Below are 130,376 nucleotides of genomic sequence, written 5' to 3'. Positions count from 1 at the left end.
CTCGGTTTGCATCTCTGCCACGGGTGGCCTGTCTGACCTTGAACCAGTTACCCCTCCTTTCCGGGCTGCAGGGTCTCCTCATCCGCACCGAAGGAATCTCAGCACCTATCCCGCGTGCTATTTTCATAGAGAAATGGGGTTTGGCATGCGGTGAGCACGGATGTTCGTTCTGGTTCCATTTTGCAAGAAACAAAAAGGACGTCCGACCTCCTCTAAACTTCTCTTTTTGCAGGTGAGGAGCCTGGGGCCTCGGAGAAAGGAAGAGACACCTAGAGTCACTCAGCAGTGAGGAGGCAGAATCAAAATTAGCCCCGTGAAATCACAGATCTCAAGAGGCTCTAGGAGAGACCTCAAGAGATCATCTGTGTGAGCTTTGCCCTCAGACAAGCAAGATAGTGTGAGCCACATCTTGTAGATAAAGCAGGGAAGGGGCCAAAGAGGATAAGAGCTCGCTCGGTCCTCCGCTGCCTCAGCACGAGGCAGCTCTTTGCTCTCCAATCCTCCCCTCGGGGGAAAGACAGACAGATTGCGGCACAGGAGCCCCGCACGGTCAAGACGGAATTATGAGAGCTGGGGACGGACGGCACAGAGTTGGCAGAGTGCTCGCCTGACGGTCGCAAGACCCTGGGCTCCATCACGAGCGCCACGAAGCAACAAACAAAAAAAGTAACCGCGAATTGTCCCACAATGTTAGAGACTAGACAGGAAAGCACCACAGTATGTGTGCGTGGAGGGGGGGGGCATGGTGTATATGGATCATCACAGGTCTGCTTCTCTTCCCACTTCCGACCTCAGTGGGCGAAGCTGTCACACACCGCAGGCGTCTGTGTGCACCAGGCTAACCTTGGCCCAAACCCTTCCCACTTCCGTCTCAGTGCCCTCCCTTTTCCCTGTGTCCTCGGCCAAGCTCTGATCAGGGGGGACAGACTTGAACCTTAGGGTGGACTTGAACCTGTGCGTGTTGCTTGAGTAGGAGGTGAAGGTGTCCGTCTCTATGGCACCCGGGAAAATCCTCTCCTCTTGCCTTCAGCTCTAGGGATGCACAAGGGGGGTTTGCACAGAATGCCGCTGGTGACTCAGTCTCCTGACTCCCTCCATTTGGCTTAAGGCCACCCCACGCACCCCTGGACTCCTTTGAAGACGTCAGATGGTCAGGTCTGCTTTGCCTGAGCCTCTTTCCCACGGCTCTGAGCTGTGCCTCCTTCCAGCGCCCCCAGTGACCTGTCACCCCTCAGAGTGTCTTTCTTTCTTTTTTTTCATTTACTTTATGTGTATAGGTGTTTTGCCTCCTTATATGTACATGCACTATGCCTGGAGTTAAGGAAGACCGGAAGACGGCATCAGATTCCCTGGAACTGATGCTACAGGCATATGTGAGCCTCCATGTGCCTGCTGGGAATTCACCTTGGGTCCTTTGCAATAGCAACAAGCACTCAGAGTGTCTTTCTAATTGGCACTGGAGCTAAGGAAGAGCCATCTCCCCAGAGAGATCCCAGTGAGATACGACAAGGAACAGGCAAGCACCCCCCACGCCATTCCGTCTGAGTCGATCCCGAGGTGCATTGCCACTTGCGGGCGGCTCTCTATCTGATGTTAGCTGGCTTCGACCAAACTAATTTACCCAGCGGATATTGCCAAGCATCTTTGCTGAGAAAGAGACGATGCCTCAGCTGCAGGGATAGGAAGGAAAGTTAATAAACAAACGTGTCTCCCGCCTCCGTGGCCCTTCCACCCACCCCTCCATTCTCTGTCCCTCTTAGCCGTTCTGCTCTCAGGGGGCTGCCTTCCTTCATGGGCAGGTTTCCCAGAGTGAGGGGGACTGGTGTAAGAGGGTGGGCTGGAGGAGAGGGAGGCAGAACCTCTCTGCCAGGCCCCTCTCTTAGCATTCCCTTAGGGCCCTGGGGTGGCAGTGACCGCCCTGCTATTGAGTCTGGAACTTGCCATTCCTGTGGCTTCCCAAGACCCTCCTTGAATAGCTATATAAAGTGCTTTCATTCTCATGATCCCTTTTGAATGTGCCTGTGCGGGGAGTCAAATTAACCCACGGACCCTGTCGCAGCTAGGAAAGTTAAAGGCCTCTTGGAGAAAGGGACACATAAGTTGAAACGTAAAAACTTTGGAAGGGGATGATGGGCACAGGAAGAGCAATGCAAACCGCCGGCGCTAAGTATGGATGACCGGCAAGGACAAACCTGAGTACTCCAGAAAATACCCTCTCTACAGAAAGGAACTGCAAAAGACTCTCCTGCCTTCCCTCTGCCCTGATGCCTCAGCTGGGAGTCTAGCTGGCTTATCTCTGACCTGAGAGTGACCTCTCAGGGATGTCCACAGGGAAAGGACACCGTGGAAGGAGGGGTACCTAGCCAACTCCTGCCAGAGTTTGGAAAGTCTGTAAGACCGAGGGTCGAGAACCCGTGAAAACCAGCAGATCAAGCCCCCATCCCCACCCCCACCGCCACCCCCCACCGCCACCTCCATTCCTGGCCGCTTTCCTTTCTTGGACATGGCTGAGGTAAAGGACAAGCACTGAGACTCGATCTCAGGCTGCAGGGAAGCCTGTGAGAGGAAGGTTGTGGGGAGATACTGATACCACGAGGGAAGGAAGCTGCCCAAGGTGAGTCTGCCAAGGTCAGTCAGCGGGTGCTTGTGAAAGCTGCCCCCTTCGGTGCGCACCTCCCAACCCCCAGAGATTGCCTCACTCCGGGGCCCCCAGGGCCCCCATCCCAGTGTTGCAAGAGCCCCGTTGGGGTTGTGGTGGAAAAAGGGGCCTCTTTACCTCCACCCCTTGCCCTGCTCCAAGCCTGTGAGAAGACTCTGGTATAGACAGCAGGCCGAGGACCTGTGGACTCACTCCCCTTGGACGCTCACTAGTCCCCAGCAGGTCAGCTCCTCCTCCAAAGTGGCAGTGGCCTAACCCAGACAGTGCTTCCTAGCCTGACCTCAGAAAACCAATGGCAGGTGAGAAATCCTCTCCAAGGGAAAAAAAGATGGGTGTATTGGAAGGAAAAGGGGCCACTTGACTTTACCAAAATGGCCATCGGCTGTGACTTGATGGAGCAGGGGAAGGATCCTGTGCCCTGGCAAGGGAAGGCCTTGCTTGCAGGGAAAGACCCACCTGCAGAACTGTGGCTTCTCACTTGTCCTAAAAAGCAAGGTCACGATGTAGGCAGAGGCCAGCCATGTTATAGCATGGCTCCACCCCAGTGTCCTGAAAGCTAAGCTTTATCCCAAGGGCTCAAACTCAAAACCCCTATCATCCCCGCAACACCTAGTGGCATGGGCACCCTGGCCAGGCCATCCAAACCCTGCTGCAATCGGGACGGTTTGCAAAACTCCTACCAGCTCCTCTTTTGTTACCATCTGAGGTTAGGACTGTACTTGGGAGATAAGCGCGGGCCCCACCCACCTGTCCCACAGACTGCTGGCCCTTCTGCAACTGGGAAGGTTTGCAAAACCCTCGCTAGCTCCAGCTGTCAACATCTGAGGCTAGCTAGGGCTGCACTCCAAGATAAAGGCTAGCCCCACCCACCCGCCCTGTCTTCAAACCTCCAAAGTATCATGGCCCCAAGAGTCAGGGCTCCTAGGAGCCCACTCGGGATCTGGAAGCCTTCTCGGGCTAGCACAGAGAGCTCCTATCTGTACCTTGATGTGCACAGCCTCCCTTTCTGGGTTTGTTTTTGTTTGTTGAGACAGGGTCTCATCCTGAAGCCCAGACTAGCCTAGAATGCAAAGCAATTCTCCCGCCTCAGCCTCCTGAGTGCTGAGATTTCAGGTACAATCCGCCACACTCAACTTCTTTCCCTAGCTTTTGTCCTCACCTCCCTTCATACCACATTCAACGTTTTGTTTTTTTTAAGAAAGGCCTATGGAACATGCACCCTTGGCCAGGCGCTTTACTTACTGTAGGAACTACAGGCTACATGAGAGTAGTCTTTGCTCTCATAGAGTTTACAGTTAATAAGGGTGGCAAGCAAGGTACCACAAATACAGAACTCTACATTGGGGGCACTGCTGTGGGCTAAAATAGAGGTGACCTGTGATCATTTTCATTTGTTGTGAGACAGGGTCTCACTGTGGTAGTCCAGCCTGGACGTGGGACTCTTTTTGTTTGTTTGGTAGGTTGGGTTTTTGTTTTCTGAGACAGGGTTTTTCTGGGTAGCCCTGGCTGTCCTGGAACTCACTCTGTAGACCAGGCTGGCCTCGAACTCAGAGATCCACCTGCCTCTGTCTCCCAAGTGCTTCGATTAAAGGTGTGTACCACCACCACCACCACCACCACTACCACCACTGGACTGGACTTGAACTTGTAATCCTCCTGCTTCAGCCTGTCAGGTACTGAGATTGTAGGGGTGTACTACCACACCTGGTACCAGTGGTGGGTTTCAATTAAAGCATCTGCTTTAAATGTGAGGGCCAGGAAAGGCTTGTTTGAGAGAATTAACAGGGAAGCAGAATCCAAGAGGTAAGTCTGGCAAAAAGCAGGGATTCCCACATAGAGGCAATTGTTCCGAAGCAAGTCTTTACCATTCACAGGCACAGTCTGTGGTTGGAATGGGACAAGCTAGATTGGGAGGGAGAGGGATGCTCGGGATGAGGCCCAGCAGGGAGGAGGCTGGAGTTCCCAAGCTCCCTCAGGTGGGATCTAGAGCATCATGGAAAGACTGCCCTTCCTTCCGAGAGAAGAGAAACACCCTCCCTCTCTTAGAAAGGGAAAAGGTAGAAACAGATTAAAATAGAACTAGGGAGTGGGCAAGACTGTTCAGGGGGTGAAGGCACTCACTGTCAAACCTGACCCTAGTTCGATCCCCAGAACCCAGTGGTAAAGGAAGAGAAGAGACTCCTGTGTGCACCACGGCACACATGGCTGGTTAGACAGACACACGAGACTTTTTAAATTTTATTTTTAGATTTATTCATTACATTTTATATGTACGAGTGTTTGCTTGCACATATATTGTGCACCACATGTATTCCTGGTGCCCAAAGAGGTCCGAAGAGGGTATCAGAAGAGGACCCCAGAACTGGAGTCCTGGATAGTTGTGAGCCATTATGTGGGTGCTGGGAATTGAACCCAGGTCCTCCGCAAGAGCAGCAAGTGCTCTTAACTGCTGAGCCATCTCTCCAGCCTTTAAAATAAATGTGGTTTTTTTTTTTTTAAAAAAAAAAAACAAACATATAACATATAGCAAAGAATTTAAAACACATAGTGTTGAATTGGGCATGGTGACACATGCCTTTAAGCCCGGCATTTGAGAGGCAGAGGCAGGAGGATCTCTCTGTGAGTTAAGAGGCCAGCCTGGTCTACTTAGTGAGTTCACGATCAGGGATGATGCATAGTGAGACCCTGTCTCAAAACGCCAAAAATAGTGATAATGTTTTAATAGTTTGATAATGTTTGGCTGGGCTTAGGGAAGCAGCCTTGCCATCCTAACACGCAGTGGGCTAAGAAAGAACAAGAGTAAGTTTGAGGCCAGTCTGTCAGCCTTGGCTACATAGCAAGATCCCATCTTAAACTAATAAAAAGATTTGCAGCAGACAAAGCCTGTTCCTGTCTTACAGCTTTTATTTTTCATTGTGAAAGAAGAGGCTCCTGAATCAAGTGGCTGAGCTGCTGGGGAGGCTTCAGCTTGAAGGCATAAAATCCCAGTTGCAGCCAGGCAGTGGTGTGCATGTCTTTGATCCCAGCACCCAGGAAGCCTGGTCTACAGAGTGAGTTCCAGGACAGCCAGGACTACACAGAGAAACCCTGTCTCAAGACAAACCAACAACAACAACAATCCCAGTTGCTAAGTGTGGGAAGAGAGCTGGTTGTGGAGATTTCTGACTTGGGAACATACAATCGAAGCTGAGCATAAGCGTTTTAGATCAGAGCAGCCTGTTTTCCGGAACTCTGTGGGTCCTTAGCTACTCACCTACAAATGCAGGCAAGTGCTGGACCCATCGAAGGGTGGGACTTAACTAGGGAGGTCAGGTGGAAAGGATAGATAGCGAAGGGGAGCCGAAGAGATTCAGGAAAGAATTTCATCAGAGAGTCTACAGCCTAAAGCAGAGAAGGAAGACTAAGTAAAGAAGGGCCACAGTTCCTCAGCCAGCTTGTCCGACAGCTGCAGTGAGCCAACCTAGCAACGAACCATAAGGAAAAGAGATCATATCAGAGAGGGGTGTTGGATTCCGTTATTTCATAGATGTTTCAGTTTCTAGTGATGATAAGGCTCTGGGCACAGCCCTGGGACTATCTCACTTGAGTGGAATGGAGGATGAGAATGTCAGAGGTGGAAGGGCCAAGGGCCTGAGAGAGGAGCATGCTGGACAGAGCAGCATACAGTGAATACCATCATAGCTGCAATGCCACCACCTGGGGTGACTGGTCCTCAGGCCACCCTCCCTCCCATTTTCTCATTATCCTCCAACTTCGGGTCTCCACAGAGTAATCCTCCCCTTCTCTGGTTTCTCAGTCCCGTCTTTATCCACATGCTCTCTCCTCCACCTGTGCCCCTCCCTCTCTCCGGTTTCTCTTTTCTTTTTTTTTTTTTTTTTTTTTTTGGTTTTTGGAGACAGGGTTTCTCTGTGTAGCTTTGCGCCTTTCCTGGGACTCACTTGGTAGCCCAGGCTGGCCTCGAACTCACAGAGATCCGCCTGGCTCTGCCTCCCGAGTACTGGGATTAAAGGCGTGCGCCACCACCGCCCGGCCAGGTTTCTCTTTTCATCCTAACGTAACTTCCACATCCCTGGATGAATTAGAGAAGCCACACTGTATAGTAGGTGTGATAAGGCCTCTATGAGGGTTGAAATCCTACTATTTTATTGCTGTGCCTCAGTTGTAAAATTGGGATAATAACAATAATACCTAAGCCTCCCAAGGTTTCTGGAAGGCTCATAGGAGTATAAAATGTTTGGAACAGTGTCAGGACACGAAAACATGCTGGATATGACCATGGCTATTGGTGTAGCTCCTCACCTCCTTCTCCCTCACCTCCACTTTCCCACCACCACCATCCTTCCATAGTTACTCCACACATCTTCAGAGAGACGAGTAAGACGATCTCTGTCTAAAGTCTGGTAGAGAACCAGAGTCACACAGAAGTCAACATGGAGCTGGGGGCGATGGGGAGAGGTCGAGGGGTTAAGAGCATTTGCAGGGGGACCCAAGTGTGGTTCTCCGCACTCACATGATGGCTTACAACCTCCTGCAACTCCGGTCCCAGGGGATCGGATGCCAGGCACACATGTCTCACACACACACAGGTGAAACACTTACACATATAAAATAAATAAAGCTTAAACATAAAGATTAAATAAGAAAAAAAACACATATAATTTGGCATAGTAATACATTTCCGTGATCTCAACACCGGATTTCAGTAGAGGAGAGGAATCAGCAGGATCCTGAGTTCAAGTGAAACCTTCTTTTAAAAAAAAAAAAAAAAACTGAGGCAGGGCAGAGGTGGTGAATGTCTTTAATCCCAGCACTCAGGAGGCAGAGGCAGGCTGATCTATCTCTGTGAGTTCGAGGCCAGCCTGGTCTACAAAGTGAATTCCAGAAGAGCCAGGACTGTTACACAGAGAAGCCATGTCTTGAAAAAACAAACAACTTGTTTTAAAGATGAGAAAGGATTGCTATTGGAAGACAGTATATACAAATGAATGCTCTCTTCTCTCTGTGGAATAAAGGAAATCCCAATGGGCAGATAACTTGGATCTGGAACAAAGCAGGGGCAAGGTATTTATTTCTTCTTTAGTTAACTGTTACTTCCTACAGTAGGCTAGGTCTGTTCTGAGAGGTGTCACAGAAACTACTTATAGGCAGGCAGCGGAAGGAAAATAAGGTGTCCCTGCGTTTCTCCTGCTGGTGTGGGGCAAGTTCCACCCTCCACTCCGACAGCCCTTGTTAAGGATAGCCCCGACTCCAGCAGGGTCAGGCCTCTCTCAGCATGGCCACACGGGGGCAGCAAAGGACAGGAACGGCTGCAGAGCAGGCCGGAAACCTGAGAGCCAGGCTGACCCAACATCACATAAACACTACTTATTGGGACTTTTTTCTTTTCTTTTCCAGGAAAAAAAGGTGTTCAGACAGCTAGAGAAAGCTGTATTTGTCTCAGAGAAAGAACAAGAGTCCCCTTCAAGCTTGTACACCTGATAATAATAAAATGTTTAATTCTAAATTCTCTAACTGCAGAATGTGTGTGTGTGTGTGTGTGTGTGTGTGTGTGTGTGTGTGTGTGTATGTGTGATTTTTTTTTCTTCTGGTGAAAGTGAAAACAAGACCTTGCCCCAGCCTGTATAATATATATCCTTTTTTAAAAATTTTTATTTATTTATTTTACATCCCGACCATTGCCTCACCTCATAATACATATTCTTTTCTTGCACATGAGTGTCAGTGGAGGTCAGAGACACTGGATTCCCCGAGAGCTGGAGTTATAGATGGTCGTGAGCCACCTGACATGAGTGTTGGGAATCCACTCGAGAGCTCCGGGACGACCCTTTCAAAGCGGTCGCAGATCAGAAACCCCGCCTATCAGATATGTACATTACAGTTCACAACAGTGGCAAAATTACAGCTATGAAGCAGCAATGACATCATTTTATGGTTGAGGTCACCACAATTTGAGCAACTGTATTCAAGGGTCTCGGTATTAGGAAGGTTGTCTTAACTGCTGGGCTGTCTCTCCATGCTCAGAGTAGTTCATGCCTTACAAATACTCCCTCACTCCTCACAGCAATCCTTTAAAATGGGAAAGCCATGACACTTGGTCAAAATGACATAAATAGAAAATGGCAGAGTGGCTTTGGCTCCAGAGTGGAGTGTTTCCCTTGTCACATGTGAAAACAGAGTTGTTGCTGGGAGGTGGCACACACCTTTAATCCCAGCATTTGGGAGGCAGAGGCAGGAGAGTCTCTGAGTTCAAGGCCAGTTTGGTCTATAGCTCAAGTTCCAGGACAGCCAGGGCTACACAGAGAAACCCTGTCTCGAAAAAACTAATATATCCCAGAGAAGCCAGAAGGTCCTTTTATACTCTAGCCCTGAGCTAGCTGTGATGGCGCGCACCTCTGATCTCAGTACCCAGTACTCAGGAGGTAGAAGCAGCTCCTCGGTGAGCTCCAGGCCAGCCTGGTTTGCAAAGCGAGTTTCAGGCCGGCCAAGGCTACACAGCGAGATCGTGCCCCCTCAAAAACTAAAAAGAAGAATAGCCTCTAGTCCTTCCCTGTCGTTAACTAGATGCTCCGCTTTAACGTGTGGGACTTTGTCCCTTGCCTTCAAGTAAAGTAGTGGAGCAGACACGACACTGCATGGCTGTAATCTGGGGGAGCAGAGGCAAGAGGGTCGCAAGTTCAAGGCCTGAGCTACATAACGAGAGAAAAGAAGCAACAATAATAGTTAGGGATTCATCCCCACACTGAAGACCTGACAGGAAGTTGGCTTCTTCTAGGAGTTTGGGAGAGCCGGAAGAGCCTCAGCCTGAGACTGAAAAAAGCAGGTCTGGTCAGGAGCTGCAAGGTCAGGGACCTCCGGTAAATGTTCCCTCCCACCTCTGCTGGGTGTGAAATTTGGGCTGGGGATGTTAAGAAAGGCTTCCCAGAGTAACTACCGGAAAGGTGGGAGTTAGGCCCGCGGGGGAGGCAGGGCGGGCGGCCAAGCGGGAAACAGTTCAGAAAAGCACAGTAGGAGCAAAGAAAACAACGGGGCCCCAGGGGTCCCCAAAGAATACCTTTGAACTTCTGTTCCGTCCATCTGTAAAGTTTATTTCCCCTTTCCTGCCAACCAGTGAGCAGGTAGGTTCTGAGAAGCCTCCCGGGCCTAGCCCACAGCCTCCCCAAGGAGATCGGTCAACTCAAGTGTGTTTGCTGTGTACCAGCTGACACAGGTGCAGAACATTCCTGAAAGTCTCACAGCTTAGTTAGAGGCTGGCCCAGCAAAGTGCAGGACCTCTTTGCTCACCTCCAAGGAGATGGGCAGGCATCCATGAAAAACAACCAAACCAAACCAAACCAAATACTACTGCCCCCTCACATTCCTCCTCCATCACATTGCCTCCACTTTTCTGTTGTTGTTTTGGGGGGAGACGTCAAGGCTTCCCACTGAGAAAGATGGGAGGGGGCAGGAATGTGGGGTGGCCCCTCTCTGGAAAAGTAAACCGAAGGCTCAGAACCACACTCCTCCCCAGGACTCCGCCTCTGGCACCCTAGAGCAGACGGCCCCAGCCCTTGTGGTTCATATCCTACCTCCTAGTAGGAAACTAGATTTAGTCAACAGCTTTCAGCTCTTCTAAGAACAAGCAAGAAGGTGCCAGGGGTGTGGAGAGAGCCTAGAGAAAGGGCAGGAATAAGTGACCTGGCCACAGCGGACAGGACCCAGGGCAGCCTGAGGGAGACACAGAGTGAAGATGCGGCTGCTACTCCTCCTCACGGTGGCCACAAGCAGATGTCTGCATGAGGAGACCCAGAAGTCTGTGCGCCTTCTCAGGCCCCATTTCTCCCAAATGCCCACACGCTTCCGCTCCTCAATCCCTCCTCTCCCTGGCTCCCATGACCCTCAACCCCTTAGAATCCAGACCTACTACACAAGGGATCCTGTATCCAACGAAGCTTGGGATCCTGAGGGAGACGAAGGGAGAGGGGAATCTCGAGCCCGGGCTGCACTGAGAGAGACCACCCGTAGGATTCAGGCTATCCTAGCAGGTAAGGCGAAGACAGGCGTCATCACGAAGGGCTGCGGGGTAGAGGAGGTCTAAGAGAAACAGGCCATCACAGAAAAAGAGTTGGACTCAGATGATGAGGTGAAATTGTCCCCTTGCCTTAAGTCACCCCAGTACAAGGACCTCTGCTTCTCAGTCGAGACCCTACACAATACTGCCGTGCCGTCTGGGGAGACCCAGAGACCCCAAACTACCACAGGTGAGTCTGCCACTGGTAAGGTCTTCTCCAAAGACGTCTAGAAAATGCCTCCAGCTCACTTCACATTTTTTGACAGGTGCAGCCTCTTGAACCCCGGATACAAAGGAGAGAGTTGCCTTGGGGTAAAGGTGAGAGCAAGTCACCAGCCTCGGGTACCTGGAGGTCTCTAACCTATTTAGACTTCCCTAATACCTCAGCACTTAAAAGGACCTGATCTCAGATGTGTGAAATTGTCCTCTTGTCTCATCTTCATAATGATGTACATTCCTTAGTCTCTTTCCACCCATGCTCCTCAAGAGATCTGGGTAGCTAGGGGCACAACTCTGCTTTAAACACACACACACACACACACACACACACACACCTCAGTTTGAACCTAGGCCTTGCACATGCTGTGAAGTGCTCTGAGTTATACATGTTCAGCTAGGAATCGGATTCCAGCTGGCTACCTGGATGGTATTGAGACAGCCCGAGGGTATCTCCTTCTTTCTAGCATCCAGTTTCCATCCACCTGCTAGGCTTCTCCTCGATTTCCTTCCCGGACAGATACCCGATGCCCACCTGCGTGGTTATTCCTTGTGGCCAGAGCATGGTCTGCCCCAACTAATCCAACCAGATGGCCCTGGAGTCCCAGACACTGACTTCCTCCTTTATGTGCGGGTTGCCCACACTTCCAAGTGTCACCAAGAGGTGAGGGTCAAAGCCCACCCCTCCTCCCTGCTGCCTCTCTTGATCCGAAACTTTGTAAGGAGGGGTATGGAAATAGAAACCATTTTATTGAGTTGTGCTTCTTTGCGGGGGGGGGGGGGGGGGGGGGGGCAGTCTGGAGTACGCTGATGAAGCTTGAATTGCGTAGGGGCTAAGAACCTTCCAGGGTGGCTATGGGCACCAGCCCGGCAGAGCTCCAGAGCCCCGGCTCCCCTCCTTTCTACCCTCCCTTCTCTTGGCCTGTGGGCAGGCGGCTGCCATAGCTTATGCTGCTTGCTGCCAGCTGGATTCAGCCGACAGACCCCTCGCTGGTACCATCGTCTACTGTGCCCAACACCTCACCAGCCCCGGCCTCAGCCACAGTGACATCGTCACGGTGACTACTGCATGATGGATGTGGGCTGGGGCTGGGGGCGGCTGTCTCCCAGGAACTGAGGATGGATCAGGAGGTGCCTGAAGCTCTGCGGAGAGCTGGGTACCCAGAGGGGCTCTAGTTCTGCTCCGGAGCCAGCCCCTCGCTCTGCCGTCATTTGCTCTTAGGCCACACTGCACGAACTGCTCCACGCCCTGGGTTTTTCCGGACAGCTCTTCAAGAGATGGCGGGACTGCCCCTCAGGACTCAGTGGTAACCGGAAGGAGTGGGGGGGGGGGGCTCCCTATAATGTCGACCAGAGGGAGTTCACCGCCTTCTATTTCGCCCTTTCTAACTTTTCCCTTTTGAAGCCAGCTGGAGAGAACTGTTCCACGAGGAAACAAGTGACAGGACGAGATGAGTGGGGGCAGCTGCTTCTCACCACCCCGACTGTTAGCCGCGGCCTCGCCAGACACCTGGGGGTGCCAGGGCCTGTGCGGGGTGCGCCCTTGGAAGAGGAGGTGAGAATAACACCTTGGGACGATGAAAGAAACAGGGAGTAGCCAAACAGCAACCAACTACCTTACCCAACAGGGCTCTCTGTCTTCACACTGGGAGTCCAGATTATTCCAGGGCTCTATAATGACTGCTACCTTTGATGGTGCCCGGTACACTCGACTTGACCCGATAACTCTTGCTGCCTTTGAAGATTCGGGCTGGTATCAAGTCAACGACAGTGCCGCGGAGGAGCTATTGTGGGGTCAGGGTAAGAAATCAAGATCGGCAGGGCTTTGTGGGAGGCTGTAGTTTGGAGTTCGTTGCTACTAAGGTGTAATTCAAACTGTAAGTGGAGATGGTATGGAGGGATGTCTGGAGTGTCTTTTCTTTTTTGGGGGGCGGGGGGCAAGACAGGGTCTGGCTATGTAGCTCTGGTTGTCTGGTCCTGGAACTCACTATGTAGACCAGGCTGGCCTCCAACTCACCAAGTCCCTCCTGGCTCTTACTCCCAAGTGCTGGGATCAAAGTCAGTCACTGTGTCCAGCCTGAGGCTTCATCTTTGAGGACGTTCTTTTCTCACCGCACAAGCAGGCTCTGGGCTGGAATTTGGCCTGGTGAGCACATGCAGGAATGGATCCTCAGACTTCTTCTGCACCCACAGGTGTGTGCCGAGCGGGCCGGGGACTAGACACCTGTCCTCGACCCCAGCACCATCTCTACCATTCTTTCCACACAGTGGGCTGGGCTGCCACTACCTGCACCTAGACAAGGGGAGCTGCTCCTCGGACCCAAGGCTAGAAGGCTGCCGCATGTACAAACCCCTGGCCAGTGGGGTGAGTGGACTACAGGACAGAAAGCAGGCGCTGGAGGAGTCGACCTCGACAGCATACACTAGTCTACCATTTCCCTCCCCTGCAGAGTGAATGCTGGAAGGAGGAAAATGGACTCCTCCGCAGAGCGGAGAACCCCCACGGGGAGATCTACCATCTGCATAGCCGTTGCTTCCTTGCCAACCTTACCTCCCAAGTGCTCTCCACAGACAAGGCCGGCCAGTCCTCCGTCACTCCCACAGGCCGTTGTTACTTACATCAGTGCACACACGGGGGAGCATATGAGGTGCGAGCCGAGGGCTCACCGTGGGTGCCCTGCCTTCCGGGAAAGGCTGTTCAGGTGAGGTTCTTCTCTTTTGTCTTTCTTTCTTTCTTTTATTGAGACAGGGTTTCCATACTGGAACTCACTCTGTGGACCAGGCTGGCCTCAAACTCACAGAGATCCACCTGCCCGGGCCAGGCATACGCCACCGCCACGGCCCCCCCCACCCCCACCCCCCTGTGATAATTTTAAGAGTAGTGAGAGCACACAGGCAGAAAATTTGGGAAATGCTTAACTGGCATTACTGTCCAGCTTAAGAGTCCAGGCTGACCCAGAACTAGCTATATAGCCCAAGCTAACCTCAAACTTGTGACAATCCTCCTGCCTTAGCCTCTCATATACTGGGATTACAAACATGAACCACCAAGCCTAATGTTCGGCTTGTTTTTTGTTTTTTTTTTTTTTGAAATTTTGAATTTTTATTTTATTTATGCATTTACTTAGCAGTGCTGGGGGTTAAATCTGGGGCATTGCATGTACTGTGCTTCACCCTCAGCCCCTGGCCAACCTACCCCCCCCCCCAATACCTCCTTAGCCCATGACTGACCTAGAATGTGTGGTTTTCCTCAGCAGGCATCCCTAAACAAGTAATCTGAAGCCGTAACTTAGCTATTCCCTGCAGATACCTGGATACTACGGCCTTCTCTACTGTCCCCAAGGCCGGCTATGTCTGAGTAACAAAGGCACCAATGCCGCCACTTCCGCCACTTCCCCACCGACGAGGTTCCCAACCCAAGACCAGCTGTTCCAGCTGTCTTTAGGATTAACTGGGACCCCAGGCCAAGCTCTGGGGAAAGAGCAGAGAGAAGAGCTGGCTGAGCTGGTTCTGCAGGCCGTGGTGACAAGAGCTGGCACTGGCAGGTAAAGGACAGTCCTACCTATTTGACATGGACCATCGCGTGCCCAAGGCCTTTCTTTCCCGTCCCTCTACACTGTTCATCGCACTCTGAAACCTACACTTAACCCTCCAGATCTCCTCTCAAGTACTCTTCCCCCATTAGGAGATCTCACTGTCTGTTCAGGTGCTATTTCCACAGCCCATCTATCACCACAAGTTTGGTGTTCACTGTGAGCATGCGCAAGTCTCCAGGCTGCCAAGGGCCTTCCATTGATACACTGTACAGGAGCCTGACTCAGACTTTTCAGGAGAAACCCCTCCAAGTACACCATGGAGAAGCCATTTTTACCACAGAAGACAGCAAGTAAGACTGTGTCCCCAGTGGTAAGCTTTGCATCCCTGCTCTCATTTTTTTTTTTTTTTGGTTTTTCGAGACAGGGTTTCTCTGTGTAGCTTTGCGCCTTTCCTGGAACTCACTCTGTAGACCAGGCTGGCCTTGAACTCACAGAGATCCACCTGGCTCTGCCTCCCGAGTGCTGGGATTAAAGGCGTGCGCCACCACCGCCCGGCCCTGCTCTCATTTTTGAAACCACATTTAAGATTTATTTATCTTTGTTTTTTTGTTTTTTTTGTTTTTTGTTTTGTTTTTTGAGACAGGGTTTCTCTGTGTAGTTTTGCGCCTTTACTGGGACTCACTTGGTAGCCCAGGCTGGCCTCGAACTCACAGAGATCCGCCTGGCTCTGCCTCCCGAGTGCTGGGATTAAAGGCGTGCGCCACCACCGCCCGGCTAAGATTTATTTATCTTTATGTATGAGCGCTCTAGCTGCGTGTGCAATTTTATGCCAGAAGAGGGCAATCTGATCCTACTAGAGGTGGTTGGGAGCCACTATGTGGTTGCTGGGAATTGAACTGAGGACCTCTGGAAGAGCAAGCAATGCTCTTAACTGCTGAGCCATCTCTCCAGCCCCTGAATTCACATTTGTTCAACATGCATTTACGTGTGTCTTTTTCTAAACAAGGCTATGTAGAGCAGTAAAAGGATGCCCAACATTACCTTAGGCCCCTCAAACGGCAATAGGGCCCCATCCCTAGAACTCAGGGATTTCAGCTGTTGTCTTGTTTGTTTTTGGGGGGGCCGGAGGGGGACAGAAGAGGGTGAGACAGGGTTTCACTGTGAAGCCCTGGCTGGTCTAGAACTTACTTTGTGGGGTAGCCTTGAACTCACAGAGCCATCTGCTTCTGCTTCCCCAGGTATAGGTTTGGTGTCTTTTTCTTTCTTTCTTTCTTTCTTTCTTTTTTTTTTTGAGACAAAGTCTCATTTAGCATCAGGGTGGCCTCAAACTCACTATATAACTAAGGATGATCTTGAACTTCTGGTCTTCCTGCCTCAGGAGTACTGGGGTCATTCGTAAACATGTGCCATCACACCTCTCTTTATAAATCTAGCTACCAAAACAGGGTCTTCCCATAAACTAGTCATCATTACCATCAGGTCTCCTTTCCGTTCTTGAAGCTGTTGGAGACTTGGACCTTGGTTTCATCCCCACATTTTGGGTTCAACATTGGCTTTTACTGGCTTGTTTGCCCGAGTGCTTGATCCAAACAGGTTTCTATTCCGTTAACGCCTAACACTACTGCAGGACCAACAGTGCCTTTCATGTTCCTAGGCTACTGACTTCCTTGGACCATAACCTCTCTATGACTGACGGCCGACTTCTATCCACGGGATTCTGCCTACTGCTGCTAATTCTGGTGGGTGCATTGGGAGCTTTGGCTTATCACAAACGAGCTACACTCCAAGTGGGACCATCTACCACTTAACTATCATGAGAAATACATGTATGGCACAGGAGATCAGTTTAAAATAAGACAAGTGTGATGTCAGCCAGCAAGATGGGTAAGGTCATTTACCCGAGTTTGATTCCTGAGGAGCTACAAAGTGGACAGAGAAAACCAACTCTTTTTTTTTTTTTTTTTTCCTTTTTCGAGACAGGGTTTCTCTGTATAACAGTCCTGGCTGTCCTGGAACTTGCTTTGTAGACCAGGCTGGCCTCGAACTCATTGAGATCTGCCTGCCTCTGCCTCCCAAATGCTAGGATTAAAGGCATACACCACCACCACCTGGCAATGAGATATAAGTTCTTTTTAGTTACAGTAACAAGTCATTAAATTCTTGAGATTTAGACATCTTCTGTAAATAAAGCAGGTGCCTGACATAATCAGATTTGTTTAAACGGATCACATTTACAGAGTTCAGGTGACATATTACGAAGTTAAAAACAGTGCTGGCACTCATCATGAAGTTCAAGCAATTTTTTCCCTTAAGGCAGGGTCTCACTTTGTAGCACTGACTGGCTCGGAACTTGATCTGTAGACCTCTGCCTCCTGGTGCTGGAAGAAAAGGCACACTACTACCCCAGCAGGTGCACTGAATCGTCACTACAGTCATGGTCTTTGGCTAGATCACATGGAGTTATCTTCTCGATCTGAATGCCTATCAGTCTTTACCAGCAGTGGCAGCCACTGCTTGGTAAAACTTGGCCACGAAATCCGGTTCACTGACCTCCAGCTGTCTGACAAATTCATTGCGCTCCTTCTCAGTCCAACCTCGAAACCACTGATCCCAAAGACGCAGCTGACACTCAAAGATACAAGGTGGTCGGTTTGTCCCAGACACACTGAGCTGCTCCAGACAATCCAAGAGTGGCTGCAGCTTTCCAGGCACTGCCTTAGCAACCAGGTCTTGTAGAAAACGTTCCCGCTGGGGACCTGACCAACAGGAGAACCAGTGAAGAATACACTTCATCTCATGGGAAGTGATGTAAGACATTGGAATAGGGAAGGATCTGTTTATGTTGTTTGGTGGCACTGACGAGGAAGATGATTCCAGTGGCATCCTGAAACAAACAAAGCTCTGTTAATACCGTCTTTGGCAGAGAGCAACCTAAACAACCTCCTAAGCAACAAACCCTACCGCACCACATCAATATCCACCAATCAACCAGGAGGAAAACCACAGGACCCTTTCCTATGGCAGGACTTCACTGTGTATGTGTAGCTCCAGAACAGCCAGGAATTTCATCCTCCTGCCTTAGCTTCTTGAATACTGGGATTACAAATGCACAGAGCCATTCCACAGGCAACAAGAGCCTTTATTTTTATGTTTCTACAATTACCGTGGAGAAGGTACCCAGAACAACTCCACTTGGTGTGTGCCGCCTTCTTCCCTTTGCACGGACCTAAGCCAGGCGCGAGGCTCACACCTACAATCCCAGCACTCAGAAAGTGGAGACGGGGGACTGCCAGGAATCAAAGGCCAGGTTGGACTACACAGGTACATAGTAAGTTCCAGTGAGTTTAACCTACAGAGTGAGGCCCTATCTCGAAACAATGAAAGAAAAACACATACCAGGCGTGGTAGCACACAGGGCTTACATGGTGGAGGCAGGAAGATCACGAGTTCAAAGAGGAGCCTCAGTTACATGGGAGTTCCAGACCAGCCTAAACTACAAGAAACTCTGGGTCGCCGGGCGGTGGTGGTGCACGCCTTTAATCCCAGCACTCGGGAGGCAGAGCCAGGCGGATCTCTGTGAGTTCAAGGCCAGCCTGGGCTACCAAGTGAGTTCCAGGAAAGGCGCAAAGCTACACAGAGAAACCCTGTCTCAAAAAAACCAAAAAAAAAAAAAAAAAAAAAAAAAAAAAAAAAAAAAAAAAAAAAAAAAAAGAAACTCTGGGTCAAACAAACAAATAAAAAGGAAACAACCTATCTAACTACTTCTCTTACTGCCTTCATCATTTTATTTCATTAACATTTATTTGTTGCTAAACTTATTCATATGCTAGAAGTTTTTGTTGGTGTCAGTTTCTCCTGAGATGTTTTTTATTCTTTATAATGTTCTCTTCCGACTTAGGAACAGCTCCTTTTCAGTGAGGATCATTTCAATGCGACAGGCAAGCTCACATATGGGTTAATCTGACTGTTCTGGATATTGTCAGTGATCACAGCTTCAGAACGTCTAAATTCAGCATTTTCAAGCACGTATAGCAAAACTTCAGCACTCTTCTGGGACCACCAATCACACATCTAGCCATACTGTCTGTCGTCAGCACACTTACCAACACTACTGTATACTGTCTAAAAGTCACACATTGTTTCTTTTTTTTTTTTTTTTGGTTTTTCGAGACAGGGTTTCTCTGTGTAGCTTTGCGCCTTTCCTGGAACTCACTTGGTAGCCCAGGCTGGCCTCGAACTCACAGAGATCCGCCTGCCTCTGCCTCCCGAGTGCTGGGATTAAAGGCGTGCGCCACCACCGCCCGGCACACACATTGTTTCTTTAAAGGGACACCTTTCAGATACTTGGTGGCTCTTTAGGTACATAAAGCCTTGCTAGCCTGGGCAATTTCACACATGTTCTAAAGTGAACACAGACATCTGAACATCTTGGTTTAAATGATTTGGAGGGAGAGGTATCTGGGTCAAAAGAAGAGTAATTATACTCACAGGTTACCTCAAGTCTTAGAAAATAATCTTGCTGGCCTCAAATTCAAGAGCCTCCTGCCTCAGCCTTCCAAATGTTGGTGTTAAAAATTACATATCCACCCTTAGCTGTTGCACAAGTCCTAATTGGTCTCATAACAAAAACCCGGGAGCCAGATATTGGGGTAAATGCTGAAGGATCAGAGGAAATAAGCCACAGCCACTTCTCACCTCACCAACTCCTCAGCAAAAAAGAGAAGATCCTGTCTCCACGAATCCTCAGACTGAATGCCCCTGAGTCCTCAGCCAAAATGTGCCGAAATTCCTGTCTCCTCCTGTCTTACATTCTTTTCTCTGCCCAGCCATATCACTTCCTGTCTCAACCTTCCTAGTGTTGGGATTAAAGGTGTGTGCCACCACTGCCTGGCTCTGTTTCTCTTTTAGACTGGATTAATCTCATGTAGTTCAGGGTGGCTCTGAACTCACAGAGATCCAAACGGATTTCTGCCTCCCAAGTGCTAGGATTAAAGGTGTGTGTCACCACTGCCTGGCCTCTGTGTTTAATCTAGTGGCTGGCTCTGTCCTCTGATCTTCAGGCAGATTTTATTTGTTAGCGTACAAACAACATATCACCACACTTAGCCTCTTTCCCCACATTCCTTTTAATTTTCATGTAGCCTCAGCTGGACATGTAGCTAAGGATGGCCTTGAACTGTGACATGCCACCATACTTTTTGTGCTGCTGAGGACAGAACTAAAAGAGCGCTCCACCAGCTGAGCTATGTCCTCAGCCACCTCCATAAACAATCTTAAACACAACCAAGGGAGGGGCTGGGGGAAAGAGTGCTCAGTATTTAAATACACTTCCTGTACTTCTAGAGCGCTGCCTAGTGTCTGTAGGACATGCACACACCCACAGACAGACACACAGATACACAATTAAAAATAATAAAAGCAAGCTGGGCGGTGGTGGAGTACTGGAGTAGGTTAGGTTCAACCCAGTACTTGAGAGGCACAGGCAGGCAGACCTCTGACTTCCCTGCCAGCCTGGTCTACCGAGTGACTTTCCAGGACAGCCAGGACCACACAGAGAAAACTTGTTTTGAAAAATGCTTGTTCTGCCGGGCGTGGTGGCGCACGCCTTTAATCCCAGCACTCGGGAGGCAGAGCCAGGCGGATCTCTGTGAGTTCGAGGCCAGCCTGGGCTACCAAGTGAGCTCCAGGAAAGGCGCAAAGCTACACAGAGAAACCCTGTCTCGAAAAAACCAAAAAAAAAAAAAAAAAAAATGCTTGTTCTATCTCTCCTACTTATCTAACTTATCTAGCCTACTTCAGGTTAGGTTCAACCCTCTATGACTTAAATCACTACTTCTGTTCCTTCTGCTCCAAGCTGGAAGATTTGTATTTGTCTTTGAACTGATCATTAGGATCAGTTCAAGTCCCGGTTCAGGGTGACTGCCATTTTCAGAGTAACAATACAGGGAGAAGTTCCTCCTAAAACTTCTTTCTCAGGGAAAGGGACTTTTCCCACAGAGTCTCGCCACAAGGCTTCAACGGTAAACTTATACTCAATGTCATTGATAAAATTTACTGCCTAGGATCAAAGACAAGAAGCTATTTTTTTCCCCACGTTTGGAAGCCGCCAAGAGTCTTAAGCCCCGACCCCCCCCCCCCCCCAGCATTCCTCAGATCGAGTGACCAGGATGTAGAGGATGGGGACCACAGAGGTTTCACCACGGGTGCAGGAGGGTTTCCCAAAAGGAAACCTGCAGACACATCTTATCTGGACAAGGAGGGGGCTTCTTTACCTGTTACCTCCCCTTTCCTCTCAAAGGGCGCCCAGAGATCACAAGAGTCCTTCAGCTCCAGCTGCCGTAGTCTCTTCCACGTTTCCTGAAAACCCTAAGCAGAGCCAGCCCAATAACCCACGTACTTCCGGTCTTAAACCAGCCCCCAAACACCCAAGAGCCCCAGCGCCTCAGCCCCAGGTCCGAAGATAGCCGAATAATTCCGATTATGGTTATGCCCGAGTCGAGGGCTTCCGAATAGGTTCGATTCAAAGCCTCGGCAAGACGAAAACAAACGAGTCTGAACGCAGAAAGGGAGGGGGCGGCGGCTGGGCAAATAGAAAGAGCCGATTGGTACCGATGTGGAGACGGAAACGACCGAACAGTTCCGGAGGAACCCGGGGAATTCTGAGCAGTAATAGAGGGGCAGACTATGGCCGTGGGCGGGGCCAATTCGGTACGTTCGAAGGGCGTTAGCGGAAATTACCGAAGATGCCCGAAGCCGTCGGGACGGACCCGAGTACCTCACGCAAGATGGCGGAGCTGGAGGAGGTGACTCTGGACGGGAAGCCTCTTCAGGCTCTGCGGGTGACCGACCTGAAGGCCGCACTGGAGCAGCGAGGCCTAGCCAAGAGCGGGCAGAAGAGTGCCCTGGTCAAGCGGCTCAAAGGGGTGAGAAGTCAGCGCTGCCGAGGTGTCGGAGGGGAGCGGACCCGGTAGAGACGAGTCTCCGCCGCGGCGCAGGCGCAGTGTCCGGGCTCGGCGCGAGCTCTCTCAGGCCGCCAGCGCGAGCCTGCGGATCCGCGCGCACGGTGGTTGGTGTGGCTTGCGCTGGAACAGAGATAACGCCGGTTCCCGCCTTAACGGCAGCGGCGCGAGCCCAAAATGGGAGGGTGCGCGCTACTCTCCCGGAGTGTCTTAAGCTCCTTCCTTCCTCCCCCACCCCCTCCTTGTTTGTGTCTGTGTTTTCGGCGCATGCGCTGCAGAAGGAGTTAAATCCCTCTACAACCACCGGTGTGGCTGGCCTTACGGGGGCGAGTAGGGCAGGGTCCGAGTTAGGGGTGCAGTTGGGCGGAGGGGGTTGGTGACTCTGGCTGCAGGAATACATTTGGGTTGGGGTAAAATGTCCGCTTGATCAGATGAAGACCTTAGATGAAGGGAAACCTTGGTAGACGCACTTGGCGAAAGACGGGTGTCTAATTTATAGGGAATCGAGAAGCAGTCTGGATAAGAATTTGGTGAATACTAGCGCGAGAGGTGAGACAGGATGACTTTAGGCGGGGGGGGGGGGGTGTCGTATCGGCTGGAGTAGATGAGAAGGGGTTTGTCCGGAGGTGTACATGCTGTGTATCGGTTTGGTGTAGATGGAGGGAAGGTGAGATGGACCGGTGTAATGAAGAGTTCATTAGGGTATGTGGCTGGTAGTGCGGATGGGGATTAGGTTAGTTCAGGGTCCGAGTTGACAGACCGTCGCTTATCCCGAAGCTGACAGTTTGTGGGTGGGTGTGGATTAAGTCAAACCACAGGTGACAAGGTCTGTGGTCAGTTTCTCTTTGAAATTTTAATACGTTTGATCAGTCTGGATGTCACTCTGCTGAAAATTGTGCCAGTTCACTTAGTTTTAGCTCTGAATAACTAACCAAGTAACAGTGAGACCCTAATCAGCAGTCTCACGGTTTTGTGTAATTTAAAGCTTGTTTGAGTATTTGGAGTGCTCGCCCCCCACCCCATTACCAGATTTAAAAGTGGCTCCTAGTCAAAATTGCAGACGGGATTCTAGTACTGATTCTGTCACTTTTGCAGATTTTTATGACATAGCCAGGTCACTGATTCTTTGTGTGCCTGTATTTTATATCTGTATATTTGGGAGCAGTAACCATGGCTACCTTTAATGGTCTCGTGAAGATGAATGAGAACAGTATTCGTAAAAGGGCTTTTAAGCTCCATGAAAGGAGTATGGTATAAATGTATATTTAAGTATATTTAATTTAATGAAAGGGCTGTGGGAGAGGTAGAGATCTGGGCTGCTTTTTTGGTTCCCCCTCCTGGTTTCTGATTTTTGCTCTTCTTTATACCAGGCTCTAATGCTAGAAAATTTACAGAAACACTCAACACCCCATGCTGCATTCCAGCCAAATTCACAGGTAAGAAAAAAGATTTGTTTAGATAGGATGTGCTGTTTGGAGAAAATGGTAAATGGAAGGACTTGGTGTTGTGTCTTCTGTGCTTATGAAAGGCAGTATTTTCTTAAATTATTTTCATTACAAGTCTTCTCACATTAGACAGTTGCTGTCTTTTTTTTTAAAGGTTCATTTTTATTTTATGTGTATTTTATGATTTGCCTGCATATATATCTGTGTATCATGTGTGTGCCTGGTGCCCACGGAGGCCAGAAGAGGATGTTGAATCCTCTGGAACTGGGCTTATAGACAGCTGTGAGCCACCATATGGGTGCTGACTTGAACCTGGGTCCTCTACAAGAGCAGCCAGTTCTCTTAACTGCTTAGCTATTGCTCCAGCTCTCAGACAGTTGAATTCTAATCAAGACTTAATTTTGCATAAAGACCTGGAGTAAAAAAAAAACATATCAGAGGAGATCTAAGTTAATTTTGGATCCTTGCAGTGGAGTGTGCCAAAAGGTATGGCTCTGATTAAGTGTGCCACAAGAATCTGAAGTCACTTATTTGCCATTAGTTTGGGGAAAAGTTGAATTGAATTTAGATGTGAAATAAATTGTTTATCAACAACTCTTTTATTGACATAGATTTTTTTTAAAGAATTTGATCCTTTATTAATAACCCCTTATTTCTAGTGCTAGCTGCTTAGCTATATATAGGTACTCTTAAACATCCCTGAAACCTTAGGACTAGGAACTTAACATTTTGAGGCCTTAGTTTCCTCACCTGTAATAGGAAAAGTAGTTGGACTCTGCTGGGATAGCTCAGAGAAGACTTTCTTTTTTTTTTTTTTTGAGCATTGAGACCGAATCTCTCCGTGTAGCCGTGATGGCTTGGAGCTCACAGTTAACCTGTACTGTCTTCAGACTCGGGAGTCCTACTGCCCAGCTTCCCTAGTGCTGGGATAGATAGCAGGCTTGTACTCCTGCCCCTCGCTTTCTACATATTTTTTATTTTGAAGACACTATTCTGTAGTTAAAAACAAAATATAAATTTTGACCTTATCATCTCTTAGAATGCTTTTCAGCTTTTAAAAAAATCCCTTCATTTAATGTGTTATACACTTAAAGGAAAATGCAATGGTGTCTGGGCCCCGGAGTAGATGAAGTCCCAGGATACTGTGGAAAATCTTTCTGTTCCCCTGTTAATACTAAGCTTTCTGAGGTTAACAAGCATTAAGAAAGAATAAAAACCTACCTAAGGGGCTGGAGAGGTAGCTCACTAGTCAAGAGTGGTTGTCACTCAGTGATTCAAACTGGATTTGAGATCCCAGCACCTACATTGGGCGGCTCGCAAACATCTGTAACGCCAAGGGGACACACACACACACACACACACACACAGGTACATGTACACACACAGGACTGGAGAGGTGACTTAGTGGTTAAGAGCACTGGCTGCTCTTCCAGAAGTCCTGAGTTCTTCCAGAATTCCCAGCAACCATATGGTGGCTCAAAACCATCTGTAATGAGATCTGGCGCCCTCTTCTGGCATGCAGGGACTCATGCAGGCAGGACACTGTATGCATAATAAATAAATAAATCTTTTTTTAAAAAAAAGGTACATGTACATACACACATAAATGAAAGCTGAAGAGATGGCTCAGTAGTTAAGAGTACTTGTTGCTCTTTAGAGGACCCAGGTTCTATTCCCGGCCCCCACGTGGCGGCTCATAGCTATCCATAACTCCAGTTCCAGGGCATCCCATATCCTCTTCTGGCTTTGAACACCAAGCTCACATATGATGCACATACATCCATGCAGTTAAAACAGTCATACATGTAAAATATATGAGAATAAATAAATCTTAAAAAATAGCCGGGCGGTGGTGGCGCACGCCTTTAATCCCAGCACTCGGGAGGCAGAGCCAGGCGGATCTCTGTGAGTTCGAGGCCAGCCTGGGCTACCAAGTGAGCTCCAGGAAAGGCGCAAAGCTACGCAGAGAAACCCTGTCTCGAAAAACCAAAAAAAAAAAAAAAAAAAATTTAAAAAAGAAACTACTTAAAATAGTCAATTCACAGTTGTAATTTTAGATCATTGCATTTTAGACTTTGAAGCCTTACTTTTTCTTTTTTTTAAAGATTTATTTATTTATTATGTATACAGTGTTCTGCCTGCATGTGTTCTGCCTGCATGTGTCCCTGCAGGCCAGAAGAGGGAACCAGATCTCATTGTAGATGGTTGTGAGCCACCAGGTGGTTGCTGGGAATTGAACTCAGGACCTCTGGGAGAGCAGCCAGTGCTCTTAACCTCTGAGCCATATCTCCAGCCCTGAAGCCTTACTTTTATTAACAAAGGTTTTGCAGCAAACATTACTGTTTTCTTATACTTGGAACCCACAGTTCATCAATGTCCATTGAGTACTGAGAGACTCCTTTACTTTAGGTGAAAATAAGTATTTAGTGTTAGAAAATATGACAGAAAACATAGGAAGTATTGGGGTTGACTTAGTTCTTGAAGATCTCTAGACAGGTAAGAAGGACTGGAGGGGAGCTCGTGAGGAGAAGACTGAAGGACAGAAAGAATGATTGGGAGTGTTACAGAAAGCGGGGAAAGGATTAACCCTGGGCTTGCTAGCCCTTTTTTTGGGAGGGGGCAGGGATGTTTTTTTGTTTTGAAACAGGGTCTCTCTACATAACCCTGGCTACTCTGGAATTCCCAAAGATCCACCTGCCTCTGCCCCCTAGTGCTGGGATTAAAGGTGTGCGCTACAATGCATGGTGTGCCAAATGCTTCTTTTTACTCAAAACAAAGCTGTTGGTTGGGTTGGAGTTTTTGAGGCAGGGACTTACTCTGTAGCCCAGACTGGCCTCAAACTATGGCAGTTCTCTGGCCTCAGCTACTCTTGTGGTACTATTGCAGATGGAAGCTATATATGCACTCCCCCTTCTGTGGTTTATTTTGTCTTTGAATGGAAGTGGAGTTACAAGTGTCTCAAGTGTTGAGTGTATATTCCTTTCCTTAGTCTCTTAATTTCACTCATTGAAATACTATATTTTTTTCATATTTTGTGTGTATGAATGTTATGCCTCCATTTGTGTATGTGCACCATGTCCATGCTTGGTGCTGTCAGGGGTCAGAAGAGGACATTGGAGACCGGTTTGACAGATGGCTGTGAGCCACCATGCACTAGGATTTGAACCCAGGTCTTTTGCAAGAGCAGCTAGTGCAGACTGCTGAGCCATCTCTCTAGCCCCGCACTTGAACTTTTGAGATATATGACAAAATGTTTTCCTGCTTGGTGGAGCTTGATCTTTTGGACTAGGACTTTTTCTTCTCAGATTTACTTTTTTTTTTTTTTTTTAAATTTGTTTGAGATTTATTTATTTATTTATTTATTTTGGTTTTTCAAGACAAGGTTTCTCTGTGTAACAGCCCTGACTTCCTGGAATTCACTCTGTAGAAGGTTTTTATTTTGTTTGTATGCATGTGCATTATCTGTGCCTGGTACTTGTAGAGGTCAGAAGAGAGAGTCAGGTCCCCTGGAACTGGAGTTACAGAAGGTTGTGAGCTGCAGTGTGGGTTCTGGGAACCAAAGCTGGGTGCTCTGCAAGGGCAACAGTTGCTTCCAACTGCTGAGCTCTCTCTCCAGCCTGGCCTGGAACTCACAGAGATTGGCCTGCTTCTGCCTTTCGAGTGCCGGGATTAGAGATACGCATCATGCCTACTCTTCTCAGTTTTAAGATAAATAGTAGATTATTTTTAGGTAAATTCTAGTTCATATAAAAGTTTAGATGAAAAGGTAAAATTCAGGCTGAGGATATAGATTACACACACACACAGGGTGGGAGGTGGAGGGGGAGCACCAAGAACAGGCTACATCGTGGTAGCGCACCTATGCTACTCAAACTGAGGGTGCTAATGCCTAAGGATTTCAAGTTTAAAGCCAGTCTGGACTATGTAGTGAGACCTTGTTTCCAGAAGAAGCATAGTCCCTAGAATTCTTACTTCTAAGTTATTTGTGCATTAACATCACTCTTCGGACTGAAAATTTTAAATAAAATATTAACATAGTTTTTTTTTTTTTTTTTTTTTTTTTTTTTTTTTTTTTTTTGCCATAGTGCTGTTTATTCTTATCTTTAATAGAAAAAGCCTTCCAGCTGGGGGGGGGGGGGGTGGCAGCGCACGTCTTTAATCCCAACACTGGGGAGGCAGAGCCAGGTGGATCTCTGTGAGTTCAAGGCCAGCCTGGACTACAGAGCGAGATCCAGGACAGACACCAAAACTACACTGACAAACCCTGTCTCGGAAAACCAAAAAAAGAAAAAGCCTCTAGCCAGATGGTGATGGCTCTTGCTGTTATTCTCAGCACTCAGAAGGCAGAGGCAGGTGGATCTCTGAGTTCGAGGCCAGCGTGGACTGCATAGTGAGTTAGAGGACAGCCAGGGCTACACAGAGAAACTCTGTCTTGAAAAATCTAAAAGAAGAAAGAAAATGAGAGCCTTCTGAGAGTTCTGTTTCTTGGATCCCAGATGCATGGAGTAGACTTGCTTCGTGGAGTTTCTTTGCATTTCCCTGGTATACTTACTTAGACTGTTTTCTTTCCTTTTTTTTTTTTTTCTTAAATTATTTTTATTTTATTAGCATTGGTGTTTTGCCTGCATTTATGTCTATGTGAGGGTGTCAGATCTTGGAGTTATAGACAGTTGTTAGCTGCCATGTGGGTGCTGGGAATTGAACCCAGGTCCTCTGGAAGAGTAATCAGTTGTATTAACTGCTGAGCCATCTCTCTAGCTCCCTGTTTTCTTTTTTTTTAATCTCTAACTAAAAGAGAAAAGTCTTGGGGGCTGGAGAGATGGCTCAGCGCTTAAGAGCACTGGCTGTTCTGCCAGAGGACCAGGGTTCAATTCCCAGCACCCACATGGTGGCTCACAACTGTCTGTAACTCCCAGATGTGACACCCTCACACAGACATACATGCAGGCAAAACACCAATGCACATAAGATAAAAATAAATTCTTACATGCTTAGAAACTATCAGATTTTATTGCTTATAGAAATTATTTAAATTCATGTTTCTTTATAAGGTAATTTGCCTTTGTTGCTTTTAGTAGAATGTTTCATAATTATCTTTAATTTATTTATTTTGTTTTTGTCTTTTGAGACAGGGTTTCTTTGAGTGGCTTTGGCTGTTCTCTCTAGACCGGGCTGGCCTTGAACTCACAGAGATCCTTCTGCCTGTGCCTCCCAGGGATTAAAGGCATGTGGCACCACTGCCTGGCTTTATTTTTAATTTTTTTTAAATCTTTTTTTAAGGAGTAAATTTTTTTTAGTGATTTATTTTATGTGCATTGGTGTTTTGCCTGAATGTGGCTTTGTGAGAGTATGGGATCCCCTGGAACTAGAGTTACAGGCCATTTTTTTTTTTTTTTTTATTTTCCAAGACAGGGTTTCTCTGTGTAGCTTTGGAACCTGTCCTGGAACTCACTCTGTAGCCAAGGCTGGCCTCGAACTCACAGAGATCTGCCTGCCTTTGCCTCCTGAGTGCTGGGATTAAAGGTGTGCGCCACCACCGCCCGGCCTTCTTTTTAAGCTGCCATATGGATGCTGGAATTGAACCCAGGTCCTCTGGAAGGGTAGCCAGTGTTCTTAACCACTGAGCCATCTCTCCCACCCCCACAATTATTTTAAAACATTTTAATATATCAAACTTAAGTTTGTGATAAGCATTTTAAAAGCATTCTTTTTTTTTTTTTTTTTTTAAGGAGAGTGAGGCAGGTCCGGCTAGAGCAGTGGCTCAGTAATTAAGAGTACTGGCTGTTCTTCCAGAAGTCCCAGGTTTGATTCTCAGTATCCGTGAGACAGCCCAGAGGTAGATGTTTTGTATCCAATTCTAGGGCATCGATGCCCTCCTCTGAACTCCTTGGGCAGCTTGCACATGTGCTGCACAGACTGTACACAAACAGCCCAAACACCATACACATAAGGTAAATTTTAAAAAGTTTTCATTCATTAGAACAGAATTCATTATAAAAATATTATGAAGCTAAATTAACCAGACTCAAAGTATGTACATCGCCATGAGTACATGCTTCTCTGCAGTTAGAATAGCCATTCCAAGGCTGTGGAGCTTCACATTGGATTTTAGGCTTTGTCTGTCTAAATATATTTTTATGTACTTATCCATGACAAAAACAAAAGAATAAAACGGGCTGGAGTGATGGCTTAGCAGTTAAGAGCACCAACTGCTCTTCCAGAGGACCGGAGTTCAATTCCCAGCAACCACATGGTGGCTCACAACCATCTGTAATGAGATCTGGTGCCCTCTTCTGGCCTATAAGCATATGTGCAGATAGAACACTGTATACATAATAAATAAATCTTACAAAAAGAAAAGAAAAACAATTAGCCTAGCCTCTTATTTCATGACTCAGGTTATTTGTTACCTGCACTCAGACCTTCCTAGTCACCTAATAGCTGCCTCCTTAGACACTCTTATCCCATCTCCTCTACACAGATTGGGGAGGAAATGAGCCAGAACAGTTTCATAAAGCAGTACCTGGAAAAGCAGCAGGAGCTTCTGAGGCAGCGTCTAGAACGGGAAGCTCGGGAGGCTGCAGAGCTTGAAGGTAAGCCCACTGTCACTTCTAACAGGTCTCTGGTCTCTGTCACAGGTAGACAGACGGGTCTAACTAATGGCAGGAGTAAGTTGGGTGAGACTGTTGTTCATCTGCTTTCAGTGTTTTCTGATGCCAGATGAGTTACAGTCGGACTGTGTCAGGGAAAGAGGTGCTCAGTTGGACCGAGTATAAGAGGAGATGGAAAGAAGTCATGTACCATGTCAGTGAGGTAGAGCTTAGCACTAGGGAGGTGTTTTCTTTTTGATCAGTACTCTCTTGGTGTGTGTGTCTGTATCTATAACTTTGCCTGCCGTCCTTCACGCCTACGTATCCCACATGCTGAGCCCTTCACTCCCTCCCTGCCCCGACCCACTGTGTACTTTGCAGAAGCTTCAGCTGAGTCGGAGGACGAGATGATCCATCCTGAGGGAGTGGCTTCCCTGCTGCCTCCTGACTTTCAGAGCAGCCTGGAGAGACCAGAGCTGGAGCTCAGCAGACATTCGCCCAGTACGTATCTCCCTCCCCACTGCGCTGTTTGTCCATCCTGCGTAGTTGGTGGGGGAGGTAGTGATGCCTCCTTTCATGATAAGCCTCCATGAAAGCCCGAGGAGAGTTCTGTAAAGCTGATATTTGACGTCTGTTTTCAGAGAAATGATGTCTTTTTGGAAATGTGATTTTACTTACATGTTAACTACTCGGTGTCTTATCAGTTAGTATGATTTTTCTCTGTACCTTTTCAGTCTTTTATATATCTGCAAATGTAGCAACAGTCACAACTTACTTTCATCTCTTTGTTGTATGTATACATCTAGTCACTACCACTCTTGGATTTGACATCTACTGTTTATTATTCAACACTTTTTTTTATTGCCTGCCTGTTGTATACCAGGCATGTGCTAGACCCCAGGATATACTAGAGGAAAAGATGTCTGCTCTAAGGAAATTTACAGTCTAGTAAGTAGATGGGTATTGATAAAATTATTATGTAATCACAGTTATGCTAAATGCTATTAAAGGCAAAGCACTGTTTTGTGAACATATTATAAAGAGCTTAACCTAATTTGTATAAATGGTTCAAGCAAGATGAATTTTTTTTCACATGATAGTAATATTAGGTACCTAATTTTTCCTATTATCTCAAGTAAAAGACTATAAATACAGCCTTTGTCTTTTGGAAAGATTTTAATTTTGTTTTGTTCGTTTATGATAGGTCTTGATATGTAGCCCTAGCTGTCCAGAAACTCACTAATATAGACAAGACTGGCCTCAAACACATATCCACCTACCTTAGCCTCCTGAGTGCCCAGCAAAACTTAGGATTTTCAAGGCAGTGTGTATGTGTGATGGTGGACGTTAGGTAGGTGTAGTCAGCCAGTGTGGAAATGAACAAGTATTTTCAACTGTTAGTACAGTTAATGGTTGTCAGGATTGTTAATTATGGACAGTCCCTCCATATTTAACACTGTTAGGATATATGTGTTTTCAGTTCTTCTGATTAGCATAGGATTCCTTGAAAAGTATAAATTTTTTTGGAAATATTTATTGGAGAGAGAAATTTCATGTAAGGTTAAAAGAAAATGAAGGACCTTTGAGGCTAATTTTAAGTGAGGTTGGTTAATGTCTATATTTCTTGATCCTAGTCTGAGTGCTTGAGGGAAATTTTTGGGAATTATTTATTTTTATTTTATGTGTATGAGTAGTATTTTGCCTGCATGTATGTATGTGCATCACATGTATGCCTGGTACCCAGGGGAGCTATAAGAGGGCATTAGATGCCCTGGAATTGGAGTGATAGGTGGTTGTGAGCTCATGTGAGTGCCAGGAACTGAACCTGGCTCCTCTGTAAGAGTAGTAAGTGTTCTTAACCACTGAGCCACCACCATGCCTGTTTTGTTTTCATCCTCCCCTCCCCCCCCCAGACAGGGTTTCTCTGTGTAGTTTTGGTGCCTGTCCTGGATCTCCTCTGTAGCCCAGGCTGGCCTCGAACTCACAGAGATCCTCCTAGTTCTGCCTCCCGAGTGCTGGGATTAAAGGCGTGCGCCACCACCGCCCAACTCCCCCTCTTGCCCCTTTTTTGAGTCTCATGTAGTCTAGTCTGGCTTCCAGTTCACTAAGTAGCCAAGAGTTCCCATTGAACATCAGCTTCCCAAGATGTGGGTTATGGTGTGCTCCATCACATCCTGCTTTATTCAGTGCTAAAGATCAAACCTGGGGCATGGTGCATGATGGGTAAGTACTCTACCAACTGAGCTGTAGCCCCAGCTGAAAATTCTGATAATATTTTTTTTTTCTTTTTGTCCTCCACTTTGATTATGGATCAAATCCAGAGCTTAGCATATGCTAGGCAAGTGCTCTGTCCCTGTGAAATATTATGTGTATGAATGTTTCGCCTTTGTGTGTCTGTGCTCCACAAGGCCAGAAGAGGGGATCAGATCCCATGGAATTGGAGTTATAGACAGTTGTGAGCCACCATTATGGGTGCTGGAATTGAACCCAGAAGAGTAGCCAGTGCTGAACAGCTCAACCATCTCTACCATCTCTGTAGCCCACCCCTCCCTTGCTACATTTGGGGTATGTGGGGGTTGGGGGGATATGCCACAGAACGTGTGTGGAGGTCAGAGGACAACTTGTAGAAGTTTGTTCTCTCTACCATGTCGATTCTGGAAATTGAACTCAAGTCATTAGGCTTAGTCTCAGTGTCTTTCCCTTTAGCCGTCTTGCTGGCCATAGACACGTCTCTTTTTGTGTGCGTGCATGCATGTGCGTGTGTGTTGCCAGCCCCCCCCTGGAAAATTTTTAATAAATTTAACACTGACAATTTTGGAGTGATTGAAAAGTTCTCCAGGGACCTCTTTTTCCCCCAATTAGGGAAATAGCTGACTGTCACTTGGTTCATTCTGCTCTTTATTTTTCGAGACAAGGTTTCTCTGTGTAGTCCAGGCTGTCCTGGAACTTGCTCTGTAGACCAGGCTGGCCTTGAACTCACAGCGATCTGCCTGCCTCTGCCTTCTGAGTATTGGGATTAAAGGAGAGCACCACCTCTGCCCAGTTGGTTCACTCTGCTCTTGCTGCTCTTTCCCCCGGATTATAAAGCCAGGAGGAAAGAGAGAAAGTCTATTATAAGTGAATTATCATCATTCTCAAAAGTCACGGAAATATGTATTAGAATTTCTGCTGTATGCATATCTCTGTTACTAGAGTATATGGGGCATTAGCACATGTCTATTAGTAAAGAGAATAATTGCACATAAAACTTTAAAAATGGAAGATAGTAAGTACATGACACAAATGATGCACATAAAAGATTTTTTTAAAAGGTTATTATTTTCTATAATTAATTATGTGTATCTGTGTGTGGGTTTGTTCACAGGAGAGCACTGGATCCCCTGGAGCTAGAATTACAGGTGTTTTAGCCACCTTACATGGGTGCTGGGAACCAGGCTAGGGTCCTCAGGAAGAGCGGTACACGCTCTTAACCACTGAGCATCCCTTTAGCACTCTACCATAGGATTTTTTAAAAACTGCATTCGTTTATTTAGTGTGTGTGTGGATGCACCAATGCCAAGATTACATGTGGAGGTCAGAGGACAACTGAAGTTGACTCTCTCCTAGCATGGAGTACAGGGATTGAATTAAGCTTAACAAGATGGAATCTTTACCCACTGAGCCATCTTCTCTGCCCTTCGTTTTATTTTGTTTTTGTTTTTCTGAGACAGGGTCTCTCTGTAGCGCCCCCCCCCCCCCCCCCCGAGCTTGCTCTGTACCAGGCTGTTTCAAGCTCACAGGGCTTCACCCCTCTGCCTCTTGAATGCTGGGGTTAAAGGTGTGCAACAACTAACCTGGCTGTTTGTGTTTTAAGGCAGGGATTTGCCATGGAGCCCCAGGTTAAACTCATTCTTGAGGTCTATCGTCCTTGTCTCTCAAGTTTTAATATTTTAGGTATATACAACCGCATCATAAGAGTGAGAGATCTGGGGCTGCTTTTCCAGGGGATCTGAGTTTGATTACACAGCATTCACAAGGTAACTAACCATTTATATCTCCAGTTCCAGGGGATCTGATACCTTCTTCTGACCTCCACAGGCATCAGGCACACAAATAGTACATAGACATACATGCAGGCAAAAATATTTATATACATAAAGTTTTTTTTAAAAAGTGAGCAATTTCAGGACTGGAGTAATTAGAGATTGCCTCATGGCAGAGGTCTAAATTTGAGACGATCCTTAGAAATCAGTACAGTTTAAATTGTCCCAGAGACAAGAGAATTGTTTTTAGCATGGTGCAGAAACATAAAGCTAGGAGAACTGCGATTTTTTAGTGTGCGTGTGAGTATATTCCAGATGTGTTTGGGTTTCTGAGAAAGCCAGAAGAGGGAGTCATAGTCTGGAACTGTAGGTGATTGTGAGGCTCCCCATGTGCATGCTGGGAACCAAACTCAGGTACTCAAAGAGTAGCTAGTGCTCTGAACAGCTGACCCATGTTTCCAGCCTCTCCCTCCCTCCTCGGGCCACCCCCCACCCCCATGATATTTTCAAAGGAGGGACAACAGACTTAGACTAATACCATCAGAGTAAAGTTATTAGTTTTCAAAGATACTTAGAAAAACCATTTAAAACAGGTTGAAATAATATTACCAAAGTCTTCCAAGTGCTAAGCCAGTAAAAACTTTGAAAATTTTCTAGGTAAGTAGGGAACTTCTGGAATTTCTCACTGTGTTTTATGAGGAAGATCTTCTGGGGACTTGGAGACAGCTCAGTCAATAAAGTGCTTGAGAACCCGAGGTTGAGTCCCAGAACTCATGCTGATAAAAGCTGGATGCATGGTGTGCTTGTGATCCCAGCACCAGAGAGTGCAGACTGGTATCCCTGAGGCTCATTGGCCAGCCAGACCAGCCTGCTCAGCAAGCTCTTGGCCAGTTAGTGATCCTTTCTTGAAAAACAAAATGGATAGCACTCAAACAGCCAAGGTTGTTGCACGTGCGTGAAGAGTCAAATCAGAAAACAGGAACTGAGTATAGGACAGCCAACAGTTGCCTTCAGTTCTCCTCACTGTGTTTATGCCAGAGACTTTTCTCCTAATCTTGGAGATGTAATACTGCCATGTTGGCACTTATCAATCCCAGCTACTCAGGAGGATTCTGAGTTGGGACCAGTTTGGCCACTTTATCAAGACCTCATATTACAAAAAATAAGGTTGGGTGTGGTAGCTCACACCTTTAATCTCAGTACTTGGGAGTCAGAGGCAGGATGGTCTCCTTAGTTCAAGGCCAGTGTGGTCTACACAGCAAGTTTAAAAACAGCCAGGACTAGTAGAGAGACCCAGTCTCGATGCTGATGTAAGCCCATGGGATTGCTCAGTGGGTAAAGATGGTTGTTACCAAACTTGATAACCTGAGTTTGATTCCTTGGACCCCATGAAATGGAAGGAAAGAACATCCAAAGGTTGTCCTCTGACCTCTACATTCATGTTGTGGCATGTACATGCCCACATACTTATACACACAATAAGTAAAACGTAATTCCTAGCTGACCTGGAACTTGCTGTCTAGACCAGACTGGCCAGTAAAATCTAATTTTCAATAATTAAAAAAAGATGAAAATATGGTACAGGGCTGGGCATGTAGCTCAGCAACAGAGCACTTGTCTAGTATCATGAGGTCCTGGGTTCAGTCACAAACACTGCAAAGAAGATGTGGGAGGGAGGGAGGGAGACGATGAGCTCAGTGTGGGAGAATACTTGCTGCCAAGCCTGACACCTTGAGTTCAGTAAGTTCAGTCCCTAGAACCCAGATGTTGGGAGGAGAGAGCCAACTCCCATAAGCTGTCCTCTGATCTCCACACACCTGACATGATGTGCATGCTCACTCCCACACAAATACATGTAAGAAGTCAGGACACATAGTGGTGATGAGGGTCTGTAACTTCATGCTAGGAAGGCTGGGCAGAGGATTGCCTCAAGTTCCAGGCCAGCCTGCACTGTGTGCTAAGTAGCAGGGCAGTAGGCTCTGGTTAGCAGCAAGCTGTCCTTGTCATGGACTACTGGCCTATGATAGATGGACATGCTCTGGCCCCAAAATAATGAACACCAGGAGTTAGGGCTGAGAGAGCTCAGCAGTACCACCTCTCCTAATAAGTACCTGAAGAATGCCACATACCTCTTCTATTTTACTCTGTAGTAGTAAGATTTTGGTTGAAATAAGTTTTCTAGTAGCACATTTAATTAATCACTAGTAACACTTAAAGTGTTTTGTTCGCTCATTTGTTTGGGTTTTCGAGACAAGGTTCTCAATGTACTAGCCTTGGTTGTCCTAGAACTTGCTCTGTAGACCAGGCTGGCCTTGAACTGAGAGATCCACCCGCCTCTGGCCTCTGCCTCTTGAGTGCTGGGATTAAAGGCTTGTGCCGCCACTGCCCGGCACTTACTTACTCATGAATTCGGGTCCTGCTCTGTGAATCTTGGGGAGTGTGAGTCCTGGGACTCTGCTTTTTTTGTTCTTCTTAATCTCCCAATTAATTTCCTTGACTAATCTGATGTATAAATGACTAACCAAAAGAGTAGTTTCCCAGTGTTGTGTTTTATCGGGATCTGTGGCTTGTATCCTAGTAAACTCTTCCTTATATGCTGAAAAGAAAAGCCTACAGAAAGATTGTTGTGTTTTTAAGATTTATGAGGGTATTTATTTTGTCTGCTTGCATGTATTTGTCCATGTGTGCCTGGTGCCTTCGGAGGTGAGAAGAGGGCATGAGATCTCCTAGAACTGGAGTTAGGGATGGTTGTAAACCACCATGTAGGTGCTGGGAACTAACCAGGGTCCTCTGGAAGAACAAGTGCTCTTCACTGCTAAGCCATCTCTCCAGCCCCATTAGATGTTGGTTTTTAAGAACTCAGTCTAGGAAAAAATACAAAAACATTTAATTTTTTTGGTTTTTCAAGACAGGATTTCTCTATGTAACAGTTCTGGCTGTCCTGGAACTTACTTTGTAGACGGGGCTGGCCTCCAATTCACAGAGATCCGCCTGCCTCGGCTTCCCGAGTGCTGGGATTAAAGGCGTGCACCACCACCGCCTGGTGAAAAACATCTTAAAATGTATGCTGAGAATATTGGTTTCTTCCCTCCACCCTCCATCATACATCTTTAACAGAGCCCTCAGGGCTCCTACCCAGTCTTTGTCTTAGAGAATCTGTAGCCCTGCTCCTTTTTCTCACTCTGGATGCTGAGAATCTAGGGGATTTGGCAAACAAATTCCTTAGAAGGCTGAGTAATATTTAGGTTTGGCTTCATTGCTAGGTCTCTGTTGTTGCTGCTTATGTATGTATAAGGGTACCTTGGTAGCAGTCTCTTTTGTGAGCCATAGATAACTCATTTGGGTCCTGTAAATCCTCTCCAGGGATTTGTCTGAGATTAAATAATAATAATAATAATTTAAAAAAAAAAACTACTTTGCAGCTAAGTGTGGCAGCACATTTCTATAATCCCAGCACTCAGGAGGCTAAAACAGGAATTTGGAGAGTTTGGAGTCAGCCTGAGATACATAGCGATTCTCTGTATCCAAAAACAGCCCCCAAACTACTCTTCTAAAGCCCTTACTTGTTCTTCATTTTAAGGCCTCCTTCACTGTCTAGCAGCCACCTTTCCCTTTCTTCTGAAGGCTTCTGGCTTTGGACGTCTTGGAAATGAAAAGCTTTTTTCAAGCCCTGAATTTCCATTACCATTAGCCTGTTGGTAGCATTGGGTTTGCCTTTAGGTAAAGTGCTCAATGTCTACATGTATTAACATCTAACTTTAAACATTCATGTGATCAGGTATTGAAATGAAATATACCACCTGTCCCAGGCATGGATCACATGATAACACCTTCCATTAATTAGGAAGCTATCCTTCATCTCCATACAATGCTTTGTATTTTTAGTGATTCCTTGTTTCATTCTGAAGGTCCCTTTCAGTTTTCATGACTTTTATAAAACAGTGATGGTCAAAACTGATCAGCTTACCTATTTTCCCAGATCTCTTTGATGACCCCTTAGTACTTCTAAAGAAATAATTACCCAGAATCCTGTTACTGAGGTTTTATGGTATGGTATCCAAAATAATGTACAGTAGACCAACCTACAGTTTACAGTAGGTGGAGATGGATTTATTAAACTTGGGTATGTTTGTAAATTACAACTTAATAAAACTTGCCTTTGGCTCTAAAGTCGTTTATCTCTGGCCAACTTTATACACAACTTTATTGCCTTTCTTTGTTGTTGTTAGTGGTGGTTTGTTTTGCTTTGGTGTTTCTAACAGTGCTGGGCCTTGAACCCAGATCCTGTGCCATGTTACACAAGTGCTTTAGGTCCTGTGTTTTTTAGATGTTGCCTTACTATCTCAATCTTACCATCTCAGATGACCTTCAGTCACCATGAAGTCCAGGGTGGCCTTGAATTCTTTATTCTCCTTCCGTTTCTTATGTACGGATAATAAACATATATTGCCATACCTGGCCTTGTTTTTGCTTAAAAGATAAATTAATTTGTTTCTTTTCTTCTGTCAAAGGAGCCTTGCTTTTTTCTTTCTTTCTTTCTTTCTTTTTTTCTTTTTGAGACAGGATCTCTTTATTAAGTGATTCCACCTGTCCTGAACTCATTCAGTAGATCAGACTGGCCTCAAATCCACAGACCCACCTGTCTCTGCCTTATAGTGCTGAGATTAAACACATTAGCACCACACCCAGTGAGAGGTTTGCTTTAACATGTATGAAAAACAATCATCTCTTCTTCTAGCTTTGTTTACTTTATAAATTAACCTATTCCAGATCATTGAATTATGAATTGTATAGTCCAGCCAATAGCATCTTAGGATGCTTCAAATGTTTGCAAGAGTCTGGACTGTCACTGTGAGTCACATCGATCCTGTAAACAACAAAAACACCTTAATGCAAGTGTTTATTGACTCAGGTATGAAATTGTATCATTTCAGAGATCCTTTAACACTAGTTTAAATGTAGTGTCATGCTTTGTGTGGGGTTTGAACTTTCTTTTTGTGGGTGTCTTGGTGCTCAGGACTTAACCTAGGGCCTTGTGCCTGCTAAACAGCTGAGCCTTATCTCTGACCCAAATTATGCCTTTTATACTATATTAAAGTTAAACCCAGGCTGGGCAGTGGTGGGGCACACCTTTAATCCCAGCACTCTGGAAGCAGAGGCAGGTGGATCTCTATGAGTTCAAGGCCACCCTGGCCTATAGATTGAGGTCCAGGACAGCCAGGGCTACAGAGAAAACTGTCTTGAAAAAAAAGAAAACACAAAAACTAAAGTTAAGCCCATTTTAACTAATTAAGTGTTTGGGATGTGATTATCTTCATTGCTCTCCTTCCCTGTTGGACATTAGACCCCAGCTTTGTGCATTATTAGATGAGCACTCTCCTTGTAAGCCGCACACTCTTCTAATGAATACTCCCCACGCTGTTTTGTAAATTTTATTTTGTCTGCCTATGTGTCGGCACCACATTGCAGTGCCTATGGAGGCCAGAAGAGGGCATCAGATCCCTGGAACTGGAGTTGTTGCTGGTTGTGAGCCACCTTTTGACTGTTGGAAATCTAACCCAGGTTGTCTGGAAGAGCAGCCAGTACTCTGAGCCATCTCTCCAGCCACCATGTTGTTTTCTAAACTAGTTCTTAACCATTATACCTCTTTTCCTCACATTGGAGATTCAACCTAGTACCACATGTGAGCTAAAAGCTCACTCTCCACTGAGCTATGCTTCTCATATAGTATTACAATGTTGGTAAGAAATAGGAACTGTCCAGGTCACACCCTTCTCTTTCTTAGTTCAGATATTGAGACTCTAATTACTTAAGTGATTTTTCCATAGTTTCATTTGTAGAATGTGAAAAAAAATTTTTTTTATGTGGATTTCCTTAGATGGTCTAGATGGGTAGTTTTTTTTCTTTTTTCTTTTTTTTTTTTTTTGGTTTTTTGAGACAGGGTTTCTCTGTGTAGCTTTGCGCCTTTCCTGGATCTCGCTCTGTAGACCAGGCTGGCCTCGAACTCAAAAAGATCCACCTGCCTCTGCCTCCTGAGTGCTGGGATTAAAGGCGTGCACCACCACCGGCCTCTCTCTCTCTCTCTTTCTTTCGTTTTGTTTTTCAAGATAGGGTTTCTCTGTAACAGTCTCTTGGCTGTCTTGGAACTCACTCTGTAGACCAGGCTGACCTCCCACTCACTGAGGTCTGCCTGCCTCTGCCTCCTGAGTGCTGGGACCACCACCACCCGGCTAGATTGGTAGTTTTCAAACTTTCTTTTTTTTTTTTTTTTTTTTTTTTTTGAAAGGAAGAAAGAAAATTTTCTACCTTGAACTCCAGTGTGTAAAACGTAGTCAAGAGGACCGAGTTCTAAAGCCCGGTTCATTTAGCTGGAATGAATTTGTCTGTTAACATTTTTTGTTTTACTCCCTGAGAGCTTTGGCCCAGGTCTTTGACACTTGGCTAAGTGAGCACTCCATACAACTGAGCTGTATCCCTAGCTTCTTTTTTAAAAAAGAAAACATTCTTACTCATTTCCTGAGTTTATGGTTGTACAGATTGACTGATGTATTTACTCATAATATTTTGGTCAAACATATAAAATCTAGCATTCAGGAATCCAAGGCAGAAGGATCCAGACTAGCTTAAGCTACATAGCAATACCTCATCTTAAGCCAGAAGGAGGGGTTGAGGGTATACTTAAAGGTAGAGTGTTTGCTTTTTGTTTTCACTTTTTATATGTGTAGATATTTTACTTGCCTGCCTGCCTGCCTGCCTGCCTGTGTGCCTACGCACGTGCGTATTTCGTGAATGCCTGGTGCCCAGGAAGGCCAGAAGAGGGTATCAGACCTCCTGAAAGTAGGGTTACAGATGGTTGTGAGCCATCATGCAGGTGCAGGAAGTCAAATCCAGCACCTCTGGAAGAACAGCCAGCACTCTTAACTACTGAGCCATCTTTCCAGCCCCCTCGAGTACTTGTTCAGGATGCTCAAGGTCCTGAGTTTCATTCCCAGTGTTTGGGGAAGGGGGGGAGGTACTAACAAGTAATAGTACCAGGCACATTTTTCAACAGTGTGATAGGGACTGGAAAGATGCCTCTGTAGTTGGGAGCACTGGCTGCTCTTCCAGAGGACCTGGGTTTGGTACCCAGCACCTGCATAGAGGTCACAACCATCTCTAACTCTGGTTCCAGGATACCTGATGCCATCTTCTGGCCTCTGAAGGCACAAGATGAAAACCTGCACACATGTACATGCAGGCAAAACACCTACACACATAAATTAATCTTTTTAAGTGGATACAAAGCAATGAAGACTTCTTGGCTTTGTGTTTTTGAGACAGAGTCTCATATTGTAGTCCAGACTGACCTGGAACTCAACATGTAGCAGCTCATGCTGGCCTTGAACTCACGGCAATTCTCCTGCCTCAATGTATGGCAATTCTCCTGCCTCAGTGTCTAGAGTGCTGACATTGTAGGTGTGAGTGACTATTCCAGGCTTCAGAATGGTAAAGTCTCAAGTTCTGCTTCAGAATACCAAAAGACATTATAGAAATAGGTACACTTTGTATTTCTGTACCCCTGCTGGACAGTTTAAAATTCCTGGAAGTTACTTCACTTTTGAGTTATTTGAGGTGTTGAAATACTCCTAAACATCCACTTATTAAAAGAACCCTTGGGACTTGTGTAGTCTTGATTGTATATATGAAAGAAATGTGGAAATATATTACTAAACAGCTCGTAGGTGATGATTGGTTGGATTTTAGAAAGTCATGATTCTAGAAATATGAATGTGACTTGATTTTCTTTCATTTGATAGGAAAGAGCTCCTCTTTTTCTGAAGAAAAAGGTGAATCAGATGATGAGAAACCAAGGAAAGGAGAAAGACGTTCATCCCGGGTTAGACAGGTAATGCAGTCCCTACATCACAGTTGCTGCTTCCACAGTGCTTTGGATCCTCGGCCATCACAGGTGGTTCTAGAGTTGATGTCTCTAGATGGCTGTGTAGCCATCTAATGTTACTCCTGGGGTTTCGTGATTTAGATATGCTCTGACCTTCTGACTTCTGAGCAAATATGTACATTTTTAACTTTTTTCTTTTTTGAGACAGTCTGACTGGAACCTGCTATCTGATTTTCCCAAGTGCTGGAGTTAGAGACATGTGCTACCATGCCTGACGTGAACATAGTAATATGATGTGGGGCTAGAGAGGTGGCTCAGAGGTTAAGAGCACTGGCTGTTCTTCCAGAGGTCCTGAGTTCAATTCCCAGCAACCACATGGTGGCTCACAACCATCTGTAATGAGATCTGGTGCCCTCTTCTGGCCTGCAGGCAGAACACTGTATACGTAATAAATAAATCATTCTTAAAAAAAAAAAAAAACAACCTAAATGTGAGGGCTCAGTGAGTAAGGTGCCTCCTAACCTGATTTCAGTCTCTGAGATCCTTATAATAGAAAGAGAATACCAATTCCCATCCATTTGTCCTCTTTAGCTCCACACACAAATAATGTAATTTTTAAAAATAAAAAAAAATAAATATTTAAAGTTAATAGGCTAGACTATATTCTTAAATTTATACTAAGGCAAGATATGGCATAATTATTCAATTAAAACTATATTATGGCATTAACTATAGCTAATAAATACATAGAGCAGTTGAAAAATATATGAAATAATGTTAAGGAAGAACAGTGGGGAAATATAGGCATAGTGTAAAGTTATGACTATCATTGACTGTGCAAAGATATGACAGTGGAGGGCAGTAATCGCTTGTATTTTAACCCTTGGGAGACAGAGACAGTTGCTCTAAGTTTGAGGCCACCCTGGGTAACATAATAGACCCTATCTCAAAAGCGAGAGAGAGGGCTGGAGAGATGGCTCAGAGGTTAAGAGTACTGGCTGCTCTTCCAGAGGTCCTGGGTTCAATTCCCAGCACCTATGTGGCAGCTCACAACTGTAGCTAGAGTTTTCCTGCCTGGCCCACAGTCAGGACAAATCTCTTGTCACCCGCCAGTCCCACCGCCGCTCAGACCCAACCAAGTAAACGCAGAGACTTATATTACTTACAAACTGTATGGCCGTGGCAGGCTCCTTGCTAACTGTTCTTATAGCTTAATTAATCCATTTCCATAAATCTATACCTTGCCACGTGGCTTGTGGCTTACCGATGTCTTCACATGCGGCTGGTCATGGTGGCGGCTAGCAGTTTCTCTGACTCAGCCTTCCACTTCCCAGAATTCTTCTCCTCCTTGTCCCACCTATACTTCCTCCTGCCTCGCCACTGGCCGATCAGTGTTTTATTTATTGACCAATCAGAGCAACAGATTTGATATACAGACTATCCCACAGCACACAACTGTCTGTAATTTCTGCTCCACCCTTACACAGACATATATGTAGGCAAACATCAATGTACATAAAATACAAATAAATTATTTAAAAAAAAAAAAGAAGGCCAGACTCTGGCCTCCACACCTTTAAAAAAAAAAGCGAGAGAGAAAGAGAAGGAAGGTGAGAAGCAGGATGTGGTATTGCACTAAAAGAGAAAAGAAAGGAAAAAAATGTCAAAATGATAAATACTACTAAATAACAGTAGGTTAGTTCTCCCCCCTGCTTTCTAAGATATTCTGTCCAGACGTTAGAAGCTAAAAAGTCAGGTCTGGAGAGAACTGGTTCAGTGGCTAAGAACACTGATTGTTCTTGTGGAGGACCTGAGTTCAGATCCCAGCACACAAGTGGTACCTCACCACCATCCTTAACTCCAGTTCTAGGGGATCAGACACCCTCTTCTGACCTCCTCGGGCACCAGGCACATACATGGTGTAACTATATACATGTGAGCAAAATATTCATACATATAAAATAAACCTTTAAAAATTTAAAGCTAGGAATGGGTGGTGGTGGCGCATGCCTTTGATCCTAGCACTTGGGAGACAGAATCAGGCGGATCTCTGTGAGTTTGAGGCCAGCCTGGTCTACAAAGTGAGTTCCTGGACAGGCAAAGCTACACAGAGAAACCTGTCTCAAAAGAACAAACACCAAAGTTGAAGCTGGTGCTGGAACGATGGCTCAGCAGTTCAGAGCCCTTGCTGCTCTCCAGAGGATTGGAGTTGTAGCCCCAGCACCCACAGGTAACTCACAGCCATCTGAAACTCTGGTTCCCAGGAGTCCAGTACCCTCTGCTGGCCTCTGGAGCACTTGTGCTCACGTAGCTAATCCACACTTACGTAAATAAATAGTAAAATAAATCTTTTTAAAATACATAAAAAGAGATCGAAAGCTAAAAAACCGATCCAGAAGCAGCTTCATTGTTGAGCTCCTTTTGTTTCCTCTACTTTGATTTCCCTAAGGAGCCCCTGTGAGCTGTTGTTGCTGAAAGTGTGTCACTCAGTTTCTCCTTCCTGAGAGTACCTTAAGAGATGCTCTCTTTCCTCTGTTCATTGTGAACAAGTACATTGGAAGTCACTGTATATCTTTTCTTTCAGGCAAGAGCAGCTAAACTCTCTGAGTACAGCCAGGCTGCTGAGGAGGAAGAAGATCAAGAAACACCATCTAGAAACCTGAGAGTCAGAGTAGATCGAAATTTAAAAGTAGAGGAGGAAGAAGAAGAGGAAGAAGAGGAGGAGGAGGAGGAAGAAGAAGAGGAGGAAGAGGTAGATGAGGGACAGAAATCTAGAGAGGCAGAGGCACCAATCCTGAAACAGTTGGAGGATGAAGAGGGAGAAGAAGAGATGCCCAGAGCAAAACCAGAAAAGGTGGTAGATGAGAAGCCCCACATGATAAGATCCCAGGAAGGGGGTGGGTTAGAGAAAGGAGGGCGGGTTACGAGATCCCAGGAAGAAGCTAGAAGAAGTCACCTGGCCAGACAGCAGCAAGAGAAAGACACACAAGTAGTGTCTGTCCTTCAGGAAGCTAATGAAGTCAAGTCTTCACAAGGCTTGGAGGAAAGATCACAGTCTCCTTCCCCACCTCCACTCACTGAAGACCTAGAGAAGGCCCCCGTTGTGCTTCCGCCAGAGCAAACAGTCAGTGAAGAGGAAACTCCCCCGCCTTTACTTACGAAGGAAGCGTCATCTCCTCCAACTCATATGCAACTCCGGGACGAGGAAGAGATAGAGCCAGTGGAAGGCCCAGCACCCCCTGTCCTCATTCAGTTATCGCCTCGTAATACAGATCCTGAAAGGAGGGAGCTGATAATGTCTCCTCATCCTGTCCAGCTGGTGAGAGGCCTGTCGCCTTTGCCCAGTACTCCAGACACCAAAGCAGAATCTCCAGCAGAGAAAGTGTCAGATGAGAGTGTCCTGCCTCTGGCTCAGAAAAGTGCACTGTTTGAATACTCAGCCCAGAAGGGTCTTGAAACTGAGCCTGAAAAATCTGCTCACTCCCTCCCTCCAACAGTAGAGGAGTTAGCACCCACCAAAGGGACCCCTGAGGAACCTGTGAAAAAGCAGTCTTTAGAACAGGAGGGCAGAAGAGATTCCCACACTCTTTTCCCAGACCATAGTTTGAAACAGTCAGCTGACTCTTCCTCTAGCCGGTCCTCCTCGCCTTCATCCTCTAGCTCTAGATCCAGATCTCGCTCTCCTGATAGTTCAGCCTCCCACCCACAGTCATCTCCAAGATCTAAACAGAGAGATGTATCCCAAGCACGAGTACACGCCAACCCTCATGGTAGACCCAAGATGGACTCCAGGTCAACATCAGAGTCCAGGTCACGGTCCCGATCCCGTTCCCGTTCAGCGTCAAGCAGCAGCAGAAAAGTGAGTATGGAGAATCCTGTCTCTAATGGTTTTGAAACCCAGAATAACCTGTAATGATTTCTAACAGGGATGGAAAAGTCCTCCTTTAGTCTCCACTGTTTACCCTCCCTTCATTAGAGTCAGTGCATGAGTTACTGGGATCCCTGTCCATTCTAAACCCCTTTGAGTACAAAGCATGTTGAATACATTTCTCTTTCATTAACACAAGCTACTTGAGAGCATAGGCCCCTGGATGGAACTTAGTAAATTTGTTGGATAAGTAGTTGGAGATCATTCACTTAAATGGGAGTAGACTCGAGACAAAATGATCTAGAGGAAGGTCAAGTATTCGTAATCCGTGACTGTGTTTGCACTTGGGAGGTAGAGGTCATCCTAGGCTACATATCAAATTCAATGCCTGTTTTGGCGACTTAAGTCTCTTTATCAAAAAAATTAAAAAGACCAGAGTATTGGGTGAGTAAAAGCTAGAAAAGTCAGTGGTCTCTTGAATATCCGTCATTCATCATATCCCTCCCAAGTATTTGCCATAGAAAGTGACTTTCCTTTTTATCTTGTGTTTGTAGTCTCTGAGCCCTGGAGTCTCCAGAGACAGCAACACCAGCTACACTGAAACCAAAGACCCCTCCTGTGGTCAGGAGGCTGCAGCTCCACCAGTGCCACAGCTGCAGGTCCTTGAACCAAAGGAGAAGACTCCCCCGTCCTCAGCCTCTGTCCGGGGAAGGCATCTGAGTCAGCCTGAGCCAGAGCAAAAGCATGTGATCCAGAGGTTACAGCCTGAGCAGGTAGGCTTGTTACAGCCCCTTAGGCTTCAGTTCCCCACTGTTCAGTGTTTGACACAGCATCCTGATTTATAGCCCAGGCCAGCCTCAAACTCAGGGTCCTGCCTTGGCCTCCAAGTGCTAAGATTACAGGTGTGTGCCATTGCACCCAGCACATTTGTCTTCACTATAAAATTCAAAATCCTCTCTGGACAAGAGTCAAATGCAGAGCGTTGAGGACACTTCTTAATTGTGTTTTTTGGTTTGGGTTTTTTTGTTTCAAACCATTTACTGATTGATTGATTGATTGGGGCTTGGCATATGTGCCATGTCACACATGTGGAAGTCAGAGGACAAGTTTTAGTGCTTCCACCATGTGGTTTTCAGGGACAGAGCTCAGGTCATCAGCAACTGAGTCATCTTGCTGACCTTTTTTAAGATTTGTTTTATGTGTGTGTGTATTTTGCCTGCATGAATGTATTCAGAATGAATGCAGATAAATGAGGGCATCCAATCCCCTAGAACTGCAATTAAGGATGATTGTGAGCTGCATGTGGGTGCTGGCAACTGAACGTTCATCCTCTGCAAGAGCAGCAAGTGTAACCACTTTTTTTTGTTTTTCTTCTCCCCCCAACCTTGCTTTGCCCTTTCTTCTTAACATACTTGTTTTATGTGTACATAGGTGTACACACCATGGGGTGCACATACACCTTCTTAACTCCATGGTTAGTCAAAGCTCTGTGTAAAGTTGAACAGCAGTTTTAATCTCTAGATAGCTTCCTCAGGACCCTTCCATTTATCTACCCCAAAAGAGAGGCTATTGTTGGTTTTTGTTTGTTTGTTTTTTTTACTCTGTTACTCTTTTGGGAGGGTTGTGGGGGGCCGCCACCCAGCTCCCAAATAAATCACACACAGAGGCTTATTCTTACCTATAAATGCCTGGCCTTAGCTTGGCTTGTTTTTAACCAGCTTTTCTTAAATTATCTACCTTTTGCTTCTGGGCTTTTTCCTTTTCTCTATTTCTGTATGCCTTTCTTTACTTCTTACTCTCTGCTGGCTGGGTGGCTGGCCCCTGACATCCTCCTTTCCTTGTTCTCTTGCTCTTTCTTCTTCTCCCAGATTTCTCCTCCCATTTATTCTCTCTGCCTGCCAGCTCCACCTATCCTTTCTCCTGCCTAGCTATTGACATTCAGTTCTTTATTAGACCATCAGGTGTTTTAGGCAGGCAAAGTAACACAGCTTCACAGAGTTAAGTAAATGCAACATAAAAGAATGCAACACATCTTTGCATCATTAAACAAATATTCCACAGAAAAAACAAATGTAACTCATCTTAAAATAATATTCCAAAACAGGAGGCCTTTTCTCTCTCTCTCTCCCTCTCCCTCTCTCCCTCTCTCTCCCTCTCTCCCTCTCTCCCCCCAAGACAGGGCTGGCCTCAAACTCAGAGGTCCACCTGCCTTTGCCTCCCAAGTGCTGAGAATAAAAATGTACACTGAGGCAGTGGTGGCACACGCCTTTAATCCCAGCACTCAGGAGGCAGAGCCAGGCGGATCTCTGTGAGTTCAAGGCCAGCCTGGGTTACAGAGTGAGTTCCAGGAAAGGCACAAAGCTACACAGAGAAAAATCTGTCTTGGGGAAAAAAAAAAAGTACACCACTGCTACTGACTGAGAGACCCTGTCTCAACAACAACAAAGATTCTAGAGCTAGGCATAAGGGTACAGGTCTGTAGTCTTAGTACTAAGGAGGATTGCTTTGAATTCATATCCAATCTGGGCTACATAGTGAGACCCTGTCTCAAAAAAGGGGCTGTGGGTTACAGAAGTTTGGAAGTGTTTACTCAATGGTAGAGTGCATACTTAGCCAACAGGAAGCCTTAGGTTTAGTCCTAAGTACCTCACTATAGTAGAATATTTTTTAAGCTATGTTACTTGTGTTTACATTGCATTTGTTTAACTCTGTGAAGCTGTGTTACTGTGCCTGTCTAAAACACCTGATGGTCTAATAACAAGCTAAACAGCCAATAGCAAGGCAGGAGAAAGGATAGGTGGGGCTGACGGGCAGAGAGGATATATAGGAGAACTCTGGGAAAGAGAGGAAGAAAAGATGGAGCTACACAGCAAGCCACAGAGTAAGAGTAAGATTTACAGAAGTAGGAAAACAGAAAAAGCCCAGAGGCAAAAGGTAGACAGGATAATTTTAAGTAAAGCTGGCTAGAAACTAAGCCAAGCTAAGGCCAGGCATTCATAATTAAGAATAAGCCTCCATGTGTGATTTATTTGGGAGCTTGGTGGCAGCCCCTCCAAAAGAGCCAAAAAAACAAACAACAGCACTTCACCCCTAATGTAATATAACGATTGCTAGAATAGGATGTCTGTCTGTCCGTCACTCACACTCTGTTGTTGTTGCAGTGCTGAGGATGAAGCTTGGGGCCTTGCATGTTAGCCATTTCCCCAGCCCTATAGAAAGCCTTCCCTGGCATTACAGATAGAGCCCCAGCCCTACACATACTAGGAACGTAGTCATCTATGTCCCTCAGACTTCTTCTTACCTTTTATTTAAGACAGGGTCTTGCTATGTAGTTCATACCTTGCAGTCCTCATGCCTTAGCCTTCTGAGTGTTGAAGTTGCAGGCCTCAGCCACTGGCCCAGTTGGAAAGTCTTGAAGTACCTACCTTTAGCCAGGCACAGTGGCTCACATTTTCAATCCCAGTACTCAGAAGCATGTTGGTATCTGTGAGTTGCAAAGCTAGTCTACATAGTGAGTTCCAAGCCATCCAGAGCTACAAAATGAGAACCTGCATCAAATAAAAATTTTTTTTTTTTTGGTTTTTTCGAGACAGGGTTTCTCTGTGTAGCTTTGCGCCTTTCCTGGATCTCGCTTTGGAGACCAGGATGGCCTCGAACTCACAGAGATCCGCCTGGCTCTGCCTCCCGAGTGCTGGGATTAAAGGCGTGCGCCACCACCGCTCGGCCAAATAAAAATTTTTTATTGCCTGAAAATCAGAGGACAGAGCCAGCCACAGTTAGTCACAGATGTCAGGCAGTGGTGGCCCACACCTTTAATTCCAGCACTTAGGATCACTCACCTTTAATCCCAGCACTAGGAAGATTGAGACAGGAAGTGAGATGGCTGAGCAGAGAAAGGAATATAAGGTGGGAGGAGACAGGAATTCGCTCTCTTGCAGAGGCTCTGTCAGGCTGAGGAGTTGGTGAGGTAAGAGGTGGTAGCTGTGGCTTGCTTTGCTTCTCTGATCTTTCAGCTTCACCCTGATAATCTGGCTCCAGGCTTTTATTATAAACCATTTATAATTTGTGCAATAGAACCCCCCCACACACAAATTTAAGTACCTGTCTTTAAGCCCCATTCCACATTCTAAAAGAACAAAGGCGGTCATATGTGAATGTCTGTCCTGCCTGTACTATGTATGTCCTGCCCTGTCTTACTAGCTCCAGGTTAAAGAAAAGGAACCTAGCAGGATGAAATCCTTTATTTTGTTTGTTTTTGCTTTCCATTAACAGGGGAGCCCAAAGAAGTGTGAAGCTGGAGAGGCAGAGCCACCAGCTGCCACACAGCCTCAGACCTCAGAGACTCAGATCTCTCACCTCCCAGAATCAGAAAGGATTCATCACACTGTGTAAGTAAGGGTATAACAAGGAACGACAAGTGTGGGATCATTCTTTACTCATTTAGGGTTTCCTTGACTCGGCGGTTCTGGATTCCCTTTAAAACATAAAAGCAGAGTTTTAATGGACAAAGGCCAGGCTCCGTCACTGTGGTAAGGCCTCAACTCCCAAAACGTTAAGGTGGTTTGGAAAACAGTGATCAGGGCATTAGGAAAACATCTGGGATCTCTGAGCTGAAATAGGCACCTCCTTTAAGCAGTAAACACCCGAGTGTAAGTAATCCTCTGGTTAAGACAGGGAATTAAGGAATCCTAACTCGGTGTTCTAATCACATGAATTAAGGAATCCTAACTCAGTGTTCTAATCACATGCACCATGCTCTTACATCTGAGCCTAAGAACTTGGTGTAATAAAGAAGGGTCTAAAAGCTAGGCGTGGTGGTTTGTACCTGGAATCCCATTTTTGAGGTAGGCAAAAGAGGATTAAACTCCATAGATCTATGGCAAATTTAACAGGAACTAGATGAAACTCTGTTGCAAAAGAAATAAATAAGCACACAAGAATGCTCAGAAGGATGAGACAGGAGAACCACCACAAGTTCAGGTCAGTGCTGCATATCGAGCCCATGTCTGGGCTGGGCATAATGGCACACACCTTTAATCTCAGACGAGGGAAGCAGAGATAGGCAGATTACTGAGTTGGAGGTTGGTCTGGTCTATATAACAAATTACAGGACAGCTAGAGCAACATAGAAAGACCTTATCTCAAAAAAAAAAAAAAAGGAACACCACACAGACCTGGACATGGTGGCAGAAGCATTTGGAGACTGGGGCAGGAAGATTGTGAGTTGAGGGCCAACCTGGACTACATAGCAATACCCTGACTCATAAACAAAGCAAAGCCAAAAAGCAGACTAACCACGTGGGAAGGAGCATGGCATTCCCTGCTCTCTGCCTGTCACTAGTAAGCAGCCTGTACCGTTGGTGCCCTAAGAGTCCAGCACAGCAGACAGGAGGCCCTCTAGACGCTTCGTTCTTACGGCTCACGTGAGCTTCTTAGTACTTACATTGTAAAAGGAATATTGATGGGTGATTTTGTAGTTGAATGGATGTCCATTATTCTGAGCTTTGTATTGTGAATTAAGTTATTGAAGCGAGACAGGTGTCGAGCACACACCCGTAACCCCAGCGCTCTCCTACAACCCCAGTACTGGGGAGGCTGAGGCAGAACAATTGAAAGCTCAAGGCTAGCCTGGGATAAGTACCAAGACTCTGCCTCACAAAAGAAAAGGAAAGAAAAAGGGCATGGTGGAACACTCTGGAGGTGGAGGCAGGAGGATCGGATGTCATCCTTGACTTCATAGTAAGTTTCAAGGCCAACCTGATACGGTGAGAAATCCTGTCTTTAATTTTTATGTATTTATTTACTCAGAATTCCTGGCTTCAACATCTCAAATTCTCCTGAAAAATGAAGTTTTACAATAGTAAAATTACTTAGCTGTAAACATCAGGAATTCTGGGATTGCTTTGGGAAATATTCTATTGTTCCATATTTGTGTTTTTAATTCTGCTACCAATATTATCTCTATACATAATAGTCTGATCATTTACACACTTAAGAGAGCTTCCAGCTGTCTCTTAGCTCTAATTTGGAGGGTGGTGGGCAAGCGGTGTGATCATCTTATTTCCTGTGACTAATGATAGTTTTGTGCTCTGCTCTTTTTGCCTGTATTCTTGCCTCTGCTGCCATCTTGTGGCCATTATTTTTTTGACTCAGAAACCAGAAGCTTGCTCCTTTTGATAAGGTTTAGTTTTTCTGTTGTGAGACAGGGTTCATTATCCTGTGGAAAAGGGTTTTTTTTTCTTCTAGGACTCTGGAAGGTATTCGGAACTCTAGTCACACTGTCTATGACAAAGTGGGGTGAAATCCCCTTGTATGTCATGCAAACGTAATGTGGCTTCCCCGTTCCGCGATGGTGCAGCATGCTCTTGCACACTGGCAGTTTGAAAGTGGTTGTGCACACGTGGAAGAACTGCGCACTGTGCACCTTGAGAAGTAGTAGTGTCTGCAGAGCTCCTTGCACACCTTTAGATGGTTAGTCCGAGACTGGAGCAAGAACAAGAGAAGCTGGTTTTGTTGTTGAAATGCCTTTATTTCTGGATTTTTCCATTCACTTCCAGGGCGTATGAAGCTTAGGGTTATATACAGAGTATTTTCACTGTACTAGAGGTGATTTTGACCTTCATTTTATGGCTAAGATAATCCAGTCCTGTTAATTCTGAGTAGCTCGGGCAAATGAAATTGTCCATTGTCTTGATCTGTGGTAGGCAGTCTGTTCAGCAACCTAAGATGTTTCACAGGATGAAGCCCATACAACTGTTCTGACAATAGAATTTGGTGCATAAATTTTGTGGGTTTCCTATATTTCAACTGATTGACAGCACTCCTGGTCTTAGCAGCTTGATCTTCTAGAGTCCTTGCCAACTTAAAAAGTGGGGTCATTTAAAAATACTAAATAGCAAAGAACATTGATGGCTTAACTCCTGGGTTTCCTCCTATCTCAATACCATCTGACCACAAACAACAGTAAAGTGTTAGGCCAAGATTAGAATTTACTTCAAGGACCATTCTTTTTTGTGTGTGTGTGGTTTTTCGAGACAGGGTTTCTTTGTGTAGCTTTGCCCCTCTCCTAGAACTTGCTTTGGAGACCAGGCTGGCCTCAAACTCACAGAGATCCGCCTGCCTCTGCCTCCCAAATTCTGGGATTAAAGGCATGCGCCACCACCGCCCGGCTTCAAGGATCATTCTTACTCTGTTGGTTGTTTTGATTGTGTGTGAGGTGCTTTAAATGTAAGAAGTGAGCCAGGTGTTGTGGTTCATCCCTTTAATCCCGGCACACAGGGTAGGGAGGGGGCGGATGTTCTTCTGTGAATGTGAGGACAGCCTGGTCTTCATAGAGAGTTCCAGGACATTCAGGGCTGTATGGTGAGGCTGTCTAAAGAGACAGAGTAGTGGTAGGGTGGTAGTAGTGTCTTTTTTTTCCTTGCTCAGGGCAAGAATTTGTGAGTCCTCAGTTCAAATTTGGTCAAGCTGTGTTCCAAAGTCTAGTCCTGCCTGCGGTAGATATAACAAAAATCTCCTCATACAGCAAAAAGTAATGCTCTCCTCTTATTTAAACAGTAGAGGGTTAGTGCATGCGCGTTTGAGAGAGAGAAGGGGGGGAGCACATGCGGGTGCATTTGTTTGGTAACATGCTTGCTTTATGCATAAGAACTTCAATTTGATCCCCGGAGTCTACATGAAAAAGCTTGATGGGCACGATGCCCACATGAGACACATACCACATAAAAGTGAATTCATGCTCTACTTGCAAGAAACGCAGTGGAGGTGCACACCTGCCATCCCAGACCCTGCATTGAAAGCTGGCCCTGGCTCATATACTGAGACCAAGTCTAAAGAGAAACCCTTTTTTCAGAGGGTACAGTAAAAGGTGAAAAGGATGGGTGCCGCTGTTCATGGGTGGCAGTGAGTTCATACACTGACCTTTTCTAGAGACAGCCTCTGTATGCACAAACCCCGTCGACTGCAGCAACCTCAGACTCGGGACGCTTTGCTTAGTCCTTGTGCCCTGAGAAAAGGAAGGAAATACTTGAACCCAATATGACAGTCTGATGCTCCTCAGGAGACTTAGAATGCCAGTATCCCAAATGGTACATTCTTAAAACAAAAATAGCATAATTTGTTATCAGAGTTTGCTTGCTGAGAAGTTTGTATATAAGCATAAACCTTCCAGATTATACTATCTGGTTTCAGTATTTCTTATTAAGTTTTCATATCAGGTCCTTAGCATCTTAGGATTTTCTATAACTAAAGTTAAACATACATGCCTATAGAATTGGCCTTTTCCATTAGTTTCTCATGGGTTTTTCATATTGTAATGTGATGTTAATATTTAAGTAATTCTGTCCTTTTCTTCTGAGCTGTGATGCTTTGCCTGGGGCTGGCTTGTAGATCCCTGTCTCCTCTCCTGTTCCCACTACAACTTTACAGGTCAGAAGCATATGTTCAAGAGCTCACAGCAGGGGAACAGAGAGAAAGATGCCTTTTGTCTAAAAAAGATGGGACAGTTTCAAGGATTCCTTATTGTCTTCTGAAAATAGCATCTTAGGAATTCTTGGGTCCCATAAAATTCATAAAAGGAAATAGAAGGGGCTGGAGAGGTGGCTCAGAGGGTAGGAGCACTGGCTGCTCTTGCAGAGGACCCGGGTGCATCCTTAGCACCCACGGGGTGGCTCATGACCATCTGTAACTCCAGTTCAGGGCTTTCCGTGCCCCCTCTGACCTCAGGCACACACGGTGCGCATACATACATGCAGGCAAAACACTCGCACACAAAATAATGGTTCTTTTTTATTTTATTTTTTGAGATTATAATTGCATCATTCTTTGCCCCATTCTTTTTCTCCCTCTAAACCTTTCATATACCCTTTCTTGTTCTCTTTCAAATTCATGGCCTCTTCCTTCATAAATTGTTGTCACATGCATTTATGTATATGTATGTGTGGATAGGAAATAGAAGGCACAGATCTCAGCTGGGCAGTGATGGTTCACTAAGGAGGCAGAGGCAGACCGATCTCTGCGTTTGAGGCCAGCCTGGTCTATAGAGCAAATTCCAAGGCAGCTAGCGCTACGAATAGAAACCCTGTCTCAAAAAATGTATGTATAAAAGTTCCAGTTATAAGCCAGGTGTGATGGCTTTAGTCCCAGCACTCAGGAGTAGAGGCTGGAAGGTCTCTGTGAGTTCAGGGACTACTTAGTCAGTTCCAGTGTCAGGATCAAAGGCGTGCACCACCACCACCGCCGCCGCCGCCCAGTGAGAGACCGTGTTTTTGTTTTTGTTTTTTTTCCAAGACAGTTTGTAGAACAGGCTGGCCTTGAACTCAGAGAGGCCCTGTTTTAATGACTAATGTAAAGAAGAAAATGATTCTCAACTAACTCTTGTCTTCACATGCAGGCTCACACAAGTACATACATGGGACCCACACCTCACATATACATGAAACATAAGAGAAAAAAATCTTTCAGATCAACAAATGCTTGTGAAGTGTTCACTTGTTACCCATCATTACACTGTAAATAAGAAGTACTTATCTGGGTATTTGTGTTAGGCCCTGAGCTAGGGGCCAAAGCACACATCCATACCCCTGAGGAACTTTGCAGGGTGGAGTTAGGTGGCCAGTGACCTAATGATTATTTATTATTCAGAGGGTCAAAACTTGCCATCCCCATCACTGAATGTTTTAGCATCAGAGAAAGTATCTACCCTTTGAATTTAAAAAAAATAAAATAAAAAATAAAGCTTCATTTAGGGCCCCAGTGACTCCACCCCCTCGGCGTGTGTTTCCTATATACTCCTATCTAGATTTGCTGGCAGCTGCCAAGACAGACCCCACAGAGCTCACACTGTCCCTGAGCTGGTATTATATTAGCAACACTTAGAGGATAATAGGAGAAGGTCGGAAGTTTGGCCACTGTCACACCATTTGTGAAAGGTAGGGCCAGTTTGATTCCTGGGTTCAGACCCCATACAGGATCTTGCCTTACCTTCTGAGCAGACAGGGATCATTATGTAAAAGGAAACTTTTAAAGAAATGTATGAGCATCACTTTAGCATGCTTTTTTTTTTTTTTTTTTTTTTTGCATGCAAGTTTGGGATTTTAAACAGCATGTAGAAAATTCCATTCCTATCTAAAAGCTCTGATCAAAATGAAATACTGAGATTGGGTGTGGTAGTACACACCTTTTTATCCCAGCACTCTGGAGTCAGAGGCAGGCTGATCTCTTGAGTTCAAGGCCAGTCTTTCCCCCGTCCGTTTCCCCCAGCCCTTTCCTCCAGAGTGTAAACTTGCAGACAAGTTTTTTGAGGCTTGTTGTGGTGTTACAGCTCTCTTTGCTGTTAGGGAAAGGAGTACATTTCAATCTGCAAATAAGCTTGTTGAGTCTCTTCAGTGTTTTGTTACTGGGGGAGGGTATTTGACAGGCTGGTCTCAAACCTATAACAATCCTCCTGCCTCAGTCTCTCTAGTACTGGGGTTGTAGTCAGGAGCCGCCATGTCTGGCAGGAATGCACCTTTTGTTCAGGTCTGTTTCCACCTTCATATTTAATCTCGTGAAGATGCCCATAATTACTGTTTTGCTCAGTCATTCTTCTCCCTTGCCCCAAGTGACACCTCTCACCTCCACTGTCTTGTCTGCTTCGGAGGCCTTCAGGCTTCAGCTCTGCAAGGCCTCCTGGCCTTTCCCTGACTAGCTGTAGGCAACCCCGGGGCTGAGCGGCCTTGTTGAAGATTGGGAACACTCATCTGTTGTCCCTCCAGAGACACCCACCTTTTCTCTTTTGGAGGAGCTCTGTCCCAGACTGATCCACTTCCCTCCACCAGTCATTGGAAACAGACAGGTTACATGTGGCCATTGCCAGGGGTGAGCAGCAGGAGAGTTCTCCGGGGTTGGAGGGTGATGGGCACATTAAAAAAAAAAAAGTTTGTGTCTCAGTGTTCTGAGGGTAGAATAGAAACTTTGGTCATCTTTAAAGATCTTTCCACTTTGACTTTATCTTTTTTCTTTTCATCGTTTCTCATTCCCAGCCCTGCTGTTTCACTTAGTTTATGTCTTCAGTCAGGCAGCTCCAACTGTGTGTTCCCCCATCCTGGCCCCGGAGGTCTGGGAGAAAGCACCCCGGCCCTGTGGCACTAGCCCTCTCTCTGGCTGTTGTAACCCGAGAAAAGAAGGGAAAAGGCCTGGCTTCTGGAGCCAGTTGACTCCCTGTGGCCTGCCAGAGGATAAGAACCTTGCTCACTCAGCGCCCTCCCTCTTCCCCTCCCCTGCTGCATCAGGGCCCTCCCCCATCCGCACACACGGGCTGCTGGGTAAGTGGCAAGATGGCTCCCCTGCATGTCTCCGGCTGATCGCTGCCGCTTCGCCAATACAATAGAGCCAGCTCTTACCAGCAGCCTGGCCCTCTTCCTTCTCTTCCTCCAGAGAGACCAGTCCAGCCGAACTCAGGGTTTGCCGTGAGGACTTAAACGCTTCTCTCTTAAAAGCCAGATCTATTTTAGCCTCCCCGCTCCACCACCGCCTCCCCTTCCATTTACCATTTTTTTTTGGATCCCCAGTTGCTGCATCTTGATTTTCTCTCTCTGGATCGGGTGGCTGGGAGAAGGTGGTGGGATCTCGGGGCAAGGAAGGTGGTTTGTTTGGTTTGGGGTTTTGTTTTTTTGTTTTAATTTTTTTAGGATTTTTTTGTTTGGTTTTTGTTATTTCTTCCATTCCAGAAAGGGATAAACAGCACTTCCAGGGGGAGAAAAAAATCATGTTATCAGACAGCAGAGAAGGGTGAGAGCTTCTCATTCCCATGTGTCCTCCCCACCTCTAGCCCGCCCGTCCTCCTCAGCTTCCTCATGGCTTTCACTGTCTTTCATTTTGGTCTGTTTTCAGGCATTCCGCTTTCTCCCTTTGTCCTTCCTGCTTGGTTCCTAATTGGCCCCAGTTGCCCTCTCTGAGAAATAGGTCGTTTGTTTGGGTTTGGTTTTTGATAAGCCTTTCTTCACGATTTAAGCAGACAAATCACGTGTTTGTGTGGGGGCCTGTGAGCTGGGGGCCCGGTCCTGATTCCCCCTCCCCCTCATTTTGCATCTCTCCTTGTTCCCTAGGGGCTTTTCTGACCCCTTGTGGGTCAGACAGCCTGTTGGGAAGGCTGGATTTTCTGGTGCTCCGTGTTGGCCTGGGGAGGCTTGGTTCCCTTCTCTGTCACTTGGGCCCCTGACCATCTTGATTTGATTTTTTTTTAAAACCTAGTATGGGGGGTGGGGTGGGATTAGAAGTTAGGGATGATGACAGAAAGGTAGGAAGATATTTTATCTGATGGAATCTCTCGATTTCTTTGTCTGAAGTGGGTGCTAACTTGTGGGAGAGTGGGTTCCATGTCTGGGGGAGTTGTGTGGTGTGGGGGAGGGTATGTACTGATTTGGAGGACTGCTCTCTATCTCTTGGAAGTTGGAATGAGGGAGTGGGGAGAGACGGGGAAGAGTCGAATGTAAGGACGTTGACTGAGCAGGCGAGAGTGGCCTGGCCCTTCAGGCTTTCCTACTGGAGTAGTTTTGGGTTTCCCTAGCATGAGAGACGTGGGCATGCTCACCAACCCTGGACTCCTGCAGCCCCTCACTCTCTCTCCCTGTTCTGCTGTCTCCGGATGGGGGGCTCATCAGGCACTTGCTTATTAAACAGTTGATTAAACACAAGGTCGGGATCATTTGTTACAGCCATGCCTTCTTGGCTTGGGTTTTGTTTTTTAATAAAGGAATCAGGCTTCCTTTAGATTCTTGTTAAAGTAAAGGTGCCTGCAACCCCCGGATAGGGAGGTCACAGACTGATGGGCAATTCGAGGTCACTTTTGAAGGACTTTTTAGAGGAGGAGGTTTGTTTCGTGCGAGGGAACTGTGGAGTTTGCACCTAAGAACTCGGTCAGTTCTGGGTGCCCACATGGAGAGAGAGCAGTGTGTCCATGATCACCGTAATCCATGCTTTTCCCCCAAGGAAAACATTCCCACCCTCCTGTGGTGACAGTTCTAGTCCGCTCTAAAAGGTAGCTGTTCCAATCCCACCCAAGTGAGGAGACAGTGGGATTTTATGGCCCCAAAGCTAACATCTTGCTCTCTTCCCCTTCATTCTCTCCTGCCCTTCCCTCCAACCTCTTCCATCCATCAGTGAAGAGAAGGAGGAAGTGACCATGGACACAAGTGAGAACAGACCTGAAAAGGAGGTTCCAGAGCCTCCTGCGCCCATCGCAGACCAAGTCGGCAATGACGACCGCCCAGAGGGCAATGCTGAAGAAGAGGAGAAGAAAGAGGTAACTAGCCAAAGCCACCTGATGGCGTGGGTGGGTGGCAGAACGTGGGCCTAGGGAGACTAGACCATCCTGGTGATCCCTCTCACATAGTGGGATGACTTACGAGGGGAGAAGGCAGGGCCTTGGAGCAGGAGAAGTCGCTGGTTTCGCAAGGGATGCCCCTGTGATGGGGACAGGGCTCTTGGATTTCCTTTCCCCGAGTGGGAAGTAGTGCAGACCAGACTCCTAATCTGGAGTCTGTTAATGGTCCTTTCTCTAAAGCCCAGCACCGCTCCTGCTGCTGCTGAAGCTTATGGGAACTAGCTCCTTTAGCTTTCCCTCCCTTTTAAAGGCCTGATGGCCCTCCACGCCACCTAGTGGGCTCTGCTGGCTCTTAGCAGATCACCCGTGCTGAGGAATTCTTGTTGCTCTTCTGCCCCCCAGTGGTCTCATTACAGAGGTACACTTCTTACAAGCCAGGACTGGGGTGATCCAGAAGGCCCCTGTCTCCTTTTTTGGCGTGTATATTACCTTTTTCCCTGTACCTAATTCAAGAGGTGTCCCCCATTGGAGCCAGCGAAGTCTTCTTGGCTCTTAAAGAAATAGAATTAGCTGGGCTTGGGAGTGGTATTATTACAGGGTGGGAGGGGCTGTTGTGTGTGTAGCCTTTCTCTGGTGTGTGTTGCGGGGGTGGGGGCCGGTGAAAGTGATTTGATGTGCAGAATATTATTTATTACAAGGTCCTTCTTCCCCGTAAAACTTTGTCCAAGTACCTCATGTACGGTAATCCGCCCGTAAAATATAACCCTGCCCAACTGGCCAATCGCTGATGCCGCCTCTACCTCTGGACCCACCCGCTGCTACTGAGCCGCCCAATCAGAGCCGAGTCTGCTATCCAGGTGTCTTGGCCAGAGGGGGCATGTGTATGGGCTCCTGTGATGGGCCCCTTTGCCTCCCTGTCTTGCTTACATCAGGGGGCTAAGAAGAGCACTGTTCTGGAGAGACTCATACTGAGAAAACAAAAGCATGTGGAAGGGGGTGGACTTGAATCATCTCCCTACTTGGGACACCCCAAGAAGAGTTTATGCCAGTGCTGGGGCGCCTGCCCACATGCCCTTACCTGTCAAAGACTGGGTTGCCTTGTTTGCTACAGACTGTTGGGATCCCCATCTAGGGACCAAGAAACCTAAGAGGGTCGGTGTTTGTGATAACAGTGCCATGCTGTAAACACTGAGTGGGACCCATGACTTAAGCTGTGCCGACTAGGAACCCTGCAGAGAAGTCTAGGGTCTGTACCCCAGGGATTTAAAGCTGATGACAGCCCAACCCATGTGTCACCACTGCTCATCAATCAGATGGACTTTATTTTGGTCCCTATTGTCCATGGTGAAGGGCAGCAGCATGTTGGTTGCTCCAACTTCTCCTCCGTCCCTGGAGGCAGGGACTCGTTCATCTATCCACCTGACTGGAACCACTGTCTCAGCTGGAGTCCCTGAGGAGATGCCAACCACAACCCAGAAGACACATGTTCTGATCTTGCTGCTGAATGTGTACCAGGTCCTGGGGAAGTTCATCTACGACTGCCCCAGGCTACCTTCATCAGAGGCTCCATGATCCTTCTCGGTGAAAGGACCCCTCCCCAGTTACATTCAGAGGAGGAAGGGACTTTGGAGTCTTCACCTGGATTCCAAGTATTGGGTGGTGGTATTGCTGCAGCTTGCCACTGGTGGACTAGGGTCCTGCCTGCCTGCCTCATAAAAGGCAAGGAGCATCCCTGCTACTCAGAGGCCATCTCACCAGGGACTACAAGATGATGCCCTACAGGGCCAGGACTGATGTTCTGCCCCCATTCCCCCTCTGCCCCTCGCTGAGGCTGGCCATCGCCAGTGAACTGTCTTGACATCTTGGAAACTGGGCAGCGTCCCCCCACACGTTTCCCTCCCGCCCCCCCTGCGCCCCTGGGAGGACTCTGGCAGTGCCGCGCTGACTACCACGCCGTGCGCCCACCTTTTTTGCCAACCCAACCCCCCACCAATTGCACAGCGCCTAGCAGGGAGGGCCCATTCTGATTGGACCGGCGGTTGACTAGATACAGTACACAGTGAGGTGCGATTGGCTGAACTGAAGATCCCAGGTGTGAGATGGTACCTGGAACATTTGTCATATTCCTAGTTCATTCTTTATTTTCTACTTCTCCTTTAATCTGTTGTTTTAATCTTTTCTTTATTTTTCTGATTTCTTTGTTGGGTTTATTTATTTGGTTCGTGTTTTTCTTGTTTTAATTAAGACTTTTTTTTCCCCCCTTTCTCACTAACTTACCCATCACGAGCAGCCCAACTAGGGATCAGGCTGGCCCTTAACAGACCAAGGAGACTTGGTTAGATGATACAGGCGGGTCTGGGGGCGGGTGGGGAAGGTTAAGAGGGTTCTGCCCTGCCCTTTAGAAGGGTGGGGGAAGGACGGTCTTAGTTTTTCCAGAAATAAGCACCTAAATCTAAAAGTGTGCCACACACACACACACACACACACACACACACACACACACACACACACACACGCTCTGTCTATAATACTGCTCCCCCTGAGTGTCTGGGAAGAGGCTTGCCCACATCTGTCTCCTGGGGTTGGTTTCGGTTTTGGTCCTTGGTCTGAGCCCCGGGGTTGGAGTCTTATTGGAAGGGTAGCGTTAGGCTGTGCTGTAGTGAGGATGGTAGGTAGCTGGAGGTGCTGAAGCTTTCCCTGAGGCTGCCTGCCCTTGACCAGAGCCTCCCTACATAGGAGATACCTTTCAGTGCTCTGCTAGCTGTTGGCTCAGGAGTTCCCTCCATGGTGGTGGTGGTCTGGGTGGCCTTCAAGCATCCCAGATCCTGTCAAGATGTCAGACTGGGCATGGAGTAGAGGAAAGTTGTTGAAGTGGCCATCTCAGGAGTTGATTTTCTGTCTGACCATAGGTCGTTGGGTTTGGTGTCCTCACCCCTTAGATACAGTTGAAGAGAGCATGATCAGCAGCTTTAAAGGGCTGGGAGGGAGCCGGGCATGGTGGCTCATGCCTGTAATCCCAGCTCTTGGGAGGCTGAGGCAGGAGGATCACTGCAAGTTTGAAGCCAGCCTAAGCTACATAGTGAGACCCTGTCTCAAAAAAGAACCCAAAAGATAAATAGCTGGGAGGTTGTGGAGTTCTCTTCCAGCTTATTTCTGGTAAAGCTAATACTCTGGTGTGAAATGGGATAGACGAGCTTCCCTATGATGTTTGGTTTTAAGTTTTCCTCTAACTTGCATTGATTCTGCTTCGTTTTTTGCCGTTTGCTGCTTCTGTTTTGGTCTCTGTTGGTGTCTCTCTCTCTGTCTCTGTGTGTCTTTGGCATGTGTGCTAAGATTGCCCCATTTAACCTCCTTCCCCCTCTCTGTGGGGTGTCTCTCTCTCTCTTCCTTATCTTCTCCATACAGAGTTCGATGCCCAAATCATTCAAGAGGAAAATCTCCGTTGTCTGTAAGTCTGGCCCCAAATCCCTGGCAAAAGTTATAAAAAACTGTTCACAGACAGATAGAATCCCATTTCTACCCCGTAGCGTTCTTGGTGGGGGGCAGTTCTCCCCTGCCCTCCACCTACCAAGCCTTCCCTACACATGTAGGCTCCTCTTCCCCTTGAACCAATCCCGTTGTTTCCCCAGCTACCTGTATGTATGGGTGTGCGTGTGTTACTGAGGATCGAATCCAGGACCTTGCACATGCTAGGCAAGCAATACCACAGCAGTTTCCTTGGCTCCAACCACATTTAAGGAAAGTGCTGTGCCTCAGACCAGTTCCAGTCTATCCTCTTCCTACTACTTAGTTTTGAGACAAGTTCTTTGCTATGTAGACCAGGCCGGCTGCAGGCTGGACCAGCCACATCCTCTCAAGGAGCTGGGACTACAGGCATCTGCTTCTGTTCCTGACTCTTAGAGGAATGTTGTTCTATCGGGTTCTGGTCTTGAATTTGTAAGTCAGAGAGACTCTCCCAGATAATGCTTACCATTTTATACTTTATTCTAACACGCATCTAGGAAATGATTGTGCTTCTTACAGTAATTTTTACTGTTTCCCACTGAGGAACTCGCGTGGTGGTGGTAGTGGTGTTTTCTGGTTGGCCTGAAATTTGCTGTATAGACTAGGCTGGTCTTGAATTCAGATATTCCTCTGTGTTGTCAAGTGGTGGGATTAAAGGTGTTTGTCACCATACCCAACTCCATTGCAAAAGTGTATGAGACGTCATAGAAGCTCCCAGTTTCACAATGTGCTCTTGTCTGAGTGTTAGTCCAGCTAGTTACCCCCTTCTCTTTTACAGACAAATCCTTTTCATCTATAAGGAAGATAGAACGTTTTTGTTTACCCTTAAACCTTAGTCCCCTAGCCCCCCAAGAAAAATATTTTCTTAACCTTTTACTAAAATTCCAGCCAAAAGCAATTTATAAGTGTTCTGGTTTGAGCTAGCAGGGAGCCGGAGGCCATCTAACTGTTGGGTCCTATTTCTTGGGGACAGCAGCTACCAAGGGGGTGCAAGCTGGAAACAGTGACACAGAGGGGGGCCAGCCTGGTCGAAAACGACGTTGGGGAGCCAGCACAGCCACCACACAGAAGAAGCCTTCCATCAGTATCACGACCGAGTCACTCAAGGTGAGGTGGGAGGGGCCAGGGGCGGGAGGAGAAGACGTGGAGATGGGAGTGGACACGGGCCCAGTGTAACGGGGTAGCGGGGGTGTCTGTGTCCCAGAGCCTCATCCCCGACATCAAACCCCTGGCGGGGCAGGAGGCTGTTGTGGATCTTCATGCTGACGACTCCCGAATCTCTGAGGATGAGACAGAGCGTAATGGTGACGATGGAACCCACGACAAAGGACTGAAAATATGCCGGACAGTCACTCAGGTAAAAGTACTGCACCCCAGCATCAGGAGTGAGGCAGTAGGTAAGAGCACCGCTGAGGAGCTGAGGTAAAGTCCTAGAAGGAAACTCCTGTGCTGAGGGCTGGGTTAATTGATAGACAGTCTGGGCTCGTGCTATGCCAGACATTGCCAGTTGCAAAGAACGTGGGGTTTTTTTTGTTTGTTTGGTTGTTTGTTTGGTTGGTTTTTGGTTTTCCGAGACAGGGTTTCTCTGTGTACCTTTGAGGTCTTTCCTGGAACTCACTTGGTAGCCCAGGCTGGCCTCGAACTCACAGAGATCCGCCTGGCTCTGCCTCCCGAGTGCTGGGATTAAAGGTGTGCGCCGCCGCCGCCGCCGCCGCCGCCGCCGCCGCCGCCGCCGCCGCCACCACCACTACCACTCAGCTCAAAGAACATTTTATTAGAACACAACCACACCAATTCATTTACTCTTGTTTCAGCAGCCTGTGCCACAGTACCAGAATTGAAAACTAAAGACAAAATAGTTGAACTTCTTGCCTCATGCAGAAAAAAAAGTCCAGGCCAGCAGGATTGCAGTGGGTAAAGGGGCCTTAACAGCCCTCTGCAGGACCCATGTGAGAGATCCAGCTCCTAAAGTTGTTCTGACTTCCACAGAGGCTATTGCCTGTTTGTATGTAGGCACACAAATAATTAAAAGTTTATTTTTGTTTTCAGTAAAAGTGTTTTAGCCAAGCATGGTGGCACATGGCTTTAATTCCAGGGAGGCAGAGGCAAGGAGCTCTCTGGATTCAAGACCAGTCTGGATCTCTAGAACAGCCAGGACTCCATAGATCCTGTCTCAAAACACATATAAAACAAGAGTTGAGAGTTAACCGAGAATAACCTCCCTCGGTGGAAGGAATGTGTGAGGTTGATACTACTACTGTCTTTGGGAGCCCGAGTCTGAAGAGAATATGGCAGCGTGGTGACAGACCACCTCTGCCTCCTGCTGTCTTGACAGGTGGTACCTGCAGAGGGCCAGGAGAATGGGCAGAGGGAAGAGGAAGAAGAGAAGGAGCCTGAAGCAGAACCCCCTGGACCTCCCCAGGTGTCGGTAGAGGTGGCCTTGCCCCCACCTGTGGAGCAGGAAGTAAAGAAAGGTGGGTGAGGCGTAACTGCCGTCTGAATTCTCAAAGCACATTTGGGCATTGATGCTTTCTGCCTTACCTGTTTTCCTGTGCCTGGCATCTCCCGGTACTGCTTTGAACTGGGTTTGAGTCTTAGGATGTTCAAATCTCCACGATGAGACTAGTCTGCCCTTGTACTTGGGAGATGGGAGAGGGCTGCTGAGCAGAGGATAACTCAAGGGAGCGGTGCGATAGATCCCTGGGCAGTGAGCCAGCAGGGGCCTCCTGTAAGCTGCTCTTGTGCTCTCTCTCCAGTAACATTAGGAGATACCTTAACCCGAAGGTCCATTAGCCAGCAGAAGTCTGGAGTTTCCATTACAATTGATGACCCAGTCCGGACTGCACAGGTGCCCTCCCCACCCAGGGGCAAGATCAGTAACATTGTCCATATCTCCAACTTGGTAAGTCATGGTTCCCATAGTGTGGGCTCCTTTTCTTGAGGGTTTACACTTGGGGTGGGAGCTAGAGAGAGATCTCAGCAGTTAGGAGTGTAGTGCTCTCCAAGAGGGCTTGAGTTCAGTTCTCAGCGTCCGTGTGTGAATGCTGGGACTCAAGCCTGGGCCCTCTGGAAAAGAAACAGTGTTCATGACCACTGAACCATCTCTCCAGCCCCGCTGGGGAAATCTCAGTGCTAGATGTCTAGGTGTGCTGACCTTCTTAAGACCCTGAAAGTTCATTTTCCTTGGCAGGTTCGTCCCTTCACGTTAGGCCAGCTGAAGGAGTTGCTGGGGCGGACGGGAACTTTGGTCGAAGAGGCCTTCTGGATTGACAAGATCAAATCTCATTGCTTTGTAACGGTGAGGCGGAGAGCTGACTGGTATGGCGGGTGGGAGAGCATTGTAGGGTGGAGACGACTAGAGGTGCCTGTGCCTCTGCTTCTTCCTCACCAGTACTCAACAGTAGAGGAAGCCGTGGCCACCCGGACAGCTCTCCATGGGGTCAAGTGGCCCCAGTCCAACCCCAAATTCCTCTGTGCTGACTATGCTGAGCAGGACGAGGTGAGGAAGCTAAAGGGAAGGAGGAATGGGTTCTGAGGTGTCCCCCAACTCAGTCGCTAAGATTGTCCTCCCTGTCCTTGTCCCTGTCCTCGTCCCTCTGCCACAGCTGGACTATCACCGGGGACTCTTGGTTGATCGGCCTTCGGAAACTAAGACAGAGGATCAGGGAGCACCAAGGCCCCTGCACCCCCCGCCCCCACCCCCAGTGCAGCCCCCACCCCACCCCCGGGCAGAGCAGCGCGAGCAGGAACGCGCTGTCCGGGAGCAGTGGGCAGAGCGGGAGCGAGAAATGGAACGGCGGGAGAGAACGCGGTCTGAGCGGGAGTGGGACCGGGACAAAGTTCGAGAGGGGCCCCGCTCCCGGTCACGGTCCCGAGACCGCCGCCGCAAAGAGCGTGCCAAGTCTAAAGAGAAGAAGAGCGAGAAGAAAGGTGCTTAGCTGGGAGGAGGGAGGGAGGGAGGGTGGGAGGGGTGGGGAGGTGGGTGGGTGGGTGCTCGTGTCTCCTGGCTGGAGGGACAGAGACCCAGACGGGTTGGGTCGGAGGGTTTTATGCATCTGATGGTGATTTCCTCCCACCACAGAAAAGGCTCAGGAGGAGCCTCCTGCTAAACTGCTGGATGACCTTTTCCGTAAGACTAAGGCAGCTCCCTGCATCTATTGGCTCCCACTGACTGAGAGCCAGGTGAGTGCTGTCCTTGGCTGGGGAGTGGTAAAATAAAGCTGGAGGTGGTCACTGCACCCAGGAGATTGATGGGACTGTGGAGATGAGATGGCCCGGCATTGGCCGAGGATGTTCTTGGAACTTGACTTACTAGCTAAGAAATGCATGTTTTACAAAGTCTTTATACAAGTCGTAATGTCTAGAATTGCTTTTTCATGAGAATGTGAAAGCATTTTCTTAGTGTAGCTGCTGGAAGGGAGGGGGTAAATGCTTGCCATGTGCTCATATGGAGGTCGGGGACAGTTTTGTGGAACTGGTTCTCCTTCCATCCTTAGGGATTTCAGGGGTGAAAGTTGTCAGGCTTTTGCAACAAGGCTTTAATACAGTGAGCCATCTTGCTGGCCCCTTAAATATTGGGAATTAGAATCGGGGGAATTTTGGGCTTAAATGCTACTCAGATTTGTTTGCATCTAGAGTGATGAAAGCTAGGGAAATAGCAAAGAGACGCACCTGGATGGTGGTAGCCCCTGTCAGTATAAAAGGGCACAGCTCACCCCCCATGCCTGCCCTCTTCTTGTTGAACAGCAACACTGACAGTGACCTGAGCTAGGGGTTCAGGTGTGGACTGATGTCCTTTCTCTCTCTGCCCTCCCGCCTGACTGCAGATTGTACAGAAGGAGGCAGAGCAGGCTGAACGGGCCAAGGAGCGGGAGAAGAGGAGAAAGGAACGAGAGGAGGAAGAACAGAAGGAGCGGGAGAAGGAAGCTGAGCGGGAACGCACCCGACAGCTAGAACGGGAGAAACGGAGAGAGCACAGCAGGGAGAGGGAGCGGGACAGGGAGCGAGAGCGGGACAGGGGGGACCGAGACCGCGAGAGGGAACGAGACCGAGACCGGGGCAGGGAGAGGGATCGCAGAGACGCCAAGCGCCACAGCAGAAGCCGGAGTCGAAGCACACCTGTACGGGACCGGGGTGGGCGCCGCTAGCTTAGAGAACACTAGGAGAGCTGCAGGTACCTGCCACTCTGCCCTGGGAGGGTCAAGGCCACAGAGGGATAGGTACAATCACCACCGCCCGGAACCAAGGGTCTGCACACCATTGCTGAACTGTAACTGCCACCCATCCCCACAGCCCCAATGGAGCAGTGGCAACCTCCCTCCCCAGCCTGACTCTGGGAACTTAGCCGCCGCCTCTCTTCCTATGAAGTCTGAGAGGGAAGAGCTAGGTTATGGAGGGAAGGGTTTGGCCAGACGTGGGAAGGAATAGCCAAGTGCCCCAGACCTCTCATCCCCTCCATCCTGCTTTCCACCTCCCTTGGGTACTCACACAGCCTTCTGGGAACAGCCGGGGCCGGGACTGGGTCACCTATGAGCTGAATCAGCCTCTCCTCCTGAGTCCCAGGGCCCCTGCAGTTCCCAGCCTCTTCTGTCCTGCGGCCTCTTGCCCTCTGGTTCCACTTTATATCCACCTTTTCCTTTTGTTCAATTTTTATTTTTATTTTTTTTATTATTAAATGATGTGGTCTATGGAAAAAAAATAAAAATCTGACTTAGTTTTAACTAGTACTTGAGTGCCTTTCTTTGGGAAGGGTTTTGGGTGAGAGGGGCGTTGAATGGCCATGAGCATGCATGGTGGGCCTCTGCATTCTTCTGGAGCAGCCGCCTCCCTCAGGGATCCTCATCCCCACTTGGCTCTAGTCAACCCAAAGCTGGACGTCTTCTTCACTCTGGGAAATAGTGTGTCCTGTTTTCCTCTGTAGGGCCCTAACAGCTGGTAGGGTCGGCTTCCCAGCCCCTTGCACAATTAGGCACGGTCACCCACAAGATTCGTCCCACAACTGCCACCAGGGGGCGCAAGCACTCTAGACTAGATCCTTGCAAAGAGCTTCCTAAAAGATTCACTCCCCACCGGTGTCGTGCCCCTGTCTCTGGCGAGCTCCCTAGACCGCCGCCGCTTCCCCTGCCGCCCTTAAGCTCGCCCTAGCCGACTCCACTCGCTGTTGTGATGTGCACAAGACCCCGAGGCGGCAGCAGCCTCGCAGCCGTACCCCAACCCAACGCGCGAAGCCGGGGCCCGCAGTGCTCTCTCCCGGGGCCCCACCTCACGGCGTGCCTCCGCAGGTGCCGTGCTGGCCGCTCGCGCTCGGGGCCTGTGGGGCCCCCTCCGCCAGACCCCTCGGAACAGCCCGGCCGTCCCGCCCGGGTACCCGGCCGCGCTGCGGGCCGGCCCGGGAGGGGCCTCGCTCGCATCTGTATGCGCCCCGCAGCCCGGGAGCCGCGGGGGCGGGGACTGGCCGGGGAGGGTCGGAGGCAGGGCTCTCCTCTCCCGCGCGAGCCGCCTCTCCTCCGCAGGCGGAGCCTCCTTCCCCCGCCCCCTCCGTCTCGCTCCCTTGTTCTCGCCGGGGCCGCTCAGACCTGCAGCGGAGCCGCGGCGCCGCCGGCTTGGATCCGCTCGGGGCTGCGCCCCGGGGAGCAGCCGACGACGGAGGCGGGCGGGGCGCTGCTCGCAGTCCCGAGCCCCTTGGCAGTGCCAGGTAAGGGCGCCTGCCCGGGTCGGGAATCCTCGCGGGGGCAGCGGGGGGCCCCGCAGCTTGCGGTGCGCTCTGGCTGCGAGCCGTACCGGCTCGGTTCTCCCGCGCTCTGCTCTCTCCCTTCCTACACACCTCTCCGGATTTCTCTTCACCCTTCCGCCTCTCTGCCCCTTCTCTCTCCCTCTTGTCCTGTCTCTTCCCATCTCTTCTGCCTTTTTCTTCTTCTACCTTGCTCCCCTTTCCCCTTTCCCGCTCTCCTTCCCTCTCCCATTGCCTTGCTCTCCTCTCCTCCTCCTGCTGTCCTCCTGCCCGCTCCTGTTTCCTTCCTTCTCTCCTCTTCGTCCCGCCTGTCTCCCTGGTCCCCTGCTGCCCTCTGGCTTCTTTTCTCTGGGGAGCAAACGGCCTGTCAGGTGTGTACGTCTGCTGGGGGGGGGGCGGAGAAGGAGGGGCGCAGCTACCTGACCATGGGCCCCTTCAGGAGAAGGGAGAGAAATGGGAAGGGTCCTCTCTCTAGCTCCTTTCCCGCAGCCCCTCCCTACCTCTCTCTACTGCTCCTGGTAGCTTACTCTACCAGAATGAAGTTCCCGAGGCCTGATCACACACACACACACACACACACACACACACACACACACACACACACACACACGCAGCCTGACCGCTCCTCTGCCCCACCAGTTCCCATGCCCAGTACCTAGGACTCCTTTTCTACCTTCCAGATACCCAGGCTGCCTCCCTGATGTCTTTGCTTCTCTCTTGCCGCCCTTCTGTCTCTGTGATCTGTCTCTCTCATCTGCTCTCCCTGTCTGCCAGACCATTCCTGATTCTCCATCCCGAGCCCTCAACCACTGTCTCTGGCCCCCGGATCAGCCTCCACTTCAGCTCCCCTCAGTCTCCTTGCACCGCCTGCAGCCCCGCTCCCAATTCTTCCAGCTCACTCTGCTCCGTTAGACCAATTCCCCTTAAAGACTGCAGCTGGCCGGGTGGGCTGGGGGCAATCTGGATAGGTGGGGTTGGGGGGGGGGGCTGTTCTAAGTCCCAACCTGACCCTGTGGATAAGGACGGCTACGTGTCAGTGAATCCAACCTCTTGATTTTTAGTCCTTCGCTGTCAGCCCACCTACCTTCTCTAGCACCCTAGTTCTGTGCCCAAGGCTGAAGGACAGGACAGGATTTGAAATTCCACATCCCTTCAGCATCCGTCCCCTTTGCTTCTTCCTCCCCAGCTTTCCAGAGTTGACTGCCCTGAGATTTATGGGCTTGGAGGGCTGGAGGTGAATCCAGGCAGAGCTGGGTGGAGGGATCACTGTCTGTCTCGGACTGGGTTCTGGGCCGTGGGTGTCTGCTTTCTTAGAGACCTAGGCTTCGGTGTCTAATTTGGGAGGGGAGTAGGATTTAGACTTTTCCTTGACCCTGAGCCGCTCGCTACCTGTCCCACAGGTGTGGATCCATGGGGTAGCCTCAACGCATCTTCCCAGACCAGCTCATGGGCCACCTGGCCCTGGCCGGCCTCAGCACCTGGGGCCAGTGAACAAGAGCCCTGGCTGGATTACAAGCATGTGGGGCCTTGTCCGGCTCCTGTTGGCCTGGCTGGGTGGCTGGGGCTGCATGGGGCGCCTGGCAGCTCCGGTCCCGGCCTGGGCAGGGTCCCGGGGACACTCAGGTCCTACCCTGCTGCGGACCCGAAGGAGCTGGGTCTGGAACCAGTTCTTTGTCATTGAGGAATATTCTGGTCCAGAGCCCGTCCTTATTGGCAAGGTAAGGATCAGCTTTTCCCGTGTCTTCTCTGTCTGGTCTGTCAGGCCCTTAGACCCTGCCCTGTAACCCCATCACTCGGCAGTGACCTTGGTCCCCTCGCATCCCTAACACTCACCCCAAACCCGGTCTCGCCCGGAGCCTCTCCTGCCATCTCCTCTGACTCTTACAGCTGCACTCAGATGTTGACCGGGGTGAGGGCCGTACCAAGTACCTGCTGACCGGGGAGGGGGCAGGCACTGTGTTTGTGATTGATGAGGCCACGGGCAATATCCACGTGACCAAGAGCCTGGACCGGGAGGAGAAAGCACAGTACGTGCTGCTGGCCCAAGCGGTGGACCGAGCCTCTAACCGGCCCCTGGAGCCCCCATCAGAGTTCATCATCAAAGTGCAAGACATCAATGACAATCCGCCTGTGTTTCCCCTCGGGCCCTACCATGCCACTGTGCCCGAGATGTCTAACGTGGGTGAGCGCCCCAGCTCTGGATGCTCCCCCGGAGCTCCTTCACCCTCCCTGCCCCTTTTGTTGTCTACCCTAGAACTACCCCTTTAACTCAGCCTTCTTCACATCTGGGGATCCCTCAACCTACTCTTCTCCCGCAGGGACGTCCGTAATCCAAGTGACTGCTCACGACGCCGATGACCCCAGCTATGGGAACAGCGCCAAACTGGTATACACTGTGCTGGATGGACTGCCTTTCTTCTCCGTGGACCCCCAGACGGGTGAGAACGGGCCCAGGAACCTCGTCGTGGGGCCGCCCTGGGGACAAACAGCCCTGACCCAGTGTCTCTCCCTTAGGAGTGGTTCGCACAGCCATCCCCAACATGGACCGGGAGACCCAAGAGGAGTTCTTGGTGGTGATCCAAGCCAAGGATATGGGTGGCCACATGGGGGGGCTGTCGGGAAGCACCACAGTCACCGTCACCCTCAGTGATGTCAACGACAACCCCCCCAAGTTCCCTCAGAGTAAGAGGGCGGTCTCTGCCCATACAGTCCTTTGCCCTGCCCCACGGCTTCTAGAGAAGCCATCCCTCCTCGGTCCCACCCCAGCTAGACCCTGGAGAAAGGAAGTGCTGGGGGGGGGGCGCAGGAGGGCTGGAGGCACCTCTAAGAACACATCTCCCCTGCCTGTTCCCCTAAGGTCTGTACCAGTTCTCTGTGGTGGAGACAGCTGGACCGGGAACCCTGGTGGGCCGGCTCAAGGCCCAGGACCCCGACCTGGGGGACAATGCCCTGATGGCCTACAGCATCCTGGATGGGGAAGGCTCAGAGGCCTTCAGCATCAGCACCGACTCCCAGGGTCAGGACGGGCTCCTTACTGTCCGGAAGGTTAGCCCCTTCCGTCCTCGAACACCCGCAGGCTCAGCTGGGGGCGGAAAGCTCAGTGGTGGGAGCTTGCCTAACACGCCCAAAGGCTGAGATTCCATCCCTAGCACCAAGAAAAAAAAACAAACGACGGCAATAGAGCTCCTGCCGCAGAGGCTCACTTATACCTCGCTCCTACCCCACCCCTGGCCATAGTTTCAACTGGTTTCCTAGAACCATGCTTAGGACCCCTGTGTTAGAACTCGGAGGTCGTAGTGATCGTCGTACCTTTTAGATGAGGTTCGGAAGGCTAGAAGGGGGCGTGAGCGTCTCGAGGTTATTTAAGTCTCCAGTGGGGCTGAGAACAGCTCTGCAGAGTTCACCCACCTACCATGACCACTGAGGCCACACCTCTCCCGTGCCCCCCCCCTCCCCCGACACTAAGGTGCACATGGTGAAGAGACTTTGCTGCGCCTGTGAGCTGGGCCCACCCTCTTCCAATCCATCGCTCTCTGTCTCCCCTCATCATAGCCCCTGGACTTCGAGACCCGCCGCTCTTACACCTTCCGGGTGGAAGCCACCAACACACTCATCGACCCCGCCTACCTGCGCCGGGGTCCCTTCAAGGACGTGGCCTCCGTGCGAGTGGCGGTGCAGGATGCCCCAGAGCCGCCTGCCTTCACCCAGGCCACCTACCACCTGGCGGTACCTGAAAACAAGGCTCCTGGGACCCTGGTGGGCCAGATCTCCGCCAGTGACCTGGACTCCCCGGCCAGCCCAATCAGGTTAGCTGGACTGTGAGCTGGGGAGGGACAGGATGTGCCATCTTTGGGGCAAATCATTATCCCTTGGCCAAGGTCTCACTTCCCATGCTGGTCGGCAGGCCTGACTAACCACAACCCAACCCTCCACCTACTTCCCTGGGTGGACCAGGGGTGGCGCCCCCTAGTGGCCATACAAGCAAATGGACTCTCGTTTGATAAATGGCTCTCTGCTGATCACACCCTGAGCGCTTCCCATGTTACCCACTCCATAACATTTAATTCTCACAAGGTCCCCATGAAGTAGGGGCCGTCGTCGTCGCCAGTTGTTTTAGAGGCCAACCGTGAGTGGCCAAGTGGCGTGCCCACTGGGAGTGACAGCCGGTTCCCAGCTTTGGCGTGGTCTACCTTGCGAACCACTGCTCCTCCACCTTCCAGACCCGCATCCCTGACACAGCTCCGTGAGGGGAGGTGCTGGTGTCATTCCCATTTTGCAGTTGATTAAACAAGGTCAAATGATTTCCCCCAAGGTCACCCAGTTGGTCTGAGGCAGAGCAGGGATGAAACATAGGTAGTGTTTCTCCTTGTAACGCTCCTATCACATCCGTCCCCCTAACTCTTAGGGGCTCCCAGGGAACTCCGGCCTGACCAGCGGCTCTGAGTGGTTGCTCAGGCTCTGCTCAGGGAGGAAAGGGGAGCCGGAGAGGTGGCAGCTCCCCCATCCGTCCCGTTTTCTCTAGATATTCCATCCTCCCCTACTCGGATCCAGAGCGTTGCTTCTCCATCGAGCCCGAAGATGGCACTATCCGAACAGCGGTGCTCCTGGACCGCGAGGCTCGGGTCTGGCACAACCTCACCGTGCTAGCCACAGAGCTGGGTGAGGAGTCCCGGGCCCTCGGGAGACGGCAGCGTTCTGGCAGAGAGCCATCCCTGAATGTGGGTGGGGAGGGGAAGTGACAGCCGTGGCCCCCTGTCTGTTCAGTTCCTGGCCGGCAGCCTGGAGCCTCACCGTGGAACAGGCGGAGAGGGCCTGCCTGCCTAAGCAGTCTCCCTACCTGACACTCATGCCTCTCCTCATTTGCTCAGCCTGAGACTAGACCTCCCGCCCTGTGGGTTAACAAACTGCTCAGGGCCAGAAAAGGACTGTGTAGGGGTGTGTCAGCAGCCCCCCAAAAGGGAACCCTTCTAGGACATTTGCAGGGACTTGCCCCCACACGCTGAAGTAGGGGACGTGTGCCGGCTCCATGTATGGAGCCTCTCTGGTGCCCCCCACCAACACCAGCACCTGGTTCAGTTCTCTGCCCTGGAGAGACAGGAACACTCCCTTCTGTAAGTACCCCTTATGCCCTCGACTCACGTTCCTGCTGTTTTTAAATTGTACATCAGCGTTATGGCTCTGTGTATAGATGTCAGTACATGTCAACAAAGAGCTGTATGTGTGTGGACACATGGACATGTACTCAAGAATGGATATAATTCATATGTGTAAAGCATACAGCTGTGTGGCACACACCTGTAATGTCAGCACTAGGGAGGCTTAAGGCAGGAGAATCAGTTCAAGGCCAGCCTGAGGGACATGAGACCCTATCTTGAATATAAATACATACATATATATGTGTGTGTGTGTGTGTGTACATATACTTGTGACATACATCTATAATGCAATATGTGTTCACACTTTTTTGTGTTTGCATAGAATTATATTTGTGGTATTTGTGATTGAATGTGTATAGTGGTGTACACGAGTAGCTATAGGTGATACTTTGTATGTGTGAGGATTTGTGGACAGATGGGTTACTGCTTATTGTGTATTAGGTACTATTTTAAGTACCAAAAATGGAGTGACTCGTTTAATTATTACACCTTGATGGGGGAGATCTGATGATTCCCCTGCTTCCACGGGAGGGAACTCAGATAAAGAGAAGTTAAGTCACTTCCCAAAGTCACACAGAAAATGACCGGCAGAGGCGTCTGACCTGGTCGGTTTGCAGTGTGAGCTCTTATCTCCTCCGCCTTCCTGCTCGTCACGTGTGTTAATGTATTTGTGTTTGCTTCTGTCTGTGAGGCTGTATTCTCTCTGGCAGTAGTGTGTGTGTCTGTAGCTGCAAGCGTATCTGTAGAAATGATTTTATGTGTATGAGTGTGTATTACATACATTACGGCATTGTGTCTGGTTGCTTGTTTATCTGTAGCTCTGTGTGTGTGTGTGTGTGTGTGTCCCACTGTGTTCTCGAACCCTTGCCAAATCCTGTTCTTACCGCCCACCCTGATATTGGCTAGTGGCTCATGGCCCCTACTGCAGTGAAAGACTCCTTCATTCTGTCTCGATATTTCCGACCTTAGGGCCAGGCAGCCGGTACAGCCTGCCCTGCCCCAAGTGGTGAACTCAGCCCCTTACACTAGGGCCAGCCAGCTCTCCCTCGTCCTAGAGAAAAGACTCAAGGAATCGGGACGCGCAGTACACTTAGCATTCTCTCTTGAATGCCACTGAGAATGAGAAACAAAGTAAGAAAATGCTAGAGAGCCACATAGGGTGAGCTCTAAGCTCTGCACCCTGTGAGGAGCTCTTAACTGTACAAGGTCAGCTCTCAGTGATACAGATCACAGTATTACAGCTTCCCAGACCTTTGATGCTGTGTGTGTGTGTGTGTGTGTGTGTGTGTGTGTGTGTGTGTGTGTGTATCTCCATTCTACATGTACATGAAAACTCATTCTCTGGGCCAGGTAGGATGGGGGTTAATGCTTCACTCAACGTTCGTCTCTGCTTTGTGTGTATTTGATTTGTTTTTAACACTCACATATTACATGTATAGTATGACTTTGTTTCTTGGTTTATATCTGCACACCTTGTGTGTGCCTTCTGCTTACCTTTCATTTATGCACATGCTGGGTTTATCTTGCATGAGTTTGCTGTGTGTGTACATCATCAATTCAGTATATTTGTTGCATGGGTATTATATGATATCTCTATCTTAAGTACCGTGTGAACACATATGCACTTGATATACTTCTACCCACTTTAAAACATGGTGTGCTGCTTGTGTATTACAGGCTACCTCATGTTGCTCTGTGTGCATGCTGTGTGGCATCTATGCCTCTGGACCATGTATGTTGTATGTGCGTGTATGGTGTACATATGTTGGTATTCTGGTTTCAGATAGCTCTGCACAATCCTCCCGTGTGCAAGTGGCCATCCAGACCCTAGATGAAAACGACAATGCCCCCCAACTGGCCGAGCCCTATGACATTTTTGTGTGTGACTCTGCAGCCCCCGGCCAGGTAAGCTGCTGAGGTAGATGGGTTGCACCCTAAGGCCTCCGGCGGCTGTAGAGAGGCCCACTGAGAGGCCTTTCTTTCATCGTCTTCCCCAGCTGATTCAGGTCATCCGGGCTCTAGACAGAGACGAAGTTGGCAACAGTAGCCAGGTCTCCCTTCAAGGTCCTGTGGGCCCTGATGCCAACTTCACAGTCCGGGACAACCGAGGTGGGTGGCCTTCTGCAACCACACCCATGCCTGTCTCCCTCTTCTCCCCCCCCCCCATGCCTGTCTCCCTCCTCTCCCCCCCCTCCCACACCCCTGGCCCAGCCTGACTGCCCCTGCCTTCCCTGTGGAACCATCTACCAACAGAAGGTAGGGGATCGTTGACACTTATCTGTTCTTTACATAAACCTTACCTGGGAAAGCTGGCTCTGTGGGCTGGACCAACCCTACGGGAAGGTACCCTGTGGTGATATATTGTGTACCCTAATAAACTTGCCTGAGGATCAGAGGACAGACCCAGCCTCTAGTTCTCACCTCTATGAAATCCTCGGCCTAAAGAGAGTGAGTTCCTGTTTCCTCAAACCCTATATACCTTCCTCTGCCCAGCCATATTGCGTGCTGGGATTAAAGGCGTGTGTGCTTCCCAGTACTGGGATTAAAGATGTGTGCCACCACTGCCTGGCTCTGTTTCCAGCGTGGCCTTGAACTCACAGAGATCCAGACAGATCTCTGCCTCCCGAGTGATAGGATTAAGGGTGTGTGTCACCACTGCCTGACCTCTGTGTCTAATCTCGTGGCTGGCTCTGTCCTCTGGTCCTCAGGCAAGTTTACTAGGGTACGCACTGTATCACCACAGTGCCCACCCACCTCCCTTTCCCCACAGATGGCTCTGCCAGCCTGCTTCTACCCTCCCGCCCTGCCCCACCACGCCAGGCCCCCTACTTGGTTCCTATAGAACTTTGGGACTGGGGACAGCCGGCTCTGAGCAGTACTGCCACGGTGACTGTCAGCGTGTGCCGCTGCCGCCCCGATGGCTCCATGGCATCCATGGCATCCTGCTGGCCCGAGGCTCAGCTCTCACCCACCGGTCTCAGCACCGGGGCCCTGCTTGCCGTCGTCACCTGTATGGGCACCCTGCTTGGTGAGTCAGGCCACCGTGGGACAAGATGTGGGGAGGGAGAAAGCAGGTCTAGACGTAGGCCATGAATGACCCCCTTCGGCCTGGGTTTTTCCACTACCTGATGGGTCCAAGAGAAAGCATTTGTTCTCATAGAGTAGACCTGCAAATCCGTGATAGTCGCCAGCCTTATATAGGGAAAGAGCTCTTATTCCATGTCAAGTGTGATGATGCTGGGCACATCACGGATGTTTCATTTTAGCCTTTCAAACACCTAAGGAGATAAACCCCCCCCCCTGCATAAATTCACACAAAGCAGAGGGCCATGGCAGAAATCAAAGCAAGGTGTGCCCAGGGTCAGATCTAGGGCTTGCAGCCCCTGGCCACACTGCCCCGGCTGGCTTTCCTCTGGCCCCTCATGGGAACCAGCCGGCTGGGCGGCCTGTGTGCTCTCCCGCAGCCCTGGTGGTGCTCTTCGTGGCCCTGCGGCGCCAGAAGCAGGAGGCATTGATGGTCCTGGAGGAGGAGGACGTCCGCGAGAACATCATCACCTACGATGACGAGGGCGGCGGAGAGGAGGACACCGAGGCCTTCGACATCGCCGCCTTGCAGAACCCGGATGGCGCTGCCCCTCCGGCCGCAGGCCCGCCGGGGCGCCGCGACGTGCTGCCGCGGACCCGAGCGCCGCGCCAGCCCAGGCCGCCGGGCCCCGCCGATGTGGCGCAGTTGCTGGCGCTGCGGCTGCGCGAGGCGGACGAGGACCCCAGTGTGCCCCCGTACGACTCGGTGCAGGTCTACGGCTACGAGGGCCGGGGCTCCTCCTGCGGCTCGCTCAGCTCCCTGGGCTCGGGCAGCGAGGCTGGCGGTGTCCCCGGCCCCACCGAGCCACTGGACGACTGGGGTCCACTCTTCCGCACTCTGGCTGAGCTGTATGGGGCCAAGGAGCCCCCGGCCCCCTGAGGCCGGCCCTGGCCCTGGCCCTGGCCCTGCCGCTGCGCTGCGGTGGGTGGGGCATGGGGCAGCGTGCACAGGCCCTCTGAGTGAGCCCCACGGGGTCCAGGCAGGCGGGGGCAGCCCAGGGGCCCGAGGTGTCTGTCCCTCCTCCTCCCCTCCCTCCTTTTACCTCCCACCCCTCAGTCCGTCTGTGTGTTTCTCCAGAGATCCCTGTCTGTGATTCTCCACTGTCGGGGGTTGGGTTTTATAACGGACCCAACCTCTGTTCTCACTGTGACTCTGTGGCTGTTTTTGTCTAGTAAATTCTAATCGCTCAGACTCTGTCTCCCTTTGCCCACACACATGCTCTCTGTCTGTCTCCTGCCCACATGTTCCTCCCTCCTCTTTGAGTCCCTGGCTTTTTGGTTTGTTGTTTTTGTTTGTTTGTTTATCCCTGTTATCCATCCCAAAAGCAAGAGAATCTTCCAGCCACTGCTGCCCCACCCTACTGCAGGAGATGCCCTGTGCCAGGTCAGTGTCCGTGGTCAGGAAGGGCTGGACCAAGGCTGCTCTCCCAATCCCTGCTTCTAAACCAGCTCTCCGTTCCTTGTAGACCTGCCCGCATGGTTCCATCCATCACTCATGGCCTCATCCTGGCTCCACTGGCTTCTAGCAGAAGGAAGAAGGAAGCCAGCTCACCTCCCAGGGCAAGAGCTTCAGCCCCCACGTGGCCACCTCCCTGGAGCTCTGCCCAGCTGTCAGCCTGCCCTGGGCATCCCAGCTCTGAGCATTGTCTTGTGTGCTTCTCAGGCCCCAGAAGGGAAGGGAGGGGGGAGAGAAAGGGGAGGCAGCTGGGGAAGGGGAAAAGGGAGGAAGGGGAGGGGCCTCCATCTCTAATTTCATAATAAACACTTTATTTTGTAAAGTAGGAGCCTGCTTCTGTTTCTGCACTCAGCTTTCCGGACAGAGCTTCCTCTGTGCCGAGGGTGGAAGCGGTCTAAACTCTCCATTCCCAGCTCATTCCTTCTTGGAGGTACCGGCTTTACCCTCTCAGAGGAGTGTTTGGACCGGCCCGTGTGAGGAGCAGAAGGATAGTGACTGTCTCCCTGTCCACCACCAACTCTTCAGGTCCACCCCATTTGTCTCCAACTGTCTCAAGAAATGAACCTCTGCGATTGGCAAGAGGAGATTGAACAAGGGGGATACAGAGTGAGCGGAGACAAGAGACCAAGCAGAGGGCAGTTGGGAGGGCCATACTAGTAACCACAAGAATGTGGGTGGGGAGCCGGCCAGCCGCAAGGCAGCCCTGGGCCTAGAGGACTAATAAAGCATGGGCCGTGGTGGGACAGCCACACTGATTGAGGCCCCCACTTCCACTTCTACACACACACATCTCCCCAGCCCACAGAAGGTCTCAGTCTCCATGGAGCACAGAAGAAGATCAGAGAAGCAGGGTGTGAGTGGTTAAGGGGTAGACGACATCAGGTGGGGCGGCAGCTAGCTGGGACTGCCAACATCCTCCATGCTCACCTCCTGAGGCAGAGGAGGCATCTGCTTGGGGAACAGCACAAGTCTCGGGCCTTTTCCAGGCTACCCAGGAAGTAAGTGGGGTCCCAGCAGGTCTTTGTGACCCTTCACTACTAAATGTGTGGAGAAAGCTGCTTTCATGAGAAAGAGAGAGAGAGAGAGAGAGAGAGAGAGAGAGAGAGAGACTGGGTCTCACCATGTAGCTCAGGCTGATCTGGACCTCACTGTATAACCCTGGCTAGCCTTGAACTCACGACAAGCCTCCATCTCTGAGGGCTGAGATTAAGGTCACACAGACCGGAGCAAACCTTCTCATGCCTTCCATAACTGCTGACTTAGAACGAACAGGCGGTGGGACGCCAAGAGCGCTCTCTCGGTCACTGGTTATTCCCTCTGCTGAAGCTGCATTAAAAAGCCTGCCAAAGAGCAGGTGTCCATCCCTCCAGGGCCTCAGGAAACTGAAGCCGCAGCAGGCTGAGCAGGGCATCAGAGAGGGCAGGGTCCTGCAGTCCAGGCAGGCTCTCTGGCCAGCCCTTTGGTCTCACCTCGATAGCTGCTTCAACCTTTAAAAGGTATTGGAACGGTGAACAAAATGATCCTGGACGAGTCTCAGGTTGAGAAGGGTACATTCAAAAGGGACATTAACTTTGCCTGCCTGGTCCTACTGACCCCGCTGAGGCGCTCCAACAATGCATTAAAAACGGGGGACGGGGGTGTGGGGGGGCAGTGTGGATAACCCAGGTGTGAAGAGCGCTGGCTGCTCTTCCCGAAGACTTGGGTTCAATGCTCAGCGTCCACATGGTGACTCACAAGCATCCCTGTGTCCAGGGGATTTGATCTGATATCCTTTTTCTGACCTGCGGGCACCAGGCCAGTGTGTGGTACAGAACATACATGGAGACAAAACACGCATATACATAAATCTAAAAAAATTAAAAACGCACAAAAAAGGCATACGCCTTTAATCCCAGCACTCAGGAGGCACGTGGGTCTCTGTGAGTTCGAAGCCAGCCTGATCTACAGAGCTAGTTCCAGGACAGCCAGAGCTATTACACAGAGAACCCTGACTCAAAAAAGAAAAAGAAAAGAAAGAAAAGAAAAGAAAAAAAGAGAAGATAAAAGAAGTAGACGCAAGCTTTGTTCTTTCAGGGTTCTAGCCTCCTTGTCTAGTCTGGGAAGAGTGGTAGAGAACACCTCGGGATTGGGCTGTGTATACACACTCACGCGCACACACGCGCACACACGCGCACACCTTCACAGCAGCCTTTTCTGTGCTCACATGCCCACCACAGGCCCCAGACCACCCCTCTGCCCCTAAAGCTTCAGAACAGACCAGGACGGTAAGGGGTAGTTATGGGCTGGTGCCCAGCCCGGCCCCGAGCCCCTCTTTTCTGTGGCTCTCCACTGTGCAAGGTGTACAAAGGGGGGGGGGGGCAGAGGCTGGCACTGTGCCACACAGACTGCAGGGGCTGCTCTTATTCAAGCTCCTTTCTCTTCCAGAGTCACCACACATGCCTCTCCTGCCACACTCACGTGCAGATACCTGGCCTGAATCACTCACCCGTAGTTGGATGTAAGACCTACTCACATCAGTGGCCATGAATCTGAACCCACTCATGCCTGTGCCAAAGCTGCTTCTCCAGTACTAGGAGGTCTCAAGTGTCCGTGACCTTCAGTTATCACCCCCGGAGACCCACATCTCCTCCCTAAGGCTGGGCAGTTTGCAGGGGGTGAAGGCTGCTGTGAGGGCCAATAGCCAGACTCCACCCTGGCTTGCAAACTGTTCCCATGTACTGAGGACTTTCTGTAGTCCTCTGTTCTTTCTGAGGGTCCCCGACTTTCCTTCCAACTCTCCAGAGTTTGGAGAATCCATTTCAGAGTCTGTAAGTCCAATGTCAATGAGTTCTTAATCCGAAGTGTAGACGGTCAAGGAAGAGGGAGAAGCAGCTGTCAGTCTTGGGACTGGGGGTAAGAGAAAAGTTTCAATGGCCTTCCTTCAGACCCCACCTCCTGACCAGCCTGGGGAGAGGGCAGTGGTTCTCCTGAAGCTGAATGCCTGAATCTCCAAGTCCTGGCTCCCTGGGAAGCCTGAAGCAGGTCAGGAAGACCAGAAGATGTGCTAGCTGGCACCACCAGTGTAGTCCTCTGGTCTTGCTCCTCTGGAGAGAGCAAGCGGAGAGGAGTGAAGAACAGGGAGAAGTCTGGTGAGTAGAGAACAGGGGTAGGCTACAGGGCAGGGCTCAGGCCCTGGCCAGCATAGCCAGAGAAGCCTGGGAATGGGCAGTTTTTCTGAGCTCACCCCTCCAAGCCCATGGGTTCCTTGGAGTTCATTCATCTCTAGCAAATAGACAGGGGCTTGGCCTATTCCCCAGAAGCTTGCAAAGAAGGCAGAAAAGGCAGGACAGTTGGCTCACATCTTTAATCCCAGCGCTTAGGAAGCAAGGGGCAGGCAGATCTCTGTGAGTTCGAGGCCAGCCTGGTCTACAGAGTGAATTCCAGGAAAACCAAGACTACACAGAGAAACCGTCTCAAAGGGGGCAAGGCAGGCAGCCAGGTGGTGGTGGCGCATGCCTTTAATCTCAGCACTCAGGAGGCAGAGCCAGGCGGATCTCTGTGAGTTCAAGGCCAGCCTGGTCTACAGAGCAAGATCCAGGACAGGCACCCAAGCTACATAGACAAACCTTGTCTCAAAAAAACAAAAGGTGGGGGGCAAAACAGTGGGGACTGGGAGAGAAATACGCACAGAGAGCCCAGGAAGGGTTGAGTGTATCTAAGCCTACAATGTTGTCACCCTACCATAACCTGGTAAGTCCCATACCTCTCTAGACCTGATCCCGATTCAGTACAGGATCATGCTTCCAAAAGCTGTCATGAGAACTGCACTCAGTACAGAAGGGAGGAATTATTACAGTCATTCTGGCCACGGCAGGCGGGCAGCAGAGACGAGCCCATCACCACTATACCTGAACTAGGCCCTGCAGCCTTCGGGGCTTCCAAGTCTTTCTGAGAAGGGCTGCTCTCTCTCTCGCTGCTGGCCTGCCTGACCAAGGTGAGAAGTGACCAGGAGAGAGAGAGACAAAGACTCTGACAGATAAGGACCAAAATGAGAACAGAGACTGGGATGGGACGACCAAAAAGAGTCTGGCACACAGCAGGGCAGTGGGCACGCAGCAGGCACGCAACAAGTGTTTGGTATGTCCGTCTAGAGACAGGAGAGGCCATACCATCCACCGGGCATCATCACAACATGTCGGGCAGGGACGCCAATTGCTCTGGGAGGCAGAAAGGATAGGGACTTAAATAAAACAGGCAACACAGAAGGGCCAGAGCCAGATGCCACGAGGCTGCTTCCAGAATTAACCCTGCCAGGGCAGCCTCGTTCCCCAACCCGCCCGCCCTGTCTGGGTCTCCCCAGTTCTGTCCTTTCTCACATCATTCCAGTCTTTGCTATTATCCTGTCGTCTTCTGGGGTCACCTCCTCTGGCTCCACCAAGAGTCCTCCCCCTTCTTCAGTGTCTTGCGGCCCAACAGGCTCAGGGTGGACTGGACTGGCTTCCGCCTCCTGCTCCGAGTCGGGGGCTTCCCGCAGCTCCCTGTACAGCACACAGGCATCGCTGCGGGACACATACTCCCACCCAGTCTCTCGAACGTGGAAAAGGTCCACTGAGCCCCCTGAGTAAGCGTCACGGTGGGTGGCATGGGCCACAGCGCAGCGGGCCAGGGTGTAGGCTTCCTGAATGGTCATGTCATAGCGGTAGCCACGGTCAAGCACGCCATAGGCATACGGAGACCCAGAGCCCACAGAGAAGACGTCCCCCTGCAGACAGGTGCCATCGCTGTAGACATAGAAGAGAGCGGGGCCCGAGTGGTCCCAGCCGCACAGGGCCGTGGCCACACACAGATCCAGGCCCCGGTAGCAGGACAGCATGGTGGACAGGAGCCTGGCTGTGCCTGCCACGCTGGGCAGCTGACCTTCCCTCAGTTCCCGGAGCCGCAGCTCCCGCTGTAGCACCCGATACCACGTGGCACAGTCAGCAGAGGTTCCAGAGGTGGTACCCAGGAGGTGCCGGTGCACGGGGATGACCTTTCGGGAGGCTGGACAGGCCACATAGCTGCCGCAGGAGGAACGAGTGTCAGCGGCGGCAATGACACCGTGACGGAAGCGAAAAGCCAGGGTGGTGGTGCCATGAGCCAGCCTGGGGCCATAGGTCTGCAGGAAGGTTTGAGGGTCGCAGCCCCGGGGCACAGCCCAGCCGCCAGCCGCAGGCAAGCGCGGGGATGGCCCCTGGGTGTCCGGGGACTGCCACCTGCACACGTCCTGGAGAGCCATCGCTGAGGCTGAGTGAAGTTGGGAGGAGCGCGGGGGGCAGCATTTGAGGCCTGGGTCCGAAGGGGAAGAAGGGACGCCGCAGAGAAGCTGGACAGCAGCCAGAGCCGGTAAGTGAGACGCGGGAGTTGATGCTTCATTTCTTCGCCCGAATCTTAAATCAGGCTTCGGAACTGGTTGGCAAAGCATCTCCACCCACATCAGAGAACTGCCCCAGGGAGACAGAACGGGCCGTCGGAGGTTCCTGCGCTGGAGAGACGCCACCTATCAGTCAGGTAAGAGTCTCCTGTCTGTCATCCGCTGTCTACCCAGCAGGGGGTAGAGATGGGGATTAGGGTGACTGCAGAGAAGAGTGGCTGCAAGGAGAAGAAGAGCTGGGTCCTCCTTGGCTTTGCTGTGTGGACATTAAGCATGCAAAGACTTCTAACTCATGGTAAGATGGGGGAACGACTATGCTGAACACAGAAAAGATGAGTTTCTTTCTTTCTTTTTTTTTTTTAGAAATATACCTATGGAAAAGGTCCTTAATGATTTTTTTTTGTAATGTATATAACTTTATTTTATGTGCATCGGCATGAAGGTGTCAGATCTCCTGGAACTGGAGTTACAGATAGCTATGAACTGCCATGTGGGTGCTGGGAATTGAACCCAGGTCCTCTGGAAGAACAGCCAGTGTTCTTAACCATTGAGCCATCTCTCCAGCCCCAAGATGAGAGTTTCTATAAGAGGGAAAAGGAGAAAGAGACTCAAATACCTCCCAGAAAAGCAGGTAGGTTACTGAGGGTAAGAGTACCAGAACTTGAAAGTTTCTCTTCTGCTTTGGGGACAAAGGGGTCTTTCTAGCTGGACACAAAGATGGTGTTCCTAGCAGGGCCGTGGTGGCACACACCTTTAATCCCAGCACACAGGAGGCAGACACAAGCGAATCTCTGTGAGTCAAGGCCAGCCTGGTCTACAAAGTGAGTTCTAGGACAGGCTCCAAAAGCTACACAGAGAAACCCTGTCTCGAAAAACAAAACAAAACAAAACAAAACAAAAAAATGGTGTTCCTAGGCTGGGAAGATCACTCAAAACCCACATTAAAAAGCCAGATGCTAGCACTCGGGAGGCAGAGGCAGGCGGATCTCTGAGTTCAAGGTCTACAGAGTGAGTTCCAGGACAGCCAGGGAACACAGAGAAACCCTGTCTCAGAAAAAATACAAATAAAAATACAAAGCAAATGCAGCAACACACATCTGTGACCAGCATTCCTACGGCAAGGTGGGAAGCAGAAACAGAACCAGCTAGCCTAGAGGACCAAGGTGAGAGCTGAAGGCTGTCCTCTGACCTCACACACTAAATAAACAATTTGTTCATTGTTAAAAATGGCCTTCCTACTATCTATATAGTTCAGTGGTGCAGTATTTGCCTAGCATGCTCAAGCCCTGGCATTACAAAAATTATTTTTTTTTTAAAAATCTGAAGGCATCCATGTGTGGTGACATATACCTATTACCTATTCCAGCATTCGGGTTAAGATGGGAAGATTGTGAGTTTCAGACCAGCCAGAAGAGACCCTACCTCAGATAGATAGATAGATAGATAGATAGATAGATAGATAGATAGATAGATAGATAGATAGATAGATAGATAAATAGATAGACAAACAAATAAATAAATAAATAGCTTTAAAAATAAATACTACAGGGGGCTGGATAGATGGCTGATCGGTTAAAAGCACTGGCTGCTCTTCCAGAGGACCCAGGTTCAAGTCCCAGTACCCACATGGCAGCTCACAACTGCCTGGAGCTCCAGTTTCAGGGGACCTGACACCGTAACACAGACATACATGCAGGTAAAGCATTAAGGTGCATGAAATAAAAAATAAAAATTTAAAAGTACTACAAAGTTTCAAACTCTTCATAAGGATGGAGTGAAATCCTCCTACATCATGCTATTAATAAGTCAGGTTGGGACAGCTGAATGGTCCCCTAAATGCATATCCTGACCTCCTACTCCATTCCTATCCTCCACATGGGCAATTTCTTCTAAGATAAAATTCAAATACTATATCTTCCCCTCTAAGAAATGTCTACAAGATAAAATACAAACAACCTCTTTCAACCAGGCTGACATGTGGAATTCCCTATAGAACCTAGCATTGGGCACAGCGGCTCATGCCTTTAATCCCAACACTTGGAAGGCAGAGGCAGAAGTTCAAGAAAAGCCAGGTCTACATAGAGAGACTCTGTCTTTAAAAAAAATCAGAATAAAATAAAATTTTAAAAAAGTCCACTGTTGCGGAATATTTGTTTAACTAGGCAAAGATGTGTTACATTTGTTTATGCTGCATTTGTTTAACTATGTAAAGATGTGTTACATTTGTGTTAAATGAATAAAATTAACCTTGGCTCAGAAAGGCAGGATTAGCAACCAGTTGACAGGAAGTAGCAGGGAGGAGCGCAGTGTGTTTTTAGTGGGGCCGCTACGGAAGGAGGGAGGCTTCCGGGGACACCCCAGTAAAGAGAGAAAGTCAGCCAGTTTCTGCTCTAACTCTCAAAGCCCAGCCACCGTGATGAAGATACAGCAGCATTTGGCTTTTATTTATTGACCAATCAGAGCAACACATTTGCCATACAGACCATCCCCCAGCACAGTCAAGTGCAGACCATCTCAGACACCTGCACTCAGGCCCGTGGTACTAATCATCCTCTATGCGGACCAAAACTTATTATAAGCCACAGTCATCCTAGGGTCCCCGCTGCTATGTAGCCTCCTTGGATCTGTAGGTTGCAGTCTGATTGTTCTTTGCTTTATATCTAGAATCCACTTATGAGTGAGTACATACCATGTTTGTCCTTCTGGGTTTGGGTTACCTCACTCAGGATGATATTTTCTAGTTCCATACATTTGCCTGCAAATTTCATGATGTCATTGTTTTTCTCTGTTGAGTAGTACTCCATTGTGTATATGTACCACATTTTCTTAATCCATTCTTCAGTTGACAGGCATCTAGGTTGTTTCCAGGTTCTGGCTATTACGAATAATGCTGCTATGAACATAGTTGAGCATGTATCTTTGTGGTATGACTGAGCATTCCTTGGGTATATACCCAAGAGTGGTATGGCTGGGTCTTGAGGTAGATCGATTCCCAATTTTCTGAGAAACCGCCATACTGATTTCCACAGTGGTTGTACAAGTTTGCATTCCCACCAACAGTGGAGGAGTGTTCCCCTTGCTCCGAATCCTCTCCAACATTGACTGTCATTAGTGTTTTTGATCATAGCCATTCTGACAGGTGTAAGGTGGTATCTCAGAGTCGTTTTGATTTGCATTTCTCTGATGAATAAGGATGTTGAACATTTCTTTAAATGTCTTTCAGCCATTTGAAATTCTTCTTTTGAGAATTCTCTGTTTAGCTCTTTAGCCCATTTTTTAATTGAATTGTTCAGTATTTTGATGTCTATTTTCTTGAGTTCTTTATATAGTTTGGAGATCAGTCCTTTGTCAAATGTGGGGTTGGTGAAGGTCTTTTCCCATTCTCTAGGTTGTCTTTTTGACTGTGTCTTTTACCCTACAAAAGGGTCTCAGTTTCGAGAGGTCCCATTTATTAATTGTTGTTCTCAGTGTCTCTGAGCTACTGGTGTTATACTTAGGAAGTGATCTCCTGTGCCAATGTGTTCAAGAGTACTTCCTACTTTTTCTTCTATCAAGTTCAACCCACTAGCTCTTTTTTGTTTTGTTTTGTTTTGTTTTGTTTTTCAAGATGGGGTTTCTCTGTGTAGCTTTGAGCCTTTCCTGGATCTCGCTCTGTAGACCAGGCTGGCCTCGAACTCACAGAGATCCTCCCGAGTGTTGGGATTAAAGGCGTGCACCGCCACTGCCTGGGTCTCTGCTTCTTAAGCGCTGGTGTGACAGGCATGTGTCATGGAAGCTGGGTGGCAGGCCCCTCAAAAGAGTAAAGAGTAAAAACAAACAACACCCAGCTTAAACTTTAAAAAAAGGAAAAAGAAACCAAAGGTGATATCAGTCGTAATGAAAAAGGATATAAAAGAAGCGAGAGAACCTGGCAAGTCATGGAGGAAATTAAGGGACATAGCCTAAGATCAGTCCGGGCTTCAGTCTCTGTGACTGGAAGAACATCATTGTCATACAGCAAATGTGTACTGAGTAGGAAGTAGGCAGAGATACACAGTAGAGAATCAGCTCCCATTTAATGTCACAACTGGGGCTGGACAGACGGCCAGAGAGAAAAAGTGCTTTTGCCACCAAGCCCGATGGCCTGAGTTCAGTCACCAGAACCCACGTTAGAAGGAGGGGACTGATTCTTGCAGGCTGTTCTCTGACACCATGAGTGACGTGGCACACAGGTACTCAAACAAGCACATTGTCCCGTGTGCACACACATAAGTAAATGTAAGCTCACATATGCAAGCCAGTGACACACACCTATTCCCACACTGGGAAAGCTGAGAACAGAGGATCACCATCTACACTATGTAGTGAGACCATGACACAGAAGAATAAAAAAAAATGTGCCATAACAGAGGTACAGGTGCAATTAGTCAAGAATGAAAACTATTCAGAGCAGGCAGAGGACTGGATGCATTGCAGGAGTGATTGCAAGGAATTTATACTCAATAAACAGGAACGTTACAGTCTCTTTTTTTCTTTGTGTGTGGCAGGGGTGTGTGAAGGGGTGTGCACGTGTCCTGGGATATTCAACCACACTGTGAATGCTGAGTTTGCATTTGCACTAATTAAATAAAATCAAGGTTGGGTCAGGAGGCAGAGCCATCAACTAGTTGACAGAAAATAATCATAGAGAGTCAGAGGGAGTCTGAAAGACAGATAGAGAGAAGCATAGGAAGTGGTAGGGAGGGACTTTGAGTGTGGTGGTCTTTTTGGGCTTGGCTGAGCAGACGGAGGCTCTCTTCCTGAGACACCAGCAAAGAGGGGAGGTCAGCTAGCTGCTCCTCAACCTCGGAGCTAGCGGGTGTTCACCCCAGCCTCTGACTCCCGAGTCTTATTGATAAATAGACTGATAGAGATTTAGTTAAAAACTACATTTGGTGGCAGCAGCAGGAGGCAGATCCAGTGGGACATAAAAGTCCCACAAGGTCACTGCCTGAGAAGCTGATCTGTAACTGCAGAGCCACAATTACTGGCTGAAACAGGGTAGATTCAGGTGCAGCCACATTGCCGGAGGAAAAACAACATGCCTCTGTGTGTGTGTGTCTGTGTGTGTGCGTGCATGTGGTGGAGTACATGTGGAACATCTGGCCGAAGATATCTGCTGTCCTGCTCTATCGCTCTACCATATTCCTTTGGCACAGGGTCTCTCAACCAACCCAAAATTCTGGCTTTCCCCTAGTCTGGCTGGCCAGGAAGCGTCTGGAATCTGCTTGTCTCCGTTGCCCAACATTGGAGCTACAGGCACTCTTGCCTGCACCCAGCTTTTTAACCTGATGCTGGGGATCCAAACTGAAGTCAGCTCAAGTGCTCTTCTGTGTCATCTCATAAGCCCTACCTTGCATTTCCTACACTATCTAAGTGTGAGACAGATAAAAATGTTCCACCTCTGGTTGTGGGACTTGGAAAAGGTTGCCAGATTTCAGCATGAAAAAATACTGCACAATCTGTTACAGGAGAGGAAAGCCTGAGTTGGGCATCAAAAGAATACTGAATTTAGACACTGATAAGTAATTCCAATAAGCAAGGCTAGACACTGACTTCATAGACCCATAAACAGGAAGCAGCATTTCATACATATATGCCTACTTCCTGACTTGGTATCATTCCCCAAAGTGTTGAGTGGTACAGGTCAGTGGAGGAAGAAGAGGCCATGAAATACGGCCTATTCCTAATGAATCTCTTGTTACACCTTTATGGATCCTCAACTCTCCTTCAGGTTCTCAGATGTCAATTACTACTGATTTAAATGGGCAGGTATTTAATCCCAACACTTGGGAATCAGAGGCAGGTGGATCTCTAGAGACCTCCAGGCCAGCCTGGTCTATAGAGGGAGTTCCAGGACACACAGCCAAGGCTACATAGGGAAACCCTGTCTCAAAAAACAAACAAACAAAAAACTGGTTACTTTTTGCAGGTTGTGGTGGGAGTGCCTTTAATCCTAGCGCTTTGGAGGCAGAGGCAGGAGGATCACCTTGAGTTTGAGGTCAGCCTGATCTACATAGCAAGTTCTAGACCAAGCCATGGCTATATAGGGAGTCTCTTTAAAAAAAATAAATAAACATTTTAAGGGACATCGAGCATGGTGTGGCGGCTCAGGCTTGCAATCCCATTGCTCTGAGACAAGGCAGTTTCTGGGCGGTCTAGGTTACAGAGTATGAACATCTCAAAAAAGAAAAAAGCAAAAAGAGCTGTGTTATAAATGCTATTTAAAAAGAAGCAGTATTGTTGTTTTGTAGCCCTGGATCTCACTCTGCAGACCAGGCTGGCCTCGAACTCACAGAGATCGGCCTGCCTCTGCCTCCCAAGCGTTGGGACTAAAGGTGTGTGCTACCACTGCCCAGATCGAGGAGATGTCCTTTGTTGTTCATTTGTTTGTTTGTTTGTTATTTACAACAAACTACTTCAGTTGAATTAATACCATAGGAAAACGGCCTGAAAACAATTATTTTAACCAGTATGAGGAAGGGTGACCTTAAAAACAATGGCAACCTCAGTCTTGTTAACAGGGATTTTAGAAACAGAGACGCAGCCTGTAACCTCAACCTGGGCCTGGGCGGCGAGCAAACGCCAGACTCCAGCTTGGATTCTTAAGCAGTCACGCCCTTCTCAAAGATGGCCGAACTCACCTCCCTCACTCAACGAGAACGTCCCAACCACTCTCTAGGAATTTAAAGTTACTCTTATCGGTGCTGCTCCGATGCCCACAGTAATAATGGCAGTCGCGTCCTTTCAGCGTTCTTTTTTGCCCTTCCTCGGTGAAAACAGCCCGCCACAGGTATTTGGAGGCGTGGTTGCCCGGAGTAAAAATGGCTCCCTGCTCGCCATAGACTTAATAGGACGTGAAGCTGTGACGGCGCGGAGTTGCCCGACCGCTCTTTGGAGGCGGTCTCAGAGCTACTTCCTGTTGCCCTTACTAGCTATGGCGCTGGCTAGCGTGCTGGAGCGGCCTTTGCCCGTGAACCAGCATGGGTTTTTTGGTCTCGGAGGTCGTGCGGATCTGCTGGACCTGGGTCCGGGGCGTCCTGGTGATGGGCTGAGCCTGGCCGCGCCCAGCTGGGGCGTCCCAGAGGAGCCGAAAATCGAAATGCTTCATGGAACCACCACCCTGGCCTTCAAGGTGCTCAGCCGGCCGCCTTGCGGCTCCCGCCTTCCCGGCATCCCAGCCGGAGCGCAGGCGGGCGGAGGCTCGGTCCTCTCCTCCGACCCCTGGCGGAAAGCGGGGCGGGGCAGGCGGTGGGAAGGAGACCGAGACGGCCGTGGCGGAGGGAAGAAAGCTGTCGTAGCGGTTCACCAAGTGTTATAAACTGGGCGTCCCCTCCCGGGAGCTTGATGAGGTCCAGGCGCTCCTGTAGTGGGTGCCGATTAAGGCCCCTCTTCCAGCTCTGCAGTAACTAGTTGTGGATGTTTAAAGATTTATTTATTCGTGTGTATGTGTGTGTGTGTGTGTGTGTGTGTGTGTGTGTGTGTGTGTGTGTGTATGTGTTGCCTGTATGTATATTCACCACGTCTGGATGTTTAAAGATTTATTTATTCGCGTGTGTGTGTGTTGGGTGTGTGTGTGTGTGTGTGTGTGTGTGTGTGTGTGTGTGTGTGTGTGTTTTGCCTGTATGTATATTCACCACGTCTGTAGTGCCCGCAGAGGCCAAGAGAGGACGTCGGGTTCACTGAAACAAGCATTACCGACCTTTGTGGGCAAGGGTGTACGTGGGTCCTGAGAACCGAACTCGCCCTCTGAAGAACAGCCAGTGCTCTTAACCACTGAGCTATCTCTCTAGACCCCGTAGGGGCGTCTTTATCTCATTAAACTTCTTCATATGTAAAGTGAGTAATCTGGTGATTCCCAAATCAGGGATTGCTGGTAAGCCCAGGTGACATTTAACATGTGAACTCGATTACACAATCCAGGAAGATACAGAAAGATAGTCTGGTTCTACATTCATACAGAAAGAAGTATTAGAAATATCAGTGGCCTTAAGTGACCTATTTTGTTTTTTCCTCTGACTTTAATTAGTTTCGCCATGGAGTCATTGTTGCAGCCGATTCCCGGGCCACAGCCGGTGCCTATATTGCCTCTCAGACAGTGAAGAAAGTGATAGAGATCAACCCTTACCTCCTGGGCACCATGGCTGGGGGTGCAGCCGATTGCAGCTTCTGGGAGCGGTTGTTGGCTCGGCAGTGTCGAATCTACGAGCTTCGAAATAAGGAACGCATCTCTGTCGCAGCGGCCTCCAAACTTCTTGCTAACATGGTGTATCAGTACAAAGGCATGGGGCTGTCCATGGGCACCATGATCTGTGGCTGGGATAAGAGAGGCCCTGGTGAGTTGTGTGGTAGTAGTTATGTGATCCTCCGGGTGGGCACTGCAGTGGGGAGGGGGTAAGTGGACAGGCGAACTAAGGCCTTTTGGTGGGTGCTGAGGATGTCTGTGTTAATTAGGGTCTTAGCTTTTCCTTCCCTCTCCAAGGAAGGCATTGCACTGTACAGGAAAGGGCATGGAGTTAGACTTGCTGTGTCATTGACTGTTCTAGTCAGTTGACCTTAGGTTACCTTTTTTCTCAGCCTGTTTCCTCATCTGTCCGTTGGTTGAATGAGCTGCCACAACGGTAGAGTGCAATAAATATAAAGCAATAAGTACCATGTCTGGCACATTTTTCTTCTCATACAATAATAAGGACTAGAAAACAGCTATATTTGAGAATTTAAGTTGACTGAGAGAAACTCTAGCATTTTCTTTTTCTTTCTTGTTTTTCTTTTTTGGTTTTTTGAGACAGGGTTTCTCCGTGTAACCCTGGCTGTCCTAGAACTTACTCTGTAGACCAAGCTGGCCTCAAACTCAGAGATCCACCTGCCTCTGCCTCCCCAGTGCTGGGATTAAAGGCATGTGCCTCTGCACACATAAAATTTTTCATGAATATATATCTATATATATTAAACTTTTTAAATTGTTTTAGTTTATGTGCATGGGTGTTTTGTCTGTATATATATGTCTGTGCATCATAATACATGCCTAGTGCCCAAAGAGGCTAGAAGACCGTATTGGATCCCCTGAACTATAGTTACAGACAGTTGTGAGCCACCATATGGTTGCTGGGAGCCAAACCCAGGTCCTCTGCAAGAGCAACCAGTGCTCTTACTCATGGAGCCATCTTTCCAGCCCCATTTTTAAAATTTATTTCCTGTGTGTTTGTGAGTTCAAGGAAGCGCACATCCCAACACATACATGTAGAGTTCAGAGGATAACTTACGGGTGTTGGTTCTCTTGTTCTGTGGATCAAACTCAGGACACCAGGCCTAGTGGTAAGCAACAGTTTCGTGCTGAGTCACCTCACTGGCCCTCATTTAAAAAACACAGAGAAGCCAACTGATACACAGCTGTGGTCTTAGCAGTAGGGAGGCTGAAACCGGAGGGTCAAGCGTTTACAGCCAGCCTAAGCTATCTAGCAACGGACAGCCTGGGCCACACAGTGAGAGAATCAGAAATAAATAAAGCTAGTGGAATTGGTTTACAGTTAATATAAAATCCCCAAACTATCTCTCAGTACTGGCAGTTCGTTTCGTCACTTGTCACTGTTGATAGGAAAGCTTAGCTGTGGTTGCCATTTCTGTTTCAGTTAGTCTTTCAGTTAGGCCTGGAAGGAGCCATCTCTTGCAGGCCTGGGGTTAGATTTTAAGCGTTACCTTCCACCATGCCTGAAGTCCTGTGCTTGGAAGGTCCAGCAGACTTGTCTTTTGGACTCGCCAAGAGACGGACGGGTGGTTTGTGTAATGTGAGGTGAGATGGGTAGTATCATGTTGTAGAATCTAGAGATCTCAGCAGTAAGTTTGATCTTGTCTTTCTCCAGTTTTTTAAGAAATTATTTTGTTCCTGTGTGAGTTTCTATGTGTGTGTGAGTGTTTGCATGTATGTATGTTACAGACAGTTGTGAGCTACCGTGTGGATACTGAGACCTGAACCTGGGTCCTGGACAAGAGCAACAAGTATTCTTAGCTGCTGAGCATCTGTCTAGGCCCTGTTTTGTTTGGTTTTGAAACAGGGTTTTATGTAGCCCAGGCTGGCCTCAAACTCAATACATAATTAAGGCTAGCCTTTAACTCCTGGTCCTCCTGCCTCCACTTCCCAAGTGTGCTGAGATTCCATTTGGGTGGTGGTGGTGTGTGGTGGTCTGTGTGTGGTGGTGGGTAGAAATCAAACCCAGGGCCACCTCGCACATGCAAGGCGCATATAAATATATGTATATACTCTGACGCAGAGCTACAATCTCTGTTGAGGAAAATGAGAAATTGCCTTGAAGATAATAAGCTAGCAAAGAACTGATGGTCTTTTTCCTTTTTTCCATGCTCATCAGGCCTCTACTATGTAGACAGTGAGGGGAACCGGATCTCTGGAACTGCCTTCTCTGTGGGTTCTGGCTCCGTGTATGCTTATGGAGTCATGGATCGAGGCTACTCCTATGACCTGGAAGTGGAGGATGCCTATGACCTGGCTCGCAGAGCCATCTACCAAGCCACCTACAGAGACGCCTACTCTGGAGGTGCCGTCAACCTCTACCACGTGCGGGAGAATGGCTGGATCCGCGTCTCCAGTGACAATGTAGCCGACTTACATGACAAGTATACGGCACCTGTCTCCTGAAGGGAAATGACTGGCTGTTTGCACCTGTTTGGGTGGTTCTTCTTGGTTATTATAATAAATAATAGCACCCCATTCCATAGTGAAGTCCACAGTTACTTCAGTACCATTGGTAAAGCTCTAAAACGTTGGTGCGGGTGTTAGCCATTGTTGAGCTCCTGACGCATTAGCTGTTTTACTCTTGGATGTTAAAATTACACTACTTTTCAGCCTCAGCCTCTGTTGCATCTTTTGTCCACACGGTCCCTCCTTCAAGTACTTTACAGTCAAATAAGCCAGGACAGTGGGAGAGAAGACACTGTAATTACAGGAAACAGTGGTGTGAAGACATCATCTGGTGAATACATTAATGTCCTCACTCATGAAGCTAATAGCAAAGCAGGAGAGAGGCAGGGAGGAGGGAGAGACTTCTGCTTCAGTGTGCAGAGATGAAAAGTTGATGAGGTGGAAAGATGCACAGGGATGTTCCAGCCAGGGCTGCAGAGGAAAAGGCTCCTACCTTCTGTTGGGAGGAGGAGGAGGCTATATGCAGTGTAAAATGATGAACAGAGTAAATCTGGAACCTCCCCCACCCACACCCCGAGAGACAGGGTTTCTTTGTGTAACAGCTCTGGCTGCCCTAGAACTCTGGTCCAGGCTGGCCTTGAACTCAGAGATTCGCTTGCCTCTGCCACCCAAGCACTTCAAAGGTGTGTGCCACCACGCTGGCCAAATCTGGAATCTTGAATGAGTTGGGGAGGGAAGGCTTGAGCCCTGAGAAAGTGGATACGGTGGGTGAAGTGGAAGCCTTGGTGATCCTGCTCTGGTCTCCCAGTGTGTGGATGATAGATGTGCAGCTGGAGGGGACGGTGGGCTTTTAGCCTGGGCAGAAAGCAACTCAAACGCTATTAGAATGTTTGGGTGGGAAAAGTCCCTGCTGAGCACACAGCCGACTTCACACACCCAACTTTGAGGGGATCTACAAATTATGGTGGCGGCAGACAGCAAGGCCTGCTGAAGAGAAGACAGGGTTGGCAGGAGAAACTTTAAAAATAGAGGTGGACATAAGAAAAGACACCGGTTAGTCATGCTCCGATTTAGAAGTCCGGCAGGTTCTTCTCCCTCTACGGTGGCTCCCTTCTCATCTCAGCAGGATGCAGTTGGTGTTCTGATTGATGAGGCTGTCCTCAGGAACTGATGGAGGCTTGTTAATTGCATTTGTCAAGTGCAGGGAAATTGTGAATTAGCGAGACGGGAGAAAAGAGTTTGGGAAACAAATGACTGTTGTGCCTTGGGAGATTGATTTTGCCGTGGAGTCCCTGGAGCCTGGGAACCGCTGAGCATGGACCCAAACAGACTGTACATTTTAAATGAGATTTTAGCTGGGGATGTAGCTCAGGTGGTAGAGTGCATTTATAAAGCCCTGGGTTCAAACCCCAGCACCACATAAAACCAGTGTAGTGGTGGGTGCCTGTAATCCCAGCTCTGGGAGGTATAGGCAGGAGGATCAGATGGTCAAGGCCATTCTAAGCTACACTGTAAATTGGAAACGAGCCTGAGCTATGAAACAGTCTTTTTTTTTTTTTTTTTTCTTTTCTTTCCTTTTCTTTTGGTTTTTCAAGACTGGGTTTCTCTGTTTCCCTGGCTGTCCTGGAAATCTGTGTGGACCAAGCTGGCCTCAAACTCAGAGCTCCAACTCCCTCTGCCTCCTAAGTGCTGGGATCAAAGTTGTACGCCACCACTGCCTGGCTTTTTTATTTTTTAATTTATTTATTTTATGTGCATTGGTGTTTTTTTTTTCTTATATGTATATCTGTGTGAGGGTATTGTATCCCCTGGGACTGGAGTTACAAACAGTTGTGAGCCGCCATGTAGGTACTGGGAATTGAAATTCAGAATGTTTAAAAACTAACTGGGTGGTGATTGCACACACCTTTGATCTCAGCAGTCAGGAGCCAGAGGGAGTTGGAGCTCATGAGTTTGAGGCCAGCCTGGTCTACACAGCAAGTTCCAGGATAGCCAGGGCTACACAGAAAAACTCTGTTTTTGAAAAACTCAATAATAATAATAGTAAATAGAGCCTGTGGTAGGGGCCCACGACTTTAATCCCAGCACTCAGGAGGCAGAGGCAGGTGGTCTACAAAGTGAGTTCCAGGACTGACTCCGTCTCAAAAAAAAAAAAAAAAAAACCAAAATAAGTAAAATAAAAACAAATCAACTCAGCCAAGTGGTGGTGCACACTTCTAATCCCAGCACTCAGGAGGCAGAGGAAATTGGATCTCTGAGTTTGAGGCCAGCCTGGTCTACAGAGTGAGTTCCTGAACAGCCAGGGCTGAACAGAGAGACCATGTCTTCAAAAAAAAAACCAAAAATAATAAATCAATTTTTTTTGTTTTGTTCTGGTTTTGGTTCTTTGGTCTTTCAAAACAAGGCTTTTCTGTGTGGCCCTGGCTGTCCTGGAACTCAGTCTGTAGACCGGGCTGGCCTTGAACTCACAGAGATGCACCTACCTCTGCAGTGCTGGGATTTAAGTCAGCACCGCCACTGCCTGGCTATAAATCAACTCCTAAGGAGAAATCTCAACACCCGAAAGAAACCAGAGAAGAGGCTGCGTTGGGTGCAGAGCCCCACCATTATGCTTTAGCGGCTTCTGTAACACATTCGCTGGCACTTCCTGGGATCCCGAGGAGCACAGTTTGAAAACCATTGCTGTAGGAAATGGCCTTGAGATGGAATGTGCTGAAGAGAGATTCCAGTACATGGTCCGGAGAGCACAGGACCCTTTGCCTGTCATAGACATAAATGGAGACGAGAAGAAGAGCCGGGCAGTGGTGGCGTACAACTTTGATCCCAGCACTTAAAAGGCAGAGGGAGTTGGAGCTCTGAGTTTGAGGCCAGCTTGGTCCACACAGAGAGTTCCTGGACAGCCAGGGAAACAGAGAAACCCAGTCTCGAAAAACCAAAGGCAGGCAGATCGAGGCTAGCCTGATCGACGTAGTGAGTTCTAGGACAGAGGGCTACACAGGGAACCCCTGTTTTGAAAACAAACGAACAAAAAACAGGAAATAAAAATAAATATTACTATTTTTTAATTGTTAGTTTTGAAGCTGGAGAGATGGCTCCGTAGTAAAGAGCACAGGTTGCCCTTGCTGAGGACCTGGGTTCAATTCCCAGCACCCACGTGGTGGTTCACAACCATCTGAAATCCCGTTCCAGGGGACCCAATTTCTGTTGACCTCTGCCAGCACCAGGTACACACCAGGCAGTTCACATTCATCTATGTAGGCAAAACAGTTATACATCTTAAAAAAAGGAAAAATTCAAAATTGCTGCTTTCTAAGCCCTCGGTAGCCTCCTGTGTACTGGTAAATTCTCACTGGTGGAGGGAGCTGCAGCTATTGAGTTCAGGGACTCTCCAGATCCATTCCTAATACAGTGGTCTTGACAAAAGATGATGGAAAAGAAATTGCCTTAAATAGCCGAAAGATTGATTTCTCAGGCAGTTTCTGTTTCCAAGAGACAAGGCTCTTGAAGGCATGGCTGACATTTTCCCTCCCTCCACCTATAGGTCAGTATCACCAAAAATCTGACTCCTCTGGGTTAGTCTGGGGTCTCATCAGCATCAGAAAGAAAGCAAGCACTCCCAGAGGCCTGTGCACTCTCTGGCGAGCAGACAGCGTTGTGGGGAAAAGGCTGGAAGAGCCTTATGGAGTCACCACATCTAGCAGGCGGGGGCTGCGGGGGTGGAACGTGCTGCGGGGTGAGCAGGATGTTTGTGAAGAGATGGTAGGTGAGGGCATGGAGGAGGGACCGTCGGGCTAATCAGGGGCTGAAGCGGAACAGCTACCGAGTGTTCCCTCTTAGGCGAGACCAGAAGGTCAATGTCTCTTGATATCCTCCTCAGCTCGCAAATGAGAAAGCTGTCAAAGCCCTGTGGGGGAAGGAAAGTCACATCCTTTGAGGGGAAATACCACAGCTGATTTGCTCTGGCCTGCAGGATCCACGCGGTGTGTGGGAAGAAATTAAGAGGTGAGATGAAGTCTGGAACCACGGTGCCCTCCTGTCATCCGAGCACTTAGGAGGCAGAGGCAGGGTTAGGAGTCCAAGGCCGTCCTTGGCTACGGAGCAAGTCAGAGGCCATCCTGGGTTCCGTGAGACCCTGTCTCAAGAACAATGGCAGCAAATGAGGTGGGGTGCAGAGTAAGCCTGAAGTGGAGGGGGGAGGGGGGACTCTGAGGGGAGTAAGGGGGGTGTTCCCCTTAACAAGAGTGCTGGGCCAGTCACAATCCATTTTAGTGGGCACTCTTAGGTGGTTTTTTTTTTTTCCTCTTATTTTGCTGTTTTCTTAGAAGATCCCCTCCTGCCAGGGCCATAATGCCAGAATAAAAATGACCAGCAAGCACTGACCTTACGACTCGAGGGCTTTATGATTTAAAATACACATATCTTGCAACCAAGCATCTCCACTGTTTTGTGTTGGTTTCTTGCCTGTTTTAATAAGTTCTGCTTTCCTCAGGAAGCCAGAATCACATTGGGAAAGCTTTAATTAGAGCGGGCAAGAAGAAAGCGCAAACACAGCAATCAGATCCACCCCCAGGAGCAGCCGCGGCCTCCTCCCTGACCCAGGCTGCTCCTCCTCTCTCCTCCTCCTCAGCCAACTGTCCTCAGCCCTCAGGGCTCCACCAGGCCTGGCCTCAAAGCCAAGTTCTGGCTTCCAGGGGCTATGCCCCACTGACGCTTAAAAAAAAGGCGAAAACACTAAAATCTCTGCTTTGCATTTGTTAGTGGGTCAGGCAGAAGAAATCCTGCCCACGTCAGCTTCTTGGGTTTATTTAGCTCAACTCATTTCCCCCAGAAGCTTTTGCCTTTGAGTTAGGTGCTTGACCTAACTCGGTATTAACCCTTCGCTGTTCCGGGGAAGCTGTCACTAGACAGGAGTTGCTGGCCTGGTTTATTTAAAAGAAATAAGATCTGGTGGGTTCAAGGCCAGAGATGAAGAGAACTTATTCTCAGTGTTGAAGAGAATTTATTCTAGCATAGGATACAGGTCCGTTCCCCAGACGGTGGCTTACAAACATCCATAGCCCCAGTTCCAAGGAACCTGATGCCCTCTTCTCCCCTACTCTCCAAAATAAGATAAAAATAAGTCAGTTTTCTGTTTTGTTTTGTTTTTTAAGATTCCATGGATTCAGCCGGGTGGTGGTGGCGCATGTCTTTAATCCTAGCACTCGGGAAGCAGAGCCAGGCAGATCTCTGTGAGTTTGAGGCCAGCCTGGTCTACAGAGTGAGTTCCAGGAAAGGCGCAAAGCTACACAGAGAAACCCTGTCTCGAAAAACCAAAAAAAAAAAAAAAAAAAAAAAAAAAAAAAAGATCATCAGATGCTTCTGTTTTCTTCTCAGGCTGCTCCCCTTTACTTGCTCTGCTTTCTTACTTTACAAAACTCCCATTTGGGGGGTCTGTGGCATGCTCACTGGGTGCTTGCCACTAAGGCTGATGACCTGATTTGGAGCCTCCCGGAACCCACGTGGTAAAAGGAGAGAACTGACTTCTGTAGGTTGACCTCTGACCTCTACACCAACTGTATGGCACACTCTCACACAATAAATAAACAAGAAATATTCTGTGTGTGTGTGTGTGTGTGTGTGTGTGTGTGTGTGTGTGTGTGTGTTCAGGTCAGAGGGCACCTTGCAGGACTTCGTGTGTCTGGGTTCATGAGCCGCAGAGCACATGTAGAAGTCGGAGGACAGCAGGGGAGAGTTGCTCCTTCAGTGTCTGGGCCCTGGGGATAGCACTTGGGTCTTCAGGTTTAGGGACAGGTGCCTTTACCTGCTGAGCCATCTCTCCACACCATCTCTACCCCCAACTGAAAAAAAAAATCCATTCTGGGGAGTGAGGGGTGGGTGGGTGTAGCTGAGTTGGAGAATGTGTGCTTACTTAGCATGAGAAAAAAAAAAACAATAAAAATAGTTAAGTCCACAGAATGTGTCTGTGTATCCGATTGTTCAGGGTGTGTGAGCCCATGTGCCTGTGCAGGGTGTGGATACACATTTGAAGGCCAGAGACCAGCCTCAGCAGCCATCCCTCAGAGCTGGACATCTTGTGTTTTTGAGACTGGCTCTCTCTCTCTCTAGAACCTCATAGAATAGTTTGCTGGGGCTGGCCAGCAAGCCTCAGGATCTGCCACCTCCACCTCCACCAGGCTGGGGTTACACATGCAAGGCCATGGCCAGCTTTGTGGATGGATGCCCAGGATGGAACTTGGGTCCTCTTGCTTAAGCAGCAAGCTCTTTACGGAGCGGTCTATTTTCTCAGCCCCGCGTCACAAAATGTAAATAAAAAACAATCAATAAACCTTGCTTGTGGGTTTTAACCAGAGGAGGTTACCACTCGCTGTGAGGGACCCAGAAAGCTGCTGTCACAGAGGAAATAATGGAGGGTGAAAAGGAAGCTGGAAAGACCTGGGGACACATCAGAGATCGGGACCGGGGAGTGACAGAGTAACGTGGATGTGGCGGAGAAGGATGCAGAGAGACACTGACAGGCAGAGCTAGACCAGGCTTTAGGGGAGGGAGGGGGAAGAAGACTGGGGACAGCCACAGAGACTGGAAGCTAATGCACTGTGAAACATGCTGCCCTGGAGACAGATACATTCTCCAGCCTCACACGATGACACATGCCTCTGTGTGTGCTGCCCCTGTCCTGTCACAGTGACTTAACACTCTGCCAGAAGCTATGGCAACACCGCTTGTTCCAAGTTGGAAAGGTTTGTAGGTTTGCGGTCCCCTTTCTTTCTTTTTGTTTTTGCTTTGTTTGTTTGTTTGTTTGTTCTGAGACAGGGTTTCTCTGTGTGACAGCCCTGGCTGTCCTGGAACTCCCCATGTAGACCAGCCTGACCTTGAATTCACAGAGATCCACCTGCCTCTGCTGCCTCAGTGCTGGGATTTAAATCATGTGCTATCTGCCTGCCCCAAATTCTATACTTTTGAACAGTTTATTTGTATGCTAAAATGTCTTCTCTCCTCATGCCTGAGTATCTCTTGGCCACACATAGCACGCACATGACTAATCCCCTTTTTCTTTTCTTTTTATCTTTTAAAAATTTAATTTTTTTATTTTTATTTTATGTGCAATGGTGTTTTGCCAGCATGTATGCCTGTGTAGGGGTGCTGGGTCCCCTAGAACTGAAGTTACAGTTGTGAGCTGCCATGTGGGTGCTGGGAATTGAACCCAGATCCTCTGGAAGAACAGTCAGTGCTATCAACCAATGAACCATCCCTCCAGCCCCCGTATTTTTACTTTGTTGTTGTTGTTGTTGTTTTGAGACAAGGTTTCTCTGTGTAGTTTAGGAACATTTCCTAGAACTCACTTGTAGACCAGGCTGGCCTCAAACTCAGAGATCTGCCTGCCTCTGCCTCCTGAGTGCTGGGATTAAAGGCATACACCACCACCACTGCCCCGCTACATTTTTACTTTTTATGTGTTTGATTGTTTTGCCTGCATGTATGTCTGTGCACCATGTGTGTATGCTTGATGTCCACAAATGCTAGAAGGTGTTGGATCCCCTGGAACTGGAGTTACAGGTGGTTGTGATCTGCAATATGGGTGCTGGGGATCCACCCCGGGTCCTCTGGAAGAGCAGCCTCTACTCTTAACCAATGAGCCATCTCTCCAGCCTTCCTTCTCTCTCTTGAGACAGAATCTTACACGCTTACACCATAGCCAGGTAGCCAGGCTGATCTACCATTCAGTATGTAGTCCAGATTGGCCTCAAACAGGAGACAGTAATTCCATCTCATTCTCCCAAGTGCTGGGATTACAGGACTGAGCCACCATACCTAGGTCCCCATTTTCTTATATAAACTCACAGGTCAGGGGCTCAAGTGAGGTGGGGAAGCCAGGAAGTCCCAGGAAGACTGAGAAAGGTCGTGGGTTTCAGGTACTAAAGAACATAAATAGGTATAAGTAGGACTTGATTTATCCTTGGGGACCAAGATCGAGGAGATACCTGGTGTGGTAGCACACACCTTTAATCCCAGCCCTTGTGGGGACTGGGGACGGGGCGGGGGTGGGAGGGGTGGGGACGGGGTGGGGGTGGGAGGGGTGGGGAGTGGCAGAGGCAGGCGGACTTCTAAGTTCGAGGCCAGTTTGGTCTACAAAGCAAGTTCCAGGACAGCCAAGGCTACACAGAAACCCTGTCTCAAAAAAAAAAAAAAAAAAAAAAAAAAGAATTTAGTGCCCAGGGGGGCATCACTCAGTCCGTGAAGGCCGCCAAACCTGCGGACTTGGCTTTTATCCTCTAGACCCACAAGGTGGAAAGGAGAGAACCGACTCCTGCAAACTGTCCCCTTACCGCCACACTGGCGCTACTGGCACGCGAGCGCCCTCACACATGAATATGTACGTATTTTACGTGTGCGTGCGTGTGTGTGTGTGTGTGTGTGTGTGTGTGTGTGCGCGCGCGCGCGCGTTTTAGAACAAGTAGGTGCGGTGAGACCAGTTTATGGGCTGCTTAAAATCCAGGTTTCAGCAACAGCCTACAGGCAGGGAGACATTTTAGTTCCTTCAGAATATGGTTTTAGCCCAGTAGGGGAACCTAGCTCCGGCTGTGCAAAAACAAGCCCCAAGGTGTAGGGCCCCGCGTGCGGCCGCTTTGCCTTTCCCTGGGACAGTGTTACCCTCAGAAATGTCCATGCAGAGGTGGGCTGCTGGGCAACATGTGCGACCCAGGGACACTGCCCTGGGAAAGCAAGGGTTGGGGCCCCGTCTAGACCGTCCCGGGTACCGAGCTAGTTGGCCGAGTGTGGCCAAGTCAGAAGGCGCTGGCTCACAGGGTTCTTCTTCTGGGTCTGGTTTTACAGGGAAGAAGCGAGACACGAAGGGTGAGCGCAGGGGGAGGGAGGCAAAGCCACCGGGCAGCGCGGCCAGGTCCGCCAGCCTGCGGCCCTCGGGGGCCCCCCGGGCGGACGCCTCGGGCGCGGCGCGTGTGCTTGCGGGCGGGGCGGCCGCCGGCCAATCCGGGCGGGCGTCCGGGAAGGGGCGGGGCTTGCGAGCTCCGGCTCCGCGAGTCCTCCTTTTTTGCACACACACGAATACAAAGAGCCATACGACCTTCGGGTATCCTTTTTCCATTTTTTTTTCCCCTCCTTCATCTTGTGTGCGTTTTCAGATTTTTTTTTTTTTTAAAAAATAGAGATCTGTGGCAGTGCTGGGGTGAGGAAACTGTTGCTAAGGGGAATTTTCTCTTTCCCCCCATTTCTTTTTCTGTCTCTCTTTCTCTTTCTTCTTCCTGGTCAAGGTTTAAAAATATACCAAGTTGAGAAGCAGGATAGTCGTGTGCCACTGTTTCCAGACAAATTTGCAGAGAATTTTTTTTTTCTTTTTGCTATCACATTTTAAGAACTGGTAAATTTTGTGCTTGAAGGATTTTAAATTTTAGTCGCTTGGGGAAGTATAGATTTGTTTTTAATCGGGCTAAAGGGATGATGTAAATTTCTACCACAGGCAGCAGAGAGACCGAGGCGCCCTCACAAAGCCGTTTGGCAAGCGTTTTACACACACTCCCTCAGAGCCAAAACCAATTGGTGTGGATATGGCAAGTGTGCCTGGCCAATAGATTAAGTATACTGGGATATTGTAATTGGGACACTCATTTCCCTGGAGAGAAGGGAAAGCCCTCTGACGGTGTGTCTTACACACACAATTTCATGAGGATGTGTGTGTGTGCATGTATGTATGTAAAGCAAACCACTTCGTATGGATTTATTCTTTGTGTATATGTAAAGTATGTGTACGTGTGCCGTATTAGATTTTATTTTTCAAGTGTTTTCCTTTGGTTTTATGTGTGCAAAACAAACTCTAGGATGTAATTTTTTTTCCCTCTTGTGTTCCCAAATGTGATCAACACCGGATTTCGTATGCCAAGCGAAGCTTAGAGGAAATCCTGCACTTAGCGTACTTAAGAACTTTCATCCTATTGGAATTTACCTTATTTTCTGCTTCTCTTTTGATCAGATTAGTGAATAATTAAATAATTGCCCAAAAGCATGCAGTCAGCCTGCTTGGCAGATGATGTAGGGAAATGACTGAATCTGTAGCCCAGAGCCTCCTTTAGTGGCTTTTAAGTGATTTTGCCTTTTTATCGCTGCTTGTTCGTAAATGTACAGCTGTGTATATTTTGGCCTCTATCAGTGGTTTTGGGGAGAGGTGTTCAAAAGGGAATTTTCTGGCTTTTGGACAAAATGCTCCTTTATTGGTTGGGATTTGTTTGAAAAAGTCCACAGGTAGGGAAGTGTGTGTGAAATTAGTCCAGTCTAGTTATCGGAACTATTTGGGGTAGGGGCATGAGGAGGCAAACACAAAACCTAGGAGAGGTTAAAAAATACAACGTGGTTATCATATTGCATTCTGTGAATGCAAAGCTTTTCTCACTTTTTCAAGTTTTTGGAAAAGAGTGTGCATTAAGGACTGTTGGCCGGGGCAGAATCTCCCCTTTTCATAGGACCTGCGGGGGTGGGGGTGGGGGTGGCAGTCCAAGTGGGAGCTATACAGGATATACCTGTATCCAGTCTGTATTTGAAGATTGTGTGAAAACATTAGTATATGCGGACAGATCAGGGAAATGTCACAAGTGTTGTTGTAACCCGGAGGGTAAAGTTCAAGTTTTCACTACAACACCACCTGAGTTCGTTAGCTAAGTGTTGTATGGAGACAGTGTTTAAAGACGCCTCAACAACACCTGCAGTAAAATTGGTACCACGTCTTAAATTCGTAAGGAAAATGGCTCTGCTTGGATTTTCTAGACTTCCTGTTTATAATAAGTGTATTTTTATTACCCAACAGTGCAAGTCAGATTGGTGCATAGTAAATACTGGCTCCGTGGTGGACCTTCCCCTAAGTTTAGACATGCCTTTCTTGGAAATGTAGTTAGATTCTAGCGACCTTAATGAGCACACAATGATGGTGATTTTTATGTTACCCTTTAAAAGTCTCGGGCACCTCTGCAGGCTAACACGTAGCTCCTCGGAGACGAGAAAGCGCCCTTAGGAGTAGTTGCCAGCCAGTGTAGGCATCTGGCTTTTACATCTCACAGCCTCGGCGGCTCATCGCCTAGGCATCCCTCCCGTGGATTGGCTTGGTTGGGTTGACAGTCGTACGGAAGCAAAGCAAATCTACAGAGTTTGCTGTGACCCCCAACAGTGAAAGATGCAAACTGAACTAAGGAGGAACTGCTTCTTTGCCACACCTTTACCCGAAAGATCTGTAACTAAACGCAGGCAGGAACCCCCAGATCAGCCCAGCCAAATGTGTGAAAACACGTTGCGGCCTCTCGTCCTTTACAGCCGTGTGCACACACGACTGTAGAGCCCCACGCAGCAAAAAGCGAGTAAACAGGGACCCAAGATGGCGCCTGGCGTCCTTGAAAGAGCCTCTTGGTCGTGTCCCTCCCCGAGGAGGCCCCTCCCTCCCCGGCTAGTTGAGTGACGGGGAGCCCGCGCCAATGGCGTCCCCGGCCTGCCGCACCCCTTGGGCGCGACCGCCAATCAGCGCGAGCCGGAGGGTAGGCGGGGCGGGGCCCCCACCCCGTGTGCGCGCGCCGGCGGGTACACGGGCGCCGCCGCCGCCTTTGCGCGCGCCTGCGGCACACGGGTGCAGCGGGCTTGGGGGCCCGGCGTTGGGGCCCGGGGAGGGCTCGGCCACCCTGGAGGTCCGCTCGTGAGGCCCCGGGACCCACTCTGCTCGGTGACACTCCCCTCCCCGGGCCTGGAGCTGAGCTGCCTGTAGATGGGGCACCCCGCCTCCCTGGGGATTCGATGCCGTCCCCGGCGCCCATCTGGGTCACCTTTGACTAATCATCAACCTTAGCTGAAGGCGCTGTGTGTGCACGAGAGGAAAGCCCTGGGAGTTAGTGTCACGTTGTCCCGTTTCTCCACAAATACAGCAAAGCCCCCTCTATCCGGTCTATTCTAGGAAAACAGGAATCTTAATCTTACCAAGCTGCACGTTAGCATTTTTTTTTAAGACTGCCATCTTGATTTGAAAACTCGTGTGACAAATGGAGCATAGTGGTGTACACCTGTAATTCTAGCTCTCCAGAGGCTAAGGCAGGAGGATTGCTCCGAGTTTGAGGCTGGCCTGGTCTGCATAGTTCCAGGCCAGTGAAAGCTGGGGAGTTGGCTCAGTGGCTGTGTAGGAAGGACCCTGCTTCAGTTCCCAGCACCCACATGGGGCTTGCTCATAGCCATCTGTAACTCCAGTCCCGCGGGAATCCATGCCCACTTCTGACCTCCTTGGGCACCAGGCCTGCCTGCGGGGCACTTACATGCATATAGGCAAACACTCATACACATAAATACATCTAAAAATGTTTAAAGAATTGCATGCTGAATTCTGTCACAAAAGGGTGGAGGGGAAAGGCATCCCCTCCCACGTCCTCCCCACCCCCCACGGGGGAAAGAGAGGGAGAGTACAATTTTCAGATTGCTTTTGTTTAAGAGCCCAGCCTCTGCCTGGCCTTTCTGTTTTGTGCCTGATGATGACATCTTAGAGGTTTTGTAAATTATTAGACAGGTCACTCTTTTTTTTTTTTTTTTTGCTTGTTTTTCAAGACAAGGTTTCTTTGTGTACCCCCTGGCTGTCCTGAAATCACCTCTGTAGACCAGGCTGGCTCTCTGCCTCCAGAGTGCAGGGATTGAAGGTTTGTGCCATCACTACCCGGCCTAGACTGGTCACTCTACAAATAGAGGGAAAGTGTATTGTATGGTAACTGCTCACGTGCTGTCATGTGATAACTCATTTCCGATAGGAATGGGTTTTAAGAAGACCATTTTGTACCTAAAATGGAGGCAGCAGAGCTGACTAGCTGAGAAGGAGCCTTAAGTGACTAGTTCCTTTTTATTTCCAAAAATGAAGACTATGATAGCCATTGCCTATCACATTTGAGAAAGCCCATTTCTATCCCGACCCTGAATGAGTCAAAGGCTCATTGTAAGGACATATATCTAGAGAATACCGGATCACACCCATCTATTAAATAGTGAGAAACTTTTTATTTTTCATAGTTTGAAGGTAAACTCAACCATGCAGAAAATTCAAACTCAGAACTAGGAGAAAAGAAGCAAAGGAAAACTACCAAGAATATGATATATTTAGTCTGAACAAAACACATGTGACTTGGGAGGAAAGAGGTAGTTCAGATATGGATGGCCTCTCCCTGAACTGTTCTGTTTAAAGGTGAAGTTTTCTTTTCTTTCTTTTTTTTTTTCCATGGGTTTTTTTTTTTTTTTTTTTTTTTGGCTTTGATGTTGGTGGTGTGTGTGTGGTGGTGGGGGTTATTGTGGTTATTGTTTTTTCGACACAGGATTTCTCTGTGTAGTCCTGGCTGTCCTGGAACTCTCTCTGTAGACCAAGCTGGCCTCGAACTCACACAGATCTACTTGCCTTTGCCTCCTGAGTGGTTAGATTAAAAGTGTGATATGTGTGTATATTTTTCTGTCTGGACTTCACCCCTTCCTGTGTGGTGGAGTATGACTTTGAACTTCTGATCCTCTTGCTTCCACCCCCAGGTTCTGGGATAACTGGGGGGACAATACCACGAGACCTAGTCTTATGTAGTTCTGGCGACTGAACCCAAGGATGAGAGACACTCTACCGAGCCTCGTGGCCAGCCCCACCCACCGTGTTTTTTTGAATTGGAGTTTTGCCTCAAACTGGCTATACTCAGGTTGTTCTCAGAATAACAGTGGTTCCTTTGCCTCTAACTCAAGAGTGCAAGAATTACAGGCATGAGTAGCTGAAAAGTACAGTTTCTAAATTAATTTCACGTGTATTAAAATTAGACTACCAGACTTGTAATCTCAATAGTGGAGAAGTGGAGGAAGGAGGATCAGGCATTCAGTCAGTCCTTGGTTACACAGCAAGTTCAAAGCCAGCCTGGGCTGCAGAACAGCTTGTCTCATAAAAGAACAAAGCAAATAAAATCAGACAGTCCCGAAATGACTCCTAACTATGTTTTAGTAAGCCTCACTTCGACAGTTGTCATTTGTGTTGTTGACTCATTGGCTTGTGGGGTTTTTGGTTGGTTGGTTGGTTGTAAGATTTATTATTCTGGCTGAGCTTGGTGACCCACACCTTTAATTCCAGCACTCGGGACAAAGAGGCAGGTGGGTCTCTATGAGTTCAAGACCAGCCTGGTCTACATATTGAGTACCAGGACAGTCAGGGCTACATAGAGAGACCTTGTCTCCAAAAAAGAAAAGGCTTTTGGCCAGGTGGTGGTGGTACATGCCTTTCTGAGTTTGAGGCCAGCCTGGTCTCCAATGCAAGTTTCAGGGCAGCCAGGGCTACATAGAGAAACTGTCTCGAAAAACAAAACAAGAGAGAGAAAGCTTTTATTTTTAATGTGTGTGGTGCTTGCAAGAGTTTATATGCAACGTGTGTGTGTGTGTGTGTGTGACTGACTGTGTGCAGGAGTCAGGGGAGGTGAGAAGATGGCATTAGATCCACTGGAGCTAGAGTTAGGGATGGCCATGAACCACCATGGATGCTGGGAACTGAACTGTGATCCTCTGCAAGAGCGATGATGAGTGCTCTTAACCACTGAACTCTCTCTCCAGCCCCAAGATATTTTTGGTTTGGTTTGGTTTTTCTTTTGGTAACCAAGGATGACCTTGAATTCTGGTCCTCCTGTCTGCATCTCGGGCACGGTGGCCCACACTTATAATCACAGTACTCAGGAAGTTGAGACAAAGGCATTGCTGCAAGCTGGAGGCCAGTTTGGCCTACATAGTGAGTTCAAGGCCAGTTTGGGGCAGAGAGTAAAACTCAATAAAACGAAAACCAGCTAGGTGTGCCTGTAATACCAGCATTGGAGAGACGGAGGCAGGAAGATAAAGGGTTCAAGGCCACTCTCAGCCACACAGTGGATTCAAGGACACCTGGGTTACTTGAGCCCCCGTCTCAGAAGCAAAAAGACGGGAGAGATGACCCAGCTGGTGGGTGTTCAGTCCTCTTCCAAAAGCTCGTTTCCCAGCAACCACGTCCATCCTGCAGCTGCGCTGCCAGGAACTCCAGCTTCAGGGCTCCAAGAGTGTCCACACCCCCCATCCCCACCACCACACACACCACCTAAAAATAAGTCTTTAGCTGGGCGGTGGTGGCTTATGCTTTTAATCCCAGCACTTGGGAGGCAGAGTTGGATCTCTGAGTTCAAGGCCAGCCTGGGCTACAGAGCGAGTTTGAGGACAGCCAGGGATACACAGAAAATCCCTGTCTCAAAAAAAGCAGAAAAACAACAACAACAAAATTTGAATAAATATAAATGAATAAATACTAAAAAACAAAAAAGCTGGCCATAGTGGTTCATGCTTGTAATCCCAGACTTCCAGGGGCTGAAGCAGGAGGATTGCTGCAAGTTCAAGGCCAGACTGGGCTACAAAGACAGACCTTGTCTCAAAAGAAGGGAAGGGGTGGAGGGAGAAAGAGAGAAAGAGAAGAAATTTGATGTTAAGGTTGGGGCAAATACCTTCCACTTCCATTTCAAGTGTTTATGTTTTATTCAGATTAGAAATTCATTTTGGAAGTAAACATGAATGGACTAAAGGGTAAGCTGTGTGTCACAACAGGCCACACTACAGCTTCCATGACAAGATTTTTTTTTTATTCTGTTATTTTTTTTTTTCACTTAAATTTGGTTTTGATTTGGGGGGGGTTGCAAGGGCAGAGGGTGGGTGCAAGGAGATGGGGAGATAAGTGGGATCCCAATGTATGATGTGAAATCCACAAAGAATCACTAAAATTAAAATAAAAAAAAATTCCTGTTGGGCATGGTGACAAGATGCCTTTGATCCCAGTATTCGGGGGGGTAGAGGCAGGTGGATCTCCACGAGTTCAAGGGCAGCCTGGTCTATATAGCTAGTTCCAGGCCAGCCAAGGATATGTATGTATGTATGTGTATATATCAGACGAGATCGGGCGTGTTCAGGGTGGTATGGCCGTAGACTATGTATGTGTATATATAGTGAGACTCTGTCTCAAGAGCAACCTCCAAACAAGCGAATTAGAGTCAGGGTTGATGTCTGTGGTAGGAGTACAGAACTGAGTAGTAGTAATTATAATATTATCAAGCTGCTATTTGTGGAGCACTGGCTATAGTTCTCTATAGGTATTTTTTGATGTGGACAATCTTTTTAAAACTTTTAAAATTATTTATTTATGTGTACCTGTGTGTTGTTGAGGAAGGTACTCTTGGAAGCCAGAAGAGGATATCAGAACCCCTGGAGCTGAAGTTGCAGTTAGTTGTGAACCACCTGATGTGGGTGCTGGGATGTGAACTCAGGTCCTCTGGAAGAGCAGCAAGTGCTCTTAATCTCTGAGCTACCTCTCCAGCCCCTGTTATAGATAATCTTTATGCAAATAAAGAGGCAGAGATGAGTGTAGTCGGAAGGTTTCTCTGTTCCTACCAGGTCCCTCAGTCCCACAGTTGCTTATAAGATAATTACTCAGAGGTTTATATTAATTACCATCTGCTTGGCCTATGGCAAGCTTCTTGCTAGCTAGCTCTTATATCTTAAATTAACCCATTTCTATTAATCTATGTTTTGCCACGTGTTCCGTGGCTTTACCAGTCTGCTGGCATGTTGTTCCTTGGGCAGCGGGCTGGGTCTCTCTCCTCTCTCCTTCCTGTCTCTCTCTTCAGTTTCCCGCCTAGCTATAACCTGAGTTGCCATAGGCCAAAAGGCTTTATTTATCAACCAATCAAAGCAACACATATTCACAGCATGCAGAAAGACATCCCACAGCAGATGAGAAAACTGGGATTCAGAAAAATGAGGTTAAGCTGGGCTTGGTGGTGCACACTTATAGTCTCACCATTGGGGAGGCTGAGGCCTTGGTAAGGTCAGCCTTGAACACGGAACAAGTCTGAGATTAGCCTGGGAGTGCATTGTGAGAATCTCTCTTTAAAAAGCCCAACCAATCAACCCCTCACCAGTCAGCTGTGCTGGTTTATGCCCATAGCCCTAGCACTGAGGAGCCCGAGGCGGGGAAGCTGCTATAATTGCTATATATTGTGCAGTGTTACATGGCAAGTACCCAGCCAGCCAGCCAGGGCTACATGGTAAGACCAAAAATTTGTCTGAAAACAACAAAAACCCTCTAACTTTCCTTCACGATCCATGTTTAAGATTCAAGTCGTTGTGTCACGGTGGCTTAAAAAAAAAAAAAAACAAAAAACAAATCGAGGGGCTGAAGAGATAGCTGTGGTTAAAAGCACTTGCCGTGTGCAGCCGTGAGGACTTGGGTTCCGATCCCAGCGCCCTCATGACGAGCCAGGCTGGCCCTATGAACCTGTAACTCTAGCGCTGTGGAGCGCAGAGGCAGGAGGATCGATGTTACTTGCTGGCTGGTAGCCTTGCTGAAAAAAAATGAGAGTGCTAGTTTCAGGGAGAGACCCTGCCTCAAAAAAAAAAAAAGATGGAGGGTGATAGAGGAGGACACCCAGTGCTCTGGTCCCTGCAGGAACACCCACATGCATACCACACTCAGGAGCACACACCCAGGTCTTCAGGTGCATAGTAGGCCCTTATTCAGGAAGGAAAAGAATACGCTATGTAAATGATCCATCCACAAGTTGATGTAGATTTGCCTAGTGGTTCCCTTTAACCTTTAGTTCCGACTTTAGCTATGCTTTCCAGTGACTGATAACAGGAAAGCTGTAAGTGGATTTGAGTTAAGCTCTTTTTTTCCTGCCGGGCGGTGGTGGCGCACACCTTTAATCTCAGCACTCGGGAGGCAGTGCCAGGCCAATCTCTGTGATTTAGAGGAGTGAGATCTAGGACAGGCACCAAAACTACACAGAGAAATCCTGTCTTCAAAAAAACAAAAAAAGATTTTTTCTACCTTAGATTATTGCTTATGGTTTTTTTTTTTTGTTTTTTTTCTGAGCTGATAAGCAATGTCTCCATCCCCTTGAGTTAAGTTTTTAGAGTGAATAGGTAGCCTAGGAAAGCGATTTTTTTGATATAAAGGGAGAAAGAGCAAATTAGAGGCTTTTGACATTTTTGTTTGAACAGTGTCTCCTTGCATAACCTGGATGTTGGGGAACCCACTATGCAGTCTAGGCTCTTCATGGTTGAGCCAACTCTCCAGCACCTTCTTCAGGAGTCTTATTCTGAATGCACCTGTATAAAAATTATAGACTATAATAATCAATAATCATGGTAACAAAAATGTGGTATCAGGCCGGGCGGTGGTGGCACACGCCTTTAATCCCAGTACTCGGGAGGCAGAGCCAGGCGGATCTCTGTGAGTTCAAGGCCAGCCTGGTCTACCAAGTGAGTTCCAGGAAAGGCACAAAGCTACACAGAGAAACCCTGTCTCGAAAAACCAAAAAAAAAAAAAAAAAAAAAAAAAAATGTGGTATCAGCTTAAACATATATTACACTGAAAATAGCAATCACCAGGTTCTGTTTTCTTCTGTGCCCATCACAAAGGCACAGAACTTCTCTGCACTGCTCTGGACCTGGCTAGTACTTGTTTCCTAGCATTGTGTAGCTGTGACAACCTATACGAAGTGTCCTGGACTCCTTAAAGGATGGTATCAGAGCAGCAAGGTGCCATACTATTATTAACGACAGGAATCGGAGAGCAAAACAGGAACTAGATCTTCATCTTCTTCCTTAGCCTTGTCATCTTTCCAGGTGTCCCTTTTCAGTTCCCTGGGTTGCAGTGGGGGTTTGGGAGTGTCCTTGCTTGGGTGCAAGAAGAATGCTTTGAATCCTCTGAAACTGTACTCATCAGGTGAACCTTTGTTTTGCTTTACTCTTTCAGTGAAGGCCGTGTGGCACCAGTGTGCCGTGTGGTTAGGGAGCACAGGACCCGTCAACAGAAGGCTGAGGACAAGCAACCATGGACTGTGTGTGTTTTCACCTGCCAGCCTCCGCAGATCCCGCAGCCTGGAGCTCCAGCCCTTCTGACCACCTTCCATGAGAAAGGAAAGTGAATCTCGAGGCTAGTGCTTCCCTGGCCAAAGCCAGTTCCCTGGAACACTTGTGAAGCCGTCCGGCAGTGTGCACCCGGTTCTCTGGAACAATTGTGATTGTGCACCCGGTCCTCTGGAACAATTGTGATTGTGCACCCGGTCCTCTGGAACACTCGTGAAGCCGTCCGGCAGCGTGCGCCCGGTCATCTGGAACACTTGTGAAGCCGTCCGGCAGTGTGCATCCGGTTCTCTGGAACAACTGTGATTGTGCACCCGGTTCTCTGGAACATTCGTGAAGCCATCCAGCAGTGTGCACCCGGTCATCTGGAGCACGTGTGAAGCCGTCCGGCAGCGTGCACCCGGTTATCTGGAACACTCGTGAAGCCGTTCGGCAGTGTGCGCCCGGTCCTCTGGAACACTCGTGAAGCCGTCCGGCAGTGTGCACCCTGTCATCTGGAACACTCGTGAAGCTGTCCGGCAGCGTGCGCCCGGTCATCTGCATCCATCAGCTATGTCCTTCAGTGCCACCATTCTCTTCTCGCCTCCCAGTGGCAGTGAGGCCAGATGCTGCTGCTGCGCCTGTAAGAGTGAGACTAGCCAGGGCAGCTCGGGGTCTCAGGGTGGGAATCCTCCTGCCGGCACCCCTATCACAGTGACAGGGCACGGGCTGGCGGTGCAGAACTCTGAGCAGCTCCTGCATATCATCTACCAGCGGGTGGACAAGGCGGTGGGTCTGGCTGAGGCAGCCCTGGGTCTTGCTCGGGCCAACAACGAGCTGTTAAAACAGCTCCAGGAAGAAGTGGGCGCGCTACGGCAGGGGAAAGTGTGCACCGCCGATGAAGATGGGGAGAGCCGGGCCCGCAGCCCCCCGCCCGAAGAGCCTGGCCTGCTCAAGGGGAGTCCGGGAGAAGCCTGCAAGACACTGTCTGCCGTGGAGGAGGAGTGTGACAGCGTGGGCAGTGGCGTGCAGGTGGTGATCGAGGAGCTGCGGCAGCTGGGGGCCGCCTCCACCGTGGGGCAGGGGCCCTTGGGCTTCTTCGCAGCCCCCCAGAGAGATCTGCGGCTCCCCGGATGTGCTCTGGCTACGGTGGAGGGAGCCCCTCTGCTCAACCCCGTAAGTAACTCCCGGGGTGGCTGATCTGCGCACGCTGCTGGGGATGCTGAATCAACCGTATGCCTTCCTCTCTTCCACTCTTTAAACCATTCTTTTGCTTGTGCCTGTGATGAAACGGAAGAGCACCCCCCAAGTTTCCTCCACTCTCAGGGATAGCCAGCACTCCTGTTTCCGCCCCGGTCCCGTTTTTGGCAGGAGGTCGTTTTTGGTACACGCCGTGACGTTGGTGCCTCCCACCTTCTCGGCAGCTCCGACGTGGCATCTTTTCCACAGCTGTCTCGGCTGCTCCACTGGCTCTGCCTTTCCTGGCGAGAATGCCTGCCATGCACAGACGGCTCATTCATATTTTATCACGGCCTTCAGCTTGCCAAGAAGGGCTTCGGTGCAGAGATGGAAGTGTGGAGGGGACCAGGGGGAAGGGTGGAGGCAGGGGAGTGGAAGGATAAGGACACTAGAAGGCAGGTGAAGGGGAAAGAAGAAGTGGAAAGGAGGGGTTCGAAGAAGGAGGAAAAAGTGAGGAAGGAGCAAAACAGAGAGATAGATCTGGGGCTGGAGAGATGGCTCAGCGGTTAAGAGCACTGGCTGCTCTTCCAAAGGTCCTGAGTTCAATTCTCGGCAACCACGTGATGGCTCACAACCGTCTGTAATGAGATCTGGCTCCCTCTTCTGGCCTGCAGGCATACATGCAGGCAGAGCACTTGTACCTGAAAAATATGCACTCGTACCTAAAAATACATATATAAATACAATTTAAAAAAGAAAAGAAGGGGTTGGGGATTTAGCTCAGTGGTAGAGCGCATGCTAGCATAAGGCCCTGGGTTCGGTCCTCAGCTCTCGGGGGGAGGGGGGGAAGAAAAGAAAAGAAAAAGGTAGATCTGAGCCTGGCAGTGGTGGTATGGTGGCACATGCCTTTAATCCCAGCACTCTGTGAGTTCAAGGCCAGCCTGGACTATAAAGTGAGTCCCAGGACAGCCAGAGCTACACAGAGAAACCCTGTCTCAAAAAAAAAAAAAAAAAAAGTGATGATGATTGACAGGCTCTCACTCTAGCCCCAGCTGGCCTAGAACTCACTCTGTAGTCCCTGGCTATTCTCCAGTTTGCAGCAATTCTTCCACCTCATCCTCCCGAGTACTGGGTTTCAAGAGAATTTAACTAGGGAAAGGCCAAATGAAAGGCAGGCAGAATACTGGGCATGGTGGCACATAGCTCTAATTGCTTTTCAAGATTTTTTTTTAATTTTTAATTATGTATGAATGGGGGGGGGGGCACATGTGCACTTGAGTGCAGGTGCAGAGGGAGGCCAGAAGAGGGAGTCATCTCCTGGAGTAGAGTTACAGACTATCACTAGCCACTCGGTGTGGATGTTAAGGAGGAAACTCGGGTCCTCTGGAAGAACAGTGCGTTCTCTTAACCTCTAACCCACTTCCCTAGCCCCCTCTAATCCCCCCCTTTTATTTTTTTGGTTTTTCAAGACAGGGTTTCTCTGTGTAGCGCTGGCTGTCCTGGAACTCGCTCTGTAGACCAGGCTGGCCTGGAACTCACAGAGATCCACCTGCCTCTGCCTCCCGAGTACTGGAATTAAAGACGTTCACCACCACCACCTAATTGCTTGCTTTTAATACCAGCACCCAGGAGGCAGAGGCAGGTGAATCTCTGTGAGCCGAGGGCCATCAGGGTGTACATGGGGAGTTCCCGGTCAACCAGGACCATGAGACCCTGTCTGAATAGGAACATTAGGAACATAGAAGATGTGACAGTGACGGGAGGCTGGCCATGATTTGTGGCCAGCCTGGGCTTCATCGTGAGTTCCAGGCCTGCCTGAACTAAATATAGAGATCCTGTCCCCAAAAAAGAAGAGCAAAGCAAGAATTAGCCAAGGAGAGACTGGAGAGATGGCTCAGTGGTTAAGAGTGCATACTGAAGCCGGGCGGTGGTGGCGCACGCCTTTCATCCCAGCACTTGGGAGGCAGAGGCAGGCGGATCTCTGTGAGTTCGAGGCCAGCCTGGGATACAAAGTGAGTTTGAGGACAGGCTCCAAAGCTACACAGAGAAACCCTGTCTCGAAAAAGCCAAAAAAAAAAAAAAAAAAAAAAAAAGAGAGAGAGTGAGAGTGAAAAAGAGTGCATACCCCTCTTCCAAAGGACCTGAGTTCAGTTCCCAGCATCCTTGTCAGGTGGCTCACAACAACCGGATCCAAGGGGATCCGAGCCTCTGGCTTCCTGGGACCTGCACTTACATGTTCACACACAGACATACACACATATACATAATTAAAAATAATAAAAATATGTCTTCTGAGAAGGTGGGGGCAGAGAGCACATTCTGGGCAGAAAAAGACACAGAAATACACAGTGCTGTTTCAGTGTTTCCATGGTCCAGGGCCTTGTGAAGGAGAACAGCCTGGCTAAACAGAAGCAGAACTGCAGAAAGGCACTCAAGGTGGAGAACCGGAGGATGACAGAGATCACAGATAGGGAGTAACAGATGCTCCACACTCAACAGCCGGAGGGGAGTCTTCCGCTCTCCCCGACCCTCTGTCTGCCCACTCTCCTCCCTTTCGCCCCCAACACGGTAACAGTACCCAGTGAAGAGTAAAGACCCGAACACAGGGTGAAGGAGAGGGCGGGAACTCCCAGCCCATCTGCTGGATGCCAGGAATGAGCATCTCAACCTCTCCCCCAGACGCCGGCCTCTCATAGCAATTGGCTGTTGCTCTCCTAAAGGCTTAGCTTTGTAGTCGTGGTCACTGTTTCCACTCTCTCTGCCCGGCTTGGGCCTGAGAGACAGGAAACAGGAGGACCCCCAGGCCAGGTGGTGCTCTCCACTGGGGGTTCTTCAGGCAGGGAAGGCTTCCAGGCTGACAGGATGGAATTAGCTTTTAGATGTCACAGCCGGGGAGGGAAGCAGCTTCCAGGCCTGTAAATCTCAGCTGCCTCCTCCGCCTCTTTCTGTATGTGTGTGGTTCCCCCCACTTTCACTGTTTTGTTTTCTTGGCTGTAAAAATCCCCACTCTCTTCCCTCGGCTGTCTGCTCCGCTCCCTCCCCCTCGCCCTGTGTGTCCTTGACTGCACCCGCAGTCAGCTGGATGCTCAGGCTGAGACTGTGGGATGTGGCTTGGCCCAGACTGTCCCCTCCAAGGGACTAGAGGGTAGGTGAGGAGTCTGTTGTGTTTGGGACATCCTCTCTAGGGGTCTCTGCTTAGCTCTCCCCTTTTCTCTCCTTTGCCTTTTTTATTGTTGGTACTGTTCAGTTTTCTTGTTTCTGCCCCGCTCCATTTCCCCTTCTTGTTATCACTTTCTCTCCTGGTGCCTTGCAGACAGAGCTCTTAGCTAGATACCTTTCTTGTGTTGTTTTGTTTTCTGAGACAGGGTTTCTCTGTGTAGCTAGCCCTGGCTCTTCTGGAACTGCTCTCTAGACCAGGGTAGCCATGCACTCAGAGATCCGCCTGTCTCTGCCTCCCGAGTGCTGGGATTAAAGGCGTGCACCACCATCACCCCGAGATACATTTCTTATACTCAAGAATATGCCATAAGTAACTGTTCACATAGATGGTCAAAGCATGCCTTGTTCATGTAAGATGTTTTAGGATAAACAACCCAACATTATAGGTCCTGTTTACATAAGAAGAATCTGCCTGGGGCTGGAGAGATGGTTCAGTAGCTAAGAGCACTGGCTACTCTACCAGAGGACCCAGGTTCGATTCCTTAGCGCCCTCATGGCGACTCACAACCATCTGTAACTCCAGTTCCAGGAAATCCAACACCCTCTTCTGGCCTCCACAGGCACTGGATGCATGTGGTGCATTGACTTACATGCAGGAAAAACACCCATGCACATGAGGGTGGGGGAGAGAACAAGTTGCTGATTTGTCTGATGTTCTCATAGACGCCCAGAGAAATAAGTCATTGCCATGAAAGGCTGCTGACCTGGCCTCTTCTACTTTGTTCACTCTCCTTGGCCAAGACTGGTGGTTAATCAGGCCATCCTCTGCCTGGCTGATAAAAGACTCTTCTTCTGTTCTTAGATGGCGGATGATTATGTGGCTTCTGAGGGTACAATCCAACGAGTGCTGGTCCCTGCCTATGCCAAACAGCTTTCACCAGCCACACAGCTGGCTATCCAGAGGGCATCCTCAGAAACAGGGCCAGAAAACGGCACCAAGCTACCAGCAGCCCACCCCGAGGACATGCTTGGTTCGGCGGCACTGGACAGTGCCTTGGAAGAGTCGGGCCCTGGTGGCACTGGGGAGTTGAGCCGTTCCATGGGATTTATGGGCTCCCCATGCAGAATCCGAGCAACCGGGCAGAAAAACTCCAGGCGCAAGCGAGATCTGGTGCTCTCCGTAAGTGAGCTCGGTGTCAATCATTTCTTCTTTAGTTTGAAAGAGTGGGTTGATTTTAAGCCTCCCAGTAGAATAGATAGTGTCCCGAATCCTACTGGAATGGGAAGGATAAGGAGAGACATTATTCCATAACTACGGGCAGAGCCTTTTCCGTCGCCTCATCTTTTAGGCTTGTCTAGATAGAATGGCACCTTCCCTTTAAAGAGAGGAGAATTCTATCTCTCAGTGTTCTCATAATCCTGATGGGAAGATCTTTAAGGACTGAGCAGACTGACCACCGAAGGGTCATGTTTTAGCCAATGTGCTGGGTAAGTAACAAGGGACATCTTGTGTGGGAAAGCTGTTGTCCTGAAGAAGTGCCAAGCCCCACAGAGGTGCTGAGCCTAGTTGGTCTGCCCAATCCCAGAGCTCTGGAGAATCTCCTCATTCTGAGAGTTCTTGGCAGGCAGAAAGGGACTGGCTAGGAAGACTGCCTAATGTTTTATTGGAGAGGATGAGAGCCCCAGGGTGACTCTGCTGAGCTGAGAGTCCAAGGTGGTGTGGCAGCCAAAGGAACCTGAGGAACTTGTGGAGCCGTGGTTCTCAGCCCGGGAGCAGCTGCCCTCCAGGGACATGTGTAACGACTAGTGGCTTTTCAGACCGTTATTGCTGGTGGGTAGGTAGGTAGAGGGAGAATGCTTATATCCAACAGGTAGAAGCCAGGGAGGCTGCTGAGTGTCCCACAGTATACATTCCAGCTCAACATGTCAACAGCGCAGATGTTGAGAGATTTTTTTCTGGAGGAGCACAGTCTCTTGGATCAACTGTGAGCTCAAGAGCTTTGTGGGTTTTGGGGGGCTTTGTTTTGTTTGTTTGAAACAGGGTCTCGTGAAACTCAGAGTGGCCTCAAAGTCACTGCATAGCTGAGGCTGACCTTGAATTCCTCCTGCTTTTACCTCACAAGTGCTGACTGGAATTTTAAACATACATATCACTATACTATACCCAGCATACTCTGAATTTATTTACTTACTTATTTAGAAGCAGTTGGAATTTATTAAATGTTATTAATGAGAAGTAGGAACTCATTATATTAGCCCTAGTTGACCTGTAACTTGCTGTGTAGACCAGAATGGCCTCAAACTCATAGCGATCCGCCTGTCTTTGCCTCCTGAGTGCTGGGATGGAAGGCATGCACCACCACTGCTGGATTTTGTTTATTTTTTGACACAGGGTTTCTTTGTGTAGCCTTAGCTGTCCTAGAACTAGACCAGACTGGCCTTGAAACTGGATCTTAATATAGATTTTTTTTTTTTTTTTGGTTTTTCGAGACAGGGTTTCTCTGTGGAGCTTTGCGCCTTTCCTGGAACTCACTTGGTAGCCCAGGCTGGCCTCGAACTCACAGAGATCCGCCTGCCTCTGCCTCCCGAGTGTTGGGATTAAAGGCGTAAAGGCGTGTGCCACCACCGCCTGGCTCTTAATATAGATTTTTAATGGTTTTTTATTGTATTTGCATGTACGTGTGTGTATACCACATGTGTGCAGGAGTCTTGAGAGGCCAGGCGGTATTATATTCCCAGGAGCCAGAGTTACATGCAGTTGTGAGTATCCCAGTGTGAGTGTAGGAACTGAACTGGGGTCCCGTGGAAGAGCAGCAAGGTATCGTAACCGCTGAGGCCTATCTCCAGCACTTCTTAATGAATTGAAAAAAAAAGAAAAATTTTTATTTTTATTTTCTTTATGTGCATGCATGCATGTGTGCGTTCGTGTGTGTGTGTGTGTGTGTGTGTGTGTGTGTCCCACATGTGTTTAGGTATCCTCAGAGACCAAAATCGGATGTCAGACTCCTTGGAGCCACAGTTTGAGGCAGCCGTGAGCCACCTGACATGGGTGCTGGGAACTGAACGTGGGTCCTCTGACGGAGCAGCCAGCCCTTTAGTTTAGATTTGAAGTAGCAGTGAAGAGAAAGGAAGGCACCCAGGAGAAAAGACACACTTGGAGACTAGCTGTAATCTCAGAGCTTGGGAAGCCAAAGCAGGAGAATATTGAGTTTGAAACCAGCCTTGGCTATAAGGTGAGTCTGAGGCCAGCCCTGGCACCATAGTAAGTAAGACTATTTCAGAAAAATAAAGGAAACCAAATTATTGAGCACATTGGCTTGCGAGGGAAGAATGGCTTTAGGCCATAGAGAGCTAATCTTGAACTCTAGGAGTCCAAGAGCTCTCTCTCTGGTCTGCTGGGATGCCTGTGGACCAGAAGGACCAGACCAGTGTGCTTAACTCTTTGGAAAGGTGCGGATGCCAGCCCCCCTTGGGGAAGTATGTTTATTTTTAGCTCACTCAGGAGGTAGATGAGCCAGCATCCTTTACAGTCTTAACACTTACTGTCTAGAGTACTTTCCCTTTGCACTTCAAGCCTGGTTTGATTTTTTTTTATCACCTGATCTCTTCCAAACTACTTATCTTGGAAGATAGGTAACTCCTTTTCTTTTTTGTGAGAAGTCACACTTTTTATGAAATCGTTCACTTATTCCTTTGTGATGGCTTACATCTGGACTTTACTTTCTAGTTTTTTTACAAGATTTATTTCTTGTTTTTATGTGTGTAAGTATTTTGCCTTCATATGTTCATGTGCGCCGTGTGTAAGCCTGGTGCCCACCAAAACCAAAAGAGGGCTCTGGATTCCCAGGACTGGAGTTAAGGACACTTTGTATGCTTCCATGTGGGTGCTGGGGACTGAATCCTGGTCCTCAGCAACGTCAGCCAGTGTTTTCAACTCTCTCCAGGCTCTTTTTTTTAGAGGTACTGTTTCATGCAGTCCAGGCTGGCTCCAGACCTTCTGTGTGGTTGAAGCTGACCTTGAACTGGAAGTCCTGCCTCTTCCTCCCAAGTGTTGGGATCACAGTATGTGGCGTCATGCTTGGTCTCCGTGCTAGGGATGGAACCCAGGACTTCGTACATGTTAGGCACGCACCTGTGAACTGAGCTCCATTCCTGTTTACATTCCCATGAGAGAGAGAGAGAGAGAGAGAGAGAGAGAGAGAGAGAGAGAGAGAGAGAAAGAAAGAAACAGACACAGAGAGAGAGAGGGAGAGAGAGAGAGTTGCAGTATGTTGTATATGATGAGGGGGCACATACGTCACAGTGAATATGTGGATGTCAGAGGGTATCTCTGTGGGTCAATTCTTTCTATTTTTACATGGGTTCCAGGAATCAAAATCAGGTTTTGGAGCTGTGTGGCAAATACTTTTACCCACTCAGCTACCTTGCTGGCCTCTGGTTTTGTTTTGTTTTAAATGTTTTATTATTAATCTAGATTTTTTTAAAAAAAGATTTATTTATTATGTATACAGTGTTCTGTCTGCATGTATGCCTGCAGGCCAGAAGAGGGCACTAGATTTCATTACAGATGGTAGTTGTGAGCCACCATGTGGTTGCTGGGAATTGAACTCAGGACCTCTGGAAGAGCAGTCAGTGTTCTTAACCTCTGAGCCATCTCTCCAGCCCTAATCTAGATTTTATTTGATACATGTGGATATGTGTGGGTGTTTTGCCTACATGTATGTCTGTGCATCCCATGCACACAGTGTCCATGGAAGTCACAAGAGGGCATTAGATCCCCTGGGACTGGAGTTAGATGGTTATGAGCCACCATGTGGGTGCTGGGAACTGAATCCGAATCCCTTGGAAGGGCAACAAGTGTTATTATCTGATAGGCCATCTTTCTAGCTCCCACCTTTTGTTTTTTTATTGACACAAGGTCTCTCTCTGTGATCCAGGCTGGCCTGGAGCTCACTCTGTAGTTCAGACTGGCCTCAGATTTGTGGAGCTCCATCATCACCAGCCTCCCAAATGCTGAGATTACAGTACTGAGCCACCATGCCTGACTTCTAAGTGGTCAAACAAAACTATGTGGAATTTGGGGCTAATATAACACCATTCCTCTTCATAGAGTGGAGGCTGGGACTACTAAAAGCTGATAGTACTTTCCTATTTTGTATAGTCACTCAACTATAGAGATGGCAGATAGGCTGGGGATTTCTGAATGGGGAGTGGTTATCAGTTTTGGTAATCTCCACTGACTGCAGGGGCTTGGGATGAAAATATAATCGGAAAAAGCAAAGCTAGATATAACATTAGTAAATCTAAAACCCTTCATTAAAACTCAAAGTGTCAGGCTGGAGAGATGGCTCAGAGGTTAAGCACTGGCTGCTTCTCCTAGAGGTCCTGAGTTCAATTCCCAGCAACCACATGGTGACTCACAAACCATCTGTAATGAGATCTGGCGCCCTCTTCTGGCAGAACACTGTATACATAATAAATAAATAAATGAACCTTAAAAACAAAAAAGACCTTAAAGTGTCACCGGTGGCACACACCTTTAATCCTAGCACTTGGGAGGCAGGACCACTTGGATCTCTGAGTTCAGGGCCAGCCTGGTCTCCTAGTGAGTTCCAGGACAGCCAGCTTTTTCCTGTGTGGAAAAACCAAAATAAGTAAATAAATAAATAACAATGCTCAAAGTGTCAGTTGCAGCATGAACCCTACGACTTTGTGGGTGATGTGGGGTGACTCAGGAAGGTAATGCCATCTTCAGATTTATTCCCAGGCACAGAGCCTCACTTTGGGAATTACCGCTCTCTCTGGCTAGGACCCAGCTGATGAGGTAGACTCAGCTCTGGTGCCCCCTTGCAGGTAAGACAGGCTACCCCAGAGCCCACTCCTGATCACCAGGACTGAGGCTGTTCAGTGCAGGCAAGAAGACAAGGGAAGTGCATGAAAGCCGTCTTCAAATACCTCGTGTGACTTTACAAGCAAAACTGGATCGGAGTTCTGAAAATAAAACTTTGCTCCTGAGACAGTCTCTCACTGTGTAGTCCCAGCTGTCCTGGAACTCTGTGTAAACAAGGTTGGCCTCAAACTCAGAGATCTGCCTGCTTCTCCCTCTTGTGTGCTGAGATTAAAGGCGTACACCGCCATGCTGGGTCCAATAAAACTAACTTTTAAAAATGTATTTATCAACTCTTATGTGTATGGGTGTTTTGCCTGCATATGTCTGTACACCATGTACATCCCATGGAGGACCAGAAGGGCCTCATAACTTCTTGAACTGGAGTTTCAGATGCTTGTGAGCTGCCATGTGGGCGCTGGGAATCTAACCCAGGTCCTCTGGATGAGCAGCCAGTTTTCTTAACCACTGAGCCATCTCTCCAGCCTCCAATAAAACTCTTTAATTAAAAATGTTCATTTGGGGGCCAGGCATGGTGCAAGTCTTTAATCCCAGCACTCAGGAGGCAGAGGCAGGCAGGTCTCTGTGAGTTCAAGGCCATACAGAGTGACTTCCAGGATAGCCAGGGCTATGTAGAGATCCTGTCTCAAAAAAGCAAAACAAAAATGTTCAGTAGGACTCACTGTGGTAGTGCTAGGGTGGCAGAGGCAAGTGGATGTCTGAGTTTGGGCCCAGTCTAGTCTACGTAGAGCATTCCAGGCCAACCAGGACTCCATAGTCAGACCCTGCCCCCCTTCCCACCCTTCACCCCTGCCCAAAAAAAAAATGTTCAGTGGAATAAACTGACTCAGAAAGGAGACAGATGGCTGCGAGATGGCTCAAGGTTAGAATGTGCACTGCTCAGGGCTGGAGAGATGGCTCAGTGGTTAAGAGCACTGCCTGCTCTCCTGGAGGACCCAGGATCAATTCCCAGTCACCCACATGGCAGCTAAGAGTTGTCTGTAACTCCAAGGTCTGACACCCTCACACAGACATATATGCAGGCAAAACAAATAAATAAAAATAAGTAAATAAAAAAATGTTTACTGCTCTTGCAGAGGGATGGGCTGGACTCCCAACCCCCACATGGCTCACAGCCATCTATAACATTAGTTCCAGGAGGTCTGTTGTTTCTCTGACTTCTGTGGGCTCCTGCATACATGTGATGCACATGCGTGTACTCAGGCACACACACAAACACATACAATTAAGTAAATTCGTCAATTTTTTTCTAAAAAAAGGAAATCGATGCGTATAAACAAAACTGGCAGCTGCTTGATACCGTGAAAGGAAGAGCTGGCTCTCTCCAGGGCACCTTCCAGTTTCCATTGCTGTTGCTTTAGATTTGTGTTTTTCAAGTGTCACGTGTGTACTTCTCAGACTTGCCATACTTTTTCATTTTCTTCCCAGGCTGTCCTGAAACTCCCTCTAAGGACCAGGCTGGCTTTGAACTCAGAGATCTGCCTGCCTCTGTCTCCTGAATACTGGGGTTAAAGGCATGTGCCAATACACCTGATTAGTGGGTCTTCAAGTTCAATAGATAAGTTCAGAATACACTTATATTCAAAGAAATATAGATAGCTGGGTATGGTGGCACGTCCCTGTAACCCAGCATTCAGGTAAGGAAGGCAAGGAGCAGGCGTTCAGGGTCAGCTTCACCATGGAAATTTAAAGTCAGCTTGGGGTACACGAGACTTTGGTTAAAAAGAAAAGCAAAATCTATAAATGCTTAGATAGCTCTTTGGTTAAGAAAGGATATATTAAAAAATGGTGCTGTGAAAAAAAAAAAAAAAAAAAAGGCCGGGCGTTGGTGGCGCACGCCTTTAATCCCAGCACTCGGGAGGCAGAGCCAGGCAGATCTCTGTGAGTTCGAGGCCAGCCTGGGCTACCAAGTGAGCTCCAGGAAAGGCGCAAAGTTACACAGAGAAACCCTGTCTCGAAAAAACCAAAAAAAAAAAAAAAAAAAAAAAAAAAATGGTGCTGTGGTGGTTTGAATGTAATTGGCCCCCATAATCTCACAGGGAGTGGCACTATTAGGAGGTGTGCGTTTGTTGGAGTGGGTATAGCCTTGTTAGAGAAAGTGTGTCCCTGTGGGAGCAGGCTTTGAGGGTTCCTATGCTTGGAATACCACCCTGAGAGTCAGTCGACTTCCTGTTGCCTTCTGATCAAGATGTAGCCAAAATCATGTCTGCCATGACCCCTGCCATGATGATAATGGACTGAACCTCCGAAACCCTAAGGGAGCCACCCCAATTAAATGTTTTCTTTGTAAGAGTTGCCATGGTTATGGTGTCTCTTCACAGCAATAAAAACTTAACCAAGACAGGTGCCTAGAAGTCACGCAGTGGTGGCGCACACCTTTAATCCCAGCACTCGGAAGGCAGAGGCAGGCGGATCTCTGTGAGTTCAAGGCCAGCCTGGTTTACAGAGCGAGTTCTAGAACAGCCAGGAATGTTACACAGAAAAATCCTGCCTCAAAAAACAAACAAACAAAACAAAAAGCAAACGGTGCCTAGGAAGTAGATGATATGATTGGGAAAGAGAAGAACCCACACACTGGGCGATACTTTTTTTTTTAACCCTAGGGACCAGAGGAAAGTTTCCCTGTCTATTCCTGACCTGATTCTTTCTCCCTCCTAGAAACTGGTCCACAATGTGCATAACCACATCACCAATGACAAGAGATTCAATGGATCTGAAAGGTACGGTCTCTTGAAGAAAAAAAAAAAACTTACAGGGTGCTTTCCTGAGAGGGAAGTGGGGCAGGGGGATGCTGGCTTGTACCAGGCCGGGGAGTTGATTATACTGCGGATTTGTTCTAGGTGTGTTTGGCTCCTCTGGCTCCTCCAAAGTTGTCTGCCTTATTATCTTTTTCTCCTCTGTGACAGCATTAAGTCCTCTTGGAATATTTCAGTAGTGAAGTTCCTTTTGGAAAAGCTGAAGCAGGAACTGATGACCAGTCCCCATAACTACACTGATAAGGAGCTGAAAGGTAAGGAACCTGACCTCCCTCTGCTCCTGCTCACTGCTTGCCCCTCCACTGCCCCCGCTCTTGGCTGGGAGGGAGGAGGCCTGGGGATGATTCAGGTGGTGTTAAAATAGCCCCTGGCAGCTAGGGATGGTACCTCAATACCTGTGACCCCAGGGCTGGAGACTGAGGCAAGAGGATCACTTCAAGTTCAAGGCCAATCTAGGCAATATACAGAGTTGTAGGCCAGCCTGAGCTAGAGAAGAGAGAGAGAGAGAGAGAGAGAGAGAGAGAGAGAGAGAGAGAGAGAGAGAGAGAGAGAATGAGAGAGAATAGTGCTTGTGCAATTTAATAAATTCTCACCTAGAATTTATTAAAGATTACTTCAAATTGCCTTCCCCTACTCAGTTTGGAATGAAAAAGTGAAAAGGACCAGAGTGTCCTTACACATTATATTTAATATAGGTATTGAATCTGAGGTCAGGAGTTAGCCTATTATTGTTAAACAAGGGTCCCACCTGGCTGTCCTGGAACTGTCTATGTAGACCAGGCTGGCATTGAACTCACGGAGATCTGTCTCCCAACTACTGGGATTAGAGGCATGTGCCACCATGCTGGCTTTGTAGCTGTCTTTTAAAATATGTGTTTCTTTGTTTTATGTTGCATGTGTGTGTATGTCTAAGTGTGTGCATGTGTATCACTTGTGTGCATGGAGCCTGCTGAGGTCAGAAGAAGGCACTGGATGCCCAGGAACTGAAAGTACAAATGGTTGTGACCTGTCATGTGGATGCTGGGAAACCAAATCCAGTCCTCTGGAAGATTAGCCAGTTCTCTTAACTGCTGAGCCATCTCACCGGCCCTAGTCCTTTAAATAACATATTACAGTGCCAGGCAGTGGTGATGCATGCCTTTAACCCCAGCCCTGAGGAGGCAGAGGCAGCCAGATCTCTGTGAGTTCGAGGTCAGACTGGTCTACAGAGTGAGTTCCAGGACAGTCAGGGCTGTTACAGAGAAACTTTATTTTGAAAAACTGAAAAACAAACAAACAAAAACAAAACAAAAATGTATACATTTACTTATTTAGTGTGTGTATTGTGTGTGTATACAAATGCTCGTGTATAATCATCTGCCACAGTATGCATGGAGAGCTCAGAGGACAACTTGTGGTAGTTGACTCCCTGCTTCCAGGGATGGTACTCTGGTCATCAGCCTTGGTACCAAGCACCTTTCCCCTATAAGCCATCTTGCCAACAAAGAAGCCAGCCAGCCCCTCTGTCCCTGAATATATGCCCTGGGGCCAGAGAGATGGCTCAGTGGTTGAGCACTGGCTGCTCTTCCAGAGGACCTGGGTTCAATTCCCAGCAACCACATGGTGGCTCCCAGCAGTCTGTAACTCCAGTTCCAGGTGATCTGATGCTCTCTTCTGGCTTCTGAGAGTACTGTACAGATGTGGTGCTCAGACACACATGCAGGCAAAAACACCCATACACACAGAATAGATTAAATCTCGGCAATAAAAAACCACGGCGGTCTAAGTTTCCTGCTTTCCTTACTCTCTGTCACCTATACCCGTTGCTGAGGTCCTACGGCGGCCGTAAGAAAGCACTGAGATCCAGTGGGAGAACAGCAGGAGTAGATTTGATGCTAGAGGTGAATTCACGGAAGCAGGTGAATCTCTACCTCTCTGTAGCCAGGGATATGTGGGAGGAGTTAGTTTTGGAGAGGAAGGTGGGCGGAGGGCACTGAATGCAGGAGGACGGAAAGCCCAGCCTGCAGAGCGGTGACCGACCTTCCACTCAGTAAGCAGGGGCTGGGGACCCCTGCTCTGGAAGGCCCTGCTTCTTGCTGTCTCCTTCCCCCAGGAGCCTGTGTGGCCTACTTCCTTACCAAGAGGCGAGAGTACCGCAACTCTCTCAACCCTTTCAAAGGCCTGAAGGAAAAAGAAGAGAAGAAACTCCGAAGTCGCCGCTACCGGGTAGGTCTCTAGCCTGCCTTTCAAGATGTGGAACCCTAGCCTAGACCCTAATAACCCATAGTGTGAGGGGTATGCCAGGGGTACAGCAGCCGAGAATACGGCTGACACTGGAGGGTAGACAGACAGACAGACAGACGGAGGGTCAGCTAACTCTGACTTGAGGACTGGGTACATTTAGGCACAGATTTTACACGTCCTTCCTCCCCAGATAAACCCTTTCTACAATCCGCCGTCTGTTTCCCCTCCTAATCTCTGTCCCGGGTCTCACCACAGCTTTTTGCCAACCGATCCAGCATCATGAGGCATTTCGGACCCGAGGACCAACAGCTGTGGAAGGGCGTGACCGAAGAGCTGATGTCAGACGAGGAAGACAGTCTTAACGAGCCGGGGGTGTGGGTGGCCCGCTCCCCCCGATTCCGCTCCCAGCGCCTCACCGAGCTCTGCTACCACCTGGACGCGAACTCAAAGCACGGCACCAAAGCCAACCGTGTGTACGGGCCCCCCTCAGACAGACTGCCTTCCGTGGAAGCCCAGCTCCTTCCCCCCGAACTTTACAATCCCAATTTCCAAGAAGAGGAAGGAGGCGGCGGCGGCGGCGGCGAGAAAGGACCCGTGTCCCCGTCCTTCGACCAGCCTCACAAGGCACCCTGCCCCGATTTGAACTCATTCATCGAAATCAAGGTGGAAAAGGATGAATACAATCTCTAACAAGGGTCACGCTGACGCCTGCCGCTCTCCACATCCCAGAAACGGGTGGCTCAGCAGCACCCTGAGGCGCCTCCTGCAGATCTGCTTCTCTTAACGTAGGGTTTACTTGAAGTGGAAGCTGGAGACTCGGGTGGGATGGCAGGGCAGGGGAGTGCCGCCCTCCGCCCCGCCCCGCCCCGCCCTGCCCCATTGATAAGCCAGAACATGCTTATTCCTAAGCATAAACCGTGCCTCGGAGGAGCCTGGGATGAAAAGGGGGGATGGGTCAAAGAATCACGAGGCCTTGATACATGTCCCTATCTCTGACTTTGTTTGTCCCCCCCCCCCCTTCCACCCCTCACCCCCACCCCCCTTTTCATTGTACCCACAGCTCAGGAGAAACACTGCGGGTCTTGTGCTGCCCTGGAAGCAGAACAGACCTGCCCAGGGTAATACTGCCCCCTGGTGGGAAGTTTCACTCATGGGCTTTCTCTTCTGAGCAGGGAACTATGGGCTTACCGCTATTGGGAATTAGGGTCTAGATACGCTAGTTATTGTTTGGATTTTTTAATGATAGCTATTATTTGTTGGATTATATGAGAAAATTTTATTATTCCAATATTACATGTGAGGAAATTAAAGCTTAACCATTTCTCATGTTGCTGGGCATAGTGACTCATATTTAGAATACCAGCATTTAGGAAGCTGAACTGGATGACTGCTGTTGGTTCAAGACCAGCCTGGGCTATATAGTGAGTTCCTGGCTGGCCTGGGTTACAGAGTGAAACCCTGTCTCAAAAAAAAAAAAAAACAAAAAAACAAAACCAAAACGCCTCTAATCCAGCACTCAGGAGGCAGAGGCAGGTGGATCTCTGTGAGTTCGAGGCCAGCCTGATCTACAGAGCAAGATCCAGGACAGCCAATGCTACCCAGAGAAACCCTGTCTCTAAAAGCAAAAACAAAACAAAACAAAACAAAACAAAACAAAACAAAAACGAAACAAGCCAGGCATGGTGGCATATGCTTTTTTAATCCCAGCACTCAGGAGGTAGAGACAGGTGGATTTCTATGAGTTCCAG

General features: G+C 48.6%; 7 protein-coding genes across 24 annotated transcripts; 5 read left to right on the top strand and 2 right to left on the bottom strand.

The window, feature by feature from the left end:
• Positions 1-10,385: 10,385 nt before the first annotated feature.
• Positions 10,386-16,308, top strand: Cirop (ciliated left-right organizer metallopeptidase). Its single transcript, XM_042284277.2, is given in 14 exon segments — positions 10,386-10,680; positions 10,812-10,896; positions 10,973-11,024; positions 11,443-11,690; positions 11,797-11,980; positions 12,145-12,229; positions 12,332-12,477; positions 12,551-12,722; positions 13,046-13,115; positions 13,191-13,287; positions 13,373-13,624; positions 14,229-14,467; positions 14,629-14,808; positions 16,113-16,308. Coding segments are annotated over 14 exon segments (2,301 nt in total).
• A 491-nt stretch (positions 16,309-16,799) lies between these two features.
• C9H14orf119 (chromosome 9 C14orf119 homolog) lies at positions 16,800-21,335 on the bottom strand. Of its 3 annotated transcripts, XM_076545003.1 has the most exons (3): positions 20,731-20,844; positions 17,855-17,951; positions 16,800-17,342 (listed from the first exon to the last, which is right to left on the bottom strand). In XM_076545003.1, the coding sequence occupies exon 3, from the start codon at positions 17,339-17,341 to the stop codon at positions 16,943-16,945; it is 399 nt and encodes a 132-aa protein (XP_076401118.1). In that variant the 5' UTR covers position 17,342; positions 17,855-17,951; positions 20,731-20,844; the 3' UTR covers positions 16,800-16,942. The 3 variants fall into 3 exon arrangements, with proteins under 3 accessions (XP_076401118.1, XP_015862439.2, XP_006988555.2); XM_016006953.3 differs by lacking the exons at positions 17,855-17,951; positions 20,731-20,844 and adding an exon at positions 21,197-21,335; XM_006988493.4 differs by lacking the exon at positions 17,855-17,951 and having other exon boundaries at positions 20,731-20,869.
• Acin1 (apoptotic chromatin condensation inducer 1) lies at positions 21,193-67,748 on the top strand. Of its 15 annotated transcripts, none has more exons than XM_042284865.2 (19): positions 21,200-21,381; positions 22,788-22,853; positions 29,344-29,455; positions 29,834-29,953; positions 41,271-41,359; positions 43,938-45,212; positions 45,776-45,994; positions 49,494-49,609; positions 58,362-58,503; positions 61,930-61,972; positions 63,005-63,135; positions 63,233-63,385; positions 64,364-64,502; positions 64,785-64,930; positions 65,219-65,326; positions 65,420-65,527; positions 65,634-65,958; positions 66,110-66,210; positions 66,855-67,748. In XM_042284865.2, the coding sequence occupies exons 1-19, from the start codon at positions 21,202-21,204 to the stop codon at positions 67,173-67,175; spliced, it is 3,894 nt and encodes a 1,297-aa protein (XP_042140799.1). In that variant the 5' UTR covers positions 21,200-21,201; the 3' UTR covers positions 67,176-67,748. The 15 variants fall into 15 exon arrangements, with proteins under 15 accessions (XP_076401110.1, XP_076401108.1, XP_076401109.1 ...); XM_006988492.4 differs by having other exon boundaries at positions 63,002-63,135; XM_016006948.3 differs by lacking the exon at positions 21,200-21,381 and adding an exon at positions 21,572-21,966 and having other exon boundaries at positions 63,002-63,135.
• Positions 67,749-68,578: 830 nt separating this feature from the next.
• Cdh24 (cadherin 24) lies at positions 68,579-78,708 on the top strand. Its single transcript, XM_042284864.2, has 13 exons — positions 68,579-68,722; positions 70,159-70,476; positions 70,646-70,940; positions 71,077-71,196; positions 71,273-71,440; positions 71,616-71,803; positions 72,311-72,564; positions 73,281-73,417; positions 75,698-75,819; positions 75,912-76,023; positions 76,685-76,942; positions 77,379-78,382; positions 78,465-78,708. Exons 2-12 carry the CDS (start codon positions 70,276-70,278, stop codon positions 77,876-77,878), a joined length of 2,355 nt encoding a protein of 784 aa, XP_042140798.2. The 5' UTR covers positions 68,579-68,722; positions 70,159-70,275; the 3' UTR covers positions 77,879-78,382; positions 78,465-78,708.
• A 4,017-nt stretch (positions 78,709-82,725) lies between these two features.
• Psmb11 (proteasome subunit beta 11) lies at positions 82,726-84,123 on the bottom strand. The gene has a single exon (XM_016007027.3). It carries the CDS (start codon positions 83,904-83,906, stop codon positions 82,806-82,808), a length of 1,101 nt encoding a protein of 366 aa, XP_015862513.2. The 5' UTR covers positions 83,907-84,123; the 3' UTR covers positions 82,726-82,805.
• A 6,642-nt stretch (positions 84,124-90,765) lies between these two features.
• Positions 90,766-94,724, top strand: Psmb5 (proteasome 20S subunit beta 5). Its single transcript, XM_006988491.4, has 3 exons — positions 90,766-90,996; positions 91,891-92,197; positions 94,226-94,724. Exons 1-3 carry the CDS (start codon positions 90,799-90,801, stop codon positions 94,510-94,512), a joined length of 792 nt encoding a protein of 263 aa, XP_006988553.2. The 5' UTR covers positions 90,766-90,798; the 3' UTR covers positions 94,513-94,724.
• An 8,835-nt stretch (positions 94,725-103,559) lies between these two features.
• On the top strand, positions 103,560-129,956 carry C9H14orf93 (chromosome 9 C14orf93 homolog). 2 transcript variants are annotated; one of them, XM_042284862.2, is made up of 7 exons: positions 103,560-103,603; positions 113,315-114,579; positions 118,604-118,921; positions 126,308-126,369; positions 126,556-126,659; positions 128,498-128,610; positions 128,884-129,956. In XM_042284862.2, the coding sequence occupies exons 2-7, from the start codon at positions 113,977-113,979 to the stop codon at positions 129,316-129,318; spliced, it is 1,635 nt and encodes a 544-aa protein (XP_042140796.2). In that variant the 5' UTR covers positions 103,560-103,603; positions 113,315-113,976; the 3' UTR covers positions 129,319-129,956. The 2 variants fall into 2 exon arrangements, with proteins under 2 accessions (XP_042140796.2, XP_006988551.2); XM_006988489.4 differs by having other exon boundaries at positions 103,571-103,699.
• The last annotated feature ends 420 nt before the right edge of the window (positions 129,957-130,376 follow it).

Source organism: Peromyscus maniculatus, chromosome 9 (assembly GCF_049852395.1).
Source record: "Peromyscus maniculatus bairdii isolate BWxNUB_F1_BW_parent chromosome 9, HU_Pman_BW_mat_3.1, whole genome shotgun sequence".
NCBI lineage: Eukaryota > Metazoa > Chordata > Mammalia > Rodentia > Cricetidae > Peromyscus > Peromyscus maniculatus.
This window is presented reverse-complemented; position numbering and strand designations above follow the sequence as displayed.

Coding starts and splice junctions, on each gene's coding strand:
- C9H14orf119 (XM_016006953.3), bottom strand. CDS start 17,341: ATGCCACTGGAATCATCTTCCTCGTCAGTGCCACCAAACAACATAAAC.
- Acin1 (XM_006988492.4), top strand. CDS start 21,202: ATGCCCGAAGCCGTCGGGACGGACCCGAGTACCTCACGCAAGATGGCG. Junction 29,954..41,270: donor GCTCAGCAGACATTCGCCCA/GTACGTATCTCC, acceptor TTCATTTGATAG/GAAAGAGCTCCTCTTTTTCT. Junction 64,503..64,784: donor GGAGCAGGAAGTAAAGAAAG/GTGGGTGAGGCG, acceptor CTCTCTCTCCAG/TAACATTAGGAGATACCTTA.
- Cdh24 (XM_042284864.2), top strand. CDS start 70,276: ATGTGGGGCCTTGTCCGGCTCCTGTTGGCCTGGCTGGGTGGCTGGGGC. Junction 71,804..72,310: donor GGCTCCTTACTGTCCGGAAG/GTTAGCCCCTTC, acceptor CCCTCATCATAG/CCCCTGGACTTCGAGACCCG. Junction 73,418..75,697: donor CGTGCTAGCCACAGAGCTGG/GTGAGGAGTCCC, acceptor TTCTGGTTTCAG/ATAGCTCTGCACAATCCTCC.
- Psmb11 (XM_016007027.3), bottom strand. CDS start 83,906: ATGTGGGTGGAGATGCTTTGCCAACCAGTTCCGAAGCCTGATTTAAGA.
- Psmb5 (XM_006988491.4), top strand. CDS start 90,799: ATGGCGCTGGCTAGCGTGCTGGAGCGGCCTTTGCCCGTGAACCAGCAT. Junction 90,997..91,890: donor CCACCACCCTGGCCTTCAAG/GTGCTCAGCCGG, acceptor GACTTTAATTAG/TTTCGCCATGGAGTCATTGT. Junction 92,198..94,225: donor CTGGGATAAGAGAGGCCCTG/GTGAGTTGTGTG, acceptor CATGCTCATCAG/GCCTCTACTATGTAGACAGT.
- C9H14orf93 (XM_042284862.2), top strand. CDS start 113,977: ATGTCCTTCAGTGCCACCATTCTCTTCTCGCCTCCCAGTGGCAGTGAG. Junction 114,580..118,603: donor GAGCCCCTCTGCTCAACCCC/GTAAGTAACTCC, acceptor TTCTGTTCTTAG/ATGGCGGATGATTATGTGGC. Junction 126,660..128,497: donor CACTGATAAGGAGCTGAAAG/GTAAGGAACCTG, acceptor TCCTTCCCCCAG/GAGCCTGTGTGGCCTACTTC.